This window comes from Emydura macquarii, unplaced genomic scaffold, assembly GCF_026122565.2.
Source record: "Emydura macquarii macquarii isolate MOO-44397 ecotype Brisbane River unplaced genomic scaffold, CSIRO-AGI_Emac_v2 contig_2473, whole genome shotgun sequence".
NCBI classification, from domain to species: Eukaryota; Metazoa; Chordata; order Testudines; family Chelidae; genus Emydura; species Emydura macquarii.
Genome location: NW_027132610.1, coordinates 34,908,019 through 35,052,197, shown reverse-complemented (window position 1 = coordinate 35,052,197; position 144,179 = coordinate 34,908,019).

Sequence of the window (144,179 nt, the reverse complement as noted above, 5' to 3'; positions counted from 1 at the left end):
GCGCTGTGTCCTTAACATGTGGTACTGCCTGACAACAAACCACTTAGAGCCTGATCTTGCAGCCCTCGCATATGTGATGAATTGAACTGAAATCAATGGGACTAACACATGTGAATAAGAACTTCAGAGCTGAGCTCTTGGTTTGTCTATGATCTCTTATTGTAAAAATATTCACATAGAAAAATGACGGCATCACCAGTCTAATTACTATGTAAGTGTGTAGGTACCAGGTGATTGTACTCAAACCACAAGGGGAGTGTTTGAGGATTTTCCCCTATGTTGAAGATTGATTCCACAATGTGAGAAAATCCAGCTCTTCTATGACACTTTTCACCTGCAGAGCTCACAGCACTTTACAGTGAGGTATATTATTCTCCCCATTCTATAGATGGGGAAACTGAGGCACAGAGCAATGTGACTTGCCCAAGGCCCCCGAGCAGGCCTGGGACTAGAATCCAGATCTCTTAAGTCCCAAACTAGTGTCACACTGCCGTGTGATGATAGAAACATGTTGATAACATGATCTTGATTTGTACCCATTACATCTGTTTTCAGGATTCTGACGTAGGGCATCTGTCTGGCTGTAGAGCTCTGTATTAACAACTAACACAAACCACACACACACACAATAATAAATGCCTCTTAGCTATCAAGCACATTTTAAAGAGATGGTGGGGGGGAGGGGGGGGGGGGAGAAAAAGAAAATTCACACAAAGTGACAACCCCAGGAAATGCAAAGCAAATGACAAAGCTCCTCGAGACTTTCTCACTGCAGTGCAGAGTGATTTCAGGGATAATTAGCCAATCTTTCAATAGTATATCTAAAGAAAGCTCTGTGAAGTGATGGGTTTTCAAAGGAATCATTTAAACCATTTGCTTTATTTATTTCAGCCTCACATACTGCCAGAAAAGAAAAACTCTGTACACTGCTTGTATGTGATACATGTTTGTATATTTTTTCCAGACCTGACCAGATTATTTGATTCTATGATTATAGAAGAAGCAGGCTCTGATTTTCTGAACTGTGCAGCCAACTTCTGCTGTGTTATACCAGTATAATTCAAGAGTATCTCTGATGACATCTGTGTATTTTCACCAGTGTAAGTGAAAGCACACTCTGGCCCAAGGTTTGCATCTGCCTACCTAATTTGCACACCAGTTTGCTACAAATATGTACATAAATCAGATAGCTCGGGTTGTAAATAATTAGTGAGATGTGTATCTTCCATTTGCATATATAATTGTGGTAACTGAATCCTGAACACAAATTAGATGTGCCATTTAGAAAAGAAGGCCTTTGTTTTATTTTATATTTTTTTGTGGGAGGGGAGTTGTCTTTTATTTAAGTGAATTTTTAGGCTTCCAGGACATCTTTCTAATATTTTAGGTGCTGGGTTTACTATATCTTAACACTCTTGGGAAATTTACAAAGATGGAGGGCTTAGAGATACTTATGGAGGCAGTCTGGTAAGCAGGTCAGATACTGCAATTCTATCCAGTGAATGATAAAACATATATTTAATAAATATATATATTTCTATAAATAAGTTTCTAAAATTAAGCTCCTATGCTATTTACATTCTATGAACTACATAGTAGTACCTGGATACTCACTATTGATTATTCTGTGGTTGAATTGTACAGCCATTGTCCTATCATATGTCCTTGAGACAGTATTGCAGAAATCCATTTGCCCTATCCGTAACCTTTCCCACTACATCTGATTGTAGATATTGTGTGGATGAGGCCTGTGAAATAGCTATGTCCCCATGGGAATCATGATAATGGAAATTAAACAAACATAGATACTGAAACAAGCTTACAAATTCAATGTCACCAGCAGCAGCTTGTGCACTGTTCCAGAGTTTTATCACTCTTAAATCTCCTATCTGCTCTAATATGCTTTAGCTTTCACCACAGTGTTAAAAATAATATTATCTATCTGACTTTTAAAAACAGCTACTCCACTGGCTTGCTTCCCATGATGCCATTAAATATGCAGACTGATGTGTCAGAGCAGTGGCCCTGCAGCAACCCACTTCTCTGCCAGTTCTAATTCTTGGATGTGGAAATAGACAAGGTCTCCAACAGACTGGAAGCCCCAGGCAACAAAGGAAAGATAAGAGCAACCACTGGAAAAGGGGAGTATCCCCAAATGGTTAGAAAAGGGGCCTCCCCAATGGGAAATAAGCTCATAACAGGTAGTATTTGATGGCATGAGGGAACAGCAAATAAATGCCAAGACTTCAACTAAATATTGATTAGGCATGTGCTTTTTTACCTGTCATTGTTTTTAATGTTTTCTTCAGACAAATCGTTTCTATATCTAAAACACACATCCGTAACATAGACAAACTAATTTATACTTATTAAACAGCTTAACTTTATAGTAGTTCTGCTTTATGCCAAAATATCTTTGAGTACCAGCATTATTTGCTGTTGTCAGCACAGCACTAGGAAGTGTGTGTGTGTGTGTGTGTGTGTGTGTGAGAGAGAGAGAGAGCGAAAGAGAGAGAACAGTTGCTACAGAATGGGCAGAAGAAGTACAATATGCTCTTAAAGGCCACTAAGTTTTTAAAACATATTTCTAGGAGACAGAAAGATTGAGTTGCATTTTTTAAATTGAAACATGTAATTCATTTGGATTTAGGCATGTAGGGGCTGAAAGGAATAAAAAAAACCCACTCAAATGGCTAGTATTCTGACAAAGCTGGGAAAGAGGAACCTAGCAGAATTGTTATGCCTTCTCTCCAACCTCCTGGGAGCATCTTTGTGGGCTTGGAGAAAGAATGACTGGGTGGGAAACAAGTGCATAAAGCCACACTCCACACCATCACCCTCTGGTTGTCCCTCCATTTGGATCAGAAGGTATTGTTTACACTTGAAACACTATAGTGGTGCAGCTGCGCCACTGTAGCGCTTCAGTATAGACGTTACCTATACTTTTGGGAGGGGTTCTCCAGTCAGCATACCCCTCCCCCCATGAGATGTAGCCAATGTAAGTTCCCTTTGTAGACCAGCCCTAAGTTAACGCTGAGTGTGGCCATATTAACACGATGCAGTGCAACCTGTGCCCATCTGGTTCTAATGACTCACCAAGTACGCTTCCACCTGCATTCTAATTTGGCAGCATTTTACTCCCTGTTTGTAGTAGTGAATATGATTACAAAAGGGGCACGATTTTCATCAACACTCAGCGTTGATCTAATTCTGCTCCCATCAAATTTAACAGTAAAACTCCCATTGACTGCTGGGAGCAGAGTTAGGCCATTTCTGAGCACTTCAGAAAATCACCCAATATGCAGGGAAAGCACAACTGTACCCTTTGTTTGTAGCAAGGTGGAAACACCTCCTGCTTACAGAGAGCATGTGCTGTGCATTTTCCATGCAGTAGCTAGTAAGCAGTGTGAATATTTTACCATACTATTTGGGAGTCTCCACCTTTTCACAAACTCAGAAGATATATTCATATCAGAAGATGTTTATCTGTCAGTAAAACTGTCACTAATTGGAGGGAGTTAAACTGTTGGGGATGTGCTTAGTGATAGTGCATCTTTATAAATTATTCAAAATAGTGTCACTTTCCGATAGGGGCTGTGGATTTTTTAAGGTAATTTAAACCATGTCAGAGCTGAGTTGTTGAAGGGCTGATGGAAGCAGGGATACAGACCGTCCCCTGATTCCGTTCACCTGACACATTGAAATAGAGCTCTTGACTCCTCTTTCAAGGCTGCATACAATCAACTAAGCTGAAGGAAACCTGAGTTGTTTATTGCACTATAGAACTCTCACATGGCTTCTTTCACTAGAGAAACCTTCATCTGTATGTTTTTAGAATGAATGAATGAATGAATATGTCAGTCAGATGTCACGACTGGGGGACAGGGAACATGAAAATAAATAGAGGTAAAATTACAAAAACAGGAAACTGTAATAAGCAAATAGCAATTTACAGAATACTATTTAAATAGAAAGAGAGAAAGCATTTTAAAGTTGAATATTGACTTCCAGTCTTTGAAAGTGTGTATATTTTTTCCTGTATAACTTTAAAATTCTCTCTGAAAAGCAAATTTTAAAAACAAAATAACATTAAAATCTATTTAGTTATTCGACCATCTGTCAATAGGAAAGACCTGAGCATTTTCCAGTTTAACATGGTTGCAAAGAAGTCTCCTGAACTTTCAAGTGCTAAAAGTTAGTTGAACACAGATATCTTTCCTTTTGCACTTTTTTCCTAGTTAACTAAAGAGCTGTAGCTGGGGGCAAAGGTCTGCACCAGAAGCACTGTTAGACGTATCTCTGATTGAGCATGATCAGATTCAGTGGCAATGGATGGTGGTTGAAAAACTGTTGTAACAAGAAACAGGGGGCAAAAAAGTAAATTCAGAAGAGTGTGTGAGTGTATCCTTTTGTCAGCATGTAGGGTAAAAATAATCATAAAAAATAGTGCCATAGCTGAGATTTATGGATGTGTTTTCTTAACAGCTAGGAGATGCAGAAGGGTACTCTGAAAAGTCTGAAATACTGGCAATATTCCCTGCAGAAAAAGAAAATTGGAATCTTTCCATATCAGTTGGAATCTTTCCATATCAAACTAGTGGAATATTCTAGGGGTTTTTTTTTAAAGCCAATCTACCCAGATGCTACTATTAATATTCCTTTTCAAAGTTTTGCCTTAATTTAGGATAAAAATTCAACCCAATACAATTTATGTGCATGCCTTCTTCCCTCTCTATTTCCATTTTTCTCTCCAAACTGTATATTATTCATTTTAAGAAAGGGTGTGAGGAACTATACAAACCTGGAATGCCTTAAAAAATTGATTAAGCAAAATCTTATATAAACAGCACTCTGTCCCCTTATCTTCTAGAATATTAATTCTTGCTCCCAACACTGAAATTGTATAAAGCTTCTCAAACATCTTTTACTCAAAAGTTTTACAAAAAAAAAAAAAAGCAGAAACAATCCCAATTAAATCATCCCAGCCAGGGCTTTATCAAACCATATATTAAATACTTTTAAGAATGGTGACTCTACCAACTCCCTAGGTACCCATTCCAGTGCTTCATCACCTTTCTGCTGGCAATGCTCCTATTAATGCAGCCCAATATGCCATTAGCCTTCTTGTTAATAAGGGTACACTGTTGACTCATATCTAGCTTCTTGTCCACTGTAACTCTCACATCCTTTTCTGCAGAACTGCTGCCTAGACAGTTAGCCCCCAGTCTGTAGCAGTGCATGGGATTCTTTGAGCCTGCACTCTGCACTTTTCCTTGTTGAACCTCATCAGATAAATTTTGGCACAATCCTCTAATTTGTCTAGGTCACTCTGTATCCTATCCCTGCCCTGCAGTATATCTACCACCCCCACCAGCTTAGTGTCATCTGCAAACTTGCTGAGGGTGCAAGGATCCACATCATCCTCCAGATCATTAATTAAGATGTTGAACAAAACTGGCCCCAGGACCAACCCCTGGGGCACTCCACCTGCTATTGGCTGCCAACTAGACATTGAGCCATTGATCACTACCTGTTAAGCTCAACAATTTAACCAGCTTTCTATCCATTTTATAGTCCTTTCATTCAACCCATACTTTTTTAATTTGCTGATAAGAACACTGTGGGAGAGTGATTCTAAAACTTTGCTAAAATCAAGCTATATCATGTCCACTGTTTTCCCCACATTCAGTGAGTCAGTCATCTCATCATGGAAGTCAATCAGGTTGGTTAGACATGATTTGCCCTTTCATGAATCCATGCTGACTGTTCCTGATCACCTTCCTCTCTTCCAAGTGCCTCAAAATAGATTCCTTGAGGACATGCTCCATGATTTTTCCAGGGACTGAGATGAGACTGACTGGTGTGTAGTTCTCTAGAACCTCCTTCTTCCCTTTTTGAATATGGGCACTATATTTGCCTTTTCCCGATCATCTCGGTCCTCCCCCAATCGCCACAAGTTTTCAAAGATAAAGGCCAATGATTCTGCAATCACATCAGCCAACTCCATCAGCACCCTTGGATGCATTGCATCTGGTCCCATGAACTTATCCTTGTCCAGTCTTTCTAAATAGTCCTGAATCTGTTCTTTCAGCACTGAGGGCTGCTCACCTTCTCCCCATTCAATGCTGACCAGTGCAGTAGTCTGGAAGCTGATCTTGTCTGTGAAGATATGGTAGTTTTGCACATCATCTGCCACTAGATTGTCTCCCCCATTCTGCAAGGGGCCTGCGCTTTCCCTGACTTTCTCATTGTTGACCTAGCATACCTATAGAAACCCTTCTTGTTACCTTTCACATCCCTTGATAGCTGTAACCCCAACTGTGATTTGATCTTCCTGATTCACTCCTGCATGCTCGAGCAGTATTTTTATACTCCTCCCTAGTCATCTGACCAAGATTCCACTTCTTGTAAGCTTCCTTTTTGTGTTTAAGCTCACCAAAGACTTCTTTGTTAAGCCAAGCTGGTTGCCTGCCATATTTGCTATTCTTTCTGCACATTGGTATGGTTTATTCCTGTGTCCTCAATAAAGTTTATTTAAAATACATCCAGCTCTCTTGAACAACTTTCTCCCTCATATTAGCCTTCCAGGGGATCCTTCCCATCAGCTATCTGTGGGAGTCAAAGTCTGCTTTTCTGAAGTCCAGGGTCCATATCCTGCTATTTTCCTTTCTTCCTTTTGTCAGGATCCTGAACGCGACCATCTCATGGTCACAGCTGCCCAGGTTTCCACCCACTTCTTCCTCTACCAATTCTTCCCTGTTTGTGAGCAGAAGGCCAAGAGGAGCACTGTCCCAGTGGGGCTCGCAAAAACTGGATTCAAGTTCCTACTCCACCACAGACTTTCTGTGTTAGGTTGGTAAATCGCTTAGCCTCTCTGTGTCCAGTTCTCCATCTGTAAAATGGAGATTAAAATACTTCCTTTCCTCAAAGAAGTGTTGAGAGGATAAATACATTAAAAATTATTAAAAGCTATAGTAGTGGTGGGAAATACCTTAAACAGAGATTCTCCTCTCACACCAGATTTACATCTGTGCATTCCACCTTTTTCTGGGGTTACTCATGATCTACACTAAAAATGAGAGTAGAATCAAATATACAACTTGTGGGTTAAATTTTGCTATAGTTTCAGCTGGCGCCTGCAAGGTGCTTAGCACTCTTAACTCCCACTTACTTCAATAAGAGTTTAGGGTGCTTATCGTCTTGCAGGATTGGGCCTTGAAAGTGGTATAATCAGAAGGAACTCCACTGTATTCAATAAAGTTATCAGGAGTTTGCCCTGGCGTGAAAGTATAATTGGTCCATGTTGCATAATTATATAGGGAAAAAAACTAAGATATCCTCACAAACATCTCCTGAATATTTATACTCATCTTATCAGACAAAGTGAATATTTGAAAATGAGCATGCAAACTTGTTACTTCAACGTAGAACTCCAATCTCACTGCTGTAAACCTCATTTTGCACACAAATTTTCAGTTACTCTAAAACAAACAGTAATGCTTGAAAAAAAAGTGTCATCAGGATTAGAGCCTCTCTTTGGAAAACAGAAAGGAAATAAAACTCAGATTGCTACATAAGTAGAGGAAGGCCTACCAAATACAACCAGTATTAAATCACAAACCTTGTAGTACTTAGAGCCCAGTAGATACTGATGAAAAATAGGGACCCACGCTTACTACACAAAAAGGCAGAATTAAGAAATGTAGGGTGTTTGCTACAAAATGATGAGCATGGTTACATAGGGCTAGGTTGTTCCTTTAAGGCACAGCCCCAACAAATGGGTGGTGCATAGGCTCACAATCCCGAAGAGAGTACCAGGAGGCCGTGAGTCTCAGGGATGGACTCAGAGACAGAGTTCTTCTGGTGGATCCCCATTTGTCCCTCTCCCTCTGGCAGGAAGCCATTTCTGATATCACTTTGGGTTTCAGCATGTGTCTGGCCTCCATGTATCTAGCCTGCTCCTTCTATGCCCCACCGATTTCTTGATCCTCCACGTCTACTGCTTCCTGGGGATTCAGGGGAAAAGCTTGGGGTGGCCCTTGCATTTCCTGAATGCATGTGTGTTTGTGGAGGACTCTGATCCAGGAAGCCCTAGCATTGAGCCTCATGGAGGCAGGTAGGGGAAGGGAGTTCTAATCCCACATGCATTCTTGTGTGGCTGGGCATGGCCAGGGTGCAGTCTAGTTTACAGTGAGTATAGGCAGTGAAGGTGAGATTAATAAATACTGTGCTGAAACTGAAATGAAAATATTGAAATGTTTCTATTATACCATGTCAATTCAAGCACATGGAACAGGTGGAAGTGCAGACTCCCATTTGTGGGGATGGAAAATACATGTGTAAAATTGAAAAAAGAATTAAATTTCTAGCCTGACCACTGTGATCATAACACAACTTATATTTATAATTGGTATTATACATTTGCTATTTTACTCTTATACAGCACTTTACATCCTAAGAAGCCCAAAGCTTTTTATAAACTACAGTCTATTCATAGACTTACCATGAAAATACCAAACATAAGGTGGGAGATGCAGTAAATACACAGTATGTTCTACCACAGTAGAAATAATAATATTGCATAACAGAAAAGAAACGAGAAATTTGGGTAAGGACGTTAAGGCAACCTCTGACTTTATGTTGTGAGAAGAGCTCTCCTCAGTGACAGAATTACATAAACATTTTGCTGTTAAGTCTGATAAAGATCTGGATTTGGAGGCTGTCTTTTGTTGTTATTTTAGTTCTGTAGCATATCTTTAAAAGTATGCTTATTGTTAGTGTTCTCTCATCTGCAGGTCATGATTGGATTCTCAAGTTTATGAGAAAAAAGTACTAGAGCCCAATTCTGATTTCAGTTTGGTTTTATACATCACTGGACTTGCACCACACTTACCCTGGTGTAAGATTGCAACCTGGTCCCTTATCTGCCATGTTGATAACAAATCATGTACAGATAATTTGTTTTAAAAATAATATCTGATTCTTATTCTTTTTATATTATGATAACACCTAGCAGCCTCACTGCAGGAGCTGGGCATCATTATGCTAAGCACCGTACAGACAAGTAAACAAAGAAGAACTTCCCGATCCCAGAGAGTTCACAGAGCTGGTGGTGAAAGCCGTAACAAAACAGATTTCTGTAGGGAAATGCAGTTCTGTCAAAATCAAAATGCTTTACAAAATTGTGTTTTTGTCGAAATTTATTTGTGGAGGAAAACAAATTGACAACATGAAAATGTCCCATTCTGATTTTCTTTTGAAACTATTTTTGTTTGACTTCTTTGTTTTTTATAATAACGTACATTTGACAACATAAAATATAACAAAACATTTTGATTGTCAAAATCATTTGGATTGATCTTAAACACTTCTTGTGAAGAATTTTGAAATTTTGGGGATTTGTTCCTAATCAGAATGATTCTGAAATCTCAAAATCCTCCACAAAATGGAATTTCTGTTCTCTGCACAGCTTTATGTACAATCTTGGTGTCAGACCAGATGCAACAAACTAACATGGTAAGGTAGGGGGATGAGGTAACAAAATTAACAATTTGGCACGTAAGCAGAAATAAACATTAATTTCCCTATGATTTCAGAATTGTGCTGTATGGGGAGTACTAAGCTAAAAGATTTTCATCAGCCTCAAGAAATTTCCCCATAAAACTCTTATAATGACTCAAAACCTGAGATTTTTGTTATGATGTAAATTGATGGATGGAGGAATTATGGACACTGTCCCCTCACTGTGATAGTTCATAGGACCCAGTTTCTTTCCATTCAAATAGGCTGGGATGATCCAAATTTTGTGCGAATTCTCTCCTCAGTTACCTTCTGTGTAAATCCAGATCAATGTAGCAACTCTGGATTTACACAAGTGTAAATGAAGTCAGAATCTGGCCTTATGTTTAGACCATAATCTCCGATCCTATTAAGCCAGTTAAAGCTTTTCTATAGACTTTGATGGGTACAGGATTAGGTGCAGCATTTCCTTTAAGGAATAATTGCAGATGGATTACTCTCACATCCCTACTAGTTCTCCGCTGTCATTGCACTACTGCTGACAACTTGGTTACTCTATTGAATAGCCTATAAAATTTTGCAGTAAAATCAATTATCTTATTGGCAGGTTGTTTTGTGTGCTCTAAGTTATCTTTTCTTTACCTTTTTTTCTTTATTATACATACACATTTTGCTGGCTGTCCTCTTATTATTCACTACAACCCCTGTGCTCATGTAACAAACCATGACTGTGAACACATACAAATATCACAGTAATCGGTGAGGATTGAACCTAGGATGTTCAGCACCAAAACACAGGTTTCTACCACTTAAATTAAATTGAGGGACCAGCCCCTAGGGGGAGTCATGATCACATGCATTAGGTTACTTCCCTTGTTAGGCAATCTAGTCCCAAGAAACACCTATCTGGGTGCCACGTTGTAATGAACCATAAAGAAGAATTATATTAATTTCAAAGAGAAAACCAATAAAGAGACAGATAATGCTACTCATAGTACTTACATCTGTCTGATGAATTCTAGTAAAATGTTTATTTTTAGCTATTACAATATTTTCCATGCCTCACTTCACACCAATAGTTTTTGATTAATGTGTTAGTTCAGATATTAATGTTCTATAGTTTAATGGATTTTTTGGGCTATGCTTAACAAAACACACATTATCTTCTACTTTGATTATAAAATGAAATCAACACTATTTCATCCTTTTTTTAGTGTTAACTTAACAAAATAATATTTTTTTCTTTGTCTAAGTTGCTATGTGGGTAAAAGTGCCCTTTTTTCAAGATGTCTAAAATCTGTGGCCAAATGACTAGTTAAATATAATATAATCTCCTTTAAGAATCATTAGGGGATTTTCACAGATATTTTATTGTGCTGCTGCAATAAACCTTGCATATGATACATGTCTAAAAACAAAACTTAAAGGCTCATGAAGAAATCGGAAAATATAAATTTGTTTGTCCTTAGTCATCTGTTAATTATTTTGGAAATAAAGACTGTTCTGAGACAAGCTGTGTGGGATTTGGACAACTCTTGTCCAGGAAGATCTAAATTAACAACAGGCACGCAGTTAGCTTAATGTCTGGAAAAGATTTAAGCCCAGATCTCTGGAGCTGGAAAGATCAACACATTAATTCTCTCTGCTGCCTAATAATTTCTTTCTTGGTTTCCAGCTCTCCTTGGGCTATTTAAACACAATTTCAATACATTATTTTTCTGTCATAATCAATATTGACTTCTGTCTAGTTTCTTCAGCTGCTTCATTGTAAAACTCTATTGAAATGTTTTTTCTTTCTCTGCTGATTTAAAGGCCATTTTTTTTATCTCTCAACTATCAGAAGATGGAAGTGAACATGACTAAAATGATGTAATATTACTGCCTTTTGTTTTTTATGAGGCATCTTGTAGATGTCTGGAATTGGGTAAGAATTATTTATTTGATAAGAAATTACATCTAATTAGGGCTCCTACAGAGATAGTGGGGTTAAGGGAGGGATGACAGTGACATAGCATTCTTTTAAAGAGTTTCAGAGGGGTAGCCGTGTGAGTCTGTATGCAGCAAAAACAACAAGAGTTCTGTAGCACTTTAAAGACTAACACATTTAATTTCTGCAGGCATAAGCTTTCGTGGGCTCCAGCCCACTTCCTCAGATGCATTCTTTTAAAGAGACCCACTTTTGTACCTGAAGTTTGTGGGTTGAATGGAATTATGTCAATTAATATCTGTTGAGACTCTAACCCCATATAGTCAAATTTAGCCTGATTTAAGGTCATTGGAGTTGTATCAGAACCATTATATAATTTGGTTTTTAAAATGTTATATTATAAAAAGGGCTAACTAATCTGTTTAAAAAATCAAATGAAACAGATTACTAATTTGTGTCCCATCCCCAATTCAGAGTTTAAATATTAGGATAGATCATCCACTATTTAACCATTTAATCAGCTTACTCTTTTATAGCAAAAGTTAATCACTAGAATTAGTTATTTTTTGTACTGCACTGTTATAAATAGGGGATGTGCACTTTCAAAGTATTGTTATTATAATTTAGCTATTACTACTGTGATGATTTATATGAATATCATGAGAGATTCTCAGCTGGCAGAAAGTGACATTTGGGTTTTTATGCCAGCTGGAGATCTGGTCATTCATCTTCTTATTCCTTTTTTAATTTGTCTTTTTGCCATGTGTAATGGTTTTCAAGAAGATATATTTTCTTTTTGCAAATATTTATTGATAATGTTATGATATGATAACAGCAATCAATAGGATTTTGGTGGTATTTCACACTATTTTATGATGGTGGGAAAAGTCACTAAAAGATGCTAAATTTTGAACATTCAAGTAGCATGGAATCTTTCTAAAAGGCAGCATTTTGAGAAATACTCCAGTGCCATCACAGTATGCTCATGAAACCAAAATGAGGACGGGTACCATTTTTAATCTAGGGGAAATTTGGACTATTTGTAACTAAAAATGATGAACTGATGATTTTGTGATATGGTACAAGGATCTCCATGTTTAACAACAAGAAAAAGGCAAATGAAAAGTGGATGTGTGATGAGCAGAGCTACATGAGGGAAGACTATAAGCAACAAAGGGACTTCTTGATGTAGCATCTCTGAAGATTACTGAAGTGGTAGGTCAGTTCTAATACAGAATTATTGTTGGAGCCCTTTCATAAGATCACTGGGAGCTTGCTCATTTCAGGTTCAAACCCCGGTTAATGTATTCAAAAGTAGTAGGTTGTACATGTTCTTTTTAATATAGGTACATTTCAGGATAAGTATATTGGCTTACAGGATGTGTCCTATGGATAAAATCAGCACTGTTTCCTGGTATATTGTGCTATTCTGAAAAATAGCACCTGATCCTTCAAAGACTCATGCACATGCTTATCTTTATGCACTGTAAGTAATTCCTGTTGAAGTCAACGGGACTAATCAGTGCATAAAGTTAAGCACATATGTAAGTGCTTGTACCATCACAGTCTAAATTTCTAATGATTTCTCTTTAAAACTTCTGTTGCTAGGATGATAGTTCAGTAAAGAATTAAGACTGATCAAATTTTTATCCCGTAGTTTTCCACATTGCTTTTCTTTCTTTTAATATTAATAATTAATAACAATATCACTTAGGCATCTGGTATCACATAATTAGTTCTAGTATTGAACTACTTGCACTCTGATTTAATGCACAGCACCAATCTAATTATGCCAGCACATGCAGTGCTGCTCTGACAATAATACTATTGAGGGCTTGTCTACACTTACCTTGGAGATTTGGCAGCAGTCGACCAGAGTTACGCAAACTACACAAAAAACTTGCGTAACTCCCGTTGACTTCTGTGCTTCTGTTCTGCGCTCTGTCTTTAATGCGCTGCGCCACTTGAGGAGGTGGTCTTAATACGTCAATTTCTGGATCAACTGAGTGGGTCTTCACTGACTGCTCAGTCGATCCAGATAAGTCGATCTGACGGTGCCGAATTTGCCGCCATCAGTGAAGACATAGCCTGAAACTAGTGATGAGCCACCAAGAATTTGGTGAATTTGCTTCATGTATTTTTACAAGAGACTTTTCATTCTCCCTGCTGATATGATGTGATCCTTTTTCACTTCCTATCCTAAATTGCTACCTATTTTGATTTATTCCATTAAACTGCTGCAGTGTTCTACCCCAGACATAGCTGCATTTTAATGTTAAGTGAAGTGATTATAGTATACACACACATACCCACACACAGAGTACACAGTTTATAAGAGAACTGGAGCTCTTTGAAGATGAAAGGCAGTATATAAATGTGTTATTTATTTTAAAGAAATGTAATGCAATCTACTGTCTGAATATTCCTTATACTGATTCATTTCTTGAAAGTCACAGAGGGTACTTTTGCCCCCATCTAGAAGCACATAGTAAAAAGACATAAAATGGTCTTGTAGAGAATGGAGTGCTATTTGGATAAATTGTAGTTAGAAGTGTATGAAGAGGAAAAGAGTTACGATAACGAACTTCAATATGATACACCCCAATCTATCACTCCCTTTCTCCTCCTTCCACAACTGAATTATCAGATAGAGTGCTCCCTTGTATGTAGGACACTTTATCTAACAGACCCCATGACCTGATTCCAGAATATCATCTTGTGCTTCTGCTCGGATTTTTTCTTTCTTTCTTCTATTTCAGCACATTAAACCAAAAAAAAAAAAAAAAAAAAAAAAAAAAAGGTGCATAGAGATTCCTATGTATGCCAGTGAACTCTATATCCAGCTTTTCTGTTTAAAAGATGTTATCACTATTATAGTCCACACTGCCAAATTCTGCCATCTATTACACCCCTAAAGTCCCATTGAACTATGGATTTCCAATGAGTTTCCATGCATGTTCTGAGGACGTGATGTGGCCATCGTATTTATACTAAGCATTTAATTATAATAGTGCTTTAGTTTGTTGTTAAATCTCTAGTTAATACTAAAAATCAGAAGGTTTGTGTGATGGGATGTTCACCCCCACACAAATCAGAGCAGATTAAATTAGCTTAATTAACATGATAAACTGCACCTGGGCAAAAGGTAGGGCTTGAAAGGCTGATTGAAGATGAAACCTAGCTGAGAAGGAACAGGGAGGGGAGACCTGATAATAAAGCCAGGAAGTCGTTAGCAGAAAGTGGCTGCAGGGGAGGTAGTCTGCAGTCAATCCCTGAGAGATGCATTTGGGACTATGGAGTTAAGCAGTCTGCTCTTGCTATCTGGATAGAGGGAGCTTGGGCTGGCAAACTCAGAGAGGGGTGGGGAGCCAGAAGATGTAGGATGGAGTCCTGTGAAATTGCAACAGGTACTGGCAGAAAGTAGCAGTGTTGCTAGACATAGGGTCCCTGGACTGGAACCTGGATTAGAGGATGGGCTCAGGTTCCCCTGACAGCCACTGGGGATGTGGCACAGACTGGGACAGTTGTCCAATAGGACTTTTGCTACCCTAGAAGGGGAAGACTATAATGACTTGGCCAGAGGGCCAAGCCACAAAGAGAGACCACTCTGGGTTCCAAAGAGAAAGAGGTGGCAGGACACATGAAAGAGTGGCAGAAAGGAGTGTCTGAACTGGAAGGAACTAATCCCCAGAGCAGCCAGGAGAAGAAACCCTAGCTATGAATGGACCGGTGACAACTTGATCTTGATGGACATAAATGTAAATGTGCGCAGGTGTGTGTGTGTATAAATTTTGCAACTAGCTTGCACTGTTTTTTTTTAATTGTGTTTCATTCTCAGGAACTGTAGAATCATGCCCAGAAGGTGAAATAAACAATTAATTGAAAATGCTAAAGAAAAGCTTCATTATCTGTCATAACTTTCTAGCTCATTAAAGTATATTTTCTGGATATTGTGGTCTTTCCCATCATTGAAGAGTATATGAAGCTTATTAACTACCTTGAACAGGCAAATTACTTTCCTTCTTAGATTACAAGGCTGTCTCCTATTTTATCTGTAAGAATTTCCTTTTAAGATAAAATTTAATTTTTTTTTACTCTCGATATGATTTACTTCTTAAGCAACAGGAACAACTTTATAATTAAATGTTTTGACAAGAAAAAGCTTATCTGTTTTCCTGAAGAGAGTGGGTGTAGATCAGCCAGCTATACAAAAAGGCTTTATCATCCCAACTACAGGAATACGAATGCAGTGAAGATTAGAAATACTAAAATAGTCTTTTAGCTTGATTAATAAAGCCTATGTTTTATGTAGATTTGAAATAGCAATGGGCAAGAGACTTTAATACTTCGTTATTATTTAGTCACAAAGCTGAGCAACCTTCAATCAGATATCCATGAACAATACCACATTCTCAGTTTCCTTAAACAAAAATAAGTTTAACAGCAGGGAATAGGTAGGGCCCTCAGCCAAAGTCTGTTCCAAATTTTGCATTAACATTTTTGCCTTGTACCGATTGATATTTATGATCTACACTTTTGTGAAAATGCAGTAAGCATGTAAATAGTTGGGCAGGACTTCTTTAGCTGGCTAACTAGAATTTTAGCTCCAGTCATCCTGTGAGTCTTTTATCAGAATTCTGAGAGCTTGTCTACTTGAGGAAGTATGGTGAAATAAGATCAGGTATGAATTTAAAGCACAATAGCTATTCTGTGTGAGCTGTCAGTGTAGATACTCTTATTCCATACTCAAAGTGATTTTTTGCAGATTAGTTTAATACACTTCCAAAGTGGATTAAACTAAACCACCCAAAGGCACTCATAGTGAGGAATAAGAGCATCCACATAGAGAGCTAATATGGAATAGCTATTTTCCCAGGTAGACAACCCCTGAGTAATAGAACCTCTCATTAGAACTGTGTTAAATTTTCCATCCAAAGTTTGCTGACGCTCAGGCTCAGATGCTTGGATCTGGCTCATTTATGCCTGTAATTGTCCAGGTAGCTATGGGGGCCAGTTTGGTCACCAGAATGTTAAAGAAACTCCTGACTTCTATGACCCACATTGGCAGGACTGTCATTGTAAGTAGCCAGAGATTGCCACAGCATAAGGTGCTACAGATGCCCTTCCCAATGTAGCTCCAATGTAAGGGGTCTGGGAGCAGGTGACACAGAACCATAACTGCACCACTGAGGATTGCCCTGGTATGGATGGAAGTTTTCTGGCTCCTAGTCCCAACTGCTGCAGCAAACAGGTTGAAGAGGGAACAGAGGCTATGACCTGCCGTGTTTCTTTAGAAACAATTTTTTCATCTCTAAAATTTTGATCAAAGATGGATTTAAATTGTTCTGCACTATCTGGATGCTCATAAATGTTTTAAGGTTCTTCTGAAATATGAAGTATTTCAAGTTTCAGGCTGGGTTGGTTGTGTAGCGTTGTGCAGTCAGCAACCTATTTGTGATTTCTTATCCTTGGGCCAGGACTTAAACAAACCCTGTGAAGTAACTATACAGTAAAAGCTGTGTTCCTCAGTCTGGCAGCTGGGGAGAGTAAGGTAGCTACAACATCTGTATGTTTCCAGCGTCGTAAATAAAAAATCCTCTCTTTACCCTGTGTTGTCTTCTTTCTGAGGGACACTACAGGTTTGAAGATTACATGTTTGAAGGTGCATTCCTGATTGAGTGCGCTCTGTATGCTAGCTGGGTCAGTCATTGTACTCAGTTTCTCAGAGGCTGGATTCAGTGTGCTTTCTCTTAAATTGTATTTAGACAAAGCAGGAAAAATATTAAATATTAAAATCCCCAGCTTAGTTGTCTTAGAAAAGGCAAAGCTGGCTGCACATCTGAACAGGAAGTTATACACTTGATGGGGCTGTATGGGGAAGTTATGAGTTCAAGTGATTTCCAGAAAGTTATCCCATCTACTGTGCTCCCTGAGGAATGGGCACATGTTTTCGGGGTATAGTAAACCTGGCCATGGGTTTGGGTGCATTACAAGAATTATACAACGATGTGGGAGGAAACCTTAGAGCAATGAAAAATCACATCAGAGAACACCTAATTGGCTTGACACTGGACCATGCCATTCCCTGGTGTCCCATCAGTGTTGCCAAGGTTGCATGTGAGGAACTTCAGAAGAAGATTAGTCTCAGAAATGACAGGCCCATGTTTATCATGCTGCTGATTTTTATATTATAGAAGAGAAAGGAAAAATGGGAATTACACAGATTTAATTTTAAAGTGAAAATGCCTAGATAAGGGGGAGAGGGCTTTTGAACCTTACAGCTTCTTGACCAACTCCCTGGCAGTTCACTGTTAGGTTTTGCCCTTCTCTCTTATCAGCAGGGCATCCAGGAATGTGCAGATGCCTCTTTAGATGCAGGATGAGGAAACTAGGCTTTCCCACTTGTGGTGCAATTGGAGATGCACTCCGTGATGTGGTTGGGAAAGGGTGCATTTCAGTTGTTGGCACAGACAATGGTGAAGTTGTGGAACCACCACCACATTATGGACCACCTTTGATAGAATTCTCATGAGTGGGCACTGTGCCAAGCTGATGCTACACATTATGGTGGCTGACTGTACGTGACTGACTCCGGCTCAGGAAGTCTTGTGCTCTTGCAGACTCCCTCAGGGAATCACCAAAGCTAGTCAGGATCAAGATGGGGGCCCATGGGTGGTTGGGTGGGTGAGGTGAACTCATTCAACCTCATTTATAACCCACTCAGACAACAGTTCTACTGGGTGGGTTCAGTAGTTCAACCTTTGAATGGGTTTGTGTTTTTGTTTAGGTGAGACGGTGTGGAGGGAAAGAGCAAAGAGGTACGGGGTAAAGAAAAGTAGAGTGGAAAGTAGATCACAGAGCAGGCAGAGGGGAAAAATTATATATATAAAACTGGTAAGAAGAGTTAGGGGAAGGAAGAAGAGAAATCCTAATAAAAAAGATAGACTTAATGCAGGCCAACCATTTAAAAGCAGTCTAGAACTGGACTGCGGGAGGGATTTTTCTATCCTCAATATATACCACATGCTTCCTTCTATCTATGATTTTTATTATTACTGAAATAAACAGAAATGGATTTAAACTGCAAGGGGGGGAAGTGATTTAAATTTGATGATTAAATCTTAATGGTGAGAAAATACTGGATACTAAAGAGTTCTTGAATCTAGTGGATAAAAGTATAACAAGAACCAATGACTGGATGGTAAAGCCAAACAAACTCAAACTGGAAATAAATCACAGGTTGTTTTTTTTAGTAAGTGAGGGTGATTAATAATTGGAACAAACCACCAAAAGAAGTGGTGGATTCTCTGTAAATCAAACTTGGATGCCTTTCTAGAAAGTAAGCTTTAGTCATACACAAGTTGCTGGGCCCAGTACAGAGTAACTGGATGAAATTCTATGGCTTGTGTAATAAAGGCGGATAGACTACATGATCTAATGGTCTCTTCTGGCCTTAAAAGTCTATGAATCTGTGTAAATTTTGCAAACTTAAACTAGATTTTTTTTTAACCCAAAATATAGCTTGTCAGATTCACAAAACAGCAAACTCAATGAGATTTGTACATTCTTAATGCAAAATAATATAGGACTTCATAGGTCTGGAATTGCGTCAGAAGACAAATTGATAGCCACAGTACTCACAGTACTCAGTACCACAGTACTCAGCAGAATGCAGCTGTCATGTTGGACATTGAACTCTGCATTACCTGAAATTTCAAAGTGGTTTTCAGTGCAAGCTCATTGCAAGCAAATTATAGTAATCTAACCTGGAAAGGTAAAGTTATTGATAACTGTGTAGACGTGTGGACCTAAGGCCCCAGTCCAGTAAAGTCCTTAAACACACGAGTAATCTGACTGGATTCAATGCTCATTTGTGAAATATTAGGGATTCCTAACCAGCAATCATTTGAATACTCCCAAACAATGAATATTATGACCCTATAAAGGGCTATACATAGTTCTTTGTGGTTGTGCTGACCCTAAGAGGCTCCCTATCATAAATCTTATTCCAGGTTACCTATAAGTTTACCTATATAATGGGAAAAAGGAAATGCAGTCTCATGGGTAGAAAGGGGGAAAGAGGTGATCATTTGGAAGCAGGATAGTTTATACGAGAAAGCACATGCTGCTGATCCTGGCTTTAAGGCCTTAGGCTACAGATTCATGAGCAGGATAACTCCATTCTCTACTGAGTGGCAAGAAATAAAGGTGACTCTTTGTAGCTTCCAGATGGAGGAGAGTTGAACTGGCTGGCAAATATTTTTGTGTTGGACTATATTAATAGTCCTATTGGCTGGCAAGGTATGTTGGAAATGGGGGAGTTCTATAAACAGCAACTTTGTTATACATAGAGAAACCAGGAAGGACATGAGCTATCTGGGTGGTATCCTATGGAAGCCATGGGTAAATAAACCTAGTTTCCTTATTTTGTTTTGTAATGACTGTAGCTAACTCCTTCAGCTATTTTCTGAAACACCTTGTTGGACTGTTTGTAACCTGTGCTCCCTTAATAGGCAGCCTATAATAAAATGACCCAGCCAAGGGGAATTGTCCATTTATATCTTCGAAGTATTGGCTATTTTGTCTGCAACAGACCCATAAATAAGGAGTGAATTCATCAAAATATTCACAAATTATTTTTTGTATTATTGAACTGGCTTTCCCATTCACTGCGGACACAACATCCCATCTTCAATCTTGCTATAGACGGAAAAAAGTTGGACATACAGCCCCTCATGTCCCTCACCCAACAGAAATTCTAATCTATCATAAAGAGTGGAGTAGCATAGACAGCTTCCCCTGAAGATTTTTGTTGGATCTGAGGAGGTCCGGTCATTGTGTTCTACTGGAAGAACACAATACCCCAAGGAAGGAAAGCTCTGGGACCAAATTATAAAACAAAAGGTTGGGTTAAGGAGTTGCAGGGAAGGACAGAGCCTGTTAGTAAAGGAAATTGAAGACAAAGTCAAGCCACTACTAAGTCCTTGTAGGGAGGGAAAATGGGAAAGCATATTGTAAAAGAGTGTAGGAAGTCTGAAAAAAACTGAGATAGTTGATTATTGAGACAAAAACCAGAGAATCATTTGAAACTTGCCCATCACTTGACAGTAGGTGGAGTTTTGAATAGATACCTCTGAATGGAAAATGAGATCACTGCAGTGGTTCTTCAATCCTTTCTGTTATTAGTATTATTATTTAATATTTATATTATTGTAACACCCAGAGGCCCCAGTTGGAAGTCAGGCCCCAGTTGGAAGTTGAAGTGCTAGGCACTGCACAAAATAAATATATAGACACAGTCCCTGTCCCAAATGTTAGAATTTAACATACACCACATTTTTCTTGAAACCGTGTAAAAATGTAATCAGTTTAGAAATTGATTGACTGAAAACTTTCTTGAGCTCCTTTACATACACCATTCTTCCCATTGCTTATAAAACAAATGTGAACTTGGACAGGAGAAATGTGCAGCATGATTTTAATTGTGTCCTTCATTAGATTTTGACTTACTTTAACATCTCAAGTCATGTGCATAATATTATGTTATTATGAAGTGCACCTTGGCACACAATAGCCAACATTAAGACTTTAAGAATCTTAGGACTGGTCTACACTACAGAGTCAGGTTGACGTAAGGCAGCTTTGAGTTATCTACACTACAGTGTTGCTCCCATCGATGTAACTCACCCACTACATCGACCTAGTAACTCCACCTTCATGATAAACATAGCATTAGGTTGACGTAGTTATATCGACACATTGGCAGTATAGCACTGTGTAACTTACATTAACTTTAGTGGACTCCAGGAGGTTTCCCACAATGCCCCAAAGTGACCACTATGGTCACCCTTTTGAACTTCGCTGCCCAGCTGCCAGGAACACAGGAACATGCCCCTCCCCTTTTAAAGCTTAGCAATTCCATTTGCTGTTTGCTTGGTGTGGAGAGCTCATCTAGTGACAGCCCAGATGATCATGCTGGCTCCACCTAGAGTACATAGGAGGTGTTGGATCTCCTGGGTCTGATGGGGAGAAGAGGCTGTGCAGGCACAGCTCTGATCCAGCTATAGAAATGTCAGCATATATGAGCAAATCACTCAGGGCATGGAAGAGAAAGGCTACAAAAGGGACATGCTGCAGTGCCACGTAAAAATTAAGGAGCTTCAACAGGCATACCAAAAATCAAGGGAGACAGTTGCTCTGGTGTGGAACCACAGATGTGCTGCTTCTGTGAGGAGTTGTATACCATCCTCTATGGAGATCTCATGACCTTCTCCAAAGGCTCTGTGGATATTTCAGGGGAGCAGGAGTCAGTGGCTTCTATAGTGAATCCTGAGGATGAGGTATTGAATGATGAAGAGGAGGAGGAGAATGGGGGATCCAGAGGTGCTGTGAGCTAGGACCTCTTTTTGACTCCAGAGCTACTCAAAGCTACTCAAAGACTCATAGAAGATTAGGGTTGGAAGGGACCTCAGGAGATCATCTAGCCCATCCCCCTGCTCAAATTAGGACCAACACCAAATAATCATCCCAGCCATGGCTTTGTCAAGCCGGACCTTTAAAACCTCCATGGCTGGAGATTCCACCACCCTCCTAGTGAAAAAGGTTTTCCTAATATCCAGCTAGACCTCCCCCGCTCCCAGCAGTCCAGCACTGGTGATCTTGATGCAGGGAAAGGAACTTTTGGTAAGTATGCAGTTTGCTTTGATATTGCAGGGACACCTCTGTTCACTTACTCTTTTTTTATCATTTTGCAAGAGGTAATGAAATAACCAATAGAGGTACAGTTGCTATTTGCTTCTCAACAGTTAGGCAGAGAGGGGCCTGTAGGAGAGTTTGTTTATGTGTACCAGGATGGTCTGTGATTCCTCCATAGAGATCTTGAGGAAGTTTTCTTGGAGGTAGTCAGAATCCTTTGCCAAAGGTTTCTGGGGAGGGCTTCTTTATTTCTTCCACTGCAGTAGGACACTTTCCCATGCCACTCATCAATTACTTCAGCAGGCATCATTGCACACAGGCTATCAGCATACAGATCAGGTCTGCAGTTGGACCCCTGCAGGACCTGTTCCATTTCAGACTCCATTCCCTTCAGGAGTGAGATGTCAGCTAAAATCCTGTGGAAAATGGTGCCAGGATTGAGTTCACTTGTCCTATCAGTGTATACTCATGCCCGTGAGCTCCCGCCCCTCACCCCCAGGCCATAGTCAGCATGCTGCATGCTATGAATCCCAAGCAAAAGTGAGAATGTAGTGCTTGTAACTTGTGTGAGTCAAGGGGCGTGAATGCACTCACTATTGTACCTCTGTCCATTGTTTCTTTTGCAGCTGCAAATGGGGTCTTGAGGGTCTCTCCATCCACACCAGTGGAACAGCTCACCCAGATAAGGAGGGGAAAGAAGAGGACCAGGGAAAACATGTTCCAGGAGATCTTGAAAACTAGGATGCTTCAGATACCGTGCAGAGGGCTTGGAGGATGATGCTCAAGAACAGAATGGACAGGCATAGTGAGGGCAGTTGAAACGGGTAGCAAGGGATGATAGCATTTCTCAGGAATCAAACAGACATACTGCAGTCTATGATTGACCTTCAGGCTCAACAGATCTGTGCTCACCTCCCCCTGTAGCCCACAGAGAATTGCATTCCATCACCTCCCTACATGCCCCCCTCCAGCCCTACCACATCACATTTGGGTGCAGAGCAATTCCCCTACCACCATATCCCGGGGGAGAGTAGAGACCATCACAGCCACACGGGCACTGACCTGAATTTATTAAGTGTTGTTCATTTTTAAATATGTCTGTTTGTATGGGTTAGGAATAAAAGTCTATTTACAAAAACTTAGTTCATCTTTATTAGTTCACAAGATATTTTGGTGGGCACTGACATCATTCACAGACAATGGTAATAGGTGCATTTACAATGTTATATTACCACGCACACAGAACTCATTACAATGCTCATACTGGGAGTCACCAAAAAAAAAAAATGTCAGGCTCAGCACACTACAGTAATACACATTACTGTGGTTTATTGTTAAAATGGTCCTTCAAAGCCTCCCTGAGCCATATAGCTCCCCATTGATCTCTTCTTATATCCCTGGTATCTGGCTGCTCAAAATCAGCAGACAGTCAATCCACCTCCATCCCTATGGGAACCTTTCCCCCTTTCCTTCACAGAAGTTAGGAAGCACAGGGCGGGCAACTATGACCCTGGGGATAGTTTTTTGATTGAAGTCTAATCTCATGAGTAGACAGCACCAGTGGCCTTTCAAACAGCCAAAGGCACAGTCAATTGTCATTCTGCACCTGCTGAGCCTGTTGTTGAAGTACTCCTTGCTGCTGTCGAGGTGGCCAGCGTATAGCTTCATGAGCCATGGGAGTAAGGGGAAGGAGGGGTCTTCCAAGTTCACTTTTGGTATTTCCAAATCCTCAATGGTAATCCTCTGGTCTGGAAAGAAAATTCCTGCTTGCAGCTTTCTGTACAGGCCTCTGTTCTTAAAGATGTGTGCATCATGCATCTTCCCTGACCAGCCAACATTGATGTTGGTGAAACAATCCTGGTCATCCACCAGAGTTTGCAATATCATAGAAAAGTTGCCCTTTCTGCTGAGGTACTCCATGGCAAGTGGGTCTAGTGCCAAAATAGGGATCTGCATGACATCTATTGCTCCATTGCAGTTAGGGAATCCCATTGCTGCAATACCATCCACTATTTCATGCACATTTCCCCGTTTCACAGTCCTTTGTAGCAGGATGCGATTAATGGCCCTGCACACTTGCATCACAGCAACCGCCACAGTGAGTTTTTCAACTCCAAATTGATTCCCGACTGATTGATAGCAATATGGCACTGAAAGCTTCCACACAACAATCACCACTCACCTCTCTTTGTCAATGCAACTCAATATGGTGTCCCAGTGCTGGAGTGAGCTTTGCACACAGTTCCAGGACTGAGGCCTTCCACATCCAAAAGTTCTGCAGTCACAGCTTGTCATCCCATACCTGCATAATGATGTTGGCCCACCCAGTCAGTGCTTGTTTCTTTGGCCCAGAACTGGTGGTCCACCGTGTGCAGCTGCTCCATGAATGCCAACAATAACCTTGACTTGTTTCTTTCCCATGGTGTACAGTATGGCAGCCTGCAAGGAATCATCATATTCCATCTCATGGCTCTTGGAATATTGTAGGATCAGTCGCTTTGTGTTCGTAACACTCATCCCAATACTGAAGAGCAGTACAGGATCCCTACTTCTCGCATATGCATGGGTTTTAAGGGCTTTTGAAAAGGGGCGTGAAATGTGATAGGATGCCCATGGAATGATTGGATGGAGAAATCATGTGCATCATGGGACATTGCACCCATGTTCCCAGTCACCCGAAGTCACTCATTTGGTCCCATGAGGCACTGCAAACCCTTCCCTAAACATCCTGCACTACGTGATGACTAGTTGCACAGTGGGATACCTATCCATGGTGCACTACTCTCTGCATTGATGCAAGTGCTGCTAGTGAGGATGTGCTCTGCTGACACAAGGAGCATAGCATGGACATGCAAAATCAACTTAAATACTACGGTGGCTGTATGTGGACATAACTTAGGATGACTACATTTTGTAGTGTACACATTAGTTTCATAGAGTTAATAGTCTAGCATTAATGGTTACAGATGCACATATACGAACAAGTGAAAAAACGGAATGCCACATGGCACTTAAAGCAAGAACTTCAACTGAAACATATCTTTGCTCTTTAATTAATGGGTTTTCAATTATGAGATCTGATAGTATCTTGGCATAGACTATTAGGTTTTTTACTTAAAGCTAAAATTATCACTGAAAATGGGAAAAAACCAATGATTCAAATGTTCAGCAGCCAAAAATGACCATTAACACTGAATATGAAAGACAGACTCATGAGATGCATGTCAGATTTCCTTTTTTTCCTATTGATAATCTTGAATGTACTTTGTTTATAGTCAAAGATTTATCACCCCATAAACATGCATTTCCATTGCAAATGGAAGAGGCAGCAAAAACTCCTCTTGAAGTCTAGACTATTCAATCAGGACCATGAGCAAATTACTATTGCTAATGGTCTCGCATTTGTTTTGACAGAATATTACTCTGTCAAGCAATGTATATTCTAACAGGAGAAATGGATTAATGCTAATATGAATGCACACATGTTTATTACCTTTGTTTATTAGGCTACTATAATTTTAATAAAAATGCTACTAAGTGCATGAACATTTCTTGCTTTTGTATTCCAGATGATTCATAACCAAGATTATTTCTTATTATAATTTACTGTAAATAATTTAAATTATATAAAATATAATAAAATATTTGAGTTTGTTGTGGATTTCTGGAATCCTTGGATTCAAAAGTTAAAGCAAACGATGCCTGCCCGGAGACTTGCAAAAAAAAAAAAAAGTGACTTGATGCAAACATAGGTTTTGGTGGGATCTCAGCAGTTTTACTCCTGGGGTGAATGGGGATCAGTCACAACATGGATGTGATGAACCTGAGGTCCCTATTTGTAATGTTTTACATGTATAATGGATCCCAGAGTCCTTCACAAATTATAAACTATAATATAGCACTGCAAGGTAGCCAGCTCTGTAGTAGAAGATGACAGCCAACCAGAACATTGAAACTAGCTTTAAAAGCAAGCCACACACAGATGTGTATAAACCTTTTCCACTACTTAATATGTGGGCAAGCACCTGATGGACATATGCAAATGAGACACTGGAATTTATATAGAGCCAACTTGGCCCCTAACTGGCCATGTGTCCATGCAAATAATTGATTTTCAAATGCATTTTTGGTACTTGTATCCATATGTTAGGGGTCCACGTATATTTGTGTTTTTAATTTTGACTATCTGGCCCTATCTGTCTTGAAACAAGCAATATGTCCAAAATCCCAACCAACGACAAAGCAGCATAATGCTGATCTGATAGAGAGTTTTAAAAGAAATATGGAGGATACAAGCTCATTCCTAAAGCGAAAGGGTTGGAGAAAGCCCAAAAACATAATTTGAACTGATTTTTGGATTGAAGTAGACACTGAAAGGTAATACCCAGTTATTTGCTGTGAGGAGGAATCAGTTGGTCTCCCCTTTTAAAAAATAAATTGAATCTTGTATAGGTAACTTTGCTTTTATTCACCTTCATTTAGAAGTTATAAATAACAAAGCTTAATGATCAAGGACAACTTCAACCACTGCAGTGCATTGTGCATCAGATACATTACAAATGTTGTATGATTTTTAGTAATGCAGTTTAATACAGCATGATAGTTTCTTGTGCTTGATGCCAAACCAATTTGATCAGTACAGCTCCCTAGAAATTTGACCTTGTAAAAAAGAATGCAACTTTAATTTTGTAAAAGAAATAAGATGTTATATGGCTGAGCAAATGCTGTGTGTGGTCTAGGAATAACCACTGAAATTAAGAATTGAGCTATCAAGTGCAAACCATCATGCAATTTAACGTTAATTAGCATTCTACTTTCCCATTCTCATGAAGGGATTTTTTTTTCAACAAGAGAAATAGCTCAGAAGCTATTTCCCATTTTCAGGGAAACAGACCTCTTGAGCTATAAGAGAGACCAGGTGGGTGAGGTAGTATCTTTTCTTGGACCAACTTCTGTTGGTGAAAAACAATCTATCATTGCAAATTACAAACAAAAAACCACACAATTCCATCTCTGAAACGCCCCCTCCAAAAAAACCCTTTGCCTAAAACTAAAAATAAACTCTATGATTTGATTTTGAGTTATGCAATAGTTTATCTGTTCTCCATTCTTTTCATTTTTGCCTGCCTTAGATCCTCAGGGTTCAGAGCTGGGAGTAGAAGTGAAAATGACAAAACACAGTGAGGGACTCAGTTCTCACGAAACTTTCAGCCCAAATTTGCAAACATGGAAGTTTAACAGAATAAGCGTCAGGTAAATGGGCAGGTATTAAGTGCATAGCTGAACCATCAATATTGATGTCTACTGTCTTCGATATTATTTGTTTGTATTGCAGTAGTGACTAAGAGCACGAATCAAGGGTCAGGGCCATACAGCTAGTTGCTATGAAGACTCGCAGTATAAAAACAGATCCTGGCCCTATTTGGTATCCATTTAGGTTATAGCAAGATGCAACAGTTGCATGAGACAAACAAATGGATGTGGGGAAGATGATGTAAGATTAAAGGAGACAAGGTATTATATATCTAACCTATATCTCAGCTTACCAGCTGTCTAGCCTTTGTCAGCTGGTAGAAGTGACTTTTAAGGAAAGTGAGGAAGTGGCTTTGCAAATCTTTCCCACCCATTAGGATGAGAATGGTAAATAGTGAAGAGATAGGTGTCTATTTTTCACAGATAGAAAGATGGAATAAAGTAAGTAGCTGGAAGATAATGTACATTATAGCTGAGTGAATGCCACAGAACTTTTTACATAGTGTGGTAAGGTGGCCTTCGTGTTCCCGTGGGCCTAGCGCTTCTTTTGGTGCAGCGGGCACAAAATGGCCACCCACGGTTCCCAGCAGTCCTAAAATGGCGGCCGTCCCACTTCTGCCCTGTCTCCCTTCGGGCCTTCACCGGCCGAGCAGTGCCCTCGGGATTCTCGGTGGGGTAGGGGGTGTCCGAGCCCGCCCTCTTCTTCGGACACCAGCCCAGAGACCCTGGCTGACAGCAGTGGCTGGCTGCTGCTATAAAGCACTATGAGAATCTTCCCTCTGGGCTGCTTCCCTACCCTGGTTTCCACTGGGGCTACATGGCCACTCCAACGGCCAAACCCCCCTGCGTTTCTCTGGCTCCTTGCCGCTCGCAGTTCTCCTGCCCCCCCCCCATTCTCCACACTCTTCAAAATCTCCCAGAAACTCCAAACCTCCAAACTCTCCAGATTCCAGGAGCCCCCTGCCTGGCTGGCAGGGAGTTTTTATCTGCTCCCAGGCAGCCCTTAATTGGTCTCAGCTGACCTTGGCCTCAGCTGGCCCTGATCAGCTTGAAGGAAACCTTCGGCAGCTGCTAGGGGAATAGGGCTTTGATCAGTCTTGGGCTAACATAGCGCTCTTCTATTACCCTCCGGTAGCCCCTGTCACAATAGGTATTTGAAGAAAGATAAACGTTAATTTGATTTAGCCATGCTAATGCCCCTTTGTGTTTTCCTCCTGTTAACATTAGAGTTTGAATTGCACAAATGCTCCCAGAAAGAGAAATTTAAACTTGCACATTTGAGTATTTACTTCCAGCTGACATTATATGTGATGAGACACTGCTTGGCACAACAAGGGGACAGAATCCTTATATCCCCTCACCTGAACCCAGAGCAGCTAAAGGAGCCAGTCAAGTATCTGACTGCGCTTTTCACAATTTGAACCATGCACACATTACTTTGTGTGATTTTGACAAAAGAAAATTAAATGTAAACTCTAATCTGTACTCAGTCCAGAGATCTTCCTGTAATTTAACTTTTCTGGAAATCCAGCCTCAGAAAGGAGAAAGGAGAAACATTTTCCTTGTCTTTTGGGTACTTATGTGCATATGTCTTAATTTCATCATATTACTTCAGGGTACGTTCTTGTATCACCATAAGTAATTCCTCTTTCTACTTGGTATTTAAAGTTACCTATACAGTAGATAGTTAAATTCCTCTTGGAAATCTCTTAATCAAGCTAAGATAAAATAGATGCAATGGAGGCTGTTTTCAACATATCTTGATGCGCTGACACTTTATTCATTTTACTGCTTTTCTGGACTTTTAAAAAAATATAGTCTTACTATTACATATCCACAAGACTCACAGGTAAATGCAGTGCCAAATTTATCATTATACTGCATAATATCCTCTTCATTTCAGACTGTTATCTTTTTTTCTGTGTGTCTATCCACTGCTGTAATCTGGCTGATTTTTGTTCTGTAATACAGCAAATCCTCATTACCTTCCTTTTTAATCTAACCATTTGGAGAATTCACCGACACTGTAGATTAGAAGCACATTAGAAGCAATCTGAGAATACCTTAAATCTTGTACCCCTGGGATTGTGTAATATGTAATATTCTATTTATGTAACATGTCTGGAAATTATATTAAGTAAAAATTCTGAAGAAAGATTTAGGCAGTTGATCTTCTGTACTCCCCAGGAATCAGTAAGAAATTCACTGTGAAGAGTTTCTAAATCATAACTTTGATGTTTTTAAGTTTGGTTCATTTAATTAATCTATCATTGGTTTGTTCCAATTGTTTTATGGCAGTCTTCCAGGTCCTCCACGCTTTCCTTCCACCTCAGAAGAAAGTATTGATTTCTGTTTGGTCCTATCTGATCAAGAATATGATTTCCGTTGCTTTCTTATTGATGATTCTGTTGTTCCCATCTATAATAGCTCCTAGGAGCTCTTGAGCCTTTCTGGGGGGCAATTCTCACATCAAGTGAACTTTAGTGCATTTGTTTTCTAAGTCTCTGACAGCAGGATGGCTGTGGAGTTCTAGCACTGTCCATACCATTTTAGGTGCCGTGTGACATCTTTTCTAGGTTAATTTGATTATTATATCCTAGTCTGTATAAACCATTCTTACCCATGATATTTGATTATGCTCTTTGTGTGAAATATCAACATTTAACACTAGAAGTCTGTCCAGCTTTCTCATTTCAGATTGAACTCATTCAGCTTGGACCAAGTGTTCCCTTCCCATGGTTTCTTGTATAGTACATGGGTAGCCCCCATACATTTATATTGCAGCTTTTTCTTCTATTTGAATTCAAAGAAAGAAAGGGCACCTGTTGGCCCTGATTTAGATCTCTAGGTACTATGTAATAGAAATAAATAATGTGAATAAGGATGGAAGAAGCAGACGTGCAAACTGCACGTAGCCCAAGTAATTTGGAACCTCCCTTTACGTCAAAGGAGAGCAATGGGAAACATCCTGCTTTGGGAGGCTGAGTGCTTCTTGGAGTTTCCCAGCATGCAGGAGAAGTCTGCCTCAGAGATAAACCCCTTCACAGGTTGCAGCATACTCCCCTTCTTACTCCTGTGCAGCCAGCCAACTCTGCTTCTCCCAAACTATCCCTGCCCCATTTGGGGTTTCCTCCTACGCCCCTACTCACAAAGCATCTGTGGAGCACCGGCAGTTGTGCTAGGATATGGGGTGTGGCTGCAGAGACCAAAGGTCACCCTCGAGCAATTCTGGACAGAACAGACCGCAGCAGGCTGCCCCTTATAGGAGGATCTCAGTGTGCTACATTCAATTATAATAATAATGGATTGTTGAACACAAGTTCTCAATGCCTTGGCAACACAAGTGCAGAGACTGAAATTCTGTCTGGCCTTTATGTGGGTTGTTCAAGGTGTGTGTGTGTGGATGGGGATACTCTTCCCCACCCTGTTCGCCCTGCAGTGTCCACATTAGGACAAGACAGAAACTACTAGAAATACTTTGTTTCTATTTCTCAGCTGGCACAAAAGGGGGCAGGTAGGAGGTGTGGCCATGGTTCTGTTTCCCCCTGCACCATCCAGCTGCATAGGAGAAAGGATCAAGGAAAGTTAGTTGCAGTAGGCATGCATTATCTGTGCCCCCGGATCTCCAGAAGGTATTCTGAGACACAGTGCCTCCCCTGGCATTGTGTGTGTTTTCCACTCCCCTTGCTATGAACCATGCCTTAACTCCCTGAAGACGTATATCTCTGAGTTTGTTCCAACTCAAATGCAATTATGTCTAGAACATATCAGGAAAGTGTATTTTAGAATGAACGGTATTTTTGCCCACTGGCTTATCATTTCAAAAACATTACAATTATGTACAAATCTTCATTTTATTCTGTATATTTTAGAAATAATTTCTGTTTACATATTTTAAAAATCACTTATTTGTTACTAGGAAACTGACTGTTTAATTTAAAGCTCAGAATTTATTATGTAGTTTGGTTTTTTTAATATTCGTTGGAAACATTCAGAGTCAAAACACAGTGATTTAAAATTACATTCAACCTACATCTCCACTTTTGGCAAATACCCCACAGTTGTGAATGCAGCAATTGGCTGAAGATGATTTAATGGTATATATTTCAGTAAGAATCCCAGAAGAGCTAACAGTGTATGAAGCAATAAACGTCTCCTATAACTCTGATAAACAAGACATCTTGCTGAGTACACCACAAACTGCCCTGAGATTCCTACCACTAGTACTGAAACTATCAGATGAAGCTTTAAAAAGAAAATTATTTCTTGGCTCAGGAAATGTTTATTTTAGTGAGCCATGCTTATAAAGACAATAAAATCTTGTCGTTTGAGTCTGGGAAAAGTTGTCACCAGCGATATATCAAAAACTAAAATCTGGCAAGAGTTTCAGCTACTGTCCTATGTAGATTTATGTATGGTAGAGGTTTGTAAGTTCAACATTCAAATCTACATTCTGGGTTGAAAATTGGAAGATTTGTCTGATTTTTAAACTGGTTAGTTGAATAGTTACCAGCTCCTTCTTTCAGTGATGAGAACATGATTAAAAAGTAGACTTAGTCAGTGTTAATAATGGTTGTATTTCTGAATATTTGCAACTGTAAAATAGTTTGCTGCCTTTTCATTTCTTAAACTATGAATTACTTCTTGAAATTTGATTCACATGTTCATCATTCATATTCCCCATTTGCCTCGTCCCTTATGGGAAAAAAAAAGATTTCTTGTAACACTGTCAGTAATGCAAGATTCTGTTCCTCAGTTTACTCAGAAATTCAATTTCTGTTCTTCAGACAGAACAGTTATATCCTTTTTAGTCAATTTAGATTATTAAAAAGAGGCCAGTGTCCTTACTTCATGTTATTTACACACATACTTTTGGTTAAATTGATACAACTGGGAATACATATTTTATATTTGGTCAAGTAATCTAACGATAGAACCTGGAATCCCTCCACCAAGATGATAAAATCAAGTTAAATAAAAATTCCAAGAAAACAAAATTAACATTAAAAAAAAAATTCCACTGTTAAAATTGAACTTACCTTGTGAATAACTACAACTTACTTAAGAAAAAACTCTGAAATAAATTATGTGATTTTTGTGAATAACTTTAGGCATTATCCTGGAAAATAACTTATGGTTAAACACCAAAAAAGTAAACAAACAATCAAACAAATACACAAGGAAGTTCTAGGGGACCTTGCAAATTTTGCATGGATCCCAGCAAAGAAAGATCTTCCCAGGATTACCCCATACACCAGTGTGTCTGGTGCTTCCCTTCCAGCCACCAGTCTACATTCTCTTCATGTGTTTCTGGGCCTGTTGCTCCCCTCAATATGAGAATTTGCACGCGGGTTAGGTGGAATTTATACATCTTCATGGCCTCAATAGAGCTATGAAGCCTACTGTTTAAAACATGATTTTGTAAGCATGGCACTGCTGCAGCAATATGGACTTTATAAAGTGCTCCTCAGGGCTTGGTAGTTTTTATAAATATGCAGGAGCTGCTTTTAATAGTTAAGAAACAGATTCTGCCACCCTGACTCAAGCTGAGCACTCTACTGAAATCAGTGGTACTACTCAAAGAATAAAGCAGGCCAGATTCGCTCCTCTGATCAATCCTGTATGCACAGGAGGTGCAAAAGGTCTGGATGAAAGCCATATCTGAAAAAGAGAACACATGCTAGTAATGTTTCTCACTGTACTTCTAGAAGGTGCTCAGATATTATAATGCTGAATGTGACAAAAGCCTGAATAGGATAAAATAGCTGAGAATTCCCCTGGTGGGAGGAGCTCTCAGCTGGCATAAAGTCAGAGAAGTGAGCTTCTATTTCACCCCTTTCCCAGTCCCTGTGTTGGCAAAAAAAATAGTCTCAGAAGTAAATCACACAGCTATATTTAGCCTGTCGCGTCTACCAATGCCTGGCCTAAATTACCCCAGCCTTTCCAGAAAAATTCTTCTTTGAGCTAAAATCATGTATGTAAAACTGCAATTAGAGTCATTCATTTATAGGTGAAAGTTGGGTTGGTGGTCAAAATTTGGGTTGTAACTTCAACTTAACTACATTTAGAGATACACGGCCGTGATTCTCCATTGTGTGAACCTTGTTTAAACACTTACAAAGTGGGTGTAAAACACTATCAGTTAGGAACAGTGGTACTTACACCCATTTTGTACTTGAGAATTGGCCCCTATTGGGCTCTATATACTTTGTTTCTTTGACTATTCTTTAGTCTTTCTGACTATTAAAATTATGTGGACGCATGTATTCCAAATGTGATTGTAAACTCACAATGAAATATTAATAAAATAATTGTGCTAAAGCAGCAAATCAATTAGACAAAAATCTATTCCACTCGGGAAAGAATATGTACTTATTTCATGTTCCAGAAAGGCTTGGGGCAGATACAGACCCCCACATCCCATTTTGTTCTATTTAGGGTTCTTTTCCTTGGCACACTGAAGAACATTTCATTCTCTTGATGTATTATTCATCTTTCACCTAGAATCATTAGCAGTTAGTTTCACCCCACCCAGAGCCTGCAAGATGCAGGATATGATGCTTTAGTACATCAAGGTGAAGAAAGAAACATGAAGGGAAGTCACTTAAACACATGGCTACAGAGTGGGAAGCTAGCTGTTCAGAGTTTTCCACCACTGTATCTAGTAAGACTTGCCAAACTCACTTGGCTTGCATCTAAAAGTGTTTGAAAAGTATTGTATTTGAAAGGCAAAGAAGAATTAGAGACGATGTAGTTCTGTCTTTTGTTTTGTTAGATACATAAAATAAAATAACATGCTCTGTTTGCCATCTGACCCTTAATTGCCATCTACACAATACCGTCAAGAGCTCTAAAAAGGAAAATAACTGCTTAACATTGACCCCAGCCCTTGCAATAATTTGAAACAAAGGAGAGTGAAAGAGCTACAGTCTTTATTGATTAGTATTTCTGGAAAAGAGTGCTAACTTAATATAAAGTTTTCTGACTAAAAGGCAAATATCTGCAAAAAAAATATTTTTTTGGAAGGACACTGAATGGGGAGTTGATAATTTGGGGATAGCAACATATTTTTTTTCTGTTAATTAACTTGGAAGAAGTTACTAAGAATTGTGAACACTTTTTTTTTCTGAGTTGGTTTAATAAGATCCAGTGACAGGGCAACAGTTTACTGAATTGTAAATTGTTAAATTTCTACCACTAGCTTAAGATAAATCTTATCGGTCAAATTCTATACAAAATAGTAATAATCTCCATTATTTAATGGAATAAGAGTATTTGCATAGTTATATTGCATATTTTAGTTTGACTACTGAATACGAGGACACTGGTAAAAGTAAGAAAATTTTATGGTAAGAAGTATTATAAAGTGCCATAGTTTTGTTAAAATATTTTTTTAAAAAAAGATTATTTCCTGAAGTACTCAACTGTTAGAGTTGTGTGTTTGCATCAGTCAGTCCCACAGTTAAATTCCTTTCTTGTTTTCTAATTAATGACAATTTGATATAAATCATTGTCTTGTTTAGTGACTTTAATTGGATCACTTTTTATTGTTCAGTGCATAATATGATCCCCCCAGAGGAGTTATCTTTAAACCGTAAAATAGGGGTAATGAGAAGTTCAGAACAGAGTCTGGGGAAAGGGTCAGTTATTCTGGAGGCTAATGATAATCCAGATTTCATAAATCTTCTGCTAATTAGTGCTATTATCTTTCAGGCTAGATTGTGTCTTCACCAGCAGGCTTGCCTGTCCCTTCCTCCCACACAAGGAGCATGAAAATGCACCACTCTAAAGGATGATGAAGCATATGCCCCTTTTTGCACCCTTACCATTGCTGAGTTGCTTTGTTGCTGCTTCCGCTATCCTCCTGTTCCTCATGAAGCCCTTGGACTCCCAGCTACAGCTGGGCTTTCTGCTTCTGTCTTTCTCCACCTTCCCTCCTGATAAAGGCCCCTAAGTGGCTCAAGAGCCATTAGTTGAGGAGAGAAAAGGGGGGAGAGTAGAACAGTTTTGAAGTGGGTGACATTTTTTTGGATGAATAGTTTATTTGCTATGGTATATTCTTGTGTGTGTGTGTGTGTTGGGGGGTGGGGAGGGTTGGGTGTCTCAGCAGCCAGGGGAGGGCCCTATCCATCAGGCATAGATTCATTCTCTCTCTCTCTCTCTCTCTCTCTCTTCTTATTGTACCAACGACTATTCAAGTAGTTCATAAACAAAGGAACAACTTCAGTAAAAGAGACTGAAAGTGTCTCTCACTAGTATACATTATAACCCAGTGGCAAGGTTATGTTACTGCTCTGTAGGAAATCCAGGTTCAAATCTCTCTTCCACAGCAAGCAGACAAGGGAATTATAACTAGGTCTCCCCCATCCAGGTGAGTGCCCTATTAATTGCCTAAAGATTATAAGGAAGGCAGCACCAACAACAACTCTTTTTCCTCTGGCCATTTAGTGAATCTACCCTGTAATTCCTTTTTGCTATTATGTTTAAAAGTGCCTGAATATAAATGAAATGTTTTGTTTGACCCAAAATGAATTACTTTTGATTTGCCAAAATATTTCAGAATGTTCAGTTTGGGTTCAGGTAAAACGGATTTCTCCTCGCTCCCACCAGGCTGCTAGCGAACCAAAAAATCAATTATTTTCCAAGCTCTAGAACAACTACATTTTTCACAGAAGGGGAAAGGAAAGGAATGATCCAGTATCATAGAATCATAGAAGATTAGCGTTAGAAGGGACATCAGGAAGTCATCTAGTCCAAACCCCTGCTCAAAGCAGGACCAATGCCAACTAAATCATCCCAGCTAGGGTTTTGTCAAGACATGCCTTAAAAATCTCTAAGAACAAGATTCCACCATCTCCCTAGGTATCCATTCCAGTGCTTCACCACCTTCGTAGTGAAAAAGGTTTCCTAATATTCAACCTAAACCTCCCCCACTGAAACTTGAGACCATTGATCCTTGTTCTGTCATTTGCCACCACTGAGAAAAGCCTAGTTCCATCTTCTGTGGAACTCCCTTTCAGGTAGTTGAAGGCCGCTGTCAAATCTCCCCTCACTCTTCTCTTCTATAGACTAAACAAGCCCAGTTCCCTCAGTCTGTCCTCATAAGTCATGTGCTCCAGCCCCCTAATCATTTTTATTGACTTTCTCTGGGCTCTCTCCAATTTCTCCACAATCTTCCCGTAGTGGGCGACCCAAAACTGGACACAATACTCCAAATGCCGCCTCACCAGTGCCAAACAGAGGGAAATAATCACTTCCCTCAATCTGCTGGGAATGATTATACTAATGCAGCCCAATATGCCATTAACCATCTTGGCAACAAGGGCACACTGTTCACTCATATACAGCTTCTTATCCATGGTAACCCCATGTCCTTTTCTGCAGAACTGCTGCCTAGCCAATCATTCCTCGGTCTGTAGCAGTGCGTAGGATTCTTCCGTACTCGGTGCAGGACTCTGCACTTGTCCTTCTAGAACCTCATCGGATATCTTTTGGCCCAATCCTCCAATTTGTCTAGTCACTCTGTATCCTATCCCTACCCTGTAATGTATCTACCACTCCCCCTAGCTTAGTGGCATCTACAAACTTGCTGAGGGTGCAAACTACCCCATCCTCCAGATCATTAATGAAGATGTTGAACAAAACTGGCCCCAGGACTGACCCCTGGGACACTGCACTTGATACCAGTTGCCAACTAGACATTGAGCCATTGATCACTACCCACTGAGCCTGACGATCCAGCAAGTGTTCTATCTTTCTTATAATCCATTCATTCAACCCATACTTTTTTATCTTGCTGGCAAGAATACTTTGGGAGACTGTGTCAAAAGCTTTGTTAAAGTCAAGATATATTACGTCCACTGCTTTCCTTACATCCACAGATCCAGTCATCTCATCACAGAAGGCAATCAGATTGATCAGGCATACTTGCCCTTGGTGAATCAATGCTGACTGTTCCTGACCGCCTTTCTCTCTTCCAAGTGCTTGAAAATTGATTCCTTGAGGACCTGCTCCATGATTTTTCTGGGGACTGAGGTGAGGCTGACTGGTCTATGGTTCCCCGAATCCTTCTTCTTCCCTTTTTTTGAAGATGAACACTATATTTGCCTTTTTCCAATCATCTGGGCTCTTCCCCAGTCACCACAAGTTTTCAAAGATAATGGCTTGCAATCTCTGCAATCACATCAGCCAACTCCTTCATCACCTTTGGATGCATTGCATCCGGCCCCATGGACTTGTGCACGTCCAGCTTTTCTAAATAGTCCTGGACCTGCTCTTTCACCACTGAGGGCTGCTCACCTCCTTTCCATTCTGTGCTGCCCAGTGCAGTAGTCTGGGAGCTGACCTTGTTTGTGAAGACAGAGCCAAAAAAAGCCTTGAGTACTTCAGCTTTTTCTACATCATCTTTCACTAGGTTGCCTTCCCCTTTCAGTAAGGGGCTCACACTTTCCCTGAACTTCTACTTGTTGCGATCAGAGCTGTAGAATCCCTTCTTGTTACCCTTTATGTCGTTTGCTAGCTGCAACTCCAATTGTGCTTTGGCCTTCCTGGTTTCACTCCTTCATGCTCAAGCAGTATTTTTGTACTCCTTCTTAGTCATCTGACTAAGCTTCCACTTCTTGTAAGCTTCCTTTTTGTGTTTAAACTCACCAAAGACTTCTCTGTTAAGCCAAGCTGGTTGCTGGCCATATTTGCTATTCTTTCTGCCCATCCGTAGTTGCTGCTCCTCTTCCCCCCAGCATGGGGAAAAGCACAGCAACTTAGAAACTGCCCTGATCCCAGCTTACCTCCTGTGAAAAATGTAATGGCTCTATGCTTTCGTTCCTCCCCACTCTACTCCTTCTCTTTTTGAATATCGATCGGAACTATAGATTTTAACACCGGAAGAAACAATTCTGATCATCATTCTTGTCCGTCTGACCACCTGGATAACACAGCCCATGGAATTTCATCTTGGGCATCAAACCCATAACTTCCAGATAAGCTGGAGCATAACTTTTAGAAGGACACCCAGTCTTCATTTAAAGCATTCAAGTGACAAAGAATCCATTACATCTCTTGGTAAATTGTTCAAATGGTTAACTACTCTCACGGTTAAAAAAATTGAACCTTATCTCTAATCTCATTTTTGTCCAGCTTCCCCTTCCAGCCACTGGATCCCATGTTGGTTTTTATCTTTTTGTAGGTTACTCAGCTCCCTCCATCTGAGGCCTCTACTTGCTCTTTTAAGAGGGAAGGGAGTCCCATTACAAAATGCTGTTTCTGTTGCTCAGTGACTGAGTCAGAGAAACAGTGAACAAGGTGCCAGCATGTGCTACACAATACAGAGTGCTTGGCAGGCCTGCACTACTGCTAACCTCAAATATTAGATGTTCATGAGTCAGAACCCCCAAAATAATGAGTCTGTGTTTTAAAAAAAGTGTTTTTTATTTGCCTTCAGCTTTTTTAATCTATAGAGTACTCTTGGGTCACGGTTCCATGCTTCCTTTTGCAACTATAAGGATTAGAAACTTAATTTTTTTTAAATAAAAGCTCAGATTTCAGTATGATCACTTGACTCCAGAAGCAGGGGCTTTAAGAAAAATACTGATTATCACAAGACTCTGGAGAATTGGTGAGAACTGGTGACAGTGTGTTTCTGGACGTTATTTGTGAATGCAGGGTGCTCTGCAGCTGTTGCGGTCTCTAATTGTTGCCTGGATTTGCACTGGCATTTAGTTATTGAAAAAGTCCACTTGTTCTGGATGTATTTCCTTTGTTACCATTTAATATTGTTAAAGTTTCTCTCCCCTACAACTAGTTTTTGCTGAATTGAATGTCCTAAGGCTTTCAATAAACTCAGATGGTGAAGGCAGTAATAAGTGGCATTAACCTTTAACACAGAATAAAACTCACCCTAATAAAATGAAATAAAACACATACTTGTGGTGGTGCAATCTAATTTGCTATCATATACAATTTCATGAAAGTCCATGCTGTGTTCTAATTAATAATAACATCTCTTTGTGTTATGCTATGATTGCTTTTATACAATCATCCCATAATAGCTTTTAATGTGCCTTAATGTATTATTTTTTATGTTATACTTTAGTTCTAGTAGTTTGCAAGACAGTGAACTCATCTTATTCTAGAAATGTTGCAGCTGACAATCTGTGTTGAATTTGACACTGGCTTGATCCAATGGATTTTAGCTTTACTTTAAATTAGTATTCGAGAGCTACCAGGAAGCTTTTCAAGATTTGTGTCAGATAATGAGTCTAATGGTTAGAACAAAAGTTAGCTGAACAAGGATTACTTTGCAAAGTTGTCAAAGTCTGAATAACTTTTAATTTTTATTTGAAAAGGTATGACAGTTTCAGGCTGCAAGTTAACTCGCTGCTGGCCAAAGACTGTCCACTCAAAGACTGAGCTACTTCAGTGATGCACTGCTGATTTAATAAATGTTGTTTTCTTTGTTATATAGCCATTTATGATTAGCATTTTGTCATCTGCAATACTATGGCTGCCTATAGTTAATGAGTAGGTTAACTAGGCTTATATTGCTTACTGGCTACTTTGGATTTTTAAATTATTTTGCTTTCTGCCTTTGCTGTGGTAAGAGATGGTCAGAGATGATCTCTTCAATAATGTGTTAATATTTAAATAATTACAAAAAATGTCAATTGAAGAAAGCGTACTTAATAGAATTTAATATAGGGTAAAAGCTGCCCCATATGTCTTTGTGTGAAGAAATGCCTCAGTGTAGTGGGAACAGTATGGTTGGAAATAGGAGATAAGCATAATGTACAGTTGAGGTAGGAGTTAGAATGTTTAGAGATGGCATCCTAGACACAGACAAAGATATAAATGAAAACCCACTTGCAGGTGAAATGGGAATGTATGAGGAGTAACCCTGTCACAATCTGAGGGAAGAATTCATAAATTAAAGACTATTTCTCTTTCTGTCCCTCAGTCAGGAAACAATGTAAAATTATAGCATTTACATATAATAAGTAGCTAAAGATATGCTTTTGCTTGTGCACAGCAGTAACAAATGAAATTGTCCTGATTGATGCTTTCTTAGACCTTGCTTGTCTCTTGGCAGCTTTGGCTACAAGTGCTGCCTTCCCACTGAGTCCATCCTCTCCTGCTGAAAATCAAACCCCCAACAAGCTGTGTGATGGGATGCCTCTTGTTTTTAAAGTCATGCAAAAAGAATCAGGAAAAAAACACGTGACTTCACTGACTAATTTTGGCTCCTGAGCACCATAGGCTGATCTATTGACTAGTAATTGTTCATTTGTCCACTTGAACACCTTCCCATGATTAATTGATCTGTGAAAACTTGGACTGGTTTGCAAGGATCTGTGAGGCAAGCAAACAAACATAAACGAAGGGCAAAATGTATTGGATTTAGAACATGATGAATACCATTGAACCAGCTCTGTTAAAGCCATAATTTACTAATTTGTTACTTTTTCAAAAGTGGAGTTACAGGGGCGAAAGGAGCTTCCAATTAATTAGGATCACTGTGGGACAAGGAAGTTGTTCCAGAAATGAGGACAGCCATGAAAAAATTGAGATTGAAAATTGAAAATACTCTGTCTCATTATCCAGCCTGGGTTGGAGAACCACTGTTATGTGGAAATACTAGCTCATTTCCCTTCCCTCCCTATAAGGAAGGGGGAGAGCACAGCAGCAGTAAAAAAAATGCTACTTCACAATCCCTCATTATAAGCATGACTGTTACTTACAACATCTATAGGGATGTGTGTACTGGATTTCCGCATAAAGAAGTGAGAAGCCCTCAGTGCTGGACCAAAAAAAATCTGATGAAGTTCAAGAAGGACAAGTGCAGAGTCCTACACTTAAGACAGAAGAATCCTATGCTCTGCTACACACTTGGGACTGACTGGCTAGGCAGCAGTTCTGCAGAAAAGGACCTGAGGGTTACAGTGGATAAGATGCTGGATATGAGTCAACAGTGTGCCCTTGTTCCCAAGAAGGCTAATGGCATATTGGGTTGCATCAGTAGGAGCATTGCCAGTAGTGCGAGGGAAGTGATTATTCCCCTCTATTCAGCTCTGTTGAGGCCACATTTGGAGTATTGTGTCCAGTTTTAGGCCCCTTACTACAAAAAGGATGTGGGAAAATTGGAGATAGTCCAGCGGAGGGCAAGAAAAACATTAGGGGGCTGGAGCAAATGATTTATAAGGTGAAGCTGAGGGAACTAGGCTTGTTCAGTCTGCCAAAGAGAAGAATGAGGGGGGATTTGATAGCAGGCTTTAACTACTTGAAAGGAGGTTGGAGGGAGGATGGAGCTAGGCTGTTCTCAGTGGTAGTAGATGACAGAACTAGTAGGAATGATCTCAAGTTTCAGTGGGGGAGGTCTATGTTGAATATTAGGAAAACTTTTTCACCAGGAGGGCGGTGAAGCACTGGAATGGGTTACTTTAGAGAGGTGATGTAATCTCCATCCTGAGAGGTTTTTAATGTTCTACTTAACAAAGCTCTGACCGGGATGATTTTGTTAGAATTGGTCCTGCTTAGAACAGAGGGTTTGACTAGATGATCTTCTGAGTTCCCTCCCAACCCTAATCTTCTATAATTCTATACTCATGTCAAGGTTTTGGTATATTGTCTATTAATTAAGTGATTCTCTTCATTGGAGTCTACTCTACACCAACAGGGGTGAACAAATCATTTTTAGGTCTGACGGCAGAACCAGTAATATTACTAAATTAAAGGCGTATATATATATATATATGAACCCACAATACTCACAGCATTTGAATGTTGGTGTTATAGGAGAATCTTAAATATTAGCTGGATAGCCAAAACTATGACTGAAGAGTTGATGAGAGGGATGCACTTTTAAAAGAGCACAATTACTTGTGACCTTGGGTAAAAGAATATGATCTATTTTTTGGACATATAGCTCAGCAATCACCGAGCAAGTTGCTTCCATAACTCTTAGTGTCAGGCAAGGTCACAGGCAAAGGAAGAGGAAGAGGAAGACAGTGAGGCAGTTATGTCAGAAATATTGTCAAATGGACTGGTTCCAAGGAAGAGTGGACATTTTATAATTCTGTCACAACTGCAAAAGATGGAAGGCTGTGGTCGACTTCCACATCAGAGATGTCACTTAAAGATGAAGAAACACAGTATCTGAACAAAAAAGTGACGTATCATTGGTAAATTTGATTTTTGTTCTTTTTAATTTGCAAACCACTTTATTTGTTGAATACATACATATAGCTCCATTTTGGTAGGAAAAGCATATACATTATGTGTGTTTTGCAATAACAGTTTCATTTTAGAAAAAAGTAATATATTAACATTTCAGCTTGCATTGCCTTTGGTGCAGGGATAAGTTTTATTTCCAAAATGTGATTTATTACATTTCCATAGCTGTTTGTTGTATTTGTCTGTCCTCTCAACAGTATGGAGGAGGGGAATTTATCGTTAACTTTCTGCTGCAGAAGATACAGCTTAGTGCTTACAGTGTGGAGCCCACTGCTTGCTTAGGAAAAATTGACATTTGTAGGAAGTTTAAAATGTCTCAAGTTGCCCATACTTCAGAGGTAACAGGAAGTTTGCAAGATTAACAGCAAGATGGGTACTGTGCTGAGGCAGGGCATGTGGCTGTCTCTTGTCCTCTTTATCTCCATGTTAGCCCCTTGTCAATGATGGGGACTGCCAATAGAGTAAATAAATGACCCATGTTACATATGTGAATGAATGGGACATTTACTATATGAATTCAAGGCTAGAAGTAATGCTGGGGACTTGTCTCAAGGACCAGAGACCCAAAGTAGAGGAAAGGTGAGTCAATTTACGTAATTCAATTTAGTAGTATTCTAACTGCTGGGTTTTTATTGGTTAATGTGAATCAAAGATTTGCTTTTGCTTAGCTGATACTGAGACTGCTATTTTCTAATGGGTGATAATTTCATTGCAAATATTTTTGTGGCTTTTCCTGTTACACTTATGAAATAAACAGCAGGATCTTATTCAGGGGACAAGGCAGTATGCCGCGTTTATTATGAATACAGAAAATATTTTTTAAATAAACTATTGCCTAAAATACACTTACACACACACACACACACACACACACACACACACACACAGAGTTCTGCAGAAGGGATATAATTACCAGCCTCTGTGTTGTTCGAGTTGAATCACTGGCCAGGTGACTCAGACATGAGGCTGGAGCCAGGCTCTGTTTGTCGTGATATGATGCTCCATGGGGTTTGCAGAACAAGCCAAAAGTCCAGATTTCTTCACTTCATTTTTATACTTATCCATCCCCATTTGGGTCTCTGGATTTTGTCATGTCAGATTGTCTCCTTGTTTGATGTGATCATCAATTACGTTTGATATTGCAAGTGTGACAGCTTTCCTATTATTCTTTCATTTCTGTTTCACACTTAGTCTTGTTCCTGTCCTTGGGTGTTAACTCCCCTGTTTTCCTAGTTATCTTGATCTTCGGCCATCTGGGTTGTAAAAGTTCTTTAAACAAAAGCATATTCTCTCCCTCCTGCCCTTGGAGGCTGAGAAGTATTACCTCAGCAATTACATCCTCGCCGTCTTATCTCAACAGACTCAAACTGCATTCACTCCTCATTCATACTTCCTAAAAATCATTACATTCTTATCCCATTACATTGGTACATTATCTTATACTTACTTACTAACAATAAAATCCTTATACCTATACCAATTCTATTAACACCAATTTTACTAAAAGGAAATAAAAGAAATCTTATTTGCCCTCTCCTTGCCCCATGATTTGCACATCAGCCACATTCCTGATATGCATTGGGTACTTTCCTTCATTTGTAAATTATCACAATTAGATTTCAGGATGTTCCCAAATATTTATACCTAGATGTTCACAAACAGGGCCCCATTGTGTCATAAATGTTAAATCACAAAATGTTTAGGCAGGATGTTCCCACTCATATGTTCAAGCAGTCAATTATCATAGTGGAGCCTGGGGTGGCATGAACAAACAATCAATGTGTCCAGAACATCCCTATCTACAATGCCTGATTTTGTTCTTTCTCTGTGTGAGGATTAACCCTTAAGCTTCAAATATGTATCAATGGTCCGGGCCTGCTCTGGTTCAGGCCTACATCACAGTGCTCACAGTGCTGGGGCCTACATTCCTCCTCAATTTGGGGCAGGACTTATCAAAGGTATGGCTGATCTGTGTGTTTATATTGGAATATCAACAGGACAAACACATCTGTAATCGCTGATATAACTTACGACTGTTTTGTCATGAGTCTTGGGAGCACATTTGCATCTTATAAGCCGAAAGCAATACATGTGGGGAATTGATTATTGATGTGGAGTGAACATCATGTCCAAGTAGAAACTGACACAAATCCATCAGTTCCTTCTGCTGTTACAGATGCAGCAGAGACGGCTATGGTAGATCTCAATATTATTGTGTCTTATTACAAAGAGATCCTAGTAACAGAAGTCACTACAAAGCTGAAATTAAAGTTTGTAATGGAACACCGCATTGTTTTAGGGTGATACATATCCTGTCTAACACACCTATACACTTGCATCAGAGTAGATCAGGCTCTGGGGCTTTTTTTGGTTGGGCAGGACACTACTCTGTGGAAGCAGTGACTATCAGATTTACTTTGAGGAGGGGAAAACAGCCAAAGTGAGTTACATGGGATTGTTTGTAAAAGTATTGCCACCTGTCCTCTGAGGATGAAGGGGTACAAGACCACACAAAGGCTCTGAGATTTGATAGGTGACAGTGGATAATAACTGCCAACTTGGTGACTAGGAACAAGACATTGTCCCATAATAGACTGTGAACTGCTTGAGAGCAAGTAACACACAAAAATAGAGGCCAGAGAAAATCTGAGAATTAAAATTTTAAAAAGTCAGTAGTAGCACAGCCAAAGCCACCATGCCTCAGACACTCCACAAAGTGAGGGACACAATGCCATGTGGACTATGTATCAGAAAATATAAATTGACGTGTTGCTCTTTAAACAGTATGCATTTTTTGTCCTTTATGCAGCACCAAAGCAATATTTAACTGCGGAGGAGTGTATGATGATAAACTTTTCAAGGTAGAATAGTCTGGAGTTCACAGGAAGCTGGCAGGGGATAAGAACCTGTCATGTCTTTTGCTGGGTCAAAGTGTGTGCGTGCATAGGGGGGCATATTTTGTTCTCAATAAAGTTAGAATTATGTGTGACTGGGAATTCATGAATCTCTCTCCTTTGTGGCAGATCCTACCTATTGCATCATCCTGCCATACAAGATTTCTTTGCTGACATCTTATCATAATAACAGACATCTCATGGATTTAGTACTGTAACACTTCTTTTTATTACTCTTGGTCAAGGACATCTGAACCCCAGAATTGCATTTGGGCCAGGAATTAGAAACAAAAAAAGTTCAAAATCTCATAAAAGGCAAAAATAACATCAGCCAGTGCTGCTGTTGAAATATTACATAACAAGCAGCGTGTGAGAAGCAGAGAACAATATGTCATTTTGACCAGATATTTTTGATAAGATGATGTGGACTTGGTAAAAGATGGTTTCACTTTTTCTACCTCCTTCTGCCAATCACACTGCCTGCTGTTAGAGTTCTCTTCTCTAATTCAATTGCTATTTAGATTTTACCTTACTGCATTTTCCCTAATAGTCATTGTATCTATCCCTGAAGTATGCTACCCACTTTTGAAAATCTTGGCCTAAGTTGGTGTCCTCTGCAGTTTCACTCTTTTAACTCATAAGCTTATGTGTTCCACCAGCTTATAGCAGCACACCAGCAATAACAGCACATGCTAATCTGAATTTCTAAATGGATGAAAGTTATTTTTTCTCAACTTTTATTTTCTGGTCCTTAATATTAACCTTAAAAATGCAATTTTACTCATAGTATTGATGAACAAACCTTGGGATACTAAAATTATCTCTGTTTTTGCTTTCATGACATTTTATCTTTAGCCCCGTTATTTTCTGTCTTGCTGATAACTCTACCAAACAGAGAAGAGCAAAGAAATGTACTACAGTTACTGCAGTAACCCTTCTTCAAAAAGAGCACTAAGAGTTAGCCTATGCTGATAGGTGTGACCTATCAGGGCAAAAAGGCATAATCAATCACTAGTTTTCATTTCCAAAATATTTGTTTACTGGTTTACAAACCAATGGGTTATTTACAAAATTTCAAGATGTGTAGTCTGAACCTGTGTCCGGCTTTCTGTTGGACTTCATTATCTTCTCTAAGGATTTCCATGGGCCTGCAGAAACAATCTTCCTGAGAACAATGAAATCTGAGTTTCACCCCTGGGTTTCAAAAGAGCACAGGCTTTAAGCTTAACCTTGACTCTGAAGATTGGCTGAATATTTCTGGTGGTTGGATCACCACTAACAGGTGGCATAATCATCACATTACATGTTTCAGAAAAGGGGTTAGTCATCTACCAGATTAGTGCCGATTCAGATTTATTTCTCTCTGGTTCCAGGGACTGAGGGTCTTGTCAATACTACAGAAGAGTGATTAATTTTATTTGTGCTCCATTTCCAGCCAAGATGTTGCCCATCATGCAAACCATAGTTAGAAATGGCTCACGATTCCTTGGTCTCTCACTGTTTATTGTTTTTTTCCATTGCCAATTGCCCAGAGCTAGATCACTGTGGTTCACTGAAGATTTTCAGGAGTTGGACTAGATAGATTGTAAATTTGAAAGTATAGGTGATGTCACCTATAATCTAACCTCCTTCTGTACAGGCATTATATGTGATCAGATTGAGGGGTTCTGGGCTGGTTTCTCTGGGCTTTGAAATTATCAGAACTTCAAGGTCTCAGTGGACTATCTGCCTTTGGTTAGGTTTTCTGTGGTTTTTGACAGGAATGTCTGGTTTTCTGGATGCCCCAACTGGATGCAATTATGAATCTGGCCACCTGGCTGCTTAAAATAAGTAGTGTGGCTGTGGTGTTTCATTGAGGCACTATCTATGAGAGCTGGGTAGGAGGACGGTCAAAATTTTGAAAAAATTTCCCATCCCAAATCAGGATCAAATTTTAAAATCTCAAAGATGTTCATGAACCAACAATCCAAATAATATATTTGATTCAGATCAATTGAAATGTTTCATTTAGATTTTAATCTTTTTGAATGGTATCAGTCCATTACTAGATGGAAATGGTAGAATTATCAATAGTAATGCATCAAAGACAGAAATGGTCAATAAATATGTTTGTTCTGTATTCGGGGGGAAAAACAGATGATGTAGTCATATCATATAACAGCACTCTTTCCATTCCACTAGTATTTCAGGAGGATGTTAATCAGCAGCAACTAAAGTTTGACATTTTTAGATTGGTAGTTCCAGGTAATATGCATTCAAGAGTTCTAAAAGAGCTGGGTCAGGTGCTTGCTGGACAGTTAATGTTGATTTTCAATAACACTGGGAAGGTTCCAGAAGACTGGAAGAAAGCTAATGTGGTACAATATTTTAAAAAAGTAAGGAGGATAACCAGGGTAATTATAATCCTGCCAATCTGATATTGATCCCAGGAAATATAATTGAGCCCTGATATGAAACTTGATTAATAAAGAATTAAAGGAGGGTAACATGAATGCCAGTCAACATTGGTTTATGGAAAATAGATTCTGCCGAACTAACTTAACATCATTTTTTTGAGATTATAAATTTGGTTGATAAAGGTAATAATGTTGATTTAATATATGTAGCTTTCTATAAGGCATTTGATTGTATTACATTACATCTTGATTAAAAACCTATAAAATAAACATGGATTACATTAAATAGTTTAAAAGCTTGCTAATTGATAGGTCTCAAAATGTAACTGTAAATGGGTAATCCTCATCGAATGGGTGTATTTCTAGTGTGGTCCCACAAGGATTGGTTCTTAGCCCTGTGCTATTTAACATTTGAATTGATCACTTGGAAGAAAACATAAAATCCTCACTGATAAAGTTTGCAGATAAAATAAAATTGGGAGAGTAGTAAATAATGAAGGTGACAAGTCACTGATAGAGAGAGAGATGGATTATTTGTCAATAGGATACAAGCAAACAATATGAATTTGAATATGGCTAAATGTAAATGTATACATCTAGGACCAAAGAATATAGTCCATACTTACAGGATCGGGAGCTCCATTCTGGGAAGCAGACTCTGAAAAAGGTTTGTGGGTCGTGGTGAATAGCCAGCTGAATGTGAGCTCCCAGTGTGACACTGTGGCCAAAAGGATTATTATGATCCTTGGATGCATAAACAGGAGAATCTCAAGTAGAAGGAGAGAGATTATTTTACCTCTATATTTGCACTGGTGTCACCACTACTGGAATTCTATATCTAGTTCTGGGGCCCACATTTCAAAATTGATGTTGAAAAATTAAAGAGGGTTCAGAGAAGAGCCACAAGAATTAATAAAGGATTAGAAAACATATTTATAGACTCAAGAAGTTTAATTTATTGAGTTTAACAAAAGGGAGCTTAAGGGGTGACTTGATTACAGACTGTAAGTATTTACCTGGGGAAAAAATATTTAATGGTCTCTTCAATATAGCAGAGAGGTATAATTAGCTCAAATTTTGAAATGACAGGTCATTTTGAATGGAAAAAAATAATTATTTTATTTTTACAGTGTCAAAATGTCTCATTTTGAAAATTTTGGAACCTTTGGAACCTTTTTTCAAACAAGAAATTCATCAGAACTGATCTTTTCCCGTAGTAAGTTCAGTTTAAATGAAATCAGCATTTCTGCCCAAAATGTGTTATGTCAAAAAATTCCAACCAGCTCTACTACCTGAATGTTAGGGAGGGGAATTTACTGAGTGTTTTCAAACATGTTGAATCTGTCACTTCTTCAAAAAATCATATTTATGAAATCTTTGGAGCTACTCCCCTATCTAGAACCTTTCCTTTTTTGGAAGATGATTAAGAAGGTGGGAGATATCCTTTGGATGTCACTTACAACCCAGGTGAGTACTAGTCTGAGTAAAGCCTTCTAGTTCGAAACACATGAAAGATCACACACTGATTTTTGTTTGTTGTCACTTCGTGGCAATACACCACTGGAACCCTCCACACATTTTTTTCTAAAAATGGGGTAGAATAGCATCCTTATACTGATTATACAAACTGTACTTCATGTTCTGGAAGCTTATAAAGTACATTGGGTGGTAGGGGACAGCATTAAAAAGAGGCTTTTTCTTCCTCCATGCCATCGCTTATTGAATGTTCAGAAATACTGAGATTCATTTAACTTTGGAATGCTTTAGAGGTTATTCAGAAATGTTAAAAAATCTTTACTGCTATGTAAGTCACTATGTTATACTATGAAATAATCTGTCCAATACATGGAATTTAGTGATCCCACAGTAAGCCGTAGAAGAAACACACTTTTCAGGTTAGAGAGATTTGCTTACCAATTGAATGGGTTCTGATAATGTTAGAAGGCTTTTTTAATAATATTACCAAAACAAAGACAGAAAAGGAAGAAAACATTGATCCCTGGATGCTGAAAAAGCTTTTGACCAGGTAAATTGATTAGAGTTTTAAATGTTGGATGTCAACCAAATTGATTTCCCAATAGAATGTATACAGTAAATTAAAACCATATCTAATAACAATTCTGCAGCTCAAATTAGGCTTAATGACTATAAACCAAAACCTGTGGCATTAATAAGAGGAGTACACTTAGAGTTGCCCTCTGCTTACCATTTCAATATAACCACAAGCAGCCATTTCCAAATATCGGGGAGAGAAGAGGGCAGTTAGTGATTGAATTGTGTTGTAGAAGTTTGTCTAGCACCACAAGCGCTTTGATAAGGAGAAGTCACTATGGACTAGATTGCGTCTCTTACTTTTCTGCTGAGTCCTGCTGTGAGACTCTGGCCATATTGAGACTCTAGCCACAGAGAGAGGAACAAAGGCTGGTTGTCCAATACTCCTCCTGCAGGTGGAAGTAGGTAGGAAGAGGAAGGAGCCCTGGCTGTCACCCTTGCTGTGACAGAGTAGACTGCCAGTGGCACAGGAGGAGAAGGAAAGAGAGGGTAACCTGCTCCACTAAAGGGAAGAAATAATTCATCCTTCTCTCTCCTCTCTCCCATCCCACCTATACAGCAAAGATGAAATTGTGACTCTCTCGTCTGCTGCTGAAATGGTGCAGATTTGAATGTTCCAGCCTGTTTCTTACCCCTGATTAAGCAGCAGCCCTCTTTGGAGAGGCAGGAGCTAACTCCAAGAATGGGCACTGCTCTCAGCAATAAATACCTTTATCCAAATAGAGGCAAGCCAGTATCAGGGGTAGTTCCAGGAGGAGATTCCAATGAAAGTTACACATATGCCTCCCTCAGCACTAGTACAACGTCCCATATCCCCAATGTCTGAATATACAGATTAATGTTCTCTAAACCAATTAGGAGTCCATATATCTGAACTTCTAGTTTCTCAGTCCTGACTAAGGCATGTTGCAGATCCTTTGTATCTCCGATACCGAGGTGTAATGTGAGCTTGGAGTGATGAATGCTTTTTCCTGATTAATAAACTGTCTCTGGCCCTTTTGTTGCCGGGTTGGTCTTTGTTTCCTGGCTGCATCTCACTTGTTCTTGGGTTGGCACCTCCGCTATAGCTCCCAGCTGCTCTGCTTTCTGCTCTTTTGGGTCAACATCTCCACTGCTGCTCCCAATTGTGCTGTTCTCTGCTCCTTCTCTTCCAATGCAGTTACAGTAGCTTGAATGAACAGATAAGGCCAGAAGGGATCATTGTGACATCTGGTTAGACCTGCACAACACAGGGCTTTCCTAAATTAATTTCTGTTTAAACTAGAGCATATCTTTTAGACAAGCACCCGGTCTTGATTTAAAAATTGCTAGTGATGTAGACTCCATCACAGACTTTGGTCCATTGTTCCATTGATTAGTTACCCTCCCTGTTAAATATGTACTCCTTATTCCAGTCTTAATTGGTCTAGTTTAATATTCCAGACACTGGATCTTATTATACCTAGGGCTTCTTTTTAGCTTCCAACTCTGCCTGCTGATTGGCCCAGACCTAGTTTTGGAGTGAAACCATTACCTTCCAAAGGGAGTCAGGTTGCCAATCACTCATCTCTTGTCTTTGTTCTGGAGTGATGCTCTTTGCCTCCAATGGTGGGGAGCAGGTAGTCACTAGCCAATCTCCTGTTGCCACTCCCACAAAGGGAGGTTGGCAGATGGATGCCCTCCCCACCCTGAACTTTTGAGGGAGGCTCTACTCAGCACCACAAAATATTTTAAAAAATTATTCTACTTCTATAGCATTCCCTTTATACTTTAACAGAAACAGTGGACGAAGCTTTATTTCATGTACTAAGAATACTGAAAATATGACTTTTTAAATGACTTTGATGTCTATGAACAGATACTGCATATTAATGTTTCACCTTTTGGAGAAGATTTACAGACTTCTTTCATAGACAATAATCTAACTGATCATTGCCAAGGCTTTTATGTCTTTAATGACGATGGTTGCTGTAATACAAAAACAAAATCAATTATTTAAAGATTTCAAGCCCATTCTGAAGCGGCAAAATGTAGATATTGAGAGAAATTGGAGTTCAGTTTGTTTTGTTCATTCTGAAACTGTAAGAATAGGCTACAAAGACAGATACAAAGTTGATAAGCAGTTAAATATTTTTTAATCATTGGCTTCTTCTTGTATCATGTTCATCAGGAATGCAGATGCATAGGAAGATGGTATAGTTCCATAGGCTGGTATTTTCTAATTAAAGTATGGATGAGTGATCTGGTTAAGGGAAAACAAATAGGTCCTCCTCCCTTTCCTTCCCCCAAGTTTCCATGTATTACCACAACCAAACGAAAACTCAGCCTTATTTTAGATACCAAAATATTTACTGTCTCCTGCTCCCATCTCTCATGATTCCTCCATGTTTGTGCTTCCCAAACTATTCAGAAACATGCACCCCCTGTCAAGCTATATCATGTCTTTAAGCTAGATGTTAAAGGACAAGGAAATAACCATTCATCAATTCCTGGCTAAGGAAAGATTCCTGATAGAGTTCTTCATATTTTCTCAACTAAGTCATGTTAATACCAGTGCTGGTCAATAGTCCCTGTGTGTAACTCTCCTGTTAAGAACTCAAAAGCACTGGAAGACTGTATGGGAATCTGACATGTTCATTACTGAATGCAAATGAGCAGTCAAGTGATTTCAGGAGCTAAATTCTCAAAACTGTGATCAAATTGCCCATGCAAAATGGACCACTTTGCACACAACTTTCAGTTCCCTGTTTTAATCTGCAAATATGCTTGCAGTGGTTTGCTTTCCATACACAATTTTGGTGCACATTTTTTAAAATTTAGTCCACAGTGTGTCATCTTGAGGAAGATCTTAAACGTTCTATAAAAATGAAAAGACCACTCTCTCTCTTTTTTCTCACCCTCTGATATCGACTATCAGTGCTGCTCAATAATAGGTACTTCCTCAAAGCCTTTCCAGCACAAGGGGATTTCTTCGTGTCCCACTGGGACTTCTCTCTGCTCGTGGATAGCCTGTGGATCACAGTAAGCGTAAGGGATCTTGAAACAGAATGTATTAATGAACAAACAAACTTTAAAGAATTCAGGCCTTTGTGTCTTAGTCTGACACAAACTACTTGTTCTAAAATTACCCCTTGACATGAACATCTGTTTTAGTTGTTGTCATTTTCCTTTCCTATAGGCCAAGGATCTACAGAAACTTAAAGCTTTATGCTGATAAATGACTGCATTCAGTTTTTATAAGAAAACATATCTGTCTTTAGAATTTCATAATACCCTATGAAATCTGCAGAGGCTTTATATTTCTATTCTGCAGAGCCCAAGGGGAGTTGGCTGTTATCAATAACTATTTTCCCCTTTTAATATTTCTCAGTTAAAAGTACAGACTTATTTGGCATTTCTACTGTAGAGTTTGTAGCTAGCCTGTAAAACTGTCATTTATTGTTGTCTAGAAGTCAATGCCAATGAAGTGTCCAATACTCATGAAAGCACAGTTCCTATGAAATGACTTGGTAATAGATGGCTTGAGGATTTGTAGCTTTCTTGTGAGTGTCATTTGAGACCCTTTCCTAATAACCACTTTTACATAATCAGATAGACTTTATGGAACCTCATCCAGTAAATGGACCGTGTGAATGTTTCTCTATTATTTCCCCCATTGCTCATAGACTATACAACAGTTGCTAGTCATTCTTGGATGAAAGAAATTACCATTTTAACAATAGAAATCACAGTGGGCTTGGCATAAGTCATTTCAACATATCGTGGAGCAGGGATCTAAGAGACTGCTCTGGGAACACAGAATTTGCCCATTAAGCTGGCTGCTGACTCAATTGGTCATTGGGCTCATTGGTTTGAGTAAAAAAAGAGGGGAAATTAGTCTGATAAAATAGTCTGTTAAATTTGTACTTTTAAAGTAAATCTTTTCATATTCTGCTTTCACAGATGCCACAGAAGAGAACATATTCAGCTGGTATCTCAATACCAGCTGAAAAATGTTTTGTCACAAGATACAGAGGATAGACAAATATCTGTTTCAGCTTTGCAGTATTTTTGGGAATTAAATATTATGACTTACATGACAGGTGAGTTACAGAAAAATATGACTGTGTAAACCTGCTCGAATCATTAAAATGTTTTCTTTTAATTATATATGCTGCAAGGTAATTCTAAAAGCAATAGCGATGCTTAAGTTGAAACACTTCTGACAAAGGTATGTCCATCTTGTCTAATGGTTGTGATTTCAAACAGATACATAACTCATATAATAATTGTACATTTTAACATGCAGGAATCAACATAGTTTTGTAACAAGCCAAAATGACCTATCACCCTATCATGAAATGTATAGTCTCCACTATGTTAAATAGACAAGAGTTGAGTGTATGTTTTTTGGTTTCTAATTTTCTGTAATTTTAGGAATAACAGTGTGACTGGTGGTGCTGATTCTGCATTAAAAAGCAATCGGCTATTTTTGCTCATTTGCCTGCACTCTATTACTACATATAACCAGTTTTGCCTGATCTTTAATTGTTTGCTATACATGTGATTCTTCTTTTTATGCTTAGCTGAGTTCAGAGTGGTAATTTATTTGATATGGGGAGCAAAAAAGTTTATATTACACCATGGTTTTCGAGTCATTAATGTTAGGTGGAAGTTAGACATGAGTTACTGTTCAAATATTGAACTATATATTTAGCTACCATCAGGCCATGAAAAGCTTTTCTTCTGTTCATTCCACCTAACAAAATATTGCAGTTGCAATACTAAATATTTCCTAAGCTTGCATAGAAGAGCAGCATGGGACCAGAGCCAGATAGCCTATATTAAATTTGTGAAAGATTAATCAGTGAAGTTTGCTCTAATATGTGGTTGCTGTCTTTTATATGCAATTTCAGAACTTTGTTAGTAGCCAGTTTATTAAATCTATGTGTAGATAATTATTTTTAAAGATATATATTAATATTGACATGCATTTAAAAGTTGACAATTACATTAAATGAATTTTCTTAGGTCATTGTCTATCACAGGGGAAAAAATGTCGATGATTTACGATGTTTGCATTTCACAGATTAAATTTCTGCCTGTCTCTTGCTATTTACATTATGTAAAATTATATAAACTCACATAAATTATATCACTTAAACTTGCCAGATATGTAGACAAGCTGTGTCATGCTCACAGCAAGGTCCAAATTTCAGCTCCTAATTTATTCTTAACCCTTAACTCACCATAATTACTAAAAAATGAAGAACTCTAAAGGGTGTAGAATCAATGTAACGTATATTTACTTATGGTTTGCTGTAAAGCCCACTGAAGTCAAAGGGAGTCTTTTCACTGACTTCATTGGCCTTTGTCTCTTGCTCTTAGTTTTGAACCATGTATTGCTCATTGGTTCTGATCCAACAAAACACATGAGTTTTCCCACTGAAGTAGACAGGACCACTCACTTGCTTACTGTAAAGCATATAAATAAGTGCTTTGATGAATAAGGGCCTTTTAAGAACACAACTCCTAGTAAGATCCATGGAAGTTCAATCACTGATAGAGGGGAAATAGTTGTCCTCCTTTCACTTTACAATTCCATTCAACTAAACCTTTTGGGCAAATAATATTGCTGGGCATCTTCTAGGGAGAATGCCATCGGGTCTCAGTACCAAAAAGAGTATGTAGTTATGATAGTACTTTCAGCTGTACCTTTAAACATGAACAAGAGAAAAGCATCTGCTTATTTTGTCAGCATCCATTGTAAATAACTGCAAAGCAACTCGTTTGCTAGGGAAAATAGATTGCAGAATTAGAATAAAGAGCATTATCAGGGTGGTTAGCAGACTATTTGCTCACATGGCGAATGAATGAGAAAAATACTCTTCGCAAGCCATGTGTCTTGCAAACACAGCCTTGGCTCAAAATTAGTCTTCTGATGTTTTCTCCACATAGGTTGTAAAATAATCCAATGCTTATGTATAGGTGTTTTACAACATAAAGTAGATTAAATGGAAACCTTTCATGAGGTCATGGTTATATTTATGGAGCTGGATAATAAAACATAAAATTTCCCTTTCTTGTCTGTTATACATAGTTAATCTATTTTATGGTCTCTAAAAACACACAATTAAAATATGCAAGCCCCTTTTTTAATTTTCCTGACCAAAATATCCATTTTTGCTAAATTAAAGTAATAATGAAATCAAATAAGAGATAAATCAAGGAAGATGAAAATTATGCTTTTCTCGTTCTTGAAAGGATGTAAGTGTATAGACATATTCTTCACTTATTTCAAATTATTTTTTCTGATGGTTTTTTCTTATTCAAGCTTCTTCTGCCAACTCTTGATTTACTCTGTAATATTGATAATAATTAGAAATAAATCACAGAAAAATAATATATTGGGCCATGAAATGAAGTATAGTAGGTAGAGAAAAGAAAACAAAGATATCTTGCTAGGAAAAGGAAGTTGAGATTTTAAACCCAAGAACAGTCAGGAAATTTAAATTAACCTTACTGTAAACATTGCATACATGCCTTTTGATGACAGATCCAAGGAGAAGATGAAACAAGATAAGCTAGTACTTTAAATATTCAAAGATCAAGATTCATGTCAAAGATCAATTAAAACAATCATGCTCTGTAAAGAGGGAGCCATGTATTCAGCCTTTCACTGGGTGTCAGTAGATCTGGCAACTGATAATTAGACTTGGAAGGATTAAATCTTTATTGGGAAATTATACTTCACCATACACATACGAATGACCACAAACACAAAAAGTCCATTGGTGCCAGTAGAAGTATACATATACTGGCAATGTAACAAAAATGCAGTTTGAGACTTTATTAGTGTCAAAATCCAATTACTTAAACTTTTGAAATAGGCTTATATGCACTAGCAAATGAATAGTAAAACCAGGTATGATTTGATTTAGGGATAGTTGCTTTGTCTATTTTGATATGTGATATTAGGCTTTGAAGTCTTAGATTTTTATCAGTAAGCATTGATTACATCATACACAAATAAACCAACAAAATATTTCAGTTGATAATAGAAGGTTACAGAAAGGCAAAGTAAGAAAAATGCTGCCTGAAAACTCATTCTTAAATCAAGCTCTAATAATTTATTTGTATATTTTGACATGTTATGTTGACAATTCGTATTTTAACAGTTATGAAGATTTCACTTTTTGAATCTGAACATCTGCTCTCATTAGATATTTATTGCCTGACACCCACACAAATGTGAAAATTTAAATTAATAAAAATACAGATTAAAAAAATGTTGTCCATCAAAATGATGGAAAAATAAAAATTGAATTCAGTGAAGTCAATTTATAGTAATGGTCCAAAATACTATATTTAACATTTTACTTTAGTAATCATGCAATGTTTTAGATTATTATGATAGTGTTTTTATTATTTAGTTATTTGCAAAGGTAAAACTACTGAACAGTTAACCCTGGCCTAAGTGGATCACGGGTTGCTGGGTTAGATCCTTAGGTCTGACAACACAAAAGTGATTTTATGGACCACGAATCCTGGAAGTGGCTAGGGATTAATCTGGTCCTTGCCATCAATTAAGACAGTCTCTGGGCTGTTTTAACCTACTTCCAATGTCTATGGACTCAAGAGATCCTAATGGAATCCAAGAATTGAAGAACACATGGATGCCACTGTCACAAACCCTTTCTTTTAGAGAGATCCTCTATGCCAAAGGCATGGAGTAGGTGGCACAAGACTCACTATGACAGCTGTATTCCACATGAGGATTTCTTCCATGCAGCAGGATTCCTCAGGGTACTGGTTTCTGCTCGCTTTCTGTTTTCTTTGCACTGAAGTGGTTCAGAGCAGCTGGAGTTGGGGCTAGGATCTAGCTCTTCAAGTTTGAAATAGAGAAGCCTTAACATTGTGTTCCAATGAGCAGATATTTTGCTACAAATATTCTATATCAAGCTGGAGATATTTAAAGTGACTTCCTCACTTAGGATCCAATCTTGTTCTTAATTTAAGTAAATAGAAAAAGTGCCAATAACCTTATCTATGCAAAATTGTTTCCTTAGTGCAAAACTGGATTACACATTTCCCTGCTCTTCTACTACTGCTTTTTGGGCTTCTCACCCACGTCATATGAATTAAAATGGTGCTAAATCACTTGCAATATTTGTAAAGATCTCACATTTGTGGGGAGAGGAAGGAGGCTATAGAGTCTGCCTGGGCCAAATTCTTCTCACTTCACACAGGGACTCACCATCCTTAGGGTCAGCCCTATATTTTGAAATGTATGTTCAGTTCTGAAGGCACAACATAAGCAAAAGGGTTTTTGGCAAATTCTCTTGCAACAGTGTGATATGATAAATAATTAATTACTGATATTGTAATTTAAAATTTCTAACTGAATGAAACAGCACATTTAAAAGATGCAAAGGAACGTTACTTTGACACTTCAGCAGTAGTCTATATATAGACAATGTCAACTGATCGTTAAAATGAAAGGGCTTGAGGACTACGATTCTTAAACTTTTCATTCCAAGGACTGTGAGACTCTGTCCAAAATGTAAAAAGCTAATTCATAAAGAAGTACCTTCTCAGAGTTTAGACAGCACAGCTCTACGATTTTTCATGCAGGGACCAGAGTTATTGTGCACTGTATTAAAAATATATTTATAATTTTGCTTCATGTGGTGTAACCTGTCAAGATTGGAAGTTGAAGGGAAAGTTTATTATTAGGAAAAAAAATCAGACCCTTTCTGGGGGGGGAAACCTATTTAAAATGTAGAAGATTTCTCATTTAATATCTAAAGATCACCCCCTCTCCTACTCCCTACTTGTCTTCCTTCTCCAAAATAAGAACTAATTTGGCAGTAAAATGGCTGATATGGTGAGGTTATTAATCTGATTAATTTATTTCTATTTTAAACAGTGTCCTTCCGATGTTTGGGGCACGTGTACAAACATTAGAAACCTGAAAACAAAGATACATATTTCTAGTGTTTTTTTAATGCTAAGATTCAAAGTTATACACCCTTTGATAAATGCTACCTAAAAGATGCTCAATATTTTTCTAAACATAGCTGCCTCTGTAGTGTTCATTTTTGTGGACTTTTCTAGTGGGATTTGATACACTTTACTTTCTTACATGTGATTTATTATTTGAGTCCTGCAATTTGTCTTTTGAAAGAATGTTCACTTGTAATTATTTCAAAGGCTCAATAAAAATAAATGGAAAAAAAATCATCAACAACAAACCAGGTCAAGGTCCAAGAAAAATAAATTCTACATACCACCAAGTCTCTGCCCTGTGTCTCTCCCCACCCCTCACCTTCAGACACACAATCCCTAAGGATAGTACCGTGGCTCTCTCCAACTCACATTCACTCATTACCTCTTTCACCTAGTTATCTATTCATGGCATCATTCCCTTTCCTTCTCTCCCACTACATTCTTTCACCCACTGATTTATTCAGTGATTCACTGTCCTTTACTCCCAGATTATCATCCAGCCATTCACTCAACCTCTGACACACCTCCACCAAATACACAGACATTCATTCTCTCCCTGTCACCAGCACGCATTCTCCCCAGGCCTGAGGAGAAACCGGGAAGTTGGTGGAATATAAGATTGAAGACTTGGTATAAGAGAAGCCATTGGAGGTGCAGGAGCTTGAGGGAGAAATCAGAGAAGTCACCGAAGAGGAGGGGGCAAGGGAAGGGAAAGCTACTATAGGTTGGGGTGAGAGGTTATAGGAAAGGGTGTTTTGGGGGCAGAATGGGGACCTACTTGTTTGAGAGGGGGAGGGATGAATGGATGAGAGCTGCTGGTGATCTTAGTATGTGATTTGTAGAGGAAGGTGTTCTGGAAGGGGAACAACTAGGCTCATGGAAGAATTGTGGCCACATCATGGAGCCACTTTGGAGAGATGAGATGGTAGGGGTGGTGAGCTGATAGGGTAGGGATCTTGGAGTGTAAGGAGTGAGAACTATTAAGGAAAGGAGATTAGGGAGAGATGCTGCTGTGAGGCCAGATAGGGGGCGGAAGAAGTGGAAGAAGGCCCTGCAAAGCTGAAAAAGAGCTGGGGGAAGAATAGCACAGTTGTACATCCCCTGACCCAGTCCAGAAGCAATAGCAGCAGTCTGTACACAGAGTGTAACCAGAGTAATATACCATATGCCCCTTGTGTGAGAAAAACAGGTTTGCTGGGTTTTTTTAAGGAAACCAGTTCGGGACTCTGGGACAGCCCCCACAAACTGGGATAGTCTTAGTAAAATAAGATATGTGGTTACCATGGTGAAATTTTTTGGCCAGATTCCTTACTCACATTAACTACCTTACTTTTTAAGCAGTTCCACTGAAGTGAATGGTAGGGTATAGAGCAGAGAGTGCCAAAAATAGCTTATGTGTTTAGTGTTTGGCTATCAATGCAAGATGTTTGCTCTCTTCTACATTATGGTGAATCAATCTCTTTCTTTGTGCAGACGTTTACTGATCTAGGCTTTGTATCTTCCTTTCACTCATTTTACTGCATATAAAGTCACGAGGTGGCATGGACTATCTACTATCATAATTCACATAAGGCAGACAATGGCTGAAGTAAATTTCTATTTTAAATCACTACTATTGGTGATATTGTAAATTCACTTTTTCTATTGTGACAGTGTCAAAAGACTCTAGGTAGTCTGTGCAAACAAAGACTGAAAAGAAAATCTCTGCCCTTAAGAGTTTATAGTTTAAGACAAGACAGAACAAACAGGTGGGTCTAGCAAGCAATCAGAAGGAATGGTGGAATTTGAGGAAATCAGTAAGAACACATGTTTATATACATCAGCTAGGTGCAAAACTACTTTAGTACCTAAGCATTATAAATTGGCAGTTTCTTGGTAGAAAAGGGTGTCAGGGAGGAATTTGAAGGAGGAGAAGGTATTGGGTTTAAGAACTATTTCTGAGATGCTTTTCCATGCACAGTGGTTAAAGAGCATGGAAGGGGGAGAAGTGCACAGAGGGGAAATGGAGGCTGAAAAAATGCTATCATCAAAAAACCTTTGCTCTTACAAATTTCGCAGTGAGCTGAATCCCCACTTATTTTTTTTCTCCCTTTTGAGACTCTTGCAGTATTTGTCATCTAGTTTTTCACCACTTTAATTGCATTTACTTTGATGCTGAATATACTGTTGAGCATAAATTCTATAAGACTCATGCTGATTCATGTACCTAGTAAAGTACTGTTTTTGTAGGAGGGAAACAAAGAGAGACTGGCACCAGCTAAGTGATTATTTGTCTTTCTGCCAAAATGACAATGTATTATCTATTTTGGGGCATACCAGTGATGGATTTCAAAAAGTTAGATAAATGTGTTTTAATTCACAAGGATTTACCATTTTTTCAACTCCATTATTCGTATTCACCTCGTGATTTATCAAGGAGCTCAGAAATGCATAGTGTGTCTGATTCCCTTAGCAGTTACATTTTCTAAAAATGGTGTAGCTTTTTACACAGCTGTTCAATGAAACTCATTTTACACTGAATTGTTTTACTTGTACACACTTGCTAAAATTGTTCAAAATTCTCATTTTTGTGTTCCTGTCAGGCTTACCTTTTCTCTTTGGGCCTAACCCTGAAAACTGCTGAGTCCCGGTGAGAGGTGCTTTAAGGACCAGATTCTGTCACATTTATTCATGTTGAACAGTTCTGTACTCCTTGAGTAGTCTCATTTTTTGGGCAGTATCTTACTCCACAATGTGAATAACAGTATTATAATCCAGACCAAACTGAGGGCACTTAGCAACTATGGAACACGCTCAATACCTCCAGGGCTGGGTCCTGCTATCTATGTATGTGGCCCACATCTCTGGGATCTGAGCACCTCAACATACTTATGTATTCATCCTCACAACTTCCCTTTAAGGTGAGGAAATGCTATTATCCTTTTTTTTTTTTTTTTAACAAATGGAAGAACTGAGACTCAGAGTAAGCAATTGTGTTTAAATCAAACAGGAAGTCTCTGGTAGAGTAGGGAATTGAACACAGCTCCCCATCACCCCGATTAACACCTTCACCACTGGTCAAGACTTATTCTGAGTGTTCTTTGGAGAGGATAGGAGAGGGGAAGTGGAAAGCCTTTTGTGAAAAACCTAAAAGAATATAAAAATCTGCAAGAAAATATTCAGGCCATATCTGTATGTAGGCAGCTAATTCTAATTATTAAAGAGAGTTTCATTTCAACAAGCTCTCCTTCCTCAAATATCATCCACTGCCTTTCTCAGCAAAAATATCACTAGATGCAACATAACAACTATTCCTACAACAACAGGTTGTGATATCTCAAATCATTGCATAGCCAAATGGAGGAGTTTGTGTGGACTGAACAAAAGCCTCTTCAAAAGTTAGAAGTAGTGAGAGGAGAATATGACTGAAAATTATGAATGACATTTTATCCCCCTTTACTTACATTGGGTAGTATCTTAATGTGCAACTAGTTCCATGGATTTCAGTAGAGTGCTGTCCTGAAGAAGCTCCTAAATATCACTTGACATTCAAAAGTATAATTCTAAAGTTTTGTTATAAGTGCAGCAAAAGAAATGCAAGAATGTGATGAGAAATCATTGGCAGTCAAAATGTAAATTAAGCCAGTCTATAGAGATCTAAATTAAATGGGAATAAATCACCCCTTTTCTTGTCTGTCTCCATGCTGAACATATCTCTAATAAATTTACTGAATAAGCTCCATCAATTTATTCTTTGGACAACTTTCCTTTTAAAGTGACTCAAATGTTTTTCAGTTAACATAGTGTTAACTAAGTGTGGTTAACAGTTCTTTCACCCTCTAAGAGGGAGAGTAGGACACTAGTGCCTTTCCTGTCCCCAGAAATCTAATATTTAATATTAGAGACTTTCTATTCACATCACTGTACATCAAAGGAGAATGCTGCTTCAAAAAAATAGTGAGCTGGTAATCAACTAAATAAAAGGCAAACCTTCAACATTTTGCATGCTTTCCTCTGGAGATAGTTCCTGTCTTTATCCTATAGAAAAACTATATTTTTACATTTATGTAATGTACAGTGACAAACATAGAGGTCTAGATTGTGTCTTTAATTTACAGTCACATAGGATGGTAAAAGGAATCAGAAGCTCATCTGTCACCACTTTGTGGAGCCCATGTAGCAACTGCAAATATAGACAGCTTTTATAGTCAGAAGAGAACAGGAGCTGCTAGTAAGTTACTATCCTACTGGAGGCACTGAATGAAAAAAGGAGTGGAGGGGAGGGAGAGTAGGCAGGGCCATGGCTTTTGCCCCTTTCCCCTGCAATCTTTCTGCATGCACTGGCCAGATTTGCCCCTTAAAAGGAAATTGCAAGGTATTCTTTCCCCTACCACCATTGGGTATCTCTGAGTGGCATTCTGAATGTCTCCCAAATTTTCCCTTTGGGACATTGCACTGTCCTCAGCACAGGGTTGTAAATGCAACAATTTACCCTCAGAGGTAACTACTCACACAGGACCTAATTTTGCCACCCTTACTCATGTTGGATAGCATCTTAATCTATGAGTAAGTCCATTGAATTCAATGGGACTATCTACAGAGACGATACGGCACAACAGGAGCAAAAGTGGCCAAATATGGTCCATACATTAAGTCAAATTTAACCCTTGTGTGCATGTGCTGAATTTGGCCCATTATCATTTAAATCTTAAACTTCTCTATGAGGACAGAAGATCAACATTTCAGTCACTCTGTCCTTTCCCAAGGTTAGTGGGAGCTATTGATTTTCCATCCTAGTGGGTTCCCACTAATAATTAAAACTCTCTTTTTATGAAGATCAAGATATCAAAGAAAATTATTTGAGTAATTACTTTTCTGATGAGTGTAATCTATGCTTTTTCATTGTTAGGAATGAATGGAGTTGATAACTTTAGGGCATGCAGGACACCTGATGCACTGGTAGCACCTAGATTTACTTTAAAACACATGAAACTTTAAAAAAATATATTACCTGTTCTATAATCATGACTTGAAGGACTATTAAACAGTGTACTAGATAGAATATTTCATTTACTTTGTTTTATAGGGCTAGACTGTATTTAATCTAATGCAGCTGCACGGAGGAAAAAGTCTTCCACGCACCCTCTTTACAGCTATTCAGGCTATCCAGATCTTGACTATAGGTCCTTTGTGGAGCACTGATGACATGTCCAGGATGCTCTGCAAGTGGGTGGTGAAAGGCAGGGAGTTGGGCGGAGCCATTCATCCACATCCCTCTGGGTACATTGCTGGGTGTGCACAGAGAAGGAAGTTGCAGTAAAGCTCTCCTTGCTCATGTAGCAAGTTACTTTCCCACTCAGCTTTTCCAAGCAAGACTGGAACAAGTGAAGAATTGTGATTCCATGAGTCACAATTCCTCCCACAGCTGTTCCTGTGTTGGTGGAGTTAACACCTCCACTCAGAACTGTGCCTGAGGGCACAGAGTAGCAGCAGGTGCTCAAAAGTAGGAATGAGATATGGACAACGGTAAGGAGAAGTGCAGAGATGCAGATAGGAACTCTGGAAATTTTATGCTTCAGTCAGGCTCAATACCATTAGAAGCCCCAGGGAATGTGGTTGCCATGCCATCCTGAAAGAGATGGCATCCCCATGTCTATTTTTCCCTAGCCAAAGAAAGAGAACACCATCTCTTCCTTCCCACTCTGTGGAGTTTAGTGCTAGCAACCGTGTTAGATTCCAATAGTATTTGCATTCAAGGGTATGATTGTGCCTGGCTGTGTGTGAAGTTCCTTGCATCCATTCTCACCCTATTTGCACACTGGTGCATGAACCAGACACAGCAGATCCTGTAATGTTTCCCATGAATATATTTCTCTGAATCCCCTTCAGTTACCTCTTCATTTAACATCATTACAAATGCATTTTATTATTTTTCTAAATGTGTGATATCCAGGCAATGTCTTTTCCTGTCAGCGATAAAATAACATTTGCACATTTCTGACATGTACTGTCAGACATTTAATACCTGGACCAAAAGCAAACAAACATAATGCTAATGAGTAGCCTGCAGCACTAAAGCTAGGATCCAGCAAAATGCTTTTTAAAGTATGATTGAGTACAGGTAATTCTTCAAAAGCAGCTTTAGAAAATGGCACCCTCCCACTGAGTTGTGGAACTCATCTTGGTCTTCCCAGCAGATCCTCACTTTGGCATTCATGAACCTGCTTCAGAGCAATGGAATAATTGCTGGTGGTAGACCATGCTAATAGACTTGTGCACTAGCAGAGATCGGAGTGTCCAAGAGCCCAAGAATACCGTATAAAATGTTTTGCCCCTGAAACATTTTGTTGCTCTGAAAAAAAATCTCATAAAGGACATGATATTGTGAGTATTGCAGAAAAGGGAAGACTTGACTTACTGATTCATGAGGGATCTCCGGACTCCACAATAGAGTTCTCTCAACACGCTGCTACTGTTCTCACTGTAGCTAATGTGTGTTATCCTTTATTAGGTTCCACAAAAACGTTATGATGATTCTTTTTCTCACCCTAATCCAGGATTCTTGGCTGTTTCTGTGGCTATTGAGGGGCTGAACAGGCATTGTCTCTTCTTTCTTCTGCTTCAGATGAATCAGGCACTTATAACCTTAACTTAATTTCCTGGTTTTTCAGTGTTTAACTCTACAATCTTATTCCAATACCCCAGGTTTCAGGAGGGTCTGGTATGAAATAGATTAAGAAATGGGTACCATATTTGACCTATGAGTCAATGTCTCAATGAATATCGTCCTTAAAAGTCTTTAAATGTTTCCATGTTTAGTTTCACAGTTCAATTAAAAGAGTGTTAAAGAAAGTGAATAAGAAAGTTGAGTAATTGCTCAACTTTTCATTAACATCTTTAAAAATCACTACATTCGGGAGAGCTTCCTGAGGACCGAAAAGTATCAAACATCACTTCACTGTTTCTTTTTAAATTGTCAAGAGACAGACCAGGGAACTATATCAGTGAATTTATCAGATGGGGAGTGGGAAGAAATTATGGGAACGCTCAGGGTGAGGTGTATGATGTGGTGGGGAAAGCAAGAACAGCACAGTTTAATTAAGGATAGCCAGTATGGATTTAGGCAAGAGAGGTCATGCTTAACTAACTTGCTGGAGTTCTTTGAAGATATTACTGGCACAATAGATAAGGAAAATTCAGTGGATGGTAGTATATTTAGATTTGCAAAAGGCACTTACCAAGGTTCCACATCAGAGATTAATGTCTAAGATAAAAGTTATGAAATAGGAGATAAAATGGAAGACTGGTGTAAGAATCTTTCCTGGATATAAACTTTTTTTTCAAATTTTGGAATTGAGGCGATACCACAAGGATCAACATTATCATTTTTGTTCATAAAATATATTTTCAGCAAGTAATTTGGATGCTGCTACTGGAAACAAAATCTCCAGGCATGTAGGTAAAGGTAAAAATGGAGACAGAATAAGTAAATGAAGAACAATGCAACGAGATTCAAAAGGATTTAGGTATTGTAGGCAATTAAATGATTATAGGGATGCTTGCTTCTAATCAGGCAAAACTATAATAAAGTCTGAATAGAAAGTGGAGCTATTTATTACATTAGGATACAATTATTAATGAACATGAAACATGCTCAAGTTGTTATATTGAAATGTGTAATAACTACACATTAGACTTTCTTCTTCTTGTATTAGCCAGTTAAAATGACAAGTTGAGGTGGCCACATTTGAAGTGGCAAGTTGAGAGCAGCAGTAAACATTGCTGAGTGATGGGCTGGTGAGTGGCATGCCTCAAGAAAGATGACAGGTTTTTTTCAATCAAATAACTTTATTCTCCACTGCCTTACACTCCATGTTAGTTATTTATATATGTGCAATGTGAGTATAAAATGCTACTAATTAAGTGCATGGCTACATTGCAGTCTGAGGTATTTTGCTGCATTAGCAGACATACCTGCACTAATTGTACATACATTAGCACAGCTAAAAATAGCAGTGTGGATGCATACATCTGAGTATGTACCAAGGATCCCCGAGTGTGCTTGTATAGCCCAAATTAAACCCATAATTCTGCATCTACATTACTATGTTTCGCTGCGCTAGAGCAAGAAAAGTTAGTGCTTGGTCTGGCTACTCATGCTGCAGTCACATCTCGGACTGCCATGTAGACCTACTCTGTGTAGTAGTATTTTGCTTGCAATTTGCACTACTTAAAGCAGTGGAAAATAGGGATCAAATCTTACCTGAATGTAGCCAGACTTTGAAGATGAAATACATTTAGGTAAAAAATAAACAACTGAAACTGAATATTTCAGTTTAAGAAATCAGCAGCCATGCATAACATTGAGAAAATTGATTCCCATCCATTCTTACATAAATAGGTGGCTTACTGAGACCTATGTTTTTCTCATGTTGTTCAGCATCTTTGTGTTTTAAACAGATGGATGAGTGGGATAATCTAACTTAAAGACGCTTTTCAGCACAGATCATCGTGGTGGCAATCATTTAAGGTTATCAGATATGAAATATGTTCCAGCAGGGTACACTGGTCAGAATGAAGAATAATAACCTTGCTTATATAATTGTAAATGATGTATTCAGTGTGTTACATTATGATCATAATACAAAAATACAAATAGTTAGACCTTCTTATGCCTGAATGAACTGTTAGAATTGGAGAGCTTTATAAAGACACTTTAGGGTCAGAGAAGTGTCTTTTGAGTTTATTGAGCTGACGAGTAAAGTGTGTGTATGGAGTGGGAGGGAATCGTCATTTATGTCTGTGCCAGATATTATATGAAAGAGTTACTGATGGATTCATGAAGGCTGATTTCAAACGTTGTCCTGCTTCTTTAAAGGTGAAATGAAATATTTTTAAAATGAACTGTGTAATATTTCAGATTACTAAAAGAACAAACGGGAAGATTTAAAAATTTCAACCACACCGATTTTAAATGGGAATTGAAAAGCTTTTAATGAGTAAGAACTCAAATTCAGACCCGCAGGGACCTGTTTCCTCTGCAGCTATTGGGGACATGACTGTGGCCAAATACACCCCTGTATTCACACCCCATACACTATTATAATACTCTTTGTAAAAATATGCCTTGTAAGGTATCATTTGAACACTAATAACTCACTGGTCATGGTCAAATGTATGTAATGACATAGTGTGTAATTCATAGTCATGAAATTCCCCCTTAAAGGCATATATTCAAACTCACGTGGCCCTGATTAGGCACAATTGGTCAAGCCTGTCTTTAAAAAAGGGATGTATAGTTACTTCAATTTGCAATACGAGCTATAAACAGAGTTGTCAGACAGCAAGAGGGAAAAGAAAGGAGACAAAGAAAATCTGCATCTCAGCACCTATAGGTGAAAGAAAACTGCATGAAGCATCTTTCCTAATAAACTCCATGTCTCCTTCTACTCAGCAGAACAGAACTTTAAGAGGGAGACTGAACTATAAAATTAAGGGGCAGACACCTCAAGGGATTCTCTCCCTGTCCACCTTTCTTTGCATGTAAGAAGACCAAATAAACAGCCACTGGACTTTGTGGGAGGGGTCCTGACCTGAAAAGATTGGTCAGTAATGCTGTTGAAAGCATGTGGTTAGGACTTTACTTTAAATCCAGTATAGTCCATTAAATTAGGCACTAGGAAGCATTTTACCTTTATTTTTCTTGTAACCATTTCCAACTTTTAGGCCTTATTATTTGTACTTACTTAAAATCTAGCCCATTGTAGTTAAACAGACTTGTTTTATTATTTAATTGAAAATAATCCAGTGTGTTTAAGTTAAATTGTCTTGCTAACTTCATTTAAAATGGCAAGATATTGTGTACTCTTCCCTTAAAGGACAATGGATTTAGTATTATTGGACTGTCCAGGAGAGGGTTGGACAGTGCAGAACATACATTTTTTAGGGAAAATCTGGGACAGGGAATTTGTTGAGGTCACTCTGCAGAAGTAACCTAGGACGGTAAAAGCCAAAGTGTAATGTAAGTATGGTTGACAGGCTGTAGTTACATATAGATACTCAGGGTGTGATTTTCATGGTAGAAGGCTGTTTGTGAGCCACCCAGGAGGGATCTACAGAAGCAAGGCATTGTGAGGCATGCAAGGCTGGAGGGCAGGGGTGACACAACCCCTCACTGGTCTGGATTGCACCCTGGAATATCACAATGACAAAAAATTTTCTTCATGATTTAAAATCAATGAATTAATAAATAAATAATGCAGAAAACATTAGGGACAGGAGAATATTCAAGCAAAACTGCTACTCTTGGCAAGCTACATAATTTAGGCATTGTTAGTTTTATTTCATTCTCATTTTCTTGAGACTTCCCAGTGGCTCTCAATCTACTGACTGGTCAATTGACCAATGTCAGGTAAACACAATTCGGAGTTGGAGAAAAGTCAATGGGACTTCTTGCACAGCGTCAGTACAAAGTTCACAACTGGCCCAAACAAGCAAGTCTATTGAATCATAAGCTAAATAGGTCAACTCCTGTACTATTTTCTAAACAAAAATGGAGTTTATTTAAGCTCTGGTTACAGTCAGTTCCCCATTTTTTACAGTGTGTGTTCGTGTATGTTTTGCTTTGTTTTGCTCCAGTGACTAATTTTAGAGCAGACAATTTTTTTCCAAACTACATTTTGATTTCTTCGTCTTTGATTTCAATCTGTCATCTCATCAGCAACAACAGGGACAAATGAAGTCTTTCCACTGTCTTCCGTCTTGCTCAAGTTTCCCGGCTTTGTTCATCTTTAAATATTTTTATTCAATGTCATTCTTCAACATATCTGTACAACACATCCTGGGTCTTCCCCTCTTTCTAGTTCCTTGCACTCTGGTATATAGCCGCATGTATGGTATCCTTTCCAGGCCCATTCTTAATATGTGTCTAAACCATTGCAGTTATCTTTCTTGAATCTTCTATAATAGCATTATTTCTTACCCTTGCCATTGTCTTGTCCTTTCATTTTTCATTTTCTGCAGTTTTGAAAATCTCACTGTTCCCCTCAGCCAGATCATGACTGCAGTCATTATTTTGTATTCAGATGTTTTCCTTACTCTCCAACATTCCAACCCATACAGCAATAACAGCATCACAGTTGTCTCATATACAAGTATTTTAGTTTTTATCAAAATGTCTGTAGCATTCCAGATCTTGCAGAGTTCTCTGAATACAACACTGGTAATCCAATTCTTTTTATATCATCCTCACTTCCCTTCCCTCCCCATCCCCACTTGTTCTAGTTCTTTGTCTCCAACTTTGACCTTTACTTCTTCCTCTTGTCTTTCAGTTGTCATAATTCAAATAGGCTTTTGGTACCATTTGATCGAAAGGGTTCTGGCAGGCCTTGAGAATGTATGGCATCATTGAAAAAATTAATCAAGTTGATAGAAAACATCTACAGCAAGTTGATGAGTGCAGTGAGAGTAGACAAGCTGGTTCATGATGACCATAGGAGAGTCAAGGATACCTGTTATCTCCAGATTTGTTCAGCTTGGTACTGGAAGCAGTAATGGCTGTAGCACTGAAAAATGAAATGAGAATGGTCATGTTATCTGGGAGGATAGTGAATAATTTTAGATTCACTGATGATATTGACCTCAAAGCATTTACCAAGATGCATATAGAGAGAATAACTGACAAGATAGACTGGGAAAGTGGGAAATTTGGCATGAAGATCATCACTTAGAAGACAAAAAACATGGCAAATGGAAAACAAGAGGAAGAGGTGAAAATCAAAGTCAAAGACAAAGAACTAGAAAAAAAAATTCCAAAAATGAAAATATTTTATAATTACAAATATCTTGACTTCAATTAAAACTAACATTAGAACTATAAAAGTTTGCTATTCTTTTCCATCAGAACCCAATATAATATTACGTAAATTAATCTGTTCTTTCAGAACTGAGGGTTGCTCACCTCCTCCCCATTTTGTGTTGCCCAGTGCAGTGGTCTGGGAGTTGACCTTGTCTGTGAAGATAGAGGCAAAAAAAGCACTGAGTGCTTCAGCCTTTTTCACATCATCTGTCACTAGGTTGCCTCCCCCATTCTGGAAGGGGCCCACCCTTTCCTGAACTTCTTATTGTTAACCTAACATATCTATAGAAACCATTCTTGTTACCCTTCACATCCCTTGATAGCTGCAACTCCATTTGTGATTTGTCCTTCCTGATTTTACTCCTGCATGCTTGAGCAGTATTTTTATTCTCCTTCCTAGTCATCTGACCAATCTTCCACTTCTTGTAAACTTCCTTTTTCTGTTTAAGATCTCCGAAGATTTCTCTGTTAAGCCAAGCTGGTCACCTGCCATATTTGCTATTCTTTCTGCACGTTGGGATGTGTAGGAAGGCGCTGTGGCCTCCCCCGAAGTTTGCACCCAAGGAAGGGCCTCAGCGACCCAGCTGGACAGAAACAGACATAGCAGGCCAGTCTGCCTGGCAACCAAAAGGCTGGGCCATGACAGGGCCGCCCGGCCAGCCCAATCAACAACAGAGGGGAGGAGCCTCTACAGGAAGGGGCAGTATAAAAGACAGGCCCCGTAGCTTAGCAGAGAGGAGACTGCTGTCAGAGGCAGACGTGCTTCCCGCCGGCTGAGGCCTAGGCCGGATTGGAGCCGAGCCGACGCCAGGGCTGCTTGCCTCCCAGAGCCAAGACACCAACAGTTCCCCGACTGACCCAGGCCCAGAGACTGGGTAGGGCCTCCGGGCCTTGGTGGTTGGACCCAGCCGCCAGGTCCCAATGACTGGACTGGGCTAACAGATCCCTGGGATTGGGCCGAGGCCCCCAGCAACCCAGATGAAAGATACCCCCTGAGGCAGGACAGAACCTGGAAAAGCTGCCCGATGCCAAGCCCCCAGAGGCTGGGCAGGACCTGGAAGAGCTGCCGGATGCTGAAGCATCCCAGGAGCCCTGTAACCTAGAGGAGCTGCCCCCCGCAGAGGAGCTCCCTGCCTTGCCGCCGGTGGACGAGGAGGGACTGGTGGGCCTACCACAGGCCGAGGACTCCAGAAACCCTGAGGACCCTGGAGTTACAGATACCTGGGGATACAGGGAGGAAGTGGCCCAGGGTCAGCCATAGTCAGTGGCTGAGACAGAGGCAAGCACCGTCGGCGTGTTGTGGCAGGAGCCCCGCCGACTCAGTGGCAACGCCTTTGCCGCTGCTAGGGCCCTGGGATGGGATGCCGTGGAGATGGGTGGGCCTGCATCCCCCTCCCCCATTCCCTAGCCACCCCGGGAGAGCGTACTCTTCCCTGCCGCTACAGATAGCAGATCCACTGCCTGCCTCACCCTGCCTGAGGGCCGGGGCATTGAACTACTTGCTTGCCTGCCCTGCTTAAGGGCCAGGGCAATAGATTACTTGATTGCCCACCCTGCCTAAGGCCGGGACCACTGACTACGCATTGCCTGCCCTGCCTAGAGGCCAGGACAGTAGACTGCTTGCTACCTTACCCGGCCTCAGGGCCCGAGGCAATAGACTGCTTATGTACCTCACCCAATCTAGGGTTGGGATGCTAAAGACCACAGGACTGTCCACCCTGCCCGAGGGCCAGGGCTAAGACCCGCACACGAGCGCTAACTGTTCCCCATTTAGGAAGATGCTGTGGCCTCCCCTGGAGTCTGGACCCGAGGAAGGGCCACAGCGACCCGGCTGGATAGGACGGCCGTCCAACAGGATGGCTTGTTCTTGTGCCCTCTATGAGGTTTTTTTAAAATACAGCCAGCTCTCTTGAACTCCTTTCGCCCTCATATTAGTCTCCCAGAGGATTCCGGCCATCAGCTCCCTGCGGGAATCAAAGTCTGCTTTTCTGAAGTCCAGGTCTGTATTCTGTTATTCTCCCTTCTTCCTTTTGTCAGGATCCTGACATCGACCATCTCATGGTCACTGCTGCCCAGGTTGCCATCCACTTCTCTTTCCCCTACCAATTCTTCCCTGTTTGTGAACAGTAGATCAAGAGGAGGACAGTTCTTCATTGGTTCCTCCAACATTGGCACCAGGAAGTTGTCCACAACACTCTCCAGAAACTTTCTGGATTGTCTGGGCACTGCTGTATTGTTCTCCCAGAAGATGTCAGGGTGATTGAAGTCCCTCATTAAAACCAGGGTCTGTGATCTGGAAATTTGCATTAGTTGTCTGAAGAAAGCCTTGTCTACCTCATCCTGATGGTCTATAACAGACACCCATCACAGAATTACCCTTGTGACGTTCATCTTAAACTTAAACTCAACAGGCTTTTCTCCAGTTTCATACTGGAGCTCTGAGCAGTCATATTGCTCTCTTATGCACAATGCAACTCCTCTACCTTTTTTCCCCTGCCTGTCCCTCCTGAACAGTTTATACTCATCCATAACAATGTTCCAGTCACATGAGTTACTCCAACAGTCTCAGTTATTCCAGTCACATCATAGATCCTTTACTGTGCCAGGACTTCCAATTCCACCTGATTGTTTCCCAGGCTTCTTGTGTTTGTGTACAGACACCTAAAATAATTAGCTGATTGCCCTACTTTCTCAGTATGAAACTTCTACGTTGAGATGACTGGCTCTATGGATGAGGGGAAAGTGGTAATGTGATATAGCTTGACTTTAGCAAAGCTTTTGATATGGTCTCCCATAGTATTCTTGCAGGCAAGTTAAAGAAGTGTAAGTTGGGTGTATGGATTATAATGTGAACAGAAAGCTGGTTAGATCATCAGGCTCAATAGGTAGTGATCATTGGCTTGGTATCTAGTTGGCAGCTGGTAACAAGCGGAGTGCCCCAGAGGTCAGTCCTGGGGCCAGTTATGTTCAACATATTCATTAGTGATCTGGAGGATGGAGTGGATTGCACCCTCAGTAAGTTTGCAGATGACACTAAATTGTGGGGAGTGATAGATATGCTGGAGGGCAAGGATAGGATACAGAGTAGAATACAGAGTAACCTACGCAAATTGGAGGATTGGGCCAAAAGAAATTTGATGAGGTTCAACAAGCACAAGTGCAGGGTCCTGCACTTAGGATGGAAAAATCCCATGCACCGCTACAGACTGGGATCTGACTGTCTAGACAGCAGCTCTGCAGAAAAGTACTTTGGGGTTACCGTGGACCAGAAGCTGGATATGAGTCAACAGTGTGCTTTTGTTGCAAAGAAGGCTAATGGCATATTGGGCATATCAGCAGATCAAGGGAAGTGATTATTCCCCTCTATTTGGCACTGTTGAGCCCACATTTGGAGTAGAGTGTCCAGTTTTGGGCCACCCACTACAAAAAGAATGTGGACAAATTGGAGAGAGTCCAGTGGAGGGCAACAAAAATGATTAGAAGGTTGGAGCACCACTTATGAGGAGAGATTGAGGAACCTAGGATTGTTTAGTCTACAGAAGAGAAGAATTAGGGGGGATTTGATAGTAGCCTTCAACTACCTGAAAGGGGGTTCCAGGGAGGATGGAACTAGGCTGTTCTCAGTGGTGGTTGATGACAGAACAAGGAGCAATGGTCTCAAGTTGCAGTGGGGGAGGTCAAGATCAGATATTAGGAAAAGCTTTTTCACTAGGAGGGTGATGAAGCACTGAAATGGGTTAACTAGGGAGATGGTGGAATCTCCATCCTTAGAGGTTTTTAAAACCCAGCTTGACAAAGACTTGGCTGGGATGATTTAGTTTGGGTTGGTCCTTCTTTGAGCAGGGGATTGGACTAGATGATTTCCGGACGACTCTTCCAACGCTAATTTTCTATGATTCTTAGTTTCAAATTATGGTCAGGGATAAGATAAGTGATAACTGAAAACCTTGAGGCAGCTCAGCTTTCATTCTAAATAATGTAGTTAAAATATTTTAAAATGTCTTTTATAAATTATTCCAGTGGCCCAGATTTGTGATTGTCAAGTCATGATTGCTCAAGTTAAATCTGAGTCCTACATCCTCAATCAGTGAAGATGCCTTTTGTAGTGTTCTTTGGAGTCACTAGATGGCAACATTACAAATAGTCCTAAAAATTCTATTCAGCTGACAGTACTGGCAGTTGCGTTCAGTGTTGTTGTAGCCATCTTGGTCCCAGGATATTAAAGAGACAAGGTGTACAGTAGAACATCAAAGATACAAACACCAGATTTAGGAACTGACCAGTCAACCAAACACCATGTGAAATCAGAAGTAAGCAATCAGGCAGCAATTGGGGGGAGGGGGGGGACACAAATACTATATTGTGCCTGTATTGCATCTTAAAGGTCATCACATCTGGGTTTCCTGTCCCCAACTCCACTTGCTATGTGAGGTTCAGCCACTTACAGGTAGACGGTGAAGATGCTGAGGTTCACAGGCTGCTTTGAGCCTCTTCTACCAACCCCAGGAAGCCTGACTGGAGCATGCAGAGCAGAAGCACCCCCCCCCCCACCCCCCTCAGGAGGGGAACAAGAACCCAGGAAAGACTGAACTGCTGAGAGCTGCTGCTGTTGCAGCCAAGTCCTGGACTGGAGTGGGAGCCAGAGGCTTCACTCTGGAGGAGTTTTAAAGGGCCACAGCCTGTGCACCAATGTGACCCAAGCTTTGCCCATGTCAGCACTCCTGGGTTGTGGCTGCACCTCTGAGAGTGCAAGAGACAGGGGAGGGAGAGGTACTGGCAGCAGGTTGGCACCAACCCCTTGCCACGTGCTGCCTCTGGAGCACAGAGGGCAATGCACAGAGCAGGGCGAGCCCTGGAGAGAGGCAGCTGAGGGCTGGGGCTTGTAGTGCCAAGAGTGCAGGGCAGGCCATCCCAGTTCAGCCCAAAGGTAAGAAAGAGGAATAGGGCAGGGAGCTGCTTGCAAACTAGGCAGTGCTGCAAGTTGCCACCTTTACAGAGTTCTCCCCCAGCCTGAGCTGGAAAACACTGACTGCAGGGCATTGTACCATACTGTTTTGTTCAGTTAAGAACATTTCAGTTACGAACAACCTCCATTCCCGAGGTGTTCGTATCTTTGAGGTTCTAATGTAATATCTTTTATTGGACCAACTTCTGTTGGTGAAAGAGACAAGCTTTCAAACTACACAGAGCTCTTCTTCAAGTCTGGAAAAAATACTCAGAAGGTACTTCTACACTACAGCTAAACACCTGTGGCTGGCCCATGTCAGCTGACTCAGGCTCGTGTGGCTGTAAAATTGCAGTGTAGAGGTTCGAGCCTGGGCTGGTGCCAAGCTCTGGGACCCTGTGATGGGGGAGGGTCCCAATGCCTTGGCTCCAGCACAAGCACAAACCTCTACATTGCAACTTTTGCAGCCCGGTAGCCTAAGACCCGTGAGCCAAGTCAGATGACATGAGCTAGCTGCAGGTGTTTAATTACAGTGTAGATGTACCCTGAGTGTCACAGCTAAATACAGATGGAACAGATTGCTTAGCATAAGAAGTTAACACATATTGTAAGGGACCATTCAAGGTGAAGTGGCCGGTTAACACCCCAGCAGTCATAGGATGAAAAAGGGGAGTTAGGGGCTACAGATCGTTGTCATAAGTCATAAATCTAGTGTCTTTTATTAAGACCATGATTTTTAGTGTCTATCAAAATTATGAATTTAAGCTCCCAGACTTGTTTTTTGTAGATGTTGTGCAGGTTTCCTTTAAGGAAAGGACTGAGAAGTCAGATACAGAGTTATCATTTTGTGAAAAGTTAGATCTTGGAAAAATAAAGTTTGTTCTTGTGGGGCAATTTTTTTGGAAGCTGATCATAGCACCAATAAGGTTTTCTACATGAAGAACTCTGACCAAAATAATTCTTTTAGATGTAGAGCTGCTGCCTACAGGGTTTACCCATGTAAGAAAACAAAACACTGCTCAGTGTCAGACACCTAGAACTGCAGGAGGGTTAGCACTAGAAGTTCTAAAAATGCAGGGGGAATGGCTGCAAGAAAAAGGACATCTTGCTGGCTCTGTGGAATATGCTGGAGTTTAGCAGCTCATGATGAAATGGGAAAGAATGAAATTTCTATAGGAGTGGTGAAATTCAAGCAGCATACACAGAGCTGCTTTTTAGCAGTCCCCTGAAATTCAAAAATAAGGAGATGCTGTTATCTGCTAATCTGGGTCGGTGAGCAAGAGAAACATTTATGCTTGGAGATGTCAGCTAAAGATAAAAAAGGAAATGGCATATTACAACAGATCTAATGAATATGTTATCCTCAAAGAATAGATTCAGCTCATGATTTCATAGTCACCATGATAATTCTCTTCTTCAGTTTCACCTTTGAAGATCACCTTGGTGTACAAATATACTGCAACGGGTGATGAGAGAGAAAGGGAGAAGTTCATTAGCACATCTGTAGATCTGGGCCATCTGAATGAGTTATATAAAAAATATCTGGTTAGAGTTAGCTAACTGTGTCATAAAATATTATGAATTCTTATGTTGTGGATGACTGATTTGGGCAAAGAAGAGGTTCTTTGCTTCTACCACAAAATATTCAGAGCCAAGATCATAAGATTTGTTTCAAATGCTGGGTAGTTTTGGTGATGTGTCGTCTTCATTCAGTGGCTGATTTCAGTTCTTTCTGTAAAAACAGTGAATTTCTGACTACTTTGAAGATAAAAATCAAGCAATTAAGTCCAAGCTCTCATCTTCCCTGGATACAGGGCAGAATCTGGAGAAGACACAAGGACTAAACTTTGAGTTTAAGCCAATGACACTCAACGAATTACTTGATGTGTTAGCACAGTGGTTCCCAACCTTTCTGGCTCGAGGACCACAGATATCATTTTTACAACCCTGAAGGGCCACCAGTTTCTGTCAGGAGCCCTCCTCCTCCCTCGCCCAATGCAGCCAGATGCAAGGAGTTCAGGAAGGACCTCCTCCTCACTGATCTCCCATCCTCCTGGCTGCAACAGGGAAACCACACGCGTCCTGTAGCCCCATGTGCTCCACCTGGGTCGCTTGGCAATGGCTCCCTTCTGCAGCCAGGGGGACGGGAAATCAGTGCTCCACTCCCTTTGGCTCCAGCAGGGACCCCAGCACCTAGGGACCCAGGCAGAGTGCTTTGCTCTCTGCTGGTGCCGGGGGAGGGGAATGCTGATATCCCTTCCCCTTGGCTGCAGCAAGGAGCCTGCACCGGTCTTGTAGCCCCACGGCAATGTGCTCTGTCTGGGCCCTTAGGTAGGGCTCCCTTCCACAGCCAGCAGGAGGGGAGTGGCAGGCCACTTTAAAAGACCCCGGGGGCTACTTTTGGCCCGTGGGCCATGGGTTGGGAACCACTGTGTTAGCAGCTCGTCACTCCCAACCTGTCTTTTGGATCAGTGTTCTTCCTGGCTGGTGAATGACAGCAGGGAGAAACTGGGTTGTTCGATGGTGAGAATTGTGAGTGCTTTCTTAAAGGAAGGGAAGCTCTCTAGAGGGACATATTGTGCTGCTCTTCTCCAGAAACTAACATTGGATGCCGACAATCTGTCTAAATATATTACAATTTGGGTTAAGAATAGAGGCTGTTGGAAAGACATCTGAGTATCTAGATGCCTCAGATTTCTTTGTACCATGACATTGTGAGTATAGGACAGAAACTGCTCTGGCAGTGGATGATATGCAGGTGTCTATGCTGATATTTTATCAACCGCCTTCAATGCCACTGATCATGAGGTGCTGCTTTCTTGTCTGTAAACTATAATTGACAAGAATGTGGCTGATGTGAGCCGTGCTATCCCTTCCTTACTGAGCATTCATAGAGAGTGGTGTTAAGTTGTTCTCTTCACTTTTAATAGCCTTAACAGATGGCATTCTAGGGCTCCATCTTATCTTTCCTCCTGTTTAATGTTTACCTGGAGCCATTGGGAGGGTTAATAAGGAGGCCTTGGTTTCAAATATGCTGGTGACACCCAGCTGTGTATCTCCATCTCACTTGACCACTGCTGTCAAACATCTACTGCAATTTTTGGTGGATGCTGCAGCGTGAATGAGAAGTAGTGGGCTGAAGTTTAATCCAGATAAGACTGGACATGAGCCTTGTTACTGTGATCCCTGCTTATGTCTCTCTGCAATTACACTGCAGAAACACTTACTACAGTGGACGTTTCCTTAAATCAGTCTTAAAACTTAAGTTGGTGCAGATTTCATCACACCACTTGTTGTGCAGTGTATCTTAGAAGAAAAATGTCATCTCAAGGGCTGCTTATTGGTTTTCCGGTGAAGTTTCAGTTTGAGCTATTAAAGCCTGACTGGTTTGGGTCCTGCTTACCTAAGAGACTGCCTCTCTGTATGTAAAACTACCTCAACAGTAGTCACAGGAGTCCCTGAAATGAATAAAAATGTTCTTTATCAGTTCCTCAACTTTGGAACATAATTGGTCTGAAATAGTCTCAATTTAATGGACTTCAGGGCATGCTCCAAGGCCCATTTCTTTACCTAGGCTTTTGGGGAGAAAGGTTAACACCCAGAGCTGATGTCTGCGGGACCAGGGGACATAGCTTGGACTTGATTTTATTACGATTAATCACTTTCTCTGGCTTCAGGGTGAGGCGAGGAGCACTTACTGGCTTTTTTTCTGAACTATTTTTAATTTTAGGCCAAGATGATTGGATCCTAGGATAGGTTTTGTTAGAAATAAATAAAAACAAAATAACCATAAACATTTGTTTGAAGGTTAGTTACATCAAAACAAAAATGTGCCTGTAGAATGCTAAATGTTTGCGCTAGGAAGACATAGATATAAGCCTAAACACTTAGAATCTAAAGCCCCAGTCCTGCAAAGACTTAAGCAAATATGCTTTGTGAATAGTCCCATTGACTTCGAAGCATAGGTTCCTATTTTCTTTAAATGCTAATGTTTGCAAGATAAGCTTCTCAGCATTTCAACTATTTTTTCAGAAAAGTGACCGCATCACAACTTTAAGCAGGGGGACCATTGTCTGACTTGCTAAAGGAAAGGGAACAGTGCTTTCTGGGGAGGGCCCGTGTGGGAAGGAGGAAAGAGAGAGGTCAGAAGCTGCTGCAAAAGGGGGCAGAGGTGAGTTAGCGTGGCAATGCTGACTCAGCCCCTGGTACCGGAAAGGCAGAGGGGTCGAAAAGGAGCAAGCATGGGCATGAGAAGCCCTTATTCCATGGAGCAGGCAATGTAGCGCCCACCATCCCTCCCCTTGAGGTGGCAAAATGCCAGGTTTGGTTAGGACCTGCTGTGGGTACTGCGCTAGCCACTCCTTTTCAGGTAGTCCCAGACACTTAATAATAAAGTTGCAGCCAGATTAAATTCATATCAAGTGTCTCTTGTCCTTCTTTTGGTATAGCTGGACAAAGACTGTATTGCATGTATATTTAAGAAGTTACTTAGTGATATAATTGCTCGTGTGTCTCTTGTACTATTTATAAAGTTGATCATATGAGCCTGTGTACTCTGGGGCAGCTTTGGTAGAGGATCTTGTATTTTATGTTCATTTGTTTTCTTTTAACACCCTATTTTATTTTTCTCACCTGCCCAAAGACTAGGTCTCATATCTGACACATCAATTTCCACCTTATTTACAGTTTACAGTGTGTATTTTATTGCCTACCCTTTTTACCTCTGCAATCACATTTAGTCAGTTGTTTAAGATTATATTTAAAAAAAAGATGTAACCTGTACATTTGAGGTAAAGCTGTACAATAAACATAATAATTTTATTAGGTGAAGGGCCATTGCTTTTCAGAAGAACATCTGAGTTGAGAACCAGACAATTAATTTCTCAGTCTTCAAGAAGAATTTAAAGGGAGTTTGCTATTTTATCACTTGCTCACATCTGTGGCTCAATACTGGAACCCTGACTTGTGCAAGTAATCCTTACTCATGAAAGTAGTTACACTGAAGGAACATAGACTTCAAAACACTACAGCAGAGGGGGTTTCCATGCAACCCTAATAATTCATGTGTTAATGATGAAACTGAATATATTCACCACAAATTTCTGTTCAGAATAATATACTATACTATTTATAATATATCATAAAATAGTATTAAACATCATGTGTATTCACTACTATAGACATTTTATTATTTCATGTAACATCACATTATCAGACATAGGCCTTGATCTAATAAAGCACTTAGGTATGTATTTAACTTTAAGCTTGTGAGCAGTCAATATACATTTTCACAAAGTAATGAATAAAATGGGACTATTAATATGCTTAACTTTAAGCATATGCTTTGCTGAATTGGGGCCTACCAGAATATAGAGTCTGCACGTGATATATTTCCTCTGAGGAAGTAGAAAACTTTTTAGTTCATTTTTCATCTACTGCATGCAAGTTTATTTCTTGTTTGATTACTGATTGATTTTTTTTTAGCTAGTAATTCTGATTAAGAGGACACTAGTTATAAGAATCTTTTGGTATATTACCCAGTTGCTTAACGTCACCAGTCATTTTTCATTTATTTGTATCTGACATACCCTTTCAGATCTTGAGGATCACGCTAAAGCACAAAAAATTGATTTATTTCAGCTCAACATTTTTTTTACTCTACCTATGTAATAAATTGATTGGCAGAAAAATTATTTTTTCTACCTTAGACAGGCCATTAGTGTGTGATTTTGTATCACCAAGAGCAGATAGAGCACCATGGCTATTGATCATAATTGTAATTGTTTCCCTTTTATAATGAATTTTGGCCAATGTTAGAAAATTACTGTTACTAAAAAAATATATGTATAGTATATCTTTGAAGAAAATGAGAGAGGGTATGAAAGTAGATCTGACAAGCAACTCTGACAGCTGTAGAGCTGAGGAAAGCAGTTATATTTAAATAGTATAAATATTTAACATTATCATCCCTTTACCATTTCTAAAAAGTCTCTAGAGATTAACGGACTGAAGGCACAAAAAGCACTTAGAGAAATGAAAGCATACTTTATTTTGGACCAACACTACAGAAACATCATAAGGTAAACATACTTCATTACATTGGCACTGACAGCAGACAGACAGTCTATTGCTCTTAATGGCTCTAACTTGAAGAGGACAGAAGGAAAACCCAATTAGGATTTGTTGACTTTTATTGTCTGGTTCCAAATTTAAAGCAGTTACATGTAACCATTGAGATGCCATTTTGAGTTTTTTACCTGTAAATCCTTTAACCCCATTTGAGTAATCAGTATAACTGAAAGATCTGGAATCCTACTCCTGATGACACCAAATGGCAAAACTTTGCCTTATTGACTTCTTTGGGAGCAAAATCATGTCTAATTATAGATGAACTAAGGAAATTTTGTCACCACAGCTGATGAATGTTTAATGAACTAATACAGGATTTTAGCAGATATGAATAAAGTTGTGATACCTCTCCTTTTGAATGTTAAAAACATTCCAGTTTCTGTATGGATGTGTTTCAATTTCTGACTGCAGAAATGCCTTTCCGTAACTTCTATAGACATTCGGACATCAGTCAAAGTTACAAGTGTAGTAGTTAGACTAATGAAACTCATTGTTATACAAATAATGCCATACAGGCTGCTTAATATAAAAGCATTGATAACAAATTAAGTCACAAGTAAATCAATTAATTAATAAAGATCCAACAAAAAACCAAATACATCAAATGCTGAGCTCTTTAGAGAGCCCATAGTAATGCAGTTATATGAATACAGTTTATTAAATGAAAAAAAATTGAAAAATATTCTCTTATGTTCTTTCTTCTTTTCCAGAGACAATTGAGTTTGTTTTAAATTTATCAGAAGAAAAGCTGTCAAGACCTCATTTCCTGGTGTATCTGCAAATGTCTCCTTGCAAGGGCAGAAATGAGCAGTTACTTATTACCAGCAATCTCATTTAACTATCAATATAAAGATATCTTAAGAATACATAATCAAATAATAGTATCCGATGTAAGCTGTTAGGGAATCCTCATCTACCATAAAAATAGAATCAAGCACAATACTTGGACAGTACTCAAGCAATCAGTTTCTTTCTGGAAATTTACAAATATGTTTTACAAGAAGCAAATCTGAACATTCAATAAGCTAAAGATAAATAGTATGTATAAAACATTGTGAAGTTTGGAAGATTTAAAGAACCTCTCATAAGATTTTAGCATTCCAGCACAGAATGCTTCTTCATGCTATGTACTGCCTGTGGGCGTGGGAGTGCAGTAATCAGATGATGTCATTTTAGTGAATATGGGACTTACATTCATTATACAGTTTTGTTTACATTATATTTTACATAAACTCAGAAACTCAAAGACAGTCATTTGATTTCTAGCAACGTAGTTCTAGAAAAGGAAAGCAAAGACAAAATTATTTTAAACAACCTACTTGTCTACGTACAGCAACACAAATTACACCTATTTAAAGAGGAACTTTCATGTCACAATTATCAAATTTGTATAAACCTGTATATTATATTATTTTAAGAGTTTAATAATTTATCTCTATGGGACTGACCAAAAGTCCACTGAAGTGAAATTACCTTTGACTATAGTGGACTTTGGATCAGGCCCTATAAACGGTTCACATATATCATCATACTTTGCTATCAACAACTGAAATGCTGTAACTCAAGAACTGGCCCATAAACTGGGCTCATCTTTGACTCAGACCTCTCTCTAGGTCCTCACATCCAGTCTAGACCTAAATCTTACAACGATTCTTTCTTTATAACCTTCTAAAATGTTACCTTTCTTATCCAGCCGCACAGCTAAACTCATCTGATCCAGGCTGTCATCATCTCATGTCTCAATTACTGCAACATTCTTTTCTCTGACCTCGACAAATACAAGCTTTCCCCACTCATATCCATTCAAAATGCTGCTGCAATCATACTATTCCTAGGCCATCACTTTGACCATGTTATGCATCCCTCTTTGCATCCCTCCATTGGTTCTCTTTTCTTTATTGTATCAAACATAAGCTGATTTGTCTTCACTTTCAAGGCCTTTTGTGGCCTATCCCCACCCTGCCTATCCTATGAATTCCCTACTCATGTTGACTCCCACCTCTGATCATGCCATGATGCCTGCCTCCAATAATCCTACTTGTTAAATTTTCAAACAAGCCCCTTTGTGCTTTCTCCCATACTACTACTCATGTTTGAGAGTTCCCTGTAAACGCCTGCACAGCTCCCTCTTTATCCTTCTTTAAAACCTTCTTTAAAAACTCTCTTTTGCCATATGCCTACAATATACTTGACAATGTTTAGGCCACTGGTGAGCTGATACCACTGTCTATCATGCTGACTAATATTGTCTCATTGTTTCCTTGTACTCTCCCATTGTCTCTCTGTACTCATTCATTGTCTTTTATCTTATACTTAGATTGTAAGATGTTTGGGGTAGGGGCCTTTTGTTCTGTATTTGTACAACACCTAGCAAAATGTGGCCCTGACTAGGCCTTCTTGGCACTATGGTGATACAAATACTTTATAGTAATAATGGAACTTTTCAAGAAAATCAAGGCTAAATAATAGGATCATGTTTTATATGAGACGAATTATGAAGGATATTGTCAAATTGAAAATGTAAATATTTTTATTCTCAGTCCCTCCTCTCCTCCACCTCAACATGGCAGTAAACTTGGTATTTCTTTAAAGATAAGGGATTACATACATATTCCAGTGTGGAGCAGCTTGGAGAAATGGGGGACAAAGATCATAAAGAATAATAGTGTCCTGTGGATTGAACAAGTGATTTAGAGTTACTATTCTAGTTAGTGCATTTTAATCTGAGGAAAACAATTTTCTGGGAAAACTAAAAATTCTAGCCTATATCTGCATTTTATATCCGTATACCACCCAATATATTTCCCTCCCTTAATGTTCCACCTCTTCTGTAACCCTATATGTAATGATCATGTGACCATCTCGGTTAAAAAGTGAGAGGAAGCAGTAACAATGATAATAAACCTTTTGAATTAATGTAAGTACAATTGTTAAAACAGTTTTTACTTTGTCCCTCACATTCCCTCTAGAATTTTATTTTTACTCTGAACAGTTTGGGCATGCAAGTGAACATTTCAGAGTATTTCTATGTTGCTTTTTTCATGCCCTTTACCATTGATTTTGGTGTAGCTGACAGGCCTAAAAGTCAAAGATGGACCTGGATATCTGTGTTTTGGTTTTGACAGCTCAGACCTATCGAAATGAGAGGAGGGCCTGAGTTACATAATGTAGATCTGGCTCCATATGTCCACTAAGTCCAGGGATGAGTGAATCCAGGCCCTGATTCTGGGCTATGTTCCAGCCCCTTTGGTGCACTCTTACAGTGTGAAGAGGCTAGCACCTAGACAAAATTTCCCCATAAGTAAATGAATTTGTAGGGGAGACCCCTAATCACTGTAGATCTGCACTGCTATCCTATAAATCCCTTATTGTAGACACGTCAGAGGCATGCTACAGTGTGGAAAGGAGCTTGGCCATATCCACTATCATCTGCCTAATCAGGGGCAGCAAAGCAGCCCAGTGTAAAGCTGTTTAAGGTCTCTGTAACATAGAGCAAGAGCATTTGGAGGCACAGCTTAGAATCAGTGCCCCAGTCTCCTGGTATGGACCCATTTCTTAGATTTGATGTACCTAGACATTCCAGCAAGCTCTGTGGACCACGAATCAAGCAAGCTCAACTGAGTCCTTGATAAACTGAGATGCAGATGACCTGAGTTCCATGCTGTTTAGTGTTTGAAGGTCTTAAGAACAAGATCTTAGAACTCAAGGTTAATTCTGCTCTGTGTGGACACCCAGTCTAAGATTTTGAAACCACTCTGGGGATTAATTCTCATTGAAATTAATGGGTTTTTATTATGTCTAAATCTCCTATGTGGCTTTAAAAATCTCAGCCTGAAAGTTTAACAGCACTTTTTTTTTTTTTGAACAGTGCCACAAGAACTTTCATCAGTAAAATGACCACAATTTCCCCTTTCTAATTATTGTACAAATGCACCAGTTGTCTGTAGTGGCGCTGCTATGTATATGGTCTGTAATGCACTTTGGGATCCTGCACTATGAAACATGAAATATCACTAAGCAATCATGCAGCATTTTAAAATACCTGCTTGTTTTAAGGTAAGATGATCAAGCTCTTTATTTCCCCAAAAGGATGAAGCCATTAGGATTCTATAGAAATCACTCTAGATCCATAGATTTTAAGATATAATTGCATCCTGTGTGTAAGTTTTTAGATCCAGTGAGGCAGTATAACATTTTTATCAATGACCTGGAAAAAAACATAAAATCGTCACTGTTAAAGTTTAGAGATAACAAAAAATATTATGGGAACGATAAATAATGATGAGGACTAGTCACTGATTCAGAGCAATCTAGATTGTTTGGTAAACTGAAATCAAGTAAACAATATACATTTTAATTCACCTATACGTATATGTATACATCTAGGAAGAAAGAATGTAAGGCCACATGTACAAGATGGCAACTCTATCCTTGAAAGCAGTGACTCTGAAAAAGATTTGGGGTTCATGGTGGATATCAGCTGAAGGTGATGCTGTGGGCAAAAAAGCTAATGCAATCCAATGATGCATAAAAGGGAAATTTTGAGTAGAAATAGGGAAGATATTTTACCTCTGTACTTGGCACTGGAATAGTGTGTCCAGTTCTGGTGTCCACAGTTCAAGAAAGTTGTTGATAAATTGAAGAGAGTACAGAGAAGAACCATAGGAATGACTAAAGTATTATTAAAGATGCCTTAGAGCGATAGACTAAAGGAGCTCAATCTATTTAGCTTAACAAAGAGAAGGTTAAGGGGTGATTTACCATCACTGTCAAAAAATTATGCCTTTTTTTAATGATGGTAATTTGCCACTGGAATAATTTACTAAGGATCATGGTGGCGTCTCCATCACTGACAATTTTTTAAATCAAGATTGGATGTTTTTCTAAAAGATAACTCCTAAAACACATTTGGAGAAAGTTTAATGCCTTGTGTTATACAGGAAGTCAGACTAGATGATCATAATGGTCCCTTCTGGCCTTGTAATCTATGAATATTCAATTTAATTATATAGGATCATCTAAAAAATACCATTTTCTATGAAATTCCACAGGTCTTTTCCATAAGGACATGCTAGTATGGACTGCGTGTTTTCTTTTATAATAACATTAAATATATAAAAAATAAAGAGGAACTAGACTATAAAATACATCCTGGTGAGTACAATAACAAAAATGTCCTGCAAATAATTTGGGGCACAGCAGGAAAGGCTCTGAATATAAGCAGCAGGTTCTTAAAATTGATCAGTTGTCTCACTGAAAGTTAATGGAGCTCTCTCAATATAGAAACAAGATAGTCAATCATATTTGATAGTAGTAATTAACTAGTGACTAAAGTTAGAATAAGTTGAAAATATTCCAAGGATGAAATAGGAAGACCAAAAAATTTGCTGATTTTCCTGCTTCTTTAATGCCAGCAGGAGATGATGAATGTATGTACAGGATTAAGATACTATGCATCCAGCTTAGAAAGTGTAGGGTGCTTCCTCGAATTATTTCTAAACAGCGTCATGTTTTGAATATATAATAGTAGTTTTACCAATAGAGCCTTAAACAAAATTCCAGATCTGATCTAAACAACTTTGAGACAGAGTGTACTTGGCCTTTTGTGGGCCCCAGCTGGAGGTCCTGTGGTACTTCTATACCCCACCCCAGGAAGAAGTAGTAAAGGAGAATCCTCCAGGCCGGCTTAGAGAAGCTGCATGGAAGCAGCCCAGCAAGCTCAGATAAAAGGAACTGCAGGGCGTTAGCAGGGCAGTCCTTGGTGGTGACCGAAAGGGTGCTCCTTTCTGGACACAGGCACTCAACTGCCTGAGTTTGCTTAGCCTGGAAGTGAGATGACCTGAGAACTTTAACCCAAAGGTAAAGGGACCAGGGGGGAAGAGGCCCAGGGTTGCGGCAGCAACTAATTAAAGAAGCTGTACGTGCCTGCTGTTTATAGGATCCTGAAGGTTGGAACCCAAAGTAGTGGGCAGGCCTGGGTTCCCCCACTGGCCACTGGCAATGTGACCTAAGCCCCCAAAAGGCTCTTCTAGAAACCCAGGCAAAAGGGTAGATTTAAAGGGTTGAAGATCCTGATGAGAGCAGACAGACATTTTGTTGAACTCCTTGTTTTCCTGGAAGGGGTCCATTTTGACTTTTTTGACCATGGAAGGGGCCCATTTTGACTGAGTGACTTTGGTCAGAGGTCTGAGCCACCAACTACCCACCAAATGAGGTGCAGGAGAGGGAAAAAAACTGCAGTGCCACACCAAGTTGCTAGGAGGTGCTCAAAAGGTGATTACCCCCACTATTACAACTTGGTACCAGAAATGGGCTCATCTTGGACTGGCCCCTGAAACAAGGGGACAACAGAGACATTGATAAAACTTCTAGTCCAGCAGCAGCACAGTTCAACTGAAACTCAGCAGGTACTAGCTGAAGGATAACAAGATGACTGGTGAGCCATCCAAGAACAGCAGGCTGTACTCATGGAGGTTCTTCAGCTACAGCACCAGGAGCACCTGTCTCAGGCTTTGCAGGGAGCCTGAAAGCCACGACAGCATCCAAATAAGCCTAGCCTTCACATACACCAAAAGGAAAGGGGTTTAATGGGCATGACATTGGGATGCAGATACTGTGAATAACTGGGGCATGCAGGATGGACTTGCACTTATACAAACCCTGATTGTAAGGCTGGCCTGGTTGTGGTGAGCACCAGAAAAATCAATGAGGCTCAGACTATTGTGAAGGTGGAACAGGGGATGGTGGGTACCCAGTTTTGGGCATGGAAGGGTGGTAGCTCAGGGAGAATCTGTTTTGGTTGTGGGAAAAGAGAACAAATACAAAGGTGTTGCCTGGGGAAAAAACTCAAGCTCTGGAAAGCAGGACTGAATCATGAAACCAGATTTCAAAGTAACTGGCAGGCTTGCACTAGACAAGGAAATAGGATTGAGGACCTTAAGTTAGAAATGGGAAGTCAGTCAGGGGTTTTAAAAGCCCCTTTTGCTGAGGGCAAGATCCAGCATCTAGTTTCAGCCTCAGGGGCAGTGCTACTATATTCCATCCCAGGAAGGAGAAGCAAGGTGGGTCCTCCAGGCCTGCCTAGCGAGTCCTCATGCAAGCAGCCAATCAAAGCCCAGCAGCCTTAGATAAAAGGAGATGCAAGACCACAGCAGGTCAGAGAGCACTCTTCTCTGGTTAAAGGCTAGCTGCATTCACTGGACCTGGGAGGGAGAGAATTTTAACCCTAAGGTAATGGCTGAAGTAAAAAGACCAGGTGGGAAGAGGCCCTGGGAATGCAACAGGAAGCTGTATGTGGATGCTGTTTAGGGGGTCCTGGGTTGAAACCTAGAGAGTGGGTGGGCACGGGTATCCCCACTGGCAAAGTGGCTTAAGCCCCTAGAAGGGGACATGGTTCCTTTAGAAGCCCAGGCAATGGAATTTCAAATGCTCAGAGAAGTGACTGAAGAACCCGGTAAGAGCAGAGAGTTTAACTCGTTGCTATCCTGAAAGGAGTTAACTTTGACTCTGTGGCTTGGCCAGGAGTCTGAGCCACTGAAGATCCACCTAGTGATGTTGGCAACCTACAGGGGGCATCAGGAGTGGGGAAGAAGATTGCAGTGCCACATCAGCTGTTAAGAGGCACTCCTGAGGTGAGTGCCCCCCTATTATGAGCTTACACTTCTGAACTATAGGGAAATCCAGATATCGCTCCCAGATTTGTGGCTCAGGAACATCCATATATATAAACTTCCAGAAATTTCACATAGATTTTTGATATTCAATTCCTGGTAATTTTAAGACATTACCTACTGACATACAGTCTCAAATCAAGCATCAAGAAATGAATATAAATCATACTTCAATGAATGTTGTTGGGGTAAATTTTAAAATGTACAATGACAGTGAGTGATAAACTGAATTCAATGACATATGAAAAATAATAAGACTTCACAGTCAGGATCATCGAATGCCACTGAGTAGTCCAGCAGGAAGAAATCAGAAAGTCACCCTGTCAGCAAACACCACGAGGTCACTGCAAACTTGTATAAGAGACATCTCAGTGCTATGTACTGGATGGAAGCCAGGCTGAAATTGATTATATAAATCATGCCTGTGTGTTTTCAAGTAAACTATGGCTGAGTGACAACCACTTTTCAATAACCTTTGGTAATAACAATAGTTTTTGAAATTACATGGCAGTTTTCAGGGTCATCTCTTGTCAGGCATAGTTTCCTGAGGATTAGTGGTGTCGTAGTTATTTTTTTAATCAATGTGATACTGTTCTTTGAAGTATTATTAAAAATAACCATACCTAGGATATCTAATCAACTAGAAAGCAGGAACTCATTATAGTTTTCTCAGACTCAGCTGCTAATGGTAGAGTTAATATGCATTCTGTCAGAGATTTGATAAGATTTTTCTCTCAGTATAAAGAATACAAATACAATAGAATACAAGAATACAAATACAATAGAATACAAGAATACAAATACAATAGAATACAATACAATTTTCTCTCAGTATAAAGAATACAATACATTGAACTTTGAATCATGACTCTATGATATATAAAAATGTGTGGGAACATTAGATGCTAAAATTTGACTACTACAGCTGGAGATGTTTGCGGCAGGGCAGAACCCAATGATATTCTCAATCACTGTGTGTAAGACAGATCCAGGTAGACTACCTCTGGGACACAGGCCAGATTTGAGGGAGAATGTCCAGTAGTGCTCCATGCACATGTTGCAGAAAGATGCAATCTGTGTTTCCCTTACACTTGTGGGTCCCCTCTAGGTGCAGCCAGGTGTCTAATGAGAACCCTTGGCCCAACCAACCTGGCCACACACACTTGAGGAAATGGACTCATATACTTTAAGAACAGATGGAACCATCAAGATCATCTAGTCTGACTTCATGCACATTGCAGGCCATAGAACCTCACCCATCCTGTAATAGACCCATAACCTCTGGCTGAGTTTAATGAAGTCATCAAATCATGATTTAAGCACTTCAAGTTACAGAGAATCCACCATTTACACTACTTTAAACCTCTAAATGACCCGTGCTCCATGCTGCAGAGGAAGACAAAAAAAATCTCAGCCTCTCAGGCAATCTGGCCTGGGGGAAATTCCTCCCTGACCCCAAATATGGCAGTCAGTTGGACCCTGAGCATTTCGGCAAGGCCATATAGCTAGACACTACAGAGAATTATTTCCGAGTTAACTCTTAGCCCTGCCTATTTAGTGCCCCATCACCAGCCATTGGAGATATTTGCTACTAGCTGTCACAGATTGGTTACATACCATTTCTCTGCACCTGCTCCATTGCTGTGTGTGCCAACTACATCCTTCTTTTGTTCAGGGACTAGTGGTGTTCACAGACAAATGCACTTGGTTCTCAGATATTACCATGATGCATACAGTGTTAAGTATTTATGCCCTGATCCGATCCATTGAACCGAATGGAAAAACTCTTGATTTCAATGGGCTTTTGGACCAGGGATTAAATTTGAAAATAGATAGGAGATGCTTCCCTGCTCTTTCCCATAGTGTACCTGTGGAAGGCAAGACAGAATATCACCCTTATGGTGATGCGTACTTCCAGAGTAAATATCAAGCATCAATACTCCATGGTAAATCCCACAGGTTTTGGAAGCAGCAATAGGCAACATAGATGATCTTGGAGTACATTGAAATGATGTTCAGAAAGATGAAGGGGGAGATACTAGTCCTGGTTGTGGTACTGATGGCTGATCTTCTCCTGAAACTTTATATGCCTAGACTAACTTAGCTCAGAAGCTTACAAAAGAATACAAACTATAATATCCACTTGTAATAGACATTCCCCCCAGGTATGCAATAAGCAGGGAAAATATGATGAAGCCAGTGAAAAGTCCTCATCAACCAGTAAACAAACCCCGTCAGAAATCTTTGGAAGAACTACTCAAAAGCTTACTCAGTTTAAAGCTGCATATGGAATAAAAAGCATATATTCTCCATTTACAGGGATTATGTAGTGTGCAGGTAGTTTCATGTCAAGAAATACATAGATGAGAATGAAAATGTCCAAAGAAGGGAAAAGATGCCTAGAGAGAGAGCAAGAAGTTCTGTGTATATGGTAAGAGACCCTAAAACCTAGGATTATTTAGCCTAGATTATAAACCTAGATTATGCTTTTTTGTATTATTTCAAAGGATGTGACAGTTGATTTAAATACATTGGAAAAGTATTTTGAAACAAATGAAGGGAAATGCTCTTCATACATCCTACAGAATTCAGTACTAAACCACAGGTCATACCTAGATTTTTGGGTTTATTTCTATAAAGGAAAGGAAGATTGTGTTACTGATATCAGCTTTAGTAAGTGCTTGATGAGTAAAGATAATCAAATCTCACGATGCAGGATATGAGCTCTTTGCTGCAGAGCTCAGAGATATAGGTGTATTCTGATGTTTTAGCTAATTTATTTATTTATGGTGATTCTATGGGTATTCTTGCAAGGACTCTGGGATCTGTAATTCCAGCATGTGGAACTACCAGCAGGGAGCAAACTTTCTTGGTTTTCTTGTATGTTTCTAGAAAGGAAGTCATGCCCCCAAATAATCTTTGCCAGGATGCTTGCTGCTTAGAGACAGGGTAGCTTAGAGGGTAGAGACAGGGTAGAGACAGAGTAGCTTAGAGACAGTGACTAGCTGACTCTCAAAAGAAAGAGACAAGTTGAAACAAAGTATTTATCCAGAACACAGCAATGGTGTGTGACCCTGGAGGTTACCTGAGAGTGGCATAGTGTCAGGACCTAAAGTGGCCTTTGCCAGAGTTTGAATTCAACCAGATCCAAATCCAGAAGATGGATCTGGACCTGGCATTTTATATGCAAGTAACAAACAGCCTCCAAAGTTCAGTTCTGCAGTTTCAGTTTGGGCCTTTCTATAACGTCCAGGAAAAATAATTGCAGTGTGTGGGCTGTCACAATTACAGGTTCAATTGCATTTTGGACTCTCCTACTGGTCTTCTTTGAGGGCACCCACTTAAAGTTTTCAGGATTCCAGCCATCACCTCTCTCAGGCAGGGATCTGTGTCTCTCTTCCTCTAGAGTGGGGGTTTAGGCTTAGGTGAGGTCCCTCTGCACCTCACCATGATTTCCCTAGTAGGTCTGGTAAGGGTCTTGCACTTATGGGTAACCCTTCTCCAGGAGCTACAATGGTTTCTACTAGTTACCAGCCAGCCTTCACAAAGCAAACTGTTTATTCGTAGGGTCAAAAAAAAAAACCTATTCAAACAATAAACATTCCTATACACAAGCTAAAAGTTTACCAAAGGTCGCCCGTCAGTCTAATGAGGCCCTACTAAGCCAAAGTCTCTTCAACCCTTCTGCAAGGGTAGACCCCACTCTCCCTTTGACAGAGGATGATATGCATTTGCTGAATGAAAAGAAAACCTTGTATCTGTTTAAACTCAGTGTTTATGTACCAAAAGCCTTTTCTTTGTCTGTTGGTCTCTGAAAACCCAGTGTGAACCAATATATGCAAATTTCCCACGGGTGGCACCTTTCTGGAGGTGTTTACAACTTGAGTTCTTCACTTTGATCACACTTCACTGTTTTTGGTTCCTGAAAGAGCTGTGGTATCTTTCTCCCACATGGGGAGGTTTTGATAGACTAGTAAAAGGGCCAGAGACCACTTGATAGAGTAATATTGATTTATCATACTCGTTGCTAACAATAGCCAAAATCTGTAGGCCTTTCTGCAGGTCTGTGCACCCTTAGAATAATTAATCCAGAAAGGGAGGGAAGCCTTTTTCTCAACCTTATCTGACTCAGCCCGTCCCCCCCCCCAAGATGAAGTCTCTAGTGGATGTGCTGGGAGCTGTCTTTAGGAGAAAAGCAAGAAGCTTATCTGTGCATGCCCTATAGGAAGTGTTTGTCAGGGAGCCTCAAGACATGAAAGTTCTGCAGGAACTCGTCTAGTTAATTAGTACTCTGAGGCAACCTTTTGATTCGCTTTTGAAATTGTTTTCCCAATAAGTTATTTTCTTGACATGTTATTGTCTACTAACAAGGATAATTAGGACAGAAGAGGTTTGGACTGTTTGGGGTCTCTTCTTGGACATAGATTTGTGGGTCCCCAAATGGCAACTGGAAGATTGGCCAATCGGAAAGCTGCCACTGTACAGCTCGAAAGCCATCTCAAACTTCAGTAATCATTGAGGGTTGGGGGTATTTTACTAACCTGTTGCAGATGTGTGTAAGTGCTTGAGACTAAGGTATAGCTTTTCAGTGAGAGCATTCTTGTGTTATACTGTTTCTACCAGTCCATCTGAAGGCTGGATGGCTGTGTCTCCATTTGATTTATTTCCTGACACCACCCCTTGCACAGAGTAAAGTATCAAGAGCTTTGGGTTGGCAGAACCCCGAGTAACACATTCCTCTTCTGGAGTTGCTTACAATCCCTATCCACAGTCATACATAAACTATTCATAACCTTAATGCAATATGGTCCTCAAAGATATTGCATGAGGTTGCAATATTTGTCACAGAGATCTTCTGATTTCAAAAAGCATAATTGCAAATCTAGATAGCTAAAAACAAATGATTCACCATTGGTTCCATTTACCATTGTTAATCAAAAGGGGAACGGATAATTCCCATATCAAATCTGGATTGTACATTTGGCTCCATGGAATCATCACAACTAATTTTTTATTTCAAATATGAACATTTTCATTTCTTAATCTCTGAGATTTGCCTTTTCCACATTTTTTCCTGGCTTATTTCTCTCCAACCTTTTTTATTCAAATGGTTAGTTATTGTTGCATGAGTTCCATGGCAAGGTCGGAAACATAGTTGGAAGACTGATTTTTAATGACTTTATTCTACGTTGTGTTTTAAGGTCCATATTCAATGCTTACTGAGGTTTTTATTCACCTTGGAGAAATAAATTTTTCATACCAACATGTTTTTTACAGCATGTTCTTACTTTATATTCTTCCTTATATCCTTCTTACTTTATATTCTGATTCAAGGCCTGATCAATGTCCAGTAAAGTCAATGTAAAACCCACAATCATGCAGGGTGTCATGGATTAATCAAGGATATTTTATTTCCCTTATCTTCCTCCATTTTCCTTTGTTAATACACACAGAAAATGTACTTATTAATTGCCTACATAAACATTCTCCAAATCTGTGTAGGGGAACTAAGAGAATAATTCTGTCAAAGGATCCAGTTACTTAAAACCAGTGGCGTGACTTTAAATATGTAAGTGCCACTTTACATCCTAATTTGAACATCATTTTTATAAGGATCAGCACTGAAAGTGTTGGGTTCGAGTTACGAAAGTTTGGATTTCTTGAAACATTTGAGGTTAAATCAAACATATTTGTTCAGGTTGATTAAACTTTAATAAGCAACTTGCTAGTAGGCAATTATAGAGATGAATTTCATGACATCAACTTCAGCCAAAGTTGGAAGTTTTGATTATAGACAAACTTTCATAACGATTGTTAAAAGATGGTTATTTGAGAACAGTAATGAAAGAAAAGATGTTTAAAAAAATCATATTACACTAAAGCCAACATTTTCAAACCTCAATGCATAAAACTTAAACTTGGGTGCCCCTATATCGGGAAATGCAAGGGGGATTATTGTAGGCTGTTCCACCATCTCTGCACTACCCAGGGCAGCCCCTTATGCTCAGGTTATTGTGGGGGATTGTTTTCTCACACATTCTCCTTATGCCCTGGAACAGAATGAAGAATTAGCCCCAGAAGTAGCTACAAGTTCGCAGCACTTTTAACAATTGGGAAACTTTCATTCAGGGGCATGAATGTGAATTAAAAGGCGTAATTAATATTAGATACCCAAGTTTGGTCCAGAGATACATTTAAAAGGCCGATATCACAAGATAAGAACTAACTTCAGCCCAAACAGCCTAGAATGAAGTAGTAAAAGTGGACAAAATAGCTAAAGGCACTGCAAAATCAAATGAGTTGGCTAATGTTGACTCAGTAATACCTTGCTTTTATTGTGCTTTCCGTTAAGTAAATGTCAAAGCACTTTGCAAAGGGAGGTATTATTATCCTTATTTTAATTGCATGGTTACAACCCAGGAAATACATGGTTATAACATAATGTTAACTGTCAAAATACAGATGTCTTTGTTATTTTTAGTAGTGTCAGTATTTTCCTTCCTCCTTCTTCTTTAAGTTATCCTTTCATTTGGGGTCGGGTCATCATGTGAAGATCCACCATCTTTGTCTGTCCAAGGCGGCACTAAAATGCATGTGCTTTGATGCAATCCATCCATAAATTCCTCTGTTTTCCTTGGGGTCTTTTTCCTACCACCCACACCCACCATGTATCTTCACCAGCTCCTCTTCATTCATCCACTGTGTATGAATGACCAGTGAAGTTGCACTTCCTGGATTTTGTCAACCACATCATGAACCCTGACTTCCATCCTAATACTTTCATTTCACAATCCATCCCTTTGTGTAACTTTTTATTGAATAAAGACGTCAAATCTATAGGCATTGAACTTACTCTCTCTTTACAGACAATGCTTCTGCATCATACAGCATTGCAAGGTGCACCATTTTTCCATACAATTGAGCTTTCAGTCTCAGTGGCATATGCTTGTAATAAACAACACCTGTTGTTCCACACTCTAACGGGAATCCTTAGTATGGACTGTATCTGACATTCAAGTTTGTCATCTTCCATAACCCAGCTGCTCAGAATCTGGTTTAGATATACACCATTAATCTCTAAATTCAGTTTCACTGTAGCATCCCTTCTGACCCTTATGACATCAGTCTTAGTCATGTTCATTTTCCTCCCATGCCTGCTTAGCTGGTCATGCCACAAGTTAACTATTTCCTCCAGGTTTTCTTTTGAGGATGTACTTATTGCTATGTTGTCTGCATATAGTATCTTCTCAGCTTTTCCCATTGGGATCTTCCTGCTGACATAGTCCAGCAATATCATAAATAGCAGCAGACTGAGGCCTGACCCCTCTTGCAGTCCTCCTTTCACTTCATATGGGTTTGCTGGTCAAAAACATGTTAGGATCACTGTTTTAGGTAATCTGTGCAGTGTATTCACCATAGTTATTAAACCCTCAGCACATGAAAAAACCCTCTGTCCCTCTTTATTATATACCTTTTTCTAGGTCTTTAAAAGCCCAGATATTGTCCTGTCAGAGAAGTGGCTAGAATGCCATCACTTGATGAATTACCAATATGGCATCTGTGCTTCCTTTTGCTTTCCTAAAGCTGAACTGTTCTTGTTTGAGAAGGGGTTTGTTATGTTTAATTCCTTTTGGTTGCTTGTATTCAGAGAGAGAAATCAGCACGGGATTACAGAGAGATGCAACACAGGGTTAGTTTATTGAATTTACACTAAAACCAGCCAGTACTGGCTGAGCTATCCCTTAATAGTCTAACTCTATTGCTATGCAACAAGCTGAGCTCTGTTGCTACAGCAAACTAGGCAATTAGGCAAGACACAAAATACACAACAGGGTTTCACCATTCTCCTAATCCTAACATCGAAGAGGCATTCTAGTACCTTCATCCCATGCAACAGTGACTTTATCCCTCTAGTTTTCGCATTCATGGCTGTGTCCCTTCTTTTGTACTCGGGCCAAGATAGACCTGCACCAGTCTTTGGGAATTTTTTTATCTCACCATGTGAGCTTTTAGCTTAACCATGCTGCTCATCCATCTTGTGTCACTCTCATCCAGGACTGTCACCGGGTCTGCTGTCACTTCTTCAGGTCTCACTGCCTTACTGTTCTTCATTATTTGAATTTATTATCTGCATTTCTAATCTTTCTCCATTATGTCAGGCTCAGGCACCTCATTAGGCTCACATGTTGGCAATTTCACCACAAAGTGTTTGCCTTATTTCAGAGACTCTAAGTATTGTTTCCATCTCTCCTTCACTTGTTCAAGTGTTACTAATAGTCTCAACTGGTCATCATTTACAAATGGTGTTGCAATATCCTCCTCCTTCTCTTTGTATCTCACTTTTGCAATGCTATAGATCTCTTTGCCAGCCAGCTGTGGGTCATGTACAAGCTTAGCACACAAGTAATCTAGGGCATCTTTTTGGCCTTATCTACTGCCCGCTTAGCAGCTCAATTTCCTTTTTTGTATTCACTTTCATTTACACTCAAGACTCTCTTTTCTTTTGACTTTTCTTTTCATTTTCTTGTTTCATATTGCTACCTGTACTTCATCGGTTCACTGCTATGCCTCTATTTCTCTTGGTTTTCCCCATCTGCACTGTCCACAAACCTCTTCCACCACTTCAGTCCACATTCTTTTGAAGTGGTTCCACTCCTCTTCAGTTGATACCAAGTCTGTTTCCAGATTCCTATTCTGTACTGTTTGCACAAATTTCTCTACCATCCTTCCCCTTAATTTCCTGTACTTTAGTCTTGTTTCTTTGAGATCAGTTTCTTCCTTGTCCAATGTTCCACTATAGCATTTAGCACAAGAGGCTTATGCTGCAGTACTAATGTATCATTAGGCATCACTTTGCAGTCCATAAATTGACTCCACTGAGATTGATATTATGTTGATGAGGCAATCTGTTTTTTTGTTTCCACCACTAATATGTGACAAAATGACTCACACTCTTTTGGAACTATGCGTTGGCTGTATTCACCTGATTTTTCTTCAATATACATATTTAGTAACACTTTCACTTCCTCATTCATAATGCCTAGGCTGAAATTTCCTTAGCACGTCATACCCCCTTCAGTTTTTGCCTCAGTGTGCATTCATATCGTCCAGCACCAACAGCAGCACCTCTGGCACTGATGTGTCCTCTAGTGTTTGCAAGTCTTAGCATAAACTTTCCTTTTCTTCTTCACTGCCTCCTCATTGAGATGCATATGATATCACAAACAGAGCAAGCTCTCTGTCTTAGACTCTTACAGCCATCAGTCTGTCACTTGCACTAAAAACTTCAATCACCATTTTCCTCTGCTCTCTTCTCAATTCCACCCCAACTCCTTCTGTTCATGCCTCCTTCTGTTTACACATGTAACCCCAGAATTTGATATTACGGCAGTCAGCCATTTTTATATGTCCAGCAACTGCTAGCTGAAAACCAAATGCCATATAGCTAGAAACAATCTTATGCTCTGAGAGAGAGGACCAGACTGCATGTTTGCAGTTCTGCTAGTCAAAATAAAAGGATGGGACAAAAAGTTAATGTACCATAAAAATAAAAAGTTTGGTCAATCGACCTTAGTAAAGTGCCCCTGACAAATTTTTATTGTTATAACTAAAAATGCTTTCATAAAAAATAAGTCATTTTCTAAAATTAAAAAAAAAAATGATAGCCCACCAGAAATCACTATAAATGTTTAAATAATCTATTAAAATAAGTAAAAAATATACTTTAAAGCAGCTTGAGGAAGCTTTTCATTTGAGAAGAAGCTGGCATCCAAACTCCCCATCAAGGTCGGCCCTAGACCAAATGGTGCCCCAGGTGAGGAGCATCTTCAGTGCTCTCCCTCTATTTGTTACACTTTTGAATACCTTATTTTTATGCATTTGTAGCCCATTTCACAATGTTGCATTATTTGCATGCATGATTTGTCTTGTAAGATGATAAATTTGCATGCTAGCATGTGTAAATCTGTATTTATTCATGTCATATATAAGCAAATAAAAAAAAACATTTCCTCTAAGCTTATAGAAACTTTTTCATTTTAAGAATAACTGAAATGTACTAACATTAAAATGATTCCACATATGGAATACCCGAAACATTTTACTTCCAACATTCTATTTTCCCTTTTGTCGCTAACAACAAAAACAGCATCCTGAGCCCTGCTCCCCACAAGCCTGGCACCCCAGGGTCGCCTGGGTTGCCTGTCCCTAATTCCAGCCCTGCTTCTCAGCAACTGAATAAAAAAGGGCTCCCGAAAGCCTGGTTGCTAATTACTCAAAACTATTTCAAACTTTAAATAAATATAAAATTTAAAATACTCTAGTATATTGGTAGGTAACGCTTACATACACTACACTGAGAGAGCCTTTACCCAGTAGAACTAACTAAGGGCATCTTTCAACCTTGTTGCTGTAGTTGATCACCAACAGGTGTTACTAGTGTTGCTGCTGCTCAACAACAGGCTTCATTTAATCCCTGGATGGAGGGTTGAGATCAGTGTTTTCCTTCTCTTAGATAGGCTGCCCACCCAGACTTCCCTGAGTTGTCTTGTTGTTTTAAAAATCCTTTTTATATCTACCTTTTACACCCCCACTTTTAGTACAAACACCTCCGCCACATGAAGGTGAATGATGGGGAGTTTGACTGTCTGAGACTATCAGAGTTGATGGCCTTTTATAGGCTTTGGAAGTTTAGATCCAACCACACCCCAGCCATAAATGTCCTTTTGGGAAGTTTGTATTTTCCTTAATATTTAAGCACCATAAGATTCTCCAAGATGCGCACTGCTCTACTAAATAATGACACGTCTTGGCAGGATGAAAGTGCTTGGTCTTTAGACTTAAGATTTATTCCTCCCAGCTCATGAAACTTTCTCCATGGTGTCCTGTCTTCACGTATAGAAATCATCAAACTTAAAAAAAGTAAAGGCAGTTGAAACAAACCACTTTCAGGCAAAGGCATGTAACCTAGAGGTATTAAATCCCAGCAACTGTGAGGGAAATCAGAAAGGAAAAGTGATGCACTGCTTTGCATACAGTTCAAGTTGTACACAGAGAAGATCTGAAATCAGAATCTTGACTCAAGCATAATAGAACTCCCATCAGGGCAACAAATGCTCATACATTTGGAAAGGCTTGTCAATGTAGCAAATTTATATAGGCCCAGGTTGAATTTAAAGGCAGAAATTGGTAGCCAATTCCATAGTATGATTCTGCTATTTTCGTAGCACATGAAGGATCTGCACAGTGTGGAGATTTGCTTGGGTAGATAGGCCAGAGGGAGGGTCCAGACTGTTATGATTTCTTCTGATCCCCCATTCACACTGTGGAATCATTCTCCCCATTTTTACTCCCTTTTAAAGGAGGTTCTGGCAGCTACCGCCAAAGGGATATTCTCCAAATGCCATTCTAAGACATCCAAGTGACCATATAGTGTATGTGGAAGTTGAGAACTGATACACTGAGGTACAGAACACAGCTGTGTAACTGGCCCCTGGACTTGAGGATGGAACCATAGCAATTTCCATGCTGGAGATAAGCCCTGCTCCAATCCCCATTGAATGATTTCGAAGTAATTCCTGGGAGAGGAGGAAGCAATCCAATGATATCTTCTGTGATCTAGAAATCAGATGGGAGATCTCTAACAGTCAGTGGCCCAATTTTAATGTTGTTTGGGTGCATTGGCATGGAATCAGGCATCTTGAAAGAAGGTCTGGTAATATTATGGTATCTTCCTAAAGCTAAAGATTTCCCCTTGGTATATGGCTAATATATAATATGAATAGTGCAAATGCATTATTCAATTCAGTGCATTACTCTTAAAAAGGAGCTGTCAGAGGAATTTACATTCCCTGCTGAAGGGTGTCTGACGAAAATATACAGTACAATGTGGGCTTGATTTGCTGCACTCAGATGAACGAGGGAACCAATTGAAGCTCCACAATCCTAGAGCTAGATCAGGGCTTCACTAAGTTATTCCCAGTCAAGTAAGTCTCCAAAAAGTTTGTTGGAGTGCCATAACTCTACATCCAAGGTCACTCTTCAGCACCTATCTATGCCAGGGGTAGGAAGGAGGTGGAGTAGAAGCTCAATGCACTAGCTCTATGCCATTAAAGGGGACACCCTCACCAAATACTTATTTGAGGAGATCCACCAGCTCTCTGGTTCTTTTCCACTACTCCCATGGTGCAAAAGGGATGTGATGAAATTTAGGACTGAGTTTCCAATCTCTATCACTAACTAGTAGAAAATTATCGAGGAAAAGGGTAAGATTTTCAGCTTTCATATCAAACTTCAACAGTTTGACATACAAAGAATACCAAAGGCTTCCCATTTGACAAAAGAAATTATGTTGATTGGTTTTGGGTGCTATGAGTATTTGAGAAGGGACCCTAGATAATGTGTCAGTGAATAGACTGAGCCCAGCTCCCCAGGACTGAAAGCAGAAACCCTGCAGCTATGGCTCCAAGAAGGGAGAAGAGCTTGAGGAGGAACAGAAGCTGCCAGGAGCTGGAAAGCCAGAGACCCCCTCGAAGGGGTGGCCTTGAAGCCTGGGGCCTGGTATTGATTTAAGACTGCCTTTTGTATGTTGTTAACTTTTGTAATAAAAGAATAAACCTCCTTGACTAGGACTAGTCATGGTAGCATTTGCTTGGAGATGGGGGTGGGGCAGCCGAAGCCCCTCCTTTGTGACAGTGAGATTATATTTTAATCAACCTCAGTACTACTTTAAATAATATGCCTCCATAAATGATTGTAACAATATTCCAGAATCTTCCAGGTAGTGCTTTTTATTTGTGTTTGTGTGCAATACTCTGATTTTAGTGTGATTAAAACAAACAAAAAGACATCTGCTCTATGTCAACTGATTGATAGAGTAAAAAACCAACCTGCTGAGATCCTTCCCAATCTGTGACAAACATGTGCTGTGAATAATTCCCTGAGATAGAAGAAAGCATGCTGTTTATTCCATTGCAGAAACACACAGACAAGTAGTAGATTCACTAGAATAGGAAATACTCTGTCATGAATAGACAAACATTAGCTTCGGGTAAAGTAAAAAGTCTCTGGGGAATGTACATGTGTGGGCTGTTGATAAGATATATCTGTTTTAGCTCCATTCCCATTTCATGCAGTTGTATTTTATTATTTTACTAACACATTTCTGATAACTTATTTGGGCTCCTGAGCTGACGAAATTCACAAAAATGCTTAAACCCAAGCTTCTTCCTAGGAAAGGCCCGTTATTAAACTCCATGTTATATTTCTATTGATTTTTTCTTTTAGTTCCATTCCTTGACCTCCAGTCCAGATGGAATTCAGCTTTTTTGAGCTCAGAAAAAATTTATCTAAAAATATGGACTTGAGTCATAAGCACCTGGAGAGTCCATAAGAAATCCTAGACAACCTTGGTAAAATGGAGCCCTAGAGTTGGAGAGACCTGCAGAAGGACACCATAATCTTTCCCTTTTCCTTCCTGTGCGTCATTTATCAAAAAGTGCTGGACTTGACTCTGTGGAGTCCTGCTGTCACATCAGTTGAACAGCAGTAGCTTCAGAACAACAAATAGCTCACTTTTCCTCCAGGAACTAATGAAGTTATTGCAAACCCTATTAGTCTGCTTGGTTGATTTTAGTTGGTTTGGATTGTATTTAAAGTGCAGAGCTCTGTAGTAGAGCTGGTCAAAAATGCAAAAGTGATTTTATGATTTGTTTTTTCAAATTTTCAAGTTATTTCTATTTCGTAGCACTCAAGACAACACATTTCCATTGTTTCATATTTTTTTCAAAATTGTGAAATTTCAAAGTATTGTTTTTTCTCCTTTCTCCCCCAGATTTCCATTTTTACCACTGAGTGCCACAAAATGAATCATATCAGAGATTCATTTTGACTTTTTTTCCATGTACTACTTTAATATTTCAAAAAAACATACTCAAAGTTGGCAAAGGCACAGTGTATCAAAGTTATTTTCATTTTTCTTTTTGTTCTGTAGTATTTTTCCATAGTTGAATAAGTTTTGAAAAGTTAGTGACAAAAAATAAGAAGGAAAAAATGGAAAAGTGAAATAAAATCCCTAGATTTAATGCAATTGATTTTATTAAGTGGCAAAGAGGAATAAATAGAGAAAAAAATAAAAATTAAAAGAATGTTAAACTAATGTTTTACATGAAATATTTGAAAAACCTTGGCTTTTGAAAAAGGTGCAAAAGAAAAATGTTCTGGATGGAAAAATGTCACCATCTCTACACCATACACATTGGAATTGTGGAATGCAATATCATGACATGTGAACCTTGGAGCAAAAATAATAATAATAAGGAGCAAAAGCTAGAACTGCTGAATTATGTCTCTATTGCTAACTCAGTGTTGCCGGATCTTGTGATTTTTAGCATGTTATGCAATATTGAGTCTTTTTGTGTCTTGAAACCTCCCCTCCTGGAATAATATTATTTTATGAGAAGTTCCTCTTTTGTTTAAAATAAAAGTACATTTCTAGCCCTCTTCATTACAGAGAAGCTCAAAAACATGTCCTACATATAGTTCGAGAACAAGAAGGCAAATAAAAAAATATTTATTTAAACCTCGTGATTTTTAAGCCAAACGAATTGTTTTTGGGGGCCTGACTTATTATTTTTAAATGCTGGTGGGTTGGTAATGCAAGTGTTCCCAAATGTCAATAAGGATGATGATGATAGTATGATACTTACATAGCTCATAGGGCAATGTGATGGTTAATTAAAGTATGTAAAGTGCTTTTGATACCTCTGGCTGAAAAACAAATTTCTCCAAACATCATCCATGACCCTTATTTTCATGGAAGATTTAGGCCTCTGTCTTCTGCCCTTTACATATGCACAGAAGCTTGCATGGCTGTTGGAAAGCCTATTCTCCATCACAACAGGCATTGGTGGAAATGTGGAAAGATCAAGGGATGGAACTGACAAAGCTGACTGACAAGAACTGTGAAAACTGTTCACATAGACCCTTGAAACCTAGCTGAAATGAGTACTACATAAGAATAGTCATACTGGGTCAGATCAATGATCCACCTAGCTCAGTATCCTGTCTCTGACAGTGCCAGTGCCAGATGCTTCAGAGGGAATGAACAGAACAGAACAATTTTTAATGATTTATCCACTGTCATACAGTCAGAGCTTCTGGCAGTTGTACATTTAGGAACAACCGAGGCATGGGGTTGTGTCCCTGACTATCTTGGCTAATGTCCATCAATGAATACATACTTCATGCATTTACCTAATTATTTTTTTGAACCTTGTTATACTTTTTGACCTTCACAGTACCCCTTGGCAATGAGTTCCACAAGTTGATAATGCACTGTGTAAGGAAGTATTTCCTTAAGTATGTTTTATAATCTGCAGCCTACTAATTTCATCAGGTAACCCCTAGTTCTTGTGGTTTTGTGAAGGTGTAAATAACACTTGTTTCTCCACACCATTCATGATTTTATAGACTTGTATCAGATCCCCCTTAGTCATTTCTTTTCTAAGATGAACACCCCCAGTCCTTTAAATCTCTCCTAACATGTTCCATACCCCTAATCATTTTTGTTGCCCTTCTCTGCATCTTTTCTAATTATCTTTTTTGACATGAGGTGACCAGAACTGCATGAAGTATTCAAGGTGTGGGCACACTGTGGATTTATATAGCATCATTATATTTTCGGTTTTATTATTTATTTTTTTCCTAATGATTCCTAATATTGTTAGCTTTTTTGACTGTCGTCATACATTGAGTGGATGTTTTCAGGGAATAATCCACAATGATTCCAAAGTCTGTTTCTTGAGTGGTAACAGCTAATCTAGACCCCAATCATTTTGTACCTATAGATAGGATTATTTTTTCCAATGTGAATTTCAACATTGAATTACATCTGCCATTTTGTTACCCAGTTTAGTGAGAACCCTTTGAAACTCTTCACAGTAGTCTTTGGATTTAACTATCTTTAGTAATTTTTTATCGCTGCAAACTTTGCCAACTCACTGTTCATCCCTTTTTCTAGATCATTTATGAATATGTTGAACAACATAGTACAGATCCTTGGGGACCCAGCTATTTACCTCTCTCCATTGAAAACTGACCATTTATTCCTATCTGTTTACTTCCTATCTTTTAACTAGTTACTGATCCCTGAGAGGACCTTCCCTCTTATCCCATGACTGCTTAGTTTAAGGGCCTTTGGTGAGGGACCAAATATGCAAGTGGATCACCCTTGTCCACATGCTAGTTGACTACCTCAATGAATTCTAATAAATGGGTTAGTCAAAATTTCCCTTTATAAAAGTCATGTTGAGTCTTCCAAAGCGCATTGTTTGTCTGATAATTTTGTTCTTCAACCAATTTGTTTGGTACTGAAGTTAGGCTTACAGGCCTGTAATTGCCCGCATCCGCTCTGGCACCTTTTTTAAAAATAAAATAGGTGTTACATTAGCTACCCTGCAGTCATTCAATACAGAAGCAAATTCAAGCAATGGGTTACATATCTACATAACTACATTTAGTAGTTCTACAATTAAATGTTTGTGTTCCTTCAGAACTGTTAGGTGAATACCATCTGGTCCTGATGACTAATTACTGTTTAACTTACCAACTTATCCCACATCAGTTTGTTCTGGAGCCTCCTCTATTGACATAGCAATGTGGGATAGTTACTCAGACTTTTCATCTAAAAAGAATGGCATGGGTGTGAGGATCTCCCCCATATCTTCTGCAGCAAAGGATGATGCATAGAATTCATTTATCTTTTCCACAATGGCCTTGTCATCCTTCAGTATTTCTGATTGATTAGCAGGCTTCTTGTTTGTTAGGTTTTGTGTTCTTAGCTAGTTGATGTTCAAATCCTTCCTTGACCTGCCCTACTGTATTTTTATGCTTGACTTGACAGAGTTTATGCTCCTGTCTGTTTTCCTCACTAGAATCTGACTTCCAATTTTTAAAGGATGCCTTTTTTTACCTTTAACCACCTCTTTGAATCTGCTGGGTTTAGACATGGTGGCATTTTTCCGGCATTTTTTTTAATTTGGGGTATACATTTTATTTGATCCTCAATTATGGTGTTTTAAAATAATCTCCATGCAGTTTGCAAGTATTTCTTCCTCGTGTTCCTTTTAATTTCCATTTAACTACTTTCTTCATTTTTGTATAATTCCCCTTTTTGAAGTTAAAAGCTACTCTGGTGGGTTTCTTTGGCATTTTTCCTCCTACAAAGATGTTTAAATTTAATTACATTACGGTTGCTATTACCAAGCTTTTTCACCTATATTCACCTCCTTGGACCAGATTCTGTGTTTCACTTAGGACTAAATCAAGCATTGGCTCACCTCTTGTGGGTTCCTGGACAAGCTGCTGCAAGAAGCAGTCATTTTATGTGTTTAGTAACTTTCTCTGCATCCTGGTCTGAGGTGACATGTATCCAATCAATATAAGGATAGTTGAAATCCTCCATTTATTATTGCATTTTCTGCCTCTATAGCCTCTCTCTAATCTCCCTGAGCATTTCACAGTCACTGTCCCTAGCCTGGTAAGGTTGTCAGTAGTATATTCCTACTGCTATACTCTTATTGTTCAAGCGTGAAATTTCTATCCGTAGAGATTCTATGACAGTTTGAGTCATTTAAGATTTTTACTTTATTTGATTCTATGCAGAGCTCATGTTCCTCAGCTATGGTCTTGAAAAGTTTTGCAGTAGTGCTCTATGGCTGTTCACACAACAGCACTCAGTAAACTACAGTGCACCCCTTCAACCTCACCCCAAATATACCCCGCTACTCCACCATTAGGTGCACAGGGACTTCCATCCTCTACCTGTTTATCAGACTTGAAACTCCAAGCAAACCTGCATGGCCTTATTCTGTTCTAGTCCCTGTGAACATACCTGGTTTTAATGGATCCATGGTGAAACCAGACCCTCACCCTCACCTAAAGATTAAACTGCAAGCCCTTCAATGTAGAGACCATGTCTTCACCAGGGCCTTCTTGTGCTAGGTGGTGTACATACACAGGTGATTATCCCTGTCATGGGGGCTAGGTTGTTTAGCTGCATTTCTATTCTGACTGCTTTCCACACGATTTCCAAAATATTGCTGCTTCTCTCCAGTGCACCAGATAGCTTAGGTCCCAGGTTTCCAACAGATGCAGAGGTCCTGATTTTCCTCAGCCTTTGCCTGGGCTAGTTATTTATACCTCCAAAAAGTGAGCAACCATTGGAATGGTGGCATTTTACATTCCCTTGGTGCAGGGGTATTATTGCTCATCATGTCTATCTACTGCATTAGCACTGAAGCATATACACACAGAGGTACAAACAGAGCTTATTAACTAATTTAAGAGAAATGTGAATGACTGCACAGGATGTAAAGTAGTGAAGAATCTGGCCCACAGATGGTATGAAAAGATACATAAGAAACCTCTTAGGTCATTTAGTTCATCCTTTTGTTGATGCATGATTGATCCCTATAATACAGTCTTCATTGCTTATATTACAGTTTAGCTTTAAGTGGTTCACAAGATAAAATATGCACCATTTCTGAAACAGACAGAGTTCAAAGCAACCTGTTGTTGACTTTATTTGACAGCAAAATAAATTCTAAAAGACATTTAAGAAAAATGTCTTGACTTTATAATAAAAGGTTCTATAGCCATATGAATAGGAAGAAAACAAAGAAGTGGGACCGCTAAGCACTGAGGATGGGGTGGAGGTTAAGGATAATCTAGGCATGGCCCAATATCTAAACAAATACTTTGCCTCAGTTTTTAATGAACAGCTTGGATAGTGGCAAGGTGGCTAATAGAAATGAGGATATGGAGGTAGAAATGACCACATCCGAGGTAGAATCCAAACTCGAACAGCTTAATGGGACTAAATCAGGCAGCCCAGATAATCTCCATCCAAAAATATTAAAGGAACTGACACATGAAATTGCAAGCCCATTAGCAAGGATTTTAAATGAATCTGTAAACTCAGGGTTGGTACCGGATGACTGGAGAATTGCTAACATGGTTCCTGTTTTTAAGAAATGGAAAAAAGTGAACCGCATAACTATAGGACTCTTAGTTTGACCTCAGTAGTATGCAAGGTCTTGGGAAAAATTTTGAAAAAAAGTAGTTAAGGACATTGAGGTTAACAGTAAGTGGGACAAAATACAACATGGCTTTGCAAAAGGTAGATCATGACAGACCAACCTGATTTCCCTTTTTGAGAAGATAACAGATTTTTCAGATAAAGGGAATGCAGTGGATCTAATTTACCTAAATTTCAGTAAGGCATTTGATATGGTTCTACATGGGGAATTATTAGTTAAATTGGAAAAGATGGGGATTAATATGAAAATTGGAAGGTGTATAAGGAACTAGTTAAAGGAGAAACTACAATGGGTCATACTGAAAGGTGAACTGTCAGGCTGGAGGGAGGTTACTAGTGGAGTTCCTCAGGGATCAGTCTTGACACTGATTTTATTTAACCTTGTTATTAATGACCTTGGCAAAAAAATTGGGAATGTATTTTCATTTATTCTTTTTTATTTTCATTTAAAATGATAATTTCAATATATAGAAATTGACCTTGTTTTTTTTTCTCAACCTTACAAAAACCAAAATACTACCATACTAAACTATTTTGTTCTCTTTGTTTCTTTCTAACTTTAATTCCCTGCCTTTTTCCTCTATTATTCATGGGCTAAGATGCACACCTCTTGGAAGATGAGGGGTCTCCTCTTGGCATTTGATTTTTAACAGAAGCAAGAAGAATAAGTGCTAGTCCGTCTTTTTTTAGTTGTTTCCTTTACCCCACAACACTGTGATTGCAAGTGTTAGGTTCATCTTAAGTTCAATCTGTCTCTTCCTTTAACTTACTGTTTAGTCTTTATTTTTAGTATCTTTATTCTTTCAAGCTGGTTTCTCCTTGAACTCTCAGCTTCCATTTTTACAAATGAACACTTCAACTTGTCTTACTTATTTTTTTTCCCCCAATAACATCCTTCATTTTGTTCTTCCTTCACATTCTCCCTGTGAGGACATTTTTAATGTTGTTTGCATGTTCCTTTCAGTTCCAAATTCTTCAGTTAAAACACTATGACCAATAAATATATATTAAATATGAAAGGAAGAGATTACCTTTTATATTAGTACTCAACATAATATAACATAATATAATATTAACAACAAGAGGGGGAAGGAACACAATCCAAAATAGGGAAAGAGCAGATTAAAAAATATTTAGATAAATTAGATGTATTCAAGTCAGCAAGGTCTGACGAAAATCACCATAGGGTACTTAAGGAACTACTTGAAACAATCTCTGAACTATTAGCGATTATCTTTGAGAACTCATGGAGGATGGTGAGGTCCCAGAGGCCTGGAAGGGGTCAGAAATAGTTCCTATCTTTAAAATGGGGAACAAAGAGGATCCCAGGAATTATAAAGAGGTCATCTTAACTTCAATTCCTGGAAGGATACTGGAACAAATTATTAAATAAGTTTGTAAACACCTAGAGAATAATAGGATTATAAGGACCAGCCAGCATGAAATTGCTGAAAACAAATCCTGCTGAACCAACCTAATTTCCTTCTTTGACAGGGTTACAAGCCTAGTGGATAGGGAGAAGCAGTAGACATGATATATCTTGATTATAGTAAGGCTTTTGATACAGTCCATGTGATGTTCTCATAAGCAAACTAGAGAAATGTGATCTAAATTAAATCATTATATCATGGGTACACAGATGCTTGAAAGACCATACTCAGAGTAGTCATCAGTAGTTCACTGTCAAACTTGAAGGGTATATATGGAACCCAGAGAGGTTAGTCGTAGGTCCATTACTAGTCAATATTTTCATTAATGACTTGGATGATGGAGTGGACAGTGTGCTTATAAAACTTGAAGATGACACCAAGCTTGGAGGAGTGCCAAGCACTTTGGAGGAAAGGATTAGACTTCAAAATGTCCTTGGAAAATTGGTTTGAAATCAACCAGATGAAACTCAATAAAGATAAGAGCAAATTATTACAATTAGAAAAGAAAAATCAAATACACATCTACAAAATTGGGGATAATTGGTTAGGTGACAGGACTGCTGAAAAGTATCTGGGGATTATAGTGGATCACAAATTGAAAGAGTCAATAATATGATGAAGTTGTAAAAAAGGCAAATATCACTCTGGAATGTATTAACAGGAGTCTCTAATGTAACATGCAGGAGGTAATTATCCAGGTCCACTTGGCAGTGGTGAGGCCTAAACTGGAACACTGTGCCAAATTCTGGGCTCCACACTTTAGGAAAGATGTGGCCAAATTAGAGAGCCCAGAGAAGAGCAACAAAAATAATATAAGGTTTAGAAAACCTGACCCATGATGAAAGGTAAAAAAAAAACCTGGGCATCTTTAGTCTTGAAAAAGAAAGACTGAGTGGGGGACCTGATGATCGTCTTCAAGTATGTTAAGGGCTGTTATAAAAAGGATGGTGTTCAATTGTTCATGTCCACTGAAGTTAGGACAAGAAATAATGGGCTTAATCTGCAGCAAGGGAGATTTAGGATAGATATTAGGAAAGAAATTCTAATTATAGGTGTATTTAAGCACTGGAATAGTGTTTGTGTCAGCCATATAGCAGGCAGAGGTACTGTGTTTCCTTTGGTTTATTTCCTGATACCGACTAACAGAAACTAAAAGTTACTTGGCCAAGGAACCCTGGGTAACAATTGCAGTTGATTATTTATGGATTGATTTAACTCTTACAGAAGTGATTAGAGTCCCCAGCCAAGATTGGGACCCTTTCGTTCTGAATATGTTTCTATGATATTTCTTAAGACTGTTGCTTAGATGGGAATGTAAATGGTATTCTGCAGAATTGGCCATACATCCACTGCAGTTACATACCTACCCTAAAAAGTGCTGTACTCAATGGGGATGAAGTGTGCGCCGCACCTTGCATGATTGGCCCTCATATCTCCTGCTCCCCCCACCTCCTTGCTTGCCATGAAATGTTTCATTCAAGCTTTTATCTAAGCTCTCTGTACATTTTGTTTTTTTGTTTAAGAGGACAGCATGGATTTATCATGGGGCAAATTTAAGACTTTTTTAATAAATAAAACCTTTTGTGGAACCCAAATTCAATAGAAATATTGATATTGAAGAGCCCCTACCTATACAAGATGCTTCCTTCATGAACACTTCTCACAGGTATTTCTATGCCATGTTGAAAAGTTCCAGAGGGGTAGCCGTCTTAGTCTGTATACAGCAAAATCAAGAGTTCTGTAGCACTTACAGACAAATTTAATTTCTGCAGGCATAAGCTTTCGTGGACTGTAACCCACTTTGTCAGATGTAAAGAACAGAAATCACATAGGAGGTATATATATACATATCCAAGGGAAGTAACAACAATGGGGAAGGTGGATGAAAACAAAGTCCATGGATGATTTGAGCCCATATAATTAAATCCTGAGATTTTGAGTAAGGATTCTCACTAATAACACAAATCTACTACCTCATTTTGACCCCAACACTTTTTCCACAAGGAATTGGATTGTAACCACTAATTTATTTCATGGGATCCACTTTATTTTATCTCTACCATTAGTACTCTGTGTATTCACAGGTTGCTGTAGTGGCTTTAAAAAAAAAAGATTCAGGTAAAAATGATGCACGTACGTACTTTTGTCTGGGTTTTTTTGTTTTGTTTTTTTTCTGTTTGGAGAGTCAGCACCAGGATTTTTAATTGGCTTTATTTTGGGTCCTATCTTATTATTTCCTTCTTGTTTTGTGATCTTAAACTTGTTAGTTTGAGATCACATTAATTTCACAGCAAGACCTAGCTACGATAGCTACGATTCTATAACTCGTGGAAGATTTTTTGTTTTTACAATGCCTCTATAGCATCTGGTTCTTTATTTTAAAATGCAGTTCTGTTCTCAGAAGTGACTTTATGAGATTCTATGTTTATTGTATCTCAGTAATTTTTAGATCTAATTTCCTCAGTTCACAAGAAAAAGTATATTTTTCTAACTGCCAATTGTGCTTGTCCCCTGTGAAATCTGAAAGTCAAGCTGTATTTTTTCATTTTTGTGCATTATCACCAGTGCTAAAGATTCTGCAGGCAAAATTCCAACCTCAGTTACACATATTTTCAAATCATGCCTTCAGGGCATGATCCTGCAAGTTGACTTCAGTTGAAATTGAAGGCATATAGAAGTAAAACTGGTTTATTGCAAAGGAATTATCCAAAACTCTTTCTCCTTTTATGTTCACAAATCATTTTCAAGTGGATCCTGATTTCTGTGAATATATTTGCTATTCATAAGTATTCACTGAATAATTTTCAGCATATGTGGTGTTGGCAAACTGTTCACTTTGTCTATTTGCTATTCATTACTCAGTATTCATAGCATGTAGTCACGTAAGATGCATACTGTTTCATGTCCCTGATTGGATGATTAAAATTTTTGAAACACAAGCAAAATAAATGGTGAGTAACAAAGGTTTGTGCCTGCATGTCCTTGTTCACATGCAAATATAAATATTCTCCAAATACCTGTGCGAACAGAAATCTTTTCATGTAAATAACAAATAAAAAGTGACATGAACGTGTGCAAACTGTTCAGCCACTGGGAATTTGATTTGAACTAATGTTAATGAACATGGGTTTTGCAATATATAACCAGCTATATTCAGCACCTTGCAATCCACAACTGTTCAACCCCTCTACGTCCAAAGTACCTGCACAGGTGTAACAGAGTAGAATTGGTCCTTCATTTGAAATTTAGAACAATATTTTTAAAAGTGGTCTCTAAATTTGGATGCATCCATTTTGGGTGCCCAGCTTAAGACACATTAATGTACATCAAGTTGGACATCTGAGAAATTAGTCATCCAAAACAAGTGGCCAATTTTCATCATTAGAGGCTAATTTTCAGAGGAACTATGCACCTGCAGATTCCAGTGACTCCACTACAGAGATCAGTTGCTCACAGAAAAAAACAATGGTCAGCACTATGTCTTTGCAGTTGAGCACTCACTATCTGAAGCACCGACATTTTTTGAAAATTTAGCCTTTAACCTCTCTTAGTGTTTCTCCATCTGCAAAATAGAGATAATACCTACTTGAAAGTGTGGTTTGAGGGTTACCTAGATAGTCATTCATGCTTTGAACACACACACACACACAGAAAGATAATTGTCCTAGCTGACGGTCTCTCTTTTTAATACATGAATAATTTTAATTTGTTTAATTAAATCTGAAAGGAACACAGAGGTCTTTTACCACCCTGGTGATTAGGAAGGTATAATGGGCACCCTCCTGGGCTGAATGAAGGGAACTTTGCCTAAAAGCACCAGATATTTGGAAAACTATTTGCATCAACCCAGGCAATACAAGCTGCACTAAATGCAGAAGAAAGGCAATATACACAAATAACAGAAAAGTGATAACATAAAAATATAGACACGGTAAAAATATGGAGGGGCTATAAGATATGAGAGAAATGGTTAATGACTCAAAGGACTATACTCAACTAATGTGATAAAAAGTGCCTAAAAATCCAATGAGAAGGTTAGGATCATAGTGTGATGTTTCTTCAGCTCCTCTCTAAGGAGTCCCTAGTACTGCTGTTCTAGAGTACACAGAACATCTATATAGCTCTCAGCCTTGAGAACTCTGACTTTTCAGTCAGGCAGTGCACTCTGAAGTATGAAGAGTAAAGAGGAGAGGGGACAGCACGGCTATTTGTTCATGCTTGGGGTAGATTGATTATGTGAAATTCTGGTCCTAATGAAGTTAACTGTTGACTTCAATAGAACCAGGATTTCACCCCTGGATTCTGTTCCTAAAGTCCTTTGTTGGAGGAGGGAGCACACACAGGCCACTCTCCTATTTTGGTGTGGGAAGAGCAACGGGTCCTCCTCCTCCTCCAAAGAGTTCTGAATGAAGTGGAATGGGAGAAGCCAGGTTGTCCTTCAATTATTCTTCATCCAGCATGGGGAGAGAGAAACTTCTCCAATACAAAGGGGAAATCAGTAGATCCCTTCAGGTTGCTTAGAATACAAAGAAACTGGAGCTACAAAATTCAAAATCAGTTCTTCTTAAAGTTGGGGATGTTCAGATTTGGGGTTCTGCTTTAGCACATAATAGGGATAGGCCTGAATCACAATACTGGGATCTGGATGCAGATCTTAAATTCAAATGTTCTCTGAGTTTAAGGTTTTGAAGCTTGATCCTCTCTAATTTGGATAATTCAAAAAGCTTGGATAGACATGTTTTGTTCTTATTTATGGTCTAGTCCTGCAAATAGAAATATGAGTAATTTTAATTATGTGAGAGAGACAAATGAGGGTAATGTGTGTAAAATTACACACGCGTAAGTGAATTGGAATATTTTATTATAAACTCCTTAGAGGTGCAGGGACCATGTGGCTTATTTGTTCCCTTCAGCCCCAGGTACTGTCAGAACTCAACAGATAATATACATCTGTGAACATTAGGGTAAGTGCACATTAGGACTGACATACCTATAAGCATTCTTTAGCATCAAAAGATGCCAGAGCTTAAAATCTAAAAAGGGTTATGAAGTAAAACATTTATATCATTCTTAATTCTAATGTAAATGTTCCAAATTTGTCTGACACCTGTCCTCCCAGTGCTTAAACAAGTTCTAAATAGTTAAACTAAGCCAGGATTGTTGGTTGGTGGTGGTTGTTTTGGGTTTCTTTGGGTTTTTGTTGGGGGGTGTCAGTTTTTGTTCTTTACAAACGGATAAAGATCAGACCTTACCCTTTTTTAAATAACCAACTTGTAAATTCTTCAGTTTCATAACTTGATAAAATGAGCTCATTTGGTTTTGTTCAAACTCTTTTAAAAAATCACATTTGGTCTGAGATTAAGCATGAGAATTTTAACTCAAAAGAATTTTTTTATTCTCAAAATTAGAAGGGGATAAAAATAGGAGTTAGAAGGAATGGTAATGCAAACTTAATTATTGACTGTGGTGGAGAAATAGCCATGGTGTGTGGAAGTCACTGAGCAATGAAACAATTGAAAGGCTAATGTCTTTTCATCTCCCGCTCTCTCTCCCCTTCCTTTATTTTCCCTCAATTTTCAGTGTTGTTCAGTGGTCTGTTTTGACTGCATTCAGTAAGAATGTGATCACATTTGTGTTTAATTCAACTGAACTAGGGAATATTTACATAAAAATCAGCAAACTTTCCATCCTTTCGACAAAATTCCTTCGCCTCACTGAGAGTTGAATACAAGGTGAAATCAAGAGGGTAATATTGTCATCCCCTCTCCAAACATATATACCATCATTGTGATTTAAAGGATTGTGTGAGCTTGCTCAATAACTGCTATGTTTAGTGAGTTTCAGAGAATCATACCAATCTCTGTGCTGTAGCAGAACTTGGGAGAAGTGATGAGTGTTTTCATTGCTGAGGGTGAATTATACAGTCTCCTCTCCTTTCCTATCTCTTTAGAAGCTTTAGCAGTTGAGAAAATACAACTCCTCATTATAGCTCATAGGCTGCCACACAGAAAACTTCAAAATTTACAATTGGCTGCACAGCTGAGCTTATACTACATTGTATCCTATTTGTCTGGGTACTGTGTATGATTCAGAACTACTCTGGCATCTGTATACTAGTCTCAGCAACCACATATTTACATCGTGTTCAATCCAGCTCATTTCCACTCTGATGCCCATGCAGTGATGGGCTCATATCTTTATGTTTAAGCATTTATATTACATTGCCTTTTGCAGTAGGTTGAACTTTAACAAATTTAAGTTTTTTCAAGAAACCAGTTTTTTTCAGGTTTTTTTAGTCTCAACAATTGAGACATTTCTCCAGCCAAATTGGTGATGAGTAAGAATTTAAGGTCAATTTAGAAGAATTACAATGAGCATATATTTTATATTTTCAGTATGTTTGTTACTTATAAAGCTGTTTCAAAGCTCCCTCTTGGCATATGAATTAAGGGAAAGCAATAGGAAAAAAGTTTAATTGTGGTGGATAAGAATGACTTACACAGAGGGGATGGGTGAACTTTGAACGGTTCAACTAGGTTCACATGAACAACCCAAATTTAGATGTATATCTAGGGTTCAATCAAATCCCATTTTCTATTTACTTCACTAAGCTTCATTTGGTTCAATCCTTAAAGCTCATCCCAAATATCTGAAAACTCACGCGGTTCCCACACCGCACTAGAAATCTCAGGAGAAAATTTCCAGTTATTCCTCCTGGCCCAGATGTACCACAAGAATCTTTTTTAATATTGCCACTACCAAACTTCTGCCAGGAACCAGTTCCCCAATGGAACCAAGAAATGGACAAGTCAAATGATAATTATTAAAGAAAATAATGCACTTTTTCAAAGGATCAAAAAAGTTCAATTTTAGTTTGGGGCAAAGGTTTTTGGAATTCTTATGTTATCAGAACCTCTTACTCCATCTCTAATGTCCACAATGCATTACTGTTGGTTGAACCTTTGTGTAATTTAAAATTCTGAAAACCTATGCCTTAAAATGTTTACAATGAAAACAAACTTTATGAGGCCAGGCACTCTATCTTCCCTGTTATAACATATTTATGCATACCACACAATTTCTCTGGCAAACGAATCTCTTTGGTACTTTGAAAACATTTTGGAAAGCCTTCAGGTGAAAACTGATTTTGAATGGGATAATTAACCTTGACAGTAATTTCTTCATATCTGAGCCAAATAGCAGTTGGAAAGATGTATTCACTTTTCACAGAGTGCTAGGTACTTATGGCCTGGAAAAAGACTATAATGTGCTCAAAGAAAGTGTATTTCAAACAGGCACTGAAAAGTGTTCCAGCAGAGATCCATCCATCAAAATCCTAAAGAAGGATATGCTTCACACAGAAGGAAATGAAAAAACAAAAACAAAAAAGGTAATGGATGTTTACAGAATGCTATAGTAGTATTCCTAAACCAGTACATTCCCATAGTAGTTTTAATATACCTAAACCAATTGAAGTGGCTGTTTTCTGAGCAGATGTAATCACACAATAAAACTACATATGAATTGTCCTAAACAATGGTTTACATCTGGTTTTCCCCTATCCAACATTTAGGAAACGGGGAATAATTAGTCAAAATTATTATTTCAATCCCAGATCAGTAGCTGTGTGGGTAAATCTGCTTGCACTGTGACTTCTAACAGAGATTTTTTTTTTCTTTTTTGCTTTAGAAATGTGCTGTGAGTTTAAAACTCTGACATAGATAAATTCTTTACTGTGTTGACTGTTCATTTGTTATATGATTTGCTCTGCTATTTGTACTGTTATTTTACTGGCTTGTATATTGGAGGCTTTAGCGTGAGCAGGGCTACTGTGGAAAACGTTTGCATTTTGTTAGGGACACTGAATGAATTAAAATGTCACTAGTTCTGCGGCTGCAAGCTTCAACTGTATGTGTTTGTAGAGCTTAAAAAAAATTGCGTGGAGAGGGGAAGGCAATTAAAAAATATCACCTAATCCTGTCTTGGCACAGGGCTTTTTAAAATCCTTTCTATCAGTATTGTGGGAAGTTATCCATTCCACACATTCCAAGGCTGGGGAGACTCGCAGGGACATAAGGTCAGAAATGCAAATAAGCAATTCTATCACAGCCTTTCTAGAATGTGAATAACTGTTTGTAATGGTCTTTCTTTTTTTAAATACTCTTAGAGCTATGGCACCTGCACTGGCCAGACCCTCAAAGGCAGGGTCTTTATCAATGGCTGAGCAGCTGGCTAACCTGAGGGGCAAGGTGCACTGTTGCACTTTCATGTTTTGTTTGACAATTACTTTAATTGTTCCTTTGTGGATGTTACACAATAAATTGTTTAATACCTTGTTTCATGTAAAGGTTTATTTTGCTGATGTATAAGATTGTTCAATAATAAAAGTTTGAAAAAAATCATGTATAAGGAGTTGACCATTCAATTACCATGAATATTCATTGTTTTATATAATTCATAAGGTTTTATAAGGGTATCTAGGCAAAAACAGAGGTAAAATAAGGATCGTTACACTGTTGCTCCTCCCCTGCCCATAAACACTGAATTGCTCACAGTCCAACCCATTCTCCCCCTGCCTCCATGGATTAACAGCTGGATGTTCAGCTGCACAGTTTCAGGCCTTACATTTAAAATAAAAGCAATAGGCATCCTTGATGCTATTGCACCGGTGGTTTCCATTTTGTACCAGATGCCTTGCTGCTTGCTTAAACCCCGGAGCAAATCTCTGAACCTCAGCTTCCCAACCATAGTTAAGGCTTTCTCCCTTACTCTCACAAATAAGGAGCAAAATACAACATGCTGCTATAATCTTTGGCAACTTTTTTTTCTGTTGCTTCCAATCTCGTCCGCAAACACTGCCACATTCCTTTCAGATGACCAAATGCATACTCCCCAACCTTTTTGCAACTACTGAGGTGGTTGTTATATTATTCCTTCCTTCTTTCTGTCTAAGCAACCTGTAGATGGTTTCATTAACCAGGGAAGCAGAGGAGAAGCCAGGTCTCCCAGGATAACTGTAGCAATATCCACAGTATTCCAGGGGGGAGGGGAGGAAGAGAAATATTCCTTTTCTCTATTTTGGTAATAGTTCTGAAGATCCTAGCATTGTAGACTCTTCCAGAGTACCCTGTAAATCTGGCATGTTGACAAAGCACCTTTTGGAGTATCATGGAGAAATAGTCCTTTCTATTTCTGATCTCTAATAGGGGGCAAATAATAGACACAGGATCCCATCAATTGCCCCAATACAGCTTGGGAAGCCCAGGTATGCAAATCCAATAGTATTCAGGGGTAGCCAGATTCTTGGATAGTCCAGTACATCTCTCCAGAAAGTTTGCTGTCCCCATCCTGTAATATTCTTGCCACTACTGATCATCCCTGATCTGCAGAATGACCCTTTCTCACTAATGCATGCTGGTTTCCCAAGCCTGGAAATGGCACTGCATGGTGTGAAGCTACTTCAGTAATCGGTCCTGTACCATCAATTGCTCGGAGATTAACTCCTCTTCTTCAACCTCATCCCACTTCCTCTTCTGCTGCTGGTGGTGGAGTTGCTGCTACCACATCTGCTTGGTGGTGAAGTGGCAGGTAAAGTCCAAAGTCAGATTAATCTGGCTTTGAGTATTGAAAAGCAGCCCAAACAGCCTCTGTATCAAGATTGCCAGTATAGTGGCATAGATAATTTTTGGGTTGATGCTGGCAGATAGCAATTCAAAAATGGTGCTAGCCTGCCCAGAATGGAAGTATGCGCAGAAACAGAAGAAACATCTCCTTTTTTGAGACGATAACAGATTTTTTTAGACAAAGGGAATGCAGTGGTATTTGATACAGTTCCACATGGGGGAAATTATTAGTTAAATTGGAGAAGATTGGGATTAATATGAAAATTGAAAGGTGGATAAAGAACTGGTTAAAGGGGAGACTACAATGGGTCATGCTGAAAGGTGAACTCTCGGGCTGGAGGGAGGTTTACTAGTAATGTTCCTCAGGGATCGGTCTTGGGACAAAATTTATTTAACTTTTTTATTACTGACCTTAGCACAAAAAGTGGGAATGTGCTAATAAAGTTTGCAGATGACACAAAGTAGGGAGGTATTGCCAATACAGAGAAGGAGCAGGATATCATACAAGAAGATCCGGATGACCTTGTAACTGAAATAATAGAAATAGGATGAAATTTAATAATGGAAAGTGCAAGGTCATGCCTTTAGGGATGAATAACAAGAATTTTTGCTATAAGCTGGGGGCGCATCATTTGGAAGTGACAGAGAGTAAGGAGAGGGTTTGGTTGATCACAGGATGACTATGGGCCGCCAATGTGTTGTGGCCGTGAAAAAAAAGCTAATGCAGTCCTAGGATGCATCAGGCGAAGTATTGGCAGTAGAGATAGGGAAGTGTTAGTATCATTATACAAGGTGCTGGTGAGACCTCATCTGGAATATTGTCTGCAGTTCTGGTCCCCCATGTTTAAAAAAATTAATTTAAATTGGAACAGGTGCAGAGAAGGGCTACTTGGATGATCCAAGGAATAGAAAACCTGCCTGATGAGAGCTTGCTCAGGCCTGGTCTACACTAGAAAATTGGGTTGGTTTAACTACATCAACACCCCTGAGTGGTGTTGTTAAGATGACCCAAGTCCCTGTGTAGATAGCGATAGGGCAACAGAAGAATTCTTTCTTCAACTTAGTTACTGCCACTCGGGGAAGTGGATTATCTGTGCCAACAGGGATGCAGCTGTGCTACTGTAGCATTTTAAGTGTAGATGTACCCTCAGAAAGAACCGCATGATAACTTGTAACTGCGGGCAATACACTGCTCATAGCCCTTAGAGAAAAAGCAAAGCACAGGTGCTAGCCTTTTCAGGCAGTCTGCGGATTCCATAGTGTAATCTAGGCAACTAACTCCAGTTAGAAGGAAGTGCAATAAGGATACAGATGATGGATGGAAACCTGGGACCTAACTGGTAACTCCTGGAGTGGACCATATAGGAAAAGAAATATAGGTGCAATTACACTGAAAGTATGACAATTTTATTCTTGCTTTTGTTTTTAAATAAATTGCAATCATCACATCTGCAAACTTCTTATAAAAAAAGCCCTCTTCCCAATGCACCAATTTAGTGGCATCCTGAAGTGAAAGAAGAAAGAGAGTACTGAAATCTGGTGAATAAGTATGACTTCTAGTATGCTGTACTGGTGCTGGGCAAACCACAGAGTCCGTTCTTTATGCATTAGAACTGGTTTGCCCATCCCTAGCAATAAAATGGATAATTTTACCTGCAAGAGCTGGATGTTAACGGTGCAAATATCCATGTAAAGGTAAACATTTTTAATTATTAAATGTCACCTGGGGTGATGTAATGAATAGAAGCCAAGTTAAAGGAATTGATCTAGAATTAGTAGTGCCAGATGTAATGCAATAAATTATGACTGGACTCCCATAAACATTAGTTCACAGAATTAAGAGAAAAGTCTCTTTCTTTCTCTAGATACATGTGCAATAATGAAGGCTGGAGGTCCCAGTGTAATCAGGTCCATGTCTAATATGACGGGCTGCAATCTTTTGGTCAGTCACAGATGGACATGACATTTTTATTCCCTTGCCAACTGTTAGGCATTGCATAGCTCTAAAATGTCCAAAAGGACCCCAATGCTTCAGAACAATGCAGTAATCTAAGGAGAGACGCTTTCAATAGTGGGGGATGTTACAGATGAGACATATTCTTCAAAGCATTTTTCTTTTCCTAGCAAAGTCATTTTAGCATTGGATGGACTCAGGTTTAAACAGCTTCTCTTCATTCTGATGGTGGTTTGGGCATAGAGAAGGCAGGGAGATGCTGCTGTTTGCCTGATGTAAAGATGATACAGAAGTGGATGTCTCATCAGATGTATCATACAGAAGTTAAATAATTCAGGGGAATGGATTAAGCCAGGGTGGGATGGGATGGGGTGCAGTGCAGTGTGTTGGGAGGTTTGTTACGATGTGTAGGGAGTGGGCAAAGTTAAGACTGAATCTTAATTTTAAGACACATAATACTTAGCATTTTAAATGTATTTACAACACAGCTACTAATCCTTATAGAAGTTCTATGTGACAGATATTATCCATTCTGCAGATGGTGAAACTAAGAATAGAAGTTAAATCACTTATCAAAGGAGTAGTATGCCGGGTTTCCCTGCTAGCAGTTCTTCTATGCTCTGACTATACCTCTCTAAAAGTATCAAAGGATGTGCATGAATCTCCATTCTCTGCCACACCGATATATACTGTTTTGAACAAAACCACATCACATTCATATGCATATATCCACATGTGAAATAACTTTTTTTTTTTTCAATCTTCAACTTCCTCTTTGTCCCAGATCACTTTCCATTCAATAGGCGATTGATAGCAGGGACTGATGGGCAGGCGTTAATCAAAGGAACTACATCGGGTACAAACTTAATAGTAGGATGAAAGGAAAAAAAAGTGCAAAACAGAGATATTTTAACAAGGGAATTCTGACCATGCCACATAAATTGTCACTTAGCTGAAGTAATATAAGTGGATTGCCTCTGTGCCCTTAACGTATGAATACATCTGACATCTGCTGCTTGGATAGCCAGGAGACTGAAGCAGAAGATGTTGAAAAAGTTTCTACAGACAAACTTTTTCCAAAAACATACCCAGACTTACCTTGCTTTTGATACATTTTCTGCTATTAAGTGGTGTGTATGTATCTGATAGGGCATGTGAAAGCAAGCAATATATTAGTTCATCAAAATACAGAAGCAGGTGTGATAGGGTATAAACCTCTGTGCCTATTTCCTAAATTATATTTTATAACTGAGAGAGGAGAATCTGCTTTAGAAAGAAACTGCATCCAGACAGACTGGAGATGTGGGATGAAACTTTTCCCAAATATAGTGCAATCATAAAAACAAAAGCACAGCTATCAAAACATTTCATAGCAAGGCACAGCTGATTGCTATGCAAGGTATTCCAAAAAGACTAATTAAGGACCCTATCCTGCAAGGGATCTGCACAGGTTGCAATGCTGCTTTGACCTTTGTATCTGTGTAGAGTTCTGACTTGAAAGGCCTTGGGCACAAGTGTACACCTGAACTGATCCACTGGCCGGTGCAAAGCCTTAATAAAATACAATGGAGTCCCCAACTCCATTGCAATCTGAAGTACTAATTCTCAGTTAGGGCCTACTACTACTTCCCACTGATTTCAATGGAAGAAGGCTGGGCCTTTAATGCTCAATATCACCTAAGTCCATACTAGAGAAATATGTTACCCTTTTTTACAGTTAAAAAAAAAAAAACGTTTAAGAACTTGAGCTTTGTTTTTGTACTTGTTGTTGGTTTTTTTTCTTTAAGTAAGCTGTGGACCAGATCCCTCATTCAGATCTTGTATGCAACTTGACTACCTGAGAGAAGACGTGATTAAAAAAAAAAAAGGAATGTTAATAATCAGGTTATGTTTGATGTTTCTTTAGAATTTTAGAAAAATGAACAGTAATCAAATGAGTGCATCACATACTACACACCATGCAAGAGCCAATTATGTAAATGAAGGCCCATGATTAGCCTGCTACAATACGTTTAATTCTGCAAATACTAAAATTAACTTGCTCTTTGTAGAATTGAGTTGATATGTTTTTTGTAGTTTCACGTCTAATTAACATTTCTGTTGTGTGACCTATATTTCCCAAAAGCCACGACTGAAAAGGACCCCAAAATCCTTTTTTTTTTTAAATTTGAAACATTTTAGTGTAACATAGTAAGAGATCAAAGGCAGAGTGATCACTGCATATATACCTTCTTCAGCTGCAAATAAGCTTGCTTAATATATTTTACTTGATTTTAATGGAAGTGCTATAATTACATGTATTTTGGCCATAAATCCATGCTGAAAACATTCCTTGTGTTATACAGCATTATTTTTTTTTTATTATCTTTTCTGACTTCCTTTTATTTTCTTTTGTTTGTAACACAAGATGTAAATAAGACTAATATGTTTTAACCCTCTTAGTGTCAACTAAGTTTCAGATTCTATTAGTACTAACAAATTCTAGGTTGATTTGCTGACAATATGGATTATGCAAAATGCATTGTTATATTTAATGTGCATTTAAATATTTCATTTAGGATCAAGTTTGAGATATTTTTCTAAACATTTGACAATCCCTTTTTATTTTTCCCTGCTGTGTTTTGGCATTCAGCTATGAAGTGTGTGAATTATGCCAGAAGATCATAGTTGTCACCTTGTTTCAGTGAGCTGACTTATTAAATTCTGAAATCACCAAGTCCATTGATAAGGTCAGTTTGATCTTTTTACTTCTCTTTCTCGTGGGGCCATCAACAATTTATACCTCAGAGCATAATACAAAGCTAAAACTGGGAGGGTAAAATACCCATTGAGAATTAAATACTTTATGCTCCACTGATTAAACTCAGAAACTACGGCTCAGTAATATGACCTCTTCATTCTGAAATTTACATACCGGCTTCAGCACATTGAATCTAATTATGGGGATGGAAAGCTATATTTCCACTTATTGCAGGAGGCTGGATAATAGTTGGTTGTTGGTTTGTGCGATGAAGAGGACAAGTCATTAATTTGAAGTGATCTGGATTTCTTGGTAAACTAGGGACAAGCAAACAATATGAATTTTTCATACAGATAATTGTAAATATATGAATCTAGGAACAAAGAATGTAGTCCATTTTACAGGATGGGGAACTTTATTCTGGAAGCAATGACTATGAAAAAGATTTGGAGTTTGTGGTGGATAATCAGCTAATAATGAGTTCTCAGTGTGATGCTCTGGCCAAAAGAGCTAATGTGATCTTGAAATGCATAAACAGAGGAATCTTGAATAGGAGTAAGGGTTATTTTATTGCTGTATTTGGCACTGATGCAACTTCTGCTGGAATTCTGTGTCCACTTATGGTGCCCACAATTCAAGAAGGATGAAGAGCCACAGGAATGATTAAAGGATTACAAAACATGCATTATAGTGGTAGACTCAAGAAGCTCAATCTACTTAATTTAACAAAGAGAAGGTTAATGGGTGATTTGATTATATGGGGAACAAATATTTAATAATGAGCTCTTTAATCTAGCCAAGAAATGTATAACATGATCCAATGACTGAAAGTTGAAGTTAGATAAATTCAGACTGGAAATGAGGCAAAAATGTTTAAAGGTGAAAGTAATTAACCATTAGAACAATTTACCAAGGGTCACGGTGGATTGTGCATCACTGACAATTTTTAATTGAAGATTAGATGGTTTTTCAAAAAAATATGTTCAAGGAATTATTTAAAGGAAGTTGTCATTAGTGTTGCCAGAGTGATTGACAAATGGCAGGTTAGGCACACACAGTAATTAATTTAAAAATACCTAAATAGTTGTTTTTAAACTACAGCAATTTAAAAAAAATGAAAATTACCTTATTATTCATTTTGATACGTTTATTCCAGGCAAAGCAGATACAAAGGGGAAACAATATTACACGTTACATATGTCTGCTTGCTTGTAAAATAAAATAATAATTTAAAAAAATATTGATGAGGAGCTATCCTAGTTTTAATGATTTTACACAACCTGGAAACAGTAGTAATGGATGACCAAATTTGTTCCCACCATTAGATTTCCTGACTTGATTTTCATTGCAGCTATCCACTTATTTTTTTCAGAAATCTATTTAGAAAAGAAAGAGAGGAAAACCTCACACCTGTTCATTCCAAAGTCCAAATAAAAGCCTCAGGACAAAATAACCAATCAAACAAACAAAAAGCCTTTCATAAGAAGTACTTACTCATAAATGGTGGACAGCAAATGATTCAAATGAAATGGTGATGAGTTTGATATGAAAGTCTAGAGAGATAAATTAATATTGATTGATGAATACATTTTGTACTCATACGTGTAGTTCCCTCTGGCAATAGTTTCCTATATTTATATTTACCGTGACTGGATTTTCTTTTTTAGGAGCTGGGGAAGGAGGTTGCATTGAAAGTGTTCTGTTAAATAAAGTGTAGTTCATGGTTTATAAGTGAACAACCTCTCTGAGCCCAGGTTGTCACAGCAATAGCTACCTGTAGTGAGAGCTGTCAAAAAAAAAAGAAATAGTTGGGAGGTTTGACTGTCACTTTGACAGCCCAGATTCAGAGGAAGCATGGCTCCAGACTGCTTGAGCTCAATTCAGTAATCTCTGGAGTCTCATATCCTCTGAGCCTGGGTTGTCATAGTGATAGCTAGTGAGAGCTTGCAGGAGAGGGATAGCCTGGAAGTTGTGACTACGTGGACTCAGAGTTCATGACTACAGAGACAACTGAGTCTGGCACAGAAGAATCATAACCCACTCTAAAGTCTGAGTTGTCATGTCGCCTACCCTCCTGGCTGCCTAAAGTCTCACTTCCTCTTTTGTCTTCTCCCTCCCTCCTACAGGTCCAAAAAAGAGCCAAGTCATTTGTCTGACAGGTATCAGCTCTGTCGAGGAAACCATCTCGATCTAATGTACCAGCATTAGAGATATTTCAGGTACTACAGCATAAACAGAGCTCTCTACTTCTCATGCCATATCTATGTTGCAATATACGGTTTCTAATTTTTAAAAACAAAATCTGTATTGTTATATCAAAATGTTCACAATGAAGTTTTTCTCTTTTTACATTTGGCTGTCCCAGACCCAACCCTAGCCATTGCAGAGGGGCTAGTAGGAAGTGAAGTCTCCTATCCTTGCTCCCCCTTTTATCCTTTTACTGCTCCCCAAACCTTGTAGAGAAGAAGGTGTGGAATGAAGGTTCATTCCTTTGAGGCTCGCTGTGTGGTGATCAGTGACTACTCTGAGCCAAGCAGTCCAACAGAGGTGTACTTTGTTCATTCAGTATCTGAGTTGTAACTGATGGACATTGCGTAACATGAGTATCTGCATACCATAATGTTATGATGAGAATTACTAGCATCTGCTTGGATCACAAACCTCTTTGAGATTGGGTATGAGCATACTCTTCATTTAACAAAACTGTCAGGATAAGAAAATCATAAGCCCCACACCAAAGGCAAAAGGAGTTTGTGAACCAGCCCAGAAGTTTTAGACTGAGTGGTTAGAGGGGTTTTTCTAAGTATTATTTATTTAGTGCATATGATGGAAGCCAGAACACAAAGAACAAATAGAGAGGCAGAGGCAAAAAAGCAAACAAGCGAAGCAGCAGCTTGTAACCCTAGAAAAAGATAAAGCAGAAGCTTCTGTGTCTGCTCTTGACTAAAGAGGCTTGGAGCTGTAAGACAAGCAACTTTTGTTCTTGTTTCCTCCTGTGTTTGGAGAAGCAGGACTCTGTACATTTCTTAAGACTGAATCAAAGACAATGCTAGACTCCATCAATTTCTACTTCCAAATGGAACATTTCCAGGGCCCCGAACTTTCACAAGCCACTCAGGTCAAAAGGGGGCAACAATAACAATTGATTTCAACTAGCTCTTGTCTGAGTGTTTTAAAGGTACAGCTCCTCATATCTTTCCTCCCCAGCCAAAGATAATAATAACAAATAACGATCAATATGAACATAATACAGAATTTCAAATACTTATAACCAAATTATTAATTAAACTAACTAACAATGTTCAGTTAGTCTCTGAGGCGCCCTGTGCTGTTACATGGACTGGTGGGGCTCCTCTTCTGAGACATCAGCACAATTCTTGTCAGGTGGTGGTAAGTCCATTAGCTCTGGTTATGTTATGTCCAAGAGTCAACTGTCTCAACTTGCTGTGGTCATCACCTGTCTGAGAGAGCTGACTCTGTGCCTGTTATCTCCCTCCCTTCTGGAATGTGGAGAAGGTGTCACCTTCCTTCCTTCCTTTGCAATATGTGTTAGTTTGCGGTGACAACCTCATACAACCACAAAGTGACCTCTTGTTACATCACTGCTGTTTCCCGCCATTGTTTCCCATCATAAAGATGCACAGCATCATTTTTATAAAATGGTGACTGCTTCCAGGACCCCAAATCATATTGCTTTTTCTTGTTTTCTGTCTCTTTGTATGTCTGTAAGTCCCCAATGACTTTGACATCAGTTTCTAATAGTACAGATATTCTTGTTTACAGTTTTCTGTTGAAACAAATGTCAGCAAGTGACAATGCATGCTTCACTGGTGCTGTTCTGTAATTTCTTAATGTTAAATATGGATCATATTCTGACTCAGCATCCTTTTACAGTATGTAATTTATTATATTCACACCTTTTCCCACTATTCCATTGGATTGGGGGGATAATAGAGACCAGTGATTACATGTCTAAACAAGTACTTCACTGCAAACTGCTTAAACTCATGCCCACTAAACTCTGGCCTATTGTCAGATGTCACTATGTCAGGTATAGCATGCCTAGCAAAAAAAGATTTGATATGTGCAATCGTCTGGTAAGGCTATCTTGGAGAAGTGAGAATAATAGTTAAGGTTAAGACTTTTTCATTTATTTTTAGTAAAAGTCAGGGAGAGGTCACGGGAAATAAGCAAAAATTCACGGAAGCCATGACCTTTCCCTGACTTTTACTAAAAATAACTATCTATGACAAAATGGAGCTGACTGGGGTTGAAAGTAGGATGAGAGCAGCTGGGCAGAGTCCCCCCCCCCCCCCCCCAATGCCTTTTGGGAACGGGAGGCCAGGGCTGGGACCTCTGGTTCTGTGGACCCCCTGTCACCCTATGGGGCCCCCCGCTGAGGCTAGGAGCTCTGGGGGCCCCCACCGCTCGTAGCAGCTTGGAGCTGAAAGGGCCATCCGTGGTGGCTCAGAGCTTCAGGAATGCCCCCTCATTGCCTGTGGCAGCAAAAAACTCCAGGCACCCTGCAAGAGTCCCCTGCTTCTGGATGCAGCTCAGAGCTCCAGGTTGCCCCTTCCCCACTCCCACAGTTGCAGGAAGCCTCCGGATGACCGCTCTTGCCCTGCCCCGCCCCCAGCTCAAGCAGAAAATGTCACAGAGATTGCAGGAAGTCATGGATTCCATGACATAATCTTATCCTTAATAATAGTCTAAGACAACTACCTAATTTTTTTAGCCAACATAAACAAATCTAGACCTACTTTGATCCAAGGGCCAATTTTTCCTGTGCCATCAGCATGAGATCTTTTTCTTGACATGAAATATTTTTGGCGAATACAACAAGCCTTAACATCTTCCTCAGCGTTGCTGTTCATTTAAGGCAAGTATGTAATCTCCCTGGCCCTCTCTAAGATTTTCTATCCCTAAATGACTTTCATGTGTCTTTTTTAACATTTTTTTCTGAAACACATTGAGAATCATCATCCTGATGCCTTCATACAAAATCTCATCTAGAATTGTGATATCCCCTTAAACTGATAATAGGAGCTGAGAATATACTGCCATGGCCATCCTTACTTTCTGCAGAGTCTAATCTTAAGCAGTAGCTCTGGTAATTTTGTCTGTGACCTGAGGAGGGTTTTTTTGTTTGTATTTTGTAAATTAGACTGACATGTACAAAGTCTAGCACTTGACTTTGCTCCACTACACTTTTGTCAAATGCTCTAGAAAGCATGTCCAAAAAAACCAAATCTTGCCCATGTTTGTATTCAATTTACAAATCATATAATTGTAACTGAAGAAAAACCCTCTGTATTCAAAGAGAGGTTCGGGAAAGGGTAAGTGTTTACTGAGTCTTTTTGGCAATGGCAATTGTGGAGATGGAATCGCATACTGGCGTCCGCAGTGCCACGAACACCACCCCCCCCAAGCGGATAAAGAAGCGGCCTGGGGAGGGTTGACTCAGCGGCATGAACTGCATGACCTACACGTTCCTACCACCTTATAAGGGGATGGAGCGACATCGCCTTGCCAGTGCGTCGTCAGCGACTGCCCAGCAAAGTGCAAGCACCTGGTTGGCTGAAAGCCAAGGCATGACCTTAAAAGGGTATGCAACAAATAACAGCCAATGGGGCTTAGCCTCTGTTACCCACGGGAAACTATAAAAGTTAAAAGTCAGGTAACAGAGGCCAGAGAAGAATTGGATTTACCCGGCACTGTGCGAATTTCCTGGTCATGTCGGCTCAGCAGGCTGATGCATTTTCCTCGGTCCGCTTCACTGCAAACTGATCACTCGGAGCGACTCTCTCCCGTCTGCAGGAATTAAATCAAATGGCAAACTGAATTTGGCCAACATGGTATATTTTTACATGGTGTTTGTAAGTATTAAGTAACTACTCTGTTGTGTCTGTGCTGTAACTCCTTCGGGGAACTCCAAAACCGGGCAGCCTGGTGTCACAAGCTGGCAGCCATGCGTTGATCTGGAGAGATCACGAACGCAGAAGTCTTGGGTGGCACACTTTGTCCTTTCATGTACAGAGTTCCCCTACCTTTTGCTACCATTGTTTACTGTAGAATAAAAAGTTTATTGGTTAAGCAAAACTCGAGAATCATCACTGCCTCCCCGACCTCCTGTATCCCAAACCCGAACCTACCTGAGAACTTTACTCACCGTTCTAACAGCAATAAGTGGTTTATGGTCAGTTCCCTCTGACATAGGCCTCCCGGAAATAAAAACATGAAACAGTTTACATCCAAGTACTAAGGCCAAAGTCTTATCCTCTATTTGAGCATATTGATGCTCAGTTTTTATTAACGTCCATGATACCTAAGTCATTGGTCTCCAGTCTTGACCATACTGTTGTAAAAAGGACTGCACCAATACCCTTGTTGGATCCTTGTAGGACACATCCATGGACTGCTTAGTTTTGAGCTTAATGTCATAGTCAGTCACCTCAGTACTGGGGTCTCTTTAGTTTCACCTTCAGTTCTTGATCTCCCTGTTAAGGTTTGCATGCCTTGTCCATTGAACATCTTTGCATAGTAGTACTCGGTTTGCTGATTCAGGAAGCTAAATTAGGCCAAATTTTCCCTACATAGTTCACCATTCCAAGGAATTTTTGTACCCCTACTTTATATGTTGCGGCAGGCTCAGCAAGTCCCTTTTCCCCTGGTAGCTGAGCAGGGGTTAGTCCAGGTTAATTAACACACCTGGAGCCAATCAAGGTCCCTCCCAGGATTTGTTAAAAGCTTCCCCTCCAGAGAAAGGGTGTGGCTGGAGCTGTGAGAGTGAAGTGAGCTACCAGAGAGTGTGTGAGCAGGCAAGATGCTGTCAGAAACCAGTAGGGTTTAGGAGAAGGAGCAGAACGCTGGCAGAAGAGAACCCTGCAGGTACAAAGATTGGGGGAGGGAAAAACCCTGTATGAAGAGGGCAAAAGATCTTTCCCAGGCCTGAAGGCCTGAGGGAAAAGACCCTGCCAGAAGGGGAAGATAGAACTGGACATTTGATTTAGCACTACCATGCCCAGTGGCGCTGTCAGAGGTCAAAAGTCTCCTCTGGAAAGGAGGCCAGGAAGGGCCCCTGTCCTGGTAGAGTCCAGACATTAAGTCAAGAGGCATAGGGAAGTAACCCAGGGAAGCTGGTAGCTTTCCTGAAGCCACAGCGCAAGTCTGCTAATTGTAGTGTCCCTGAGTTGGGGCCTGGATTTGAGGGTGGGTTCGGGCCTCCCTCATCCCCTACAATCATCCACTGGAGGGGTAAGAGCCCCAGTGAAGAGGCAAGGGTCTCTGAGAACCAGAGACAGGACTAGGACCCAGCAGGGTGTGGCCAGCTTAGAGAGGCTTTATTACCCTCTCCCACAACTAGAGGGTGGAAGAACACTAAGGGATGAAGTAGTTCCCTGACCTACTGCTAGAAGGAAGTGCTGGACCCACCAAGGTACAGGAAGAGCTTTGTCACAGTACATAAAGTGCTCTAACACTGTGGACATGATAGAGAATCCAGAAAAAAAAACCTACAAGAAAAAAGCCTGAAGAAGAAAGGTACGCAGAGTTCAAAGTCCAAGTCCACCAAAAATAGCACATGGATCTGCATACACAGTGGCAGACAACACAAGCCTAGACAATGCCTAACATCTGGAAAAAACTGCAATGGATTACATCACTTTTCTCCTTGGAGCATATTCTGTGATATCTGAGTACCTGGCTGTAGATAACAGATTTCTTGGTGAGCTGGGGAGGCTACTGGATCTATGAAGACAGGTGTCATGATCCCTCAGTTTCTTGTGTGTAGTCCTCTGTAGGGTTCCATTGTTGAAACTGATTGTGGTGTCCAGGAAATTGATTATAGTGTGGGAGTGTTCCTGAGAGACTTAATAGATGGGTGGTGATTGTTGAAGTTGTGGTGGAAATCTATGAGGGGGTTTAAGTCATATGTAGAATGAAACACCTGAAATGGCAGTCTGTGATTCCCAGAAAAATGACCATACACAGGTTCACGTTTAGCCTTTACCTGTGAGTAAGGGGAACTTTCCTAGGGGCATGAATCATGGGGCAGTTGTGCTCTTTCATCTCTTTTCTGCTTTCTGTTGAGAGCCTCCCTGTGCTGTGCCCTTCCAGTGAGTGCACCCTCTTGATGAGATGAAGGGCTTGACACATTTTTAACCCAAAAACAGGTGTTTTTTTCTCTTGTATTATCACCCATTGCATCTTTCCTAATCTGTTGTTTACTCATCCGTATAATTTACATACTCCCTTAGTGGGGATAAACTCACCACTGTAAATCCTGAGTTTTACTCTTTTGCCTTTTAGAGCATGTGGCTTTTCATTCAGTGCTGTTTTAGTACCATATTGGCCTTTGTCCCTGTCCCACTTGCTTTCAGGCTGATAGTCCATTCATCTTGTCCTGCAATACTGTCCATTGTCCCTATGAAGAGTTCCTCTGAGCAGTCGTCATCCTCTTTGTCAGTACTGTGCACTCTCTACTGTTGTGTGCAAACTCTTGCAAAGTGATGTAACCCATTGCAGGTCTTGCATCTTTTTTTCATATATTAGACATTTTCTTGGCCATTGTCAGAAATAAGGCTACGTTCTGACCATCTTCCTTACAAAAACAAATTGAAGCACTAGTTAAACCTTCTCCAGTCTCTCAGCTCGCGTCGGGCTTTTAACTGCTCTATTCTTCTACACAAAGTATTTTCTTAAGTTTACGCCTGGTACCATGCAGTGATCATTCCGAGCCAAGGAGACTGACATGGGGCAGCTTAATTCAGTGTCTGATTTCTGACTGATCAGCATTGTACAGCATGAGCTTCTGCATTACATAACCCAGTCCCAACTGGCTCTTGCAATTCCCCCTTAATGCTTCAGTCCCCCACAAACTGGGTCCCAAACATGAGGTCTCTTGGAAGCCTAGCTTGGCCTGAGTTGTGTGACTGAGTTGCCTGACCACTAGTAAGTTGTCTGACCACTGTTTGAGGCCTAGCCTCAGTGGCCTGACTCCTTTTTACAATTGGCAGAGACCAATAGAGTGACTAACCTTGTGGTATCTGTTTCTGTGCACCACAACAAACAGTAAATAGGGTGGGTTTTGCACAACGCAGCAAATCATTTGTTAGTTTATAAATGCATATAAATAAAATAAAAATGTATACATTTTACATTAAGACGTGTTCTTTCCCACTACCTCTCCAACTACCAAATGTTTTTTTTTCTCAAATTATCATAGTAAAAATATAAGTATATAATTAATATTAATGATAAAATATTTTAAAAAACCCATAAAAACATCACCCAAAATAAGTAAATAAAAAAGGGTACAAAAATGCATACAAAGCCACTGTCCAGGCAATGGGGTGTGCATCATTGCTGCCTGATTCTGCAGCATATGCTGTCGGCCTGATCCCCTGGTAGGGCTCCTGAAGCATGCCGTTCCTGTTTACAGCCTCTTAAGTAAACATATAACTCTTTAAGTCTAAGATGTATGATATATTTTAGTTAGTTTAATACAAAGCCAAAAATTATCTAAGAAATCCTTACATTTTAAGCCTTCCTAATTTGCAGGGCCCCCACATGAGGGGGTGGGAACTTTTCTGGGCCCCAGAGGCCCTGGGGGGCCCAGCCCAGGCTGCAACCCCCATTACAATGAGGAAAAAAATTTCATGGCTCATGAGATTGTATGCATGAAATGAGGGATTGTGGTATGTGTGTGGAAGAGGGCCCATGTTACAATTTGTACTGGGCCTGAAAAAGTTATGCTTGGGCCCTGCTAAACTACAAATCAGGCGTAGCATGTCTCACTGGTAATTTCACACTGATCATAAAGTATGCCCTTCAACAAGGTCCTGAGGAGTGAAGACTTTCCCCCATGATCTCCCATAGGGCACTTCAGCCCTCAGAAGAGCCAAAGCAGGCGTAGCCCAGTACAGAGCCTCAGGTGCAATCCCTCCACAATATGCACTGTGAGCATACAGGCTACACATTGGTTCAGTCTGCTCCCTACTATGCTACACAGCTACTCACTAGGATGGTGTGGAAGAGCAGTGGGACTATATCCCTATATTTCTCCTGCTTCGTTAGGGCAACCGTAATGTGTAATTATAAAATTTTCCGTACATGAACATCACTTTTTATTTTTTTATTCATGTATCATACAATCATTACTTATATATGGTAGCACCCACTGTGTTCTTAAATGCTTTCCAAATGCTCAGAAGGATTGTCCCTGCCCTCAGCTTTCAATCTAAGCATAGGAGTAGACAAAGGTTAGGGGAAGAGTAATAATACGTCAAATACATATGAAAGTCAACTTGATTTTCTGTAACCACCAAGGCAGAGATGGGCTCTTTCTTAAAGACTTAAACGTGGGCAGAGTAAAGGCTTTGCAGATTAGCTCCATAATACCCTATCATCATGTTGTTTGGTTGTTTTATTTTGTTTACATTGTCTATAACTGTAAAACTATTAACAGACTATGCTGTATATCTCTTAGGAAAAAACGGAAGTAAAATATTTTGATGTTACATGTGGAAGACTGTAGCATTCCTTTTATGGGTATTCATTTTCTCAGTCGATGAGAATGCATTGGGTAGACACTTTAAAAGTTGCAGTACTATTGTAGGAAGGCACTGTGGCCTCCCCCGGAGACAAAGCCCGAGAGAGGGCACGAGCAGCCTGAGTGAACTAAACCAGGCCCAGCCACTAAGTCTGCCCAGCAACCAGGGAACCGGGCCACAATAGGACTGCCCGGCTAGCCCAATCAGCAGCAGCGGGGAGGAGCCCCCACGGAAAGGGGCGGTATAAAAGCATGGCCCCAAAGCTCAGTAAAGGGGGAGACTGCCGCTGGAGACAGATATGCTGCCCCGCCAGCAGAGGCCTAAGCTGGAGCAGAGCCGCCGACCAACCCTGGCCCCACCTGGGCCTGGAGACTGAGTAGGGCCTTCCTGGAGCTGGACCAGGCAACCTGGCCAGAGACACTGGGCTGAGGTCCCGTACCCCGGGATTGGACCTAGTCACCGGAGCCCCAGGACTGGGCAGAGACCCCGGAGCAACCCAGGTGGAGGATACCCCCTGAGGCCGGACAGGACCTGGAGGAGCTGCCGGCTTGCGCCGAGCCCCGAGTTGGGACAGGACCTGGAGGAGCTGCCGGAAGCTGAGTACCAAACGACCTAGAGGAGCTGCCCCTCGAAGAGGAGCTCCCCACATTGCCGCCCGTGGATGAGGAGGGACTGATGGGCCAACCCCAGACAGAATACCTCCATGATACCGAGGAGACAGGTACTGGGAGCAGCGGGGAGGAAGTAGCCCAGGGGCAGCCATAGCTTGTGGCTGAATCTGAGGCCTAGTCGGTGTGTTGCAGCGGGAGTCCCGCCAACACAATGGCAACCGCTTTTGCCACTGCTAGGACCCTGGGCTGGGACGCAGTGGAGACGGGTGGGCCTGCGTCCCCCTTCCCTCCCCCCTTTCCTAGCCACCCCAAAGAGAGCCTCCTGTTCCCTTCCGCTCCAGAGAGTGAACTTCCACTTGCTTGCTCGCCCTGCCTGAGATCCCAAGCGCTGAACTGCTTGCTCCCCTGCCTAAGGGTTAGAGCAATCGACTGCTTGCTTGCCGAAAGCGAACCATTTCCCTTTGTGTAGGAAGGCGCTGTGGCCTCCCCCAGAGACAGAGCCCGAGGGAGGACCCCAGCAACCGGGCCAGCGAGGGCAACCTGATGACACTATAAACACCATTTTAAATGCCACAAAATAAGCAAGCATTTATGTTTCTTGTTTTCTATTGATTTTCACAATATAAATGTACAAATATCTGACACTTATTTTTAAAATTGGTGCAACTCTAAATTTAACTTCTAAGTAGGTAAGTCTAAACTTTAATGGGCTTTAATGAGGAGTTTATACTTCTTTAATTTTTATGATTCTTAGAAATATCTCAACAGTACCTATGCCATTTGTTTATAAGTATAGCTGTTTGACGCTCAGAAATGTCATTTCAGAGATCCTAGAGACTACTTCTTCTGGGGATAGTTTTGCATGGTTTCACACTCCCTGAACCCACCCTGAATTTCCAATTTTTTTCCACTAGAAATGACAAACGAAATGTTTACAACAGGACTACTTTCCCTTGTGAAGAGCTTTTGTGACCCAACCACCACCACCTGTGATACTCCAGACTGCACTATTGTAAGAGAATCCCTGGCACCAAAACCAAGTAAAACAGCAGTACCCAGTCTTTCCAAACCATGCTGTTGCAAACATATAGAGCAGGCAGCCCACCTACCTTTCCCCAGAAGTTGTAGCAGGATTTTCTAACTATATTCCTCCCATTACCCAAGTGTCTGAAGTTTACTCCATTTTCCAAGTACCTGAAGTTTACTATGTTGGTCCTCAGAAGCCTATAATGGGCCGGCCAGCTACCTCTCAAAGATCTAGGAAAGGGAAGTGATCAGCTAGTCACCCTGAAAACAAAAACAAAGTAGAGCAAAAGGTTCCCTAACATGTTCTTAAAAACCTCCAGTGTTGGGGATTTCACAGCCTCCCTTGGAGGCATAGTCCAGAATGTAATTACCCTCTTTGTTAGAAAGCTTTCCTAATATCTAACCTAAATACTTTCTTGCTGAAGAATACGCCTATTACTTCTTGCCCTACCTTCAGTGGACATGGAGAACAATTGATGTTTCTCCTCTTTATAACAGTCCTCAACATTTCTGAAAACGATCATCAGTCTCCTTTTCTCAAGACTAAATGTGCAGCTATTTCCCATATTGTAGTTGTGCATTTGATTTTTTCCTTCCTAAATGTAGTACTTTGCACTTGTCTTTACTGAATTTCATCTTGTTGAATTCAGACCAATTTTCTAATTTGTCAAGCTCATTTTGAATTCTAATCCTAGCCTACAAAGCACTCGTGACTCCTCCCATCTTGGTGGTATCCACAAATTTTATATGCATACTTTTCACTCCATTGTCTAAGTCATTAATAAAAATATTGAATAATACTAGATCCAGGACTGACCCCTCAGTTCTCCAATTGATATGCCCTCCCAGTTTGATAGTGAATCATTGATAACTACTCTTTGAATACCATGTTTCAACCACTTGTGCACCCACCTTATAGTAATTTCTTCTAGACCACATTTCCCTAGTTTGCTTATGAGAATGCTATGTGGGACTGGTGCCAAAGCCTTATTAAAATCTAGATATATCATGTCTAGTGCTTCCCCCTATTTACTATGCTAGTTACCCTGCCAAAGAAGAATATGTGAAAGAAGGAGAATAGATTATTTGTTCTTGACAAATCCATGCTTGCTATTCTTTATTATCCTATTCTCCTCTAGGTGCTTACATATTGATTGTTAAATAATTTGTTCCAGTATCTTTCCGGGTATCAAAGTTAGGCTGGCTGGTCTATAATTCCATGGGCCATCTTTGTTCCCCTTTTTAAAGATAGGTAGTGTGTTTGTCTTTCTCCAGTTCACCCTTCCTTTGAGTTATCAAAGATGATTGTTTCAGCTAGAATTTCATCAGGCCCTGACATCTTGATTACATCTACATTACCTAAATATTATTTAACTTGTTTTCTTTTCATTTTTTGGCTTGAGTTCCTTCTCACTTGTTGTTAATATTAACTGTGTGAAGTATTTGTCCACAATTAATCTTTTTAGTGAAGACTGAAGCAAAATAGGCATTAAACACCTAACTCTTCTTGATTTCTCCTGTTATTAGCTCTCCTTTACTCCTACATAGAGGACCTAAAGTTTCTTTCATCTTTCTCCTTCTCCTAATATATTTAAAGAACCTCTTCTTATTGTCTAATGTTTTAACACCTTTAAATATATGTTATCAGGTTATGGTCAAGCCTAGAATAAAACTTGTGTGAGGGAAAGGAAAATGAGACCCATAGTCTGTTAGTAAGCAATGGGACAAATATTTTAGAATTACTTTGGCTGAGCCTCCTTTTTCCACTCAAATTTTGATAGTTGCATTTAATTTTAGGTGCAGTTTTAGAGACACAAGAGCAGTTTTGGTCCTTTAGATGTCCGAAATATTTGGTTGTATTGACAAATAGGCTACAGGTAAATTTCACCCTAAAATTGCAGCTGCTTAAACAGAAATAAGATATTGAAAAAAAATGATGACTGCAAAATAATTACTCATTGTCTTGAAAAATATTCAGAATTAATCAACATATGAAGCATGTTAAGCATGTTAAGAGAAAAACAATGAAAAGTTACTTACCATATACATCCACTGTATTTACAGTAAAATGTTTCAGTTCCTGTTTCTGTATTAACTTTTTAAGTAATAGTCAACCTCACAGCTGGTTCTGCCAGACAGATAATAGACTACAATGGGAATAATAGGCAAACTTATTTTACATTTGAACTTTTCCCTTTTCTTACTACAGAAAATATTTTTTTAAAAAAATCTATTAATCTTTATACTTCATTGCATAAATTGATACAGCTGGAGTCAGGAAGATGTTTCCAGAAATGATATCATATTAAATTTCTCTCTTTCTTTCTTTCTTTCTTTCTTTCTTTTCTTTCTGTGAAGCATTGGAATACAGTCCTTCCTGGAGGCAGGGTAACAACCCAAAGGTGGTTAGTTATATTGATTTTCTCAAATATAGAATAGGACTATGAATGGAAATATTTGATTAGCCCACTGTATACGTTCAGAGCAGTGCCTTTTAGCAGAGCATCCTCTATTTAATAAATACAGTGTTAGTTTCATTACTTTTGATCATCCCTCTTATAATTACTGAACCAGATACTCAGCTGAGGTACATTGACATTGATTTCAATGGAGCTACACTAATTTACACCAGGTGAAGATCTGTCCCATTGAGTGTAAGTAGCCTATTGTCTAACTTGATGTTGATCCTTTAATACCTTGAGACTGAACCTCTTTTACACCGATGTTGCAATCAGTATCATGATGTTGTGACTGTAGTGTATCACTGTGACCTATCATCATCACTTGTTTACATGATGACACAAAACCTGATTATGCAGATCATTAATTATTCCCACTCTCATCCATCTTCTGGCTGATAAAATGAAGGAAGGTCTTCAGTTCTGTCTCTCAATAAATTGATGGGAATGAGGAGGGTCCACCATTTCCTCCCCCCAGGCATGAGTGAGGTGTGTGGGGAAGCTTATCTTGCCTTACAATGGAGGTGAAGCACTTTGCCACCCAACCTGCCATTTTATTTGTTTAGAGTTCCTTAGAGCAGCAAAAAAGTACTGCAACTGCCATTCTATTTGCTCTTCCTGAAACCCAGGCAGAGTGAATTGAGTGCTGTCCAGGCATACAGGATACTTCACATAGAGTAGAAAAGAGATGCATCCATCTCAAGATCATGGGCTCGGGTATTAGTAACTAAGCTGTTAGAGCAAGAGACCAATATTGACAGAGATAGGTGGGGTCAATCTGAGTACATTTAAGCACAGATTTTTATGTATTTGTACAAATATAGTTTAATTTGCATAAAACAAAAAAATGTGATTTTTTTTTTTTTTTTTTTTTAGTTTAAAAATATGATCATGTTTCCAGATGGATGGTCCAGTGGATAAAACAACCAGATTGGGAGTCATAAGACCTGGGTTCCATGTTCATGTGACCTGCCGTGTGATATGGGGCAAATCACTTCATCTCCCAATGCCTCAGTTTTCCTCTGTAAAGTGAGTTGTGACAAAGCTCTTCCTCTACTTTGTTGGGTCCAACTCTTCCTTCTAGCGGTAGGTCAGGGAACTGCTTCAACCTTTAGTGTTTTTCCACCCTCTAGTGGTGATGGAGGGTAATACAGCCTCTCTAAGATGACCACTTCCTCCTGGCTCCCAGTCCTGTCTCTGGTTCTCACAGGCCCTTCCCTCTTCGCTGGGGCTCTTGCCCCTCCAGTGAATGGCTGGTAGAGGATGGGGGGAGCCCAGTCCCACCTTCGACTCCAGGCCCAGGGACTGTACAAGTAGCAGCCTTGCACTGTGGATTCAGGAAAGCTGCCAGCTTCCCTGGGTTACTTCCCCATGCCTCTTGACTTAATGTCTATACGCTGCACAGACAGGAGCCAGGAAAGGCTCTTGACCCCTGACAGCTCCACTGGGCATATTAGCGTCCAAACTAAATGTCCAGTTCAATCTTTCCCTTCTGGCAGGGTCTCTTCCCTTAGGCCTCTAGGCTGGGAAAGGTCCTTTGCCCTCTTTGTACAGGGTTTTTCTCTCCTCCAGTCTTTGTACCTGCAGGGTTCTCTCCTACCAACATTCTGCTCCTTCTCCTTAACCCTCCTGGCTCTTGACAGCATCTTGCCTGCTCACACACTTTGGTAGCTCACCTCACTCTCACAACTCCAGCCACACCCTTTTCGCTGGAGGGGAAGCTTTTAACAACTCCTAGGTGGGACATTGATTGACTCCAGGTGTGTTAATTAACCTGAAGTAACCCCTGCTCAGTACTTTCATATTTGGGGTTCAAATAATTATTCACTTGTAACATTTACTTCTGCCAGAACAACTTTCACGTGAAGCAATACAGTAAAGATTAAACTTTAGAAATATCTGTCCCAAGAAACCTGAATGGCAATAGCCCCTAATTCAATAGCAAACGAAGACAAGCTCTCTTTTGACCTACTTCAGTTTTCACTGATTTTTATGAACTATCATTATTATTTTGTATCTCCAGGTTTCAGTATACAAGCTACAATTAATTTAGCGGGGGGAATTGCCTCCATGTACTGCTATACTATATGTACTGTATTGCTATAAAGCCAAAGCTGAATGAATCTGCCATCCTCAGATTTTTTTAAAATTATTATTTTCTTTTCCCGGGAAAAAAAGAGCCTAAGTGAACTGTGTGTAATTTCAAAGCTCTCACAGCTTGACATCCACTAATCTATGGTACTGCTACACCCAGAATTTATTGGAACAGAACTAGTCTTGAGGTAGCAAATGTATTGTGCTGAAACATCAAAGCTCAAGAATAAAGTCAGGGCACCAGCCTCTGAATAAAGAGTTTAGAAATATGTGATCTATGGAAGAGAATGGTGTAAAATACCTATTATGGTTTGTAACATGATCCTGCCCTGACTATGGGCCTCTTGCCTAAATGTTGATGGTTTGAGGGTTGATATTGGAAGTGTCAGTTTAGATTACTGCAACATGATCTAATATGGAGAGCCACAAAGGCTAATTGATCACCTGCAACTATTGCAAGGTATGATGGCAACATTATTGTCACTCCTAGGTTGAGAAAATTCTGCTTCTCTGCTGGTGCAATCTTTTTGCTGACTACCTCTGTGCATTGAGTATAAGATGTTGGTTTTGATACTGAAAGCCCTACATATGCTGGTTCCTAGATGTCTAGCTGAGATTTGATTCCCTGTAAATTATCTCATCTGCTAATGTCTGAAGTCTGGGCGATCTTCAAACCTATAGTTTTTAAAGACCTAATAAGATCCTCTTTGTATGTTTGCCTTTGCTGCTTTTGTTTCTGAATTGTCCTCCACTTTCACTTTAGAAGTAACTTGGGGATAGTGCATTTTACAAAGGGTCTAGAAATCTTTTTTTACCAGAAAGCTTTCAGCATAGCACACTGCACATAGCACACAGCATAGCATATCTCTTTCTCTATTCAAAATTATTGTCCAAGTTCTGTCGCTTGTTTGTGCTTATTTCTGTAGGGTATTCAAAATTGGAGCTGTTTAGGTTGAATACATAAGTTACATACTTAGAATGCTTCTGTTTTCTGATTGGATGTGCAAATACCCAGAATAACGAATTTGAAATTAATTTTCTACAAATATTCTACAATATTTGCTTAACTCACACTGTTTCAGTGAACTTGCTGTCAGTAAACACTTTGGGTAGCATATGCATGAAAACACAAAAGAAATTCAAACACAGTCAAAGAATATTCATTAAAGAATTGGGACAATGCTTTCCACAGTCTTTCTTGAAGTATTTTTCAGTTTTGGTTACTAACCACTAAGGATGGCTGGAAAGCAAGAATTCTGTTTTGTGAAACTTTTTTTGAGGATTTGATATTTGTTTTCATTCCACTTTGTAATGAAACAGAGCCCTTTCAAAATGTTTCAGTGTAACACACGCATAGAGAGAGAGAGAGACCCAATCCAGAACAGCCAATAGCTCAGGTGTTAAGACACTTCCTAGGATGTGGGGGTGTGTCTCTGTCCTGGGTTTTGACCAGAGATTCCACTCTGGATCCAAGAAACTAAAGTTTGTCAAAACATACATTTCCACGAAAAGTTTCAGTTTTAGTTTTAATAAATTGGCCTTTTCTGTTGGATAATGTTTTGTTGAACGAGTCCCAATCAGCTCTAACCATACACACTGGATATTGTTCAATTCCATTGCTCATTCTGCCGCTTCCCTATCTTTGCTGGTCACTGCCAGGGTCCCATAGAACTTTCAAAGGCAGCTGTTTAAGCACAGCTTCTGGTTTTGCTTCTGCCAGGTATATTATATATATCTAGCCTGCCTGCCTTTGTATTGTTTTTCCATAGTACCTATTACCATGGTGTCTAAACATTTAACAGGTAAACATTCCAACAGAGAACACTGGAGGTTCTGCAGAAGCACTATCCCCTTTATTATTTATTTACTATTTCTTTTTTCTTTAGTTTGATATTTTATTTTAAAAGTGTTACATCTCTCAACCCTGAGTTTTAAAACCAGACATTCATTGCATACAATAATTTTGATAAACCAAATGGAAACTAGGACTGTTGAGAAAACAAGTTCTCAAAATATCTTGGGAATCCAAATGGACAAGTAATGTACTTATATGTTTACCTCTTTAATGCATTATTTAGAACCATAGAACTTTGTTGCTTATTTTGATATTAAATTCAACTAATGTCTTCATTTTCAGTATGCTATCAAGTTTTGTATTGACAATGAATAATTACAAAATAGAAATTGCCAGGTGGCTTGGGAAAGACTGGTGAATGTTTTTACCATCCAGTAAGGTGTGAGAGCAGGTGTATACTAAGGTACAGGATTTGGTCCCAAAGCCAAAGCAGGTCTATGGTTTAGTCCTGAATTTGATTGACAACAGTTTGTGACCTGACACCAGATCTGAGGAAGAGCTATGTGTAGCTCGAAAGCTTTTCTCTCTCACCATAGAAGCTGATCCAATGGAAGATATTACCTCACCCAACTTGTCTATCTAATATTTTTTGAGTTTTTCTCATCACCTCCAAATTATGGAAACCTCATAAGGTTAACTATTCTCATGACATTCCTGCAATTTTGGGCTAATAGACCTTTTCCAGTTTTGAATTCAACCTGGAACCAAAATCAAAGGATAGGGTCTAATTTGGGAACACCTACCCACAATCACACAGGATCAGATTGATGCTCAGATTCTGGCCCAACTGTAGTCATAACATGGGCCAAAACTACCTATTAAAAAGCATATTTATTAGTTTTTTTTAAAACAGCATTGCAGCAATATTAGAATGAATCAATTAGCATATATTTAGACCTGAGATGATCCAGTCCACTAAAAGTGAAAACTAGGCATCGACTTTATGCATTATCTGCACAACTTCACTCAAAATGATTCTTTTCTGCCCCTTCAACCACAATGTAGAAGTCTCATTTAACTGGAAAAATAGGCCTCTCATAAATCAACAGTAATAAAATCGATTTCATCTATGTGATACTGGTTTATTTGAGGTGAAAGATTAACTTCAATTCTTCCACCGCTTTGCTGTTTCCCACTATTAGAGTAGATCAGATATCTCCTTTATGTATTCAGATGTTTGCTGCTGCTTTTATTAGATAACTAGCAATTTACTTACTTTCTAAATGTATTTCT